The sequence below is a fragment of the Halichoerus grypus genome, chromosome 4 (assembly GCF_964656455.1).
Source record: "Halichoerus grypus chromosome 4, mHalGry1.hap1.1, whole genome shotgun sequence".
NCBI classification, from domain to species: Eukaryota; Metazoa; Chordata; class Mammalia; order Carnivora; family Phocidae; genus Halichoerus; species Halichoerus grypus.
This window is the reverse complement of record NC_135715.1, coordinates 110,436,650-110,580,828: the sequence shown is the minus strand read 5'-3', so window position 1 is coordinate 110,580,828 and position 144,179 is coordinate 110,436,650. Positions and strand designations below refer to the sequence as shown.

Here is a 144,179-nt window from a genome sequence, read left to right as displayed (position 1 = left end):
GAGGGAAATAGGTGATGGGGATTAAGGAGTGCACTTGTCTCGATGAGCACCGGGCAATGTATGGAAATGTTGAATCACTATATTGCGCACCTGAAACTAACATAACACTGTATGTTAACTAATACCAGAATTTAAAGTTTTAAAAAAATATTTTAAAAAGAAAGAATCTATTTGATTTATCCCTGGAAACATTCTCCTTTGAATGCTAGATAGATAGCTGTATTGAACCCATAAATGTAAAGGAGTAAAAGGGAGCCTAACAAGCACTCTGTGCCTTTACAGTGAATAATGGAGTTACCATAACAACCTAAAATATGTTCATTGTTTTTCAATTTTTAGAATAAACACATACAAATCACAGAAGACCTAACTTCTTCTGTTAGGGAAGGTTACCGAATAGAGAGATAGAAAGTGTATGTTATAAAGTTCAAAAATACAAAAGTAAAAGTAACATCAATGATGCTGAATTGGAATTATAGGTATCAGTATTAAGTCACACTTTTAAATATATATGCATAAATATATAAACATATGTATATTTATAATTATATGTTACATACAAATATGTGATATTTGTAACATATGTGCATATCTTTATATCACTATATAAATGTACATATACACATATACAGATATGTATTTTAAAATAAATATATGTGCATATGCATACATGTACATATATATATCTATATGGAAATACACATGTACGTAAATTTCCTAGTTATGACCATTAAGAGGACTTAGCAGACTTAGCACCCAAAACTTGACTTCCAAATATTATTCTCCAAGAATACATGGTTAATTCCAGAACATATCGGAATAGTGTAAGATGAGCCTGAAACATTTTGCCATGGTAGAAAACAGGAAGTCCTCAAAGAATGATGAGAATATACCAAAAGGGCAGCTTAAGGGGCTCCATTAGCTAAAGGTGAGCACTAAAATAATGATAATAGAAGATCTTGACTCATTAAACAAAATAGGAATCCATAAATCCAGACTAGTTAAAACTAATTAATTAATTAATTAATATCTTTTAAATGCGGGTATGACATAAAATCAGACATAGCAGAGCTGAGGAGCTGTAAAGGAAAAGGACAGAGTGCCACTGTATTACAAAATAAAGGCAAGTGACATTGTCTATTAGTGATGCAACAAGATATTAAGGTTACTATGTTGTCTGAAATTACAGAAATGAGCAAAGGCAGAACTGTGAATATAATTATATTGGGAATGCTATGATATGAATATTTGTGTCCCCCCAAAATTCATATGTTGAAATCCTAATCCCCCAAAATGATAATATTAATGGATGGGGTCTTTGAGAGTAAAGCCTTCTTTAAAGGGATAGTGTTCTTATAAAAAAGACCCCATAGAGCTCTCTAGCCCCATCCAGCATGTGAAGACACAGCAAGAAGGTACCATCTGTGAACAGAAAGCAGGCTCTCACTAGATACTAAATCTGCCGGCACCATGATCTTGGACTTCCCAGACTCCAGAACTGTGAGGAATAAATTTCTGTTGTTTATAAGCCACCCAGGCTGATGTATTTTGTATAATAGTCTGAAGGGGCTAAGACAAGTAGGGAGAGGGGAAGGAGAAGATGTAAATTATCTAAATCCTTAGGTATTAGGTCAGAAAGTTAATAGGGAAAGTAGCAATACAACCATACTATTTAAAAGTATGAGAAGTTTTGGGACTACTGCATTTTATTATAAGCCTGAGTATTCGGTTTCATTTTTGAGCTTCTGCATGGATTCCTTTGATGAAAGTTTTAAGAAATGTGGGTATATATACATATATCCAAACTCCTACTTCCTTCCCAAGGTCACTATTGTTTAGCATCTCTGAAAGGTCTTAGCCTTTTTTATAGTTTTTCAGCCTTACTAATGATTGAAATATGAGTACCATAGGTTTATAGGTTCTTAAAAAAGAATTATGCTGCCTTATACTTGCTCCAATTTGCCCCAACCAAGCATCAAGTATTACCACATAGCTCTCATGTACTGGGATTTGATTTTAAAAATAATAAATAAGAATTTGATTAAATCTCCTTTTCACCTTTACTCTTCTGGTTAGAATTGTCTAAAACCTTTCATTTTCTTATAGTTAATTTTTTTCATTTTCTTTGATAATTTCAGCAACTTGTTAGAAAAATCACTATATTCTAATTTTTAAGATTGTCACTTTGTGTGCTTATTTTTATTATTTATTTATTTATTAACTTTTTTTTATTAAATATTTTATTTCTTTATTTGAGAGAGAGCGAGCAAGCACAGGGGTTGGGGGGCAGCAGAGGGAGAGGGAGAAGCAGGCTCATCCCAGGACTCTGGGATCATGACCTGAACTGGAGGCAGACACTTAACCAACTGAGCCACCCAGGCACCCCATTACTTTATTTTTTAATTAACATAAAGTGAAACTGACTTTTTTTTAGATGTATATTTCTGAGTTTTAACCCAGGGACAGATTAATGTATCCACCATCACAATTAGGATATAGAATAGTTCCCTCACCTCAAAAAACCTGCCTGTGCCACCGATCGGGGTCACTCTCACCCATTCCTAACCCCTGACAACCACTGATGTACTTTCCATCACTATAATTTTGCTTTTGGGAATGTCATATACATGGAATCAAACAGTATGTAACCTTTGAGACTGAACTCTTTTACTTGGCATAAGTCTTTGATTCATCCAAGTTGTCTGTTACCAATAATTAATTCCTTTGTAGTGCTTAGTAGTATTCATTATATGGATATACCACTGAAGAAGATCTGTGTCGTTTCCAGTTTGATGCCAATATGAATAGAGTTGTTACAGACATCCATGTACAGGTGAACTTTTGTGGGAACGTAAGTTTTCATTTTTCTAAGAATAATATCCAGGAGTGAGCTTCCTATGCCACACGATGCAGGCACACTTAGCTTTACAATAAACTGCCAAACTGTTTTCCAAAGTGACTGTATCATTTTGCATTTCCACCAGCAACGTACAAGAGTTCCAGTTGCTCTACCTCCTTGTCCATGCCTGGTATCGGCAGTTTTTTTTATTTTATCCAGTCTAATAAATATATACTGGTGCTGCAGTCTTTCACTATTACACATGATGTTAGCTTGTAGATGTCCCATATTGAGTTGAAGAAGTTTCCTTCTATTCCTAATTCACTGAGAACTTTTATTATATATGAATATTGAATACTGAAAAAACCTTTTTTTGCATTACTTAATATGATCACATGATTTTTCTTCTTTAGACTATTAATAAATGGTCTGTAATATTTTTATTCCCAAAAATTCTGACACTAAGTGTGTGGGTTTTTTCTCACACCAACCAATCCTCCAACACTCCAGACACAAACTAGGTGCCCTACAATTCAATTCAGTCCTGACACTAACTACCTGGAGTTAGCATCGGAAACCATGGGTTTAAGGGCTCAGTCCCACAAGCCTACCATCACTTCAGAGGCCATCACAAATATTGGGTACCCAGGGGATCCACACTTCTGTTCAACCTTGCTACAAAGTAAAGGGTTTCCACAATCCCAGCCCTTTGAAGTTCAGTAATTTGTTAGAACAGCTCATCAAACTCCAGAAAGTGCTTTAGTTACTATTACTGGTTTATAATAAAGGCTGTAGTTCAGAAAAGCCAAATGGAAGAGATGCATAGGTCAAGGGATTGGAGAAGGGTGGTGCATGGAGCTTCTATGCCCTCTCCAGGCTTGCTACCCTCCCAGCATCTCAGTGTGTTCACCAACTCACGAGCTCCCTGACCCCTGTCATTTAAGGGTTTTTATGGAGGTTGCATTAGGCATGATTGATTACATCATTGCCATCGGTGATTAATTCAATATCTAGCCCCTCTCCCCTCCTTAGAGGTTGGGGGGCAAAGGGGTTAGGTTAAAAGAGCCAACCCAATCATTCCTTCCATTCTGACACTGTCAAGGGGCCTCCAGCCACAGGTGATCTCATTAGCAAACAAAAGATACTCTTCTTGCTCCAGAGATTCCAAAGGGTTTTAGGAGCTCCATGCTATGAACCAGGGACAAAAACCAAATATATATTTCTTATTATACCACAGATGAGTTTCACTGATTGACTATCCAACACTAAGCCAACCTTGCATTCATGGGATAAATACTACTTGGTCATGTTAAACTATTCTTTTATACATTACTGGATTTGATTTGTTAATATTTTGGTGATATTATGCATCTATGTTGTGAGAGATGTGGATCTATAATTTTCTTGTATTTTCCTGGTTTTCATATCACAGTAATGTTCATTTCATAACATGAGTTGGGAAGTGTGTCCTCATCTTCAAGAGCTAGTGTAGCCTTGGTTTTATTTCTTCTATATCTGGTAGAATTGGCAATAAAACTATCTAGGCCTAGAGATTTCTTTTTTCCAGGTTTTTAATGATGGATTAAGTGGTTTAATAATTACAGAACTATTTTGGCTATTTATTTCACCTGAAGAGAGTTTGTGGAAATTTTTGGTTTGGGGGAAGTTGTTCATTTCACCTAGCTTATTGAATCACGTACATTGATCTATTTATATTATTCCTTTTTTATCCTTTTTCTTTCTTCAGAGAATGTAGTAATAGCCTTCTTTCATTCCTGCTATTGATAATTTGTGACTGTTTTTAAAGTTTAACAGTTTGATTATGTTGTTTCTGGGTGTGAATTTCTTTGAATTTATCATGTTTGGGGCTTATTGACTTCTTGAATCTTTATGTGTCTATCTTTCACCATATTTGGGAAATTTCCAGCTACTATTTCTTCAAATATTTTTTTCTATGCTATACTCTTTCTCCTCATTTTCTGTGACTCCCGTAACATGAATGTTAGACCTTTGGTATTATCCTGAGTCTCTTTATTTTTCTCTTTTTTCTCTATTTCTTATATTGCATAATTTCTATTGATTTATCTTCAAGTTCACTTTCTTCTTTCATCTTCAATCAATTATTGAGCCCATACAGTGAGGGTTTTATTTGTTTGTTTGCCTCTTTGGGGTTTTCTTTTTGCTTGCTTATTTTTGCAGAGGCTGGGGTATTATACTTTTAGTTCTAAAATTTCCATTTGGTACTTCTTTATATTTTTTAGTTTTTTGTTTAGACTTTCTCTACATTTGCTTCAAGAGTGTTTATCCTTACTTCTTTGAGCATTTTTATAATAGCTGCTTTATAGTCTTTGCCAGATAATTCCAATATCTTAACCATTTTAGTACTGGTGTCTGTTCTTCATCTTTTCTCATGTGAATTGGGTTGGCAGGGGTGGGGGTAGTTCTTGTTTGCCAATGAATTATCCATTATATTTAGACACTTTGAATATTACCTTATGAGACTCTGGGTCTCGTTTAAATCCCATGGAAAATGTTGATATTTTGCTTTTAGTAAGCAGTCAATCCAGTTGGGTTTAGACCCCATGTTCTAACCAGCTTCCTGCGGTTTGTGTTTTCAATATACATTTCAGTTTTCAATAGCTTTGCAGTGTTATTTACATCTGTCTCCTGTGTTTGCCATTCAGTAGCCAATCTAGGACCTGGGCAATTGCCCATCTCTTAGTTCCATTCTCAAAGTATGTGGTACATTGTTTACAATTAGATCCATTCATGTGCAGCAAAAGTGAGTGCAGGAATTCATAAACAGTTTTATGGGATTTCTTTCCCAGCCCCTGTATATCCATGATCTCTTTGATACTTACTGATTGCCTAGGACTCCATTTTCAGTTCCCCAGAAATCTTGGGCTTTAGTTACCCACCCTGACACAAACTTCCCATGACTGCATCTGCATTCAGGGTCAAGCAGCAGGACAAAGAAAGAAAAAATATTGAATGTTCTCATTCCTCTACATTTGAAGCACTTGTGGGCCTCTGCAGTCACCACTGTTCCCACCACAAGGTCCTTTTCCTTGTCCTGTTCCTGGAGCCTGAAATAGAGGGCTTCCCCTCAGATTCTCTCTCTCAGTATGGTGCTTACATGTCTTGTACTACTTGAATCTAGGCTGGAGTACACTAGAGGGGAAAAAATGGTAAACTCACTGTAGGTTCAGTGGTACTTCAAATTCTAGTAAGATCCTCAAATAGCTGTTCCATGCATTTTGTCCAGGTTTTATAGCTCCATTCATTATGAGTGACAGGTTGGACTGTTCTTACTCCATTTTACCAGATACCAGAACTGGACACCCTGAGTGCTTCTTCTTTAAGTTTCATAAAAATCACTGTTACTTTAAAATTAGTTTCTATCAAAGGCTTATCTGTGTGTGTGTGTGTGTGTGTGTGTGTGTGTGTGTGTGTGTGTGTGTGAAGGAGAGAGAGAGAGAGAAGGGAGGGAGGGAGGGAGGGAGGGAGGGAGGGAGGGAGGGAAGGAAGATGAGAAGGAAAGAAAGGGGGGAAAGAAGACCAGGAAGGAGAGAGGAAGCCAGGGAAGATAGAAAGATAGACATTAATTTCAAACACCCAACTGGAGTGAGATGAAGACAACTTCTTTAAGATATGACAAATTATTACTCTTGTCTGGGAAAGAGATCATTGTGAGGAAGCCAGATTTCCTAAATGTACGTGTAGAAGTTATACTTTTCATCACACAGTTTTTGCCAAGTGGAATAAAAGTGCCACTTTATTTTTGAAAAAAAGAAGTAAGGCAAAAACTTAATTTAATGCTTATCCTGAAAACTTTGGGGGATAAGGTGAGAATGCCTTCCTTGAAAAACTTTCAAAAAAGAAATTCCCAAAGGTTATTAAGTCCAGGGGTGAAACATAATATCACCTTGGGGAAGGGGGCAGCATGTACAATTTAGAAATGTATTCCCAGGTTTTTCTGATAAACTACAATGGGCTGAGAATAGAAGTTTTGACTTTAAAAAAAGTTTCAACTCATGTATATCAAATGTTTGTATTGTATATTATATACATCTTTGTATATTATATGATGAGATATAATTTTATATAAAGTAAATAGATTAGAAATCTCCATTCATGATGAATTTTTTTAATCTTAAAACTATATTTAAATGGTAAACCTACTAAAGCACTATTCATACCTAGGAAACTATTCTGAATAAATGACTCAATCTGTAAATTCAAAATGTATTCCTTTTCTATGTACATTTTCCCCATCTATTGTGTTCTTAAAATGGGAAAACCAGAATAAAATCCACAGGACTTCAGAGCTAGACACTGAATAAGGAGAAAGTAAAATTTTTATTTTGTACATCATCTGTGGAGTTGTGAAGAGAAGGAATTTTAAGAGGTGATGTTCAGAGAGAAACTCAGAAATACATAAATTTTATCTTGGCCCATCCACCTAACATCCCCACAAAGTCCCCATGGAAATATATGTATAGATAAAAATGGCAGAGCTAGGCAAATTATCTTTCATTATTAGCTTGGACTTCGGTCCCAATGCCAAAGCAAAACCAAAGCTCTAGTCTGTTGCACTGGACCAATGGAAAACTCCTAATTAGAAGCAAAATAGAGGCATAAATGAAAGCACACTGAGTGACCCACAATTTCTTCTAAGCCCACACTAAAATCTCAGAATTTACTACTGACTGCGACATGGACTGGTTTTGAGACCAGCCATCTTTTCTGAAAGGAAAGGTAAGAGTACTTGTCGCAAAAGTTAAGCCACCGCCCCAGCATTCCTAGGCCAACACAAAAGCCAGAGGCCTATCCGCCTTGTGGAAAGAGAAGAAAATTTCCCAATATCAGAAAATAAAAGCAGCTGCAAAGTCAGGAGTGAGAAGTAAAATGAGAGAGACGTAACCAAGGAAAGGCCTAGGTCTGATTCTCCAGCTCCCTCCTCAGAGTCAGTTTTTGGATTCTTGAACCTGACTAATCCTTTGTAGAAGTAAGGATTGATACAAAATCAACAAAGAGAACATTCATTCCTTCCCTAGAGGGCCACACTATTCTCCATGAATTGGCCCATCATTTTCTTACCTTTCAAAACACCTACATCTCATTTTTCAGAGAAGTGACCATATAGCAATTCTCAGATTCCTATCCTTCATTATAACTGAATGGCCAAACTTCATCTTTAAGAGTATTGTTGTTTCAAATCATATACATGCCCTTATACTCGTCCATAGTGAAATTAATTGGTCGCTCACTTTCCTGCCAATTTTGACAGCCAAGCAAAATCGTTCACCTATTTTTCTTTATAACTGCATTTTACCACTGTCTGAGTTTCCTATTGCTGCTGCAACAAATTACCACAAACTTAGCGGCTCTAGGTCTGTGAGCTAGATTAGGTCTAGGAATTGAACATGAATGCCCCCACCTTGGTGACCTGAGTCAAATTTCTGTGCACTAGCCTTTTTCTACATATAAGAAGCAACACCTTAGTAAGCTACACATCCATTTCATCCCTGGGGATTCCATGATGGACGAATCATTGCCATAAGTCCCTGTGGGTCAAACACTCTTCTCACCACTCCATCCTTGCAACGTATTAAGATAATTGCACTCATCTTGTCTTTGCTGGTTAAGCGCTGGCAATGAGGCCCCTACCACTCTGTGAGTCCCCGATTCCGTCAAAACCTGGGGGCATCCAGTGCCAATGCACCTCCTCCTACTGTCACTGCCAACCCGCAGAGGACAGCCACTACAGAGGCCGGTGCTTTTCCTTGCTAACACTTTTCTGAATGTTCAGGTGACGGGGTTTCTTCATGGGGGCATAGTAAGTGGGTAGCTGCACAAACTGCATATATAATAGACTCATCCCAACATTCAGACCTCCCTGGGCCTTTGGACTCCTTCCACTACAGCATTCCAGGAAAATGCCAGCATTTCTTCCTCATTGACTCCACACCACCATTGGGTGTAGTGGTCAGGTTACTATATTTACATCATCCCCAGGTGGTTGAGCCAACACATTAAATCCCAAAACCCAGGTAAAGGCAAATGTATAGATGAATTTGACCCAGTCTAATCTTACAGTTTTCTTCTTTGGCTTAGTACCCTTAGAAACTAATCCTATATATGTTACATAGACTCCTACTGACAGAACTTGGCAAGGTGCTGAAACCCTTTGATACATGGACAATTTCCTCTGCCACCAGGCACTGTACTTTTTCATTCTTGCTCTCCTGTGTACCCCATTCTACTACTGTATGATCGTATAGGCTTAGGCAAGTTATTCTGTGTATCTGAGCTTCATCTTTAAATGAAAGTAACAATACCTACTTCATAGGGTTGGTGCATGAAAAATAAATAAACAAATAAAACTACTAACACAGAAGAAGTGCACAACACATTGTAGCTTTTCCCCTTCTTTAAGGATCAACTTTGAACCAAATCCCCAGATTCAAGCAAAAAACAAAAAACAAAACAAAACAAAACAAAACAAAATCAACAGAGAATTCAACCACTTTATTAAATTCCTTCTTTTCTTAGGGCTAAGTAAATCTTAAATACGAAAAGAAAATAGTCCATTTTAGTTTCTCTCACACATAGCAAGTCCTTCAAAATGCTATTTGTAGAATTAAATCCTAATCCAAAACTTGAAGCGGTGTAACTGTCCTTAGAATTTATTCTCCTTCAAGCATCTATGTCTGAAGAAAAAAATCCATAGGATTTCCAGACTTACCAGTAAAAGACAAACGTATCATAAATTGGTATTTTAATTACTCATGAGTGGGATTGATGCTGTGCCTTGAGTATACTTAACAGGTTTTGTTTTTCATGAAAGCCTTCATTTCTGTTGACATTGGCAATCAGATTATGAATCTTAGCTCCAGTGCGGTAATTATGTCAAACACAGCTTGGGAGGGTAAAAGTGTTCAGTAGAGAGCAGTTGCCCTTGTTCAGAAGGAACAAGCACAAAAAGGATAAATGCCTACTTATCAAATTCATCCTACTTGGGGAATGACAAAGTTTCTGTAGAGTCGTAGGAATAAAACTGCTGTTAGAAACCTAATTTCCATCTTGTACAGAAGAAGCAAAGAGGACGGTAACAGTGGACAATAGAAAATTCATTTATTCACTAACGTTTTATTCTCCTCTTGCCTAGAAGAAAGTGTAAACATACTGTCTCCCCACATGTTTTAATTTATACTAATACTTTCACCAATTAAGCTGTTAGGGAACGCCCTTTTAAAAGCTGATGCATTTAGGACTAGCTTGCCATCTACTTGTGATGTCAATGTTAATTGCTTTAAGAACCTACAGTTTGGAGAAATACCCATATGCAAATGTGGCTGAGGCTATGACCATTCTTTTGGGAAGCAACTTCCTTAATAGCAAAAAGGTGCAATGTACAAACACATAGTCTAGAGCCATCTATTAGAAATTCATTCATTCCAAATACTTCCCCAAAGTGTAAAATTGAGATACAAAATAACCATTCCATGATGTGCTTCAAAAATGTACCAGATGTATTTCTCCATTCTTGCGGGAACCTGTGGAGTAGCCTTCCCACATGAGCTATCCCTATGCAGGAAAATAATTTCCTCCTACTTTTCCCATGAACTCTGTTGCAATTTGCAGGACATTATGGGAAATTTGCCACAATATGTGGGACACTTTGGGCTCTCGCTGGAATTTTGCAGGCATGCACTGCCATGGTTTGAAGCGGGGATCAAATATTTGTTTCACATGGTGAGACCGAACATATAATGCTTTGTGAGGGGACCAGGAGCCTGCCTCTCTTTACCAAAGTCATTAGAACTGACAGTACAGCCCATTCATTTAGTCAAACTGCAGAGTAGAAAGGCATAACCATTAGCTACAGATATCCCTGCTGATTTAACAGTGCTGGAGACTGCAACATCATATTTCTGCACTGCTGGGGAGGGAAGGAGCTGGAGAACCCATCCAAAAATGGGTTCACCTCTTGAGAGAAACTCAAACTTCACCATTCTGCTTGCTCTGGACATCACAGAAGTTTTGAGCCGCTACAAATCCCCATAGTTCTTGCATTTAATTCACCTGGTGGGCCTGGTAGACCCAGAAGCAGAGAGAAGAACCTAAATTGTTTATGTAAACTAGGTTTCCATGTAGTCAAGGAAGAAATCTATTTTTAAGTCAATTTTCTCTTGGGAAGTAATGATTGCATGTAAAGGGGCAAAAGTTTTATGAACTGGAATATATAAAAAGCTCAATCTTATAAAACCCAAAATTTGAAAAAAAAAGATAATTTACAGAAGTTTTAAGAAACATTTGTCATTTACTTCAAGTGTTCTGATACTTGTTTTGTTTTTTTTCAAAATATACTATTGAAAAAATACATCAAAGTCTAAGAAAAGTCTACTGGGCGTATCTAAATGTAAGTGCCCAATAAAAACAGTTGATTTGACCAATTCCAAATGGTCAGCCTGAGCTTCCTCCTGTGACTTCTGTGTTACTACTATGAGTCACCAGGACACAGAAGTTATGTCCCTATTATAAAAACAACCAGATAGATTACAAATGAAACAGTTAATTATACTACAATATAGTTGATCTAATCGCGAACTGAGATTGGCTATAAATAGGAAATAATAAAAAATTTAGTCTGCACATAATGGTTCAATGGCAATCCTAGAGACATACGTATTATCAGAGATGATTTAAATTTTAAAAAAGGTTAAAGCCCTGACAAGTTATCACAGTGGTCTTTACTGCAGGAATCTCCTAAGAGGAGAAGAAGGGAAAAAAAACTATCGAATTAATCAAATCCCACTTCTGAGATTTTTTTAAATCTTAATAAAGAAACAAAACCATAAATACTTTGAAAGAAGCCCCAAATTTCTCTAAACAGCTATATAAAATAGTTTTTTTCTCATTTCTCCCTCATCCATCAACCCAGCCCTCTCTTGTCTTTTGCAGCTTCCTCCCACTAACATAAACACACACACACACACACACACACACACACACACACACTAGTTTCTGCTAACGGTACTAATAATAAAGATCTAATTAACAAATAAAATCGATAAATCTAATTGACATATTTTTAGTGCTTGTCTTACTTGACCTCAAAAAAACACAGCCAACACTTGACTAGTCCTTTCTTGAAACATTCACTTCCTTTGTCTTCGGTAAATATCATCCTGATTTCCCTTCCGCTCTGGCCATTCTCTGCAGACCACGAGCTTCTCCCTGGATATGAGTGTTAGCATTAAGTCACCCTTTCTTTTTACTACACACTCTCTTCCTACACAATCTTTTTGAAACTCATGCAGTTTTTATGGAGATAATTCACAAACTTAATTCTTCAGTCTAGACATCCTACTTCAGGTCACCAACTGCCTTGACATGTTCACCCAGCTCACTTTCAGAACCACATACTGAAGTTGTTCAGAACTGATCCTATAGTTCTTTATTCTAAATATGGTTTTCTTCCAATGTTTTTTGATGGTACCAACGATGATCTTGTTGTGCAAGCCAAAAACCTGAGACCACCTTTAACAGTTCTCCACCAATTCTTCCCCATATAACCAATCCAACCACAACTACTATAATATTTCCCCCTGATGTTTTATTGAATTCATCCACTTTGTCCATCTCTGATGACCCTACCCTCATTCACACTATCATTATATCCTATCTGGACCGTTAAAATTGTCTCATAATAGCTTCCCACTCCTACCCTTGCACTTTTCAAACTAAAGCCACACTAAAGCCAGAGTCACAGAAGTAAATAAATAAATAAATTTGATTATGTCATTTGGTGCATAAAACACCTCAATAGTTTCTAGTTGCTCTTAGATAAAGACCAAGACTCTTAGTGGTTTCCCATCTACATACCTCATTGGCGTATCTTCTACACTCCCCCTCCCATATTGTCTGCTTCGGGCACACCTACCTTTTTTTCAGTTCCCATAACATACTACCTTTCCTCTTGCCTTATATGATATCTTCTCTGCTGAAAACTCTTCCTCTTGCCTCATCAATTCTCCCTGTAGATCTCAGGTTCAATGTCACTTCCTTGAAGAAGCCTTCCATGACCACCCTGACTAGGCCAAATTGCCCATCATATGCTCTTATAACAATATCCCTATACCTCTACCTTGTGGCACTTATCACAGTTATAATATGAAAGTTATCTGTTCCATGAGGTCGGTGAAGGGTCTGATATTACCTGCTCCAGCATATTGTAGGTCAATATTTATAGAATGAATGAATCCATGAATCAATATTTGTAGAATGAATGAATGAATGATTATTCTGGAAACTCTTATTCAACAAGGATACTCCCTGCAAATATTGCTCAGCCAAAGAACAACTAGCTAAAGTGACCATAGAAAGTGACATTCGTGGTGGAGCTAATATTGTTGGTGATTAAAGGGAAGATGGTGACAATGATAATGCTGATGATCATGGTAATGTTAGTTAATCCTCAATGAGCACATGGACAAAATACCAGTGTAATCCTCATTATAACCCTAGAAGTAAATATTCCTGTCCCCTTTTTATAAGGACACTGAAATTCAGAGAGATAAAGGTGATTTATTGAACTACTATCATTAAAATTTGATGACCCTCTCAAGTATATTTTTTTACTATTTTTATCTGTGAGGTAGAAGAGTATTTCTAACTCCTTTATCAATCCAATAATACTGAACCTGATATATTTAGTGCCCTAGGGGGTAACTGCTGACCTTAAAAATGAGCTTATTCACAAACATTTCCAATAACTTAAATACATTGTTGTTCATCATCAGTAAGTGGAACTCTCTGTTTTTCGGTACTGCAAAAACACTTACTTAGAATGTAATGTGTCCAGAAAGTTAAGTAGTGAGTCAACTTGAATTTTTTCTTACTATAGTGTTCTCTCTAAAAACCTGGTGAAATTCTTGCTTAAGGTAAAGAAATGGTTTAACTTTTTATAACACTAAAATAGAAACTCTATTCCTGGTGTTGAAGGTAGGACTAAACAAACTTTAATAATAGGTCTATCTAGAAATAAAGAGTGGATTTATTATTCACTTGACTCTATTTTACATGTCTCTGATAAATGGTTTCATATTTGTGATTCCAAAAGAGGTAACAGTAAAACACATTGTCATAATATAAAATGTACTGAAGAAATTAAAAAATCAATAACAACACTAATTATTCCTTTCTTGTACACTCACCTTCAGAGGCCTCTGATCACTTGCAATGACATAGTTACTCTATGGTGAAGCAGAATAAGTACTGATAAACCAAAACCATGACTTCTCGATATAAAATAAACTCTAATGTCAGAGTTTGCTAAACTCTAAGTGTCAGAAAAGGATTTCTCCAACTTCGACCAACAGTCCAGGATGATATTGCAAAATTTTTCCAACATAGGTACAATTTTTCCCCAATCTTCCCAGCCTTTGTTGGTGATAAATTATTTTATATGAACCTCCTGTCATCTAAATTTTTAGAGTATTTAATTTACAATATCAACTATTTGGATAAACCTGTGAAAATGACAGCTGATCCTGTTTTAAGAAACGTGTCACTCTGTCTCACAAGAAGTCATGCAATACTGAGACCTAATGATGGCTTTACAACTGTTTTCCAGCATATTTTTACATTGCATGCATTTTCACTTCCAGCCATGAATCCAGTACTTAACAAGACAGAAAATTAATAATTCAGCTGAACATGTTTCACCAGGTAATGCAGGCACATGCTAACTCCCCAGATGATTGAGCTTTATTTCATTTTCTAGACAGAGATTTTAAGTCATCTGCTACTATGACCAAGGCAACAGAGATTGTGATGCACCAAAAAGTACAATAGGTATGCGCCTCCAACGTGCTTTTCTTCCGTGTCGCGGGGAACGGGAGAGGAGGAGGAGTTTGGGGAGCGGCGTGCCATGCTGACACTCCATCCCCTGGCAACTTGTTCCATCCTACCTTTCTATTGCAGCACATATGGCTCAGCCCATACTGATCTGAGATCCCTCCAACACGTAGTAATAAGCAGAAAAAGTGAGGAATTATGTGTTAGCCTTCTCTTTGAGTTTCCGGGCTTTGGAGATTTTCTCTAAGAGTATTATTTAAAAGTTGTTAATTTCCTTTTATAACAGTTTTTTTTTAATGGAAGAAATTCCTCATAGAAGTGTAAAGGAGATGGCAGGATTGACTCTAAAGGTTCTAAAGATGTGTCAATACTTAATTGTGGACTTTTTGAAATGCAGATTATGCAAATACTCTTCAAGGCATTTAAAACATATTATTGAGCCAACTGACTATACTAACTGTATTTGGTGCTATTAGAATCTGCCTCTAAAATACAAATTGGATATTTTAAGTAATACTGTTTACCTAGTAGATTATAAGGATTCCACCGGGGCTATTATAGTCTATGTGTAAATATTTAGAACATATGTTGAAAATTAGCAGTCCGGGGCCCAAGAAAAATCTTTATGCACAGCTCTTCCTCAGAGCAGACAGAAATCAAACTGCAATTTAAAAAATCAGATACACCTTTAGTGACCCACCATCGTATTTAGCAACAGGAGACATTCTCTAATTTCCCTGAATATCAGGTCACTAGGCCACTCTTGCATCCACCACGGCAAAATGGTTTGGGACTCTTTCTTCCCTGGAAGTTTTAAACAGCAGCTTCCTGTACAGACTATTAGTCAGTTCTGCCTTGTCTTCTGGGTAGTTTAGAGCTTAAGTTCTGACCAAGTATGATAAATTCTACCACCTCGAAAGGCAAGCACCACTAGGCGTATAATCTCAGCCCTTCCCTATGTTATTAGCATGCATGTCAAAAGAAAAATGCATTTTAAATAATTTATTTAGAAGGTAAAAGAGATAAGATGATTTTATTCACCTAGAATAATGTAAGCAAATAATTAAGTCTTGTGTAGTATGTACATAAACCATGTCATTTTCTCTCCTTTAATATATTAAAGTAAAATTATAATTTTAAAATAAACATATTTCGTAATGAGAGCCTCTCCTTTTTTGCATTTCACACAGTGACGACGTAATAGATACGGTGTAACAGTTTAAATATAAAAATATTTTCAAGTCCTAAGTTCAGAGTGACAACTTTAAATTATTTATCATTGATTTGTGAGATTCCGGTGTATTCTATGTAGTATATTTGTCTAACTGAGCAGAGGGCTTTCCAAGACAATTAAATACAGAGGAAAACAAGTATTCAACAGTAAGGGGTATGTGAAGATCAATGCTTATTCCAGTTACAAACGACTTTGTAACTTTTGAGTGGAGAGTAAAATAGTCAGGGGTGGGTTACTTAAAGCTGTTCCTGATCTGAAAATGTTTCTGGTTGCATACTCCATGCATCTCCACAAGGAAGGGACATAAATGAATGAAGAAGAAATTCAAAGCTGATTCAGAAGTGCTAGTTTTGACTATAACCCAAACCGTTGGTTACAAGCAAGATTGCCTGAGTAAAATTAACTCCCAAAATAACAGGAGAAACCCATTTTAAAAGCATATCTGGGACCCTGCTTTTGAAAGGGGACAATATTATATCAATCTTCACGAACAACAGTTAACTCAATAAATATATTGAAAGCAAGTACATATGGATGAAATTTCCTTGACATCATTTAAAAATAATTAAGGGCGGGAAATACTTGGGATAGAAAGCATTTGGGATTTTATTGAAAACAAGCGGTTTGTAAAATAACTGGAGATGTTTAATGAGCTTAAAATGTAGGCGTGTTGGCACATCTTCCTTTTGGATTAATAAACTTTTTATTACCAGAGCCTGGTGGGTACACATTCTTCAGATCTAGTGTCAGCATTACCCTCCTTCAAGAACGAACCCTGGGGCCAGCCCACCGCATCTATAGTGTCCTTAAGTAAGGGAAATCCTGGGAAAACAAGCGAGGGCAGGAGGAGGATCATCGCAAAAACAAGGTCATATAATGATACAATTTTTCTCATGCATTGACTTGCTCTTAGAAATAAGCAGCATGAGAGAAAGGACTTGAACTTTGGATTTTTAATCAAAATAACAGCCTTTCTCCAAAGGTCTAAATGATTTTAAATGTACCTATCCTGCTAGGATAACCTATAATCATTGGGTTTGAGCAATTTAAAGGCAGTGATACAAAAACAAAAGGTCACAGACTCTTACCTACTTCTGTGTCAGTCATATTCTACAAAATGCTAGTTACTCTGGGCACTCTTTTCTTAAGTATAGGGTCCAAGGAGTTTACTAAACAAAAACTAGTTTAAAAAAAATAACCTAAGAAAATACAGCTTCCTGGGACCCATGACCAAGAATCTATACCTTAAGGTACACTTGGATATCAAATTTTCCATCCCCCAAAGAAACCCTTTGTAGATCAGAAAATAGATCTGCAATAGTGACTGTTTTGTGACAACCCTTAGAAATGTGGCATTTGGGTGCCTGGGTGGCTCAGTCGTTAAGCGTCTGCCTTTGGCTCAGGTCGTGATCCCAGGGTCCTGGATCGAGTCCCGCATCCGGCTCCTTGCTCGGTGGGAGGCCTGCTTCTCCCTCTCCCACTCCTCCTGCTTGTGTTTCTGCTCTCAATATCTCTCTCTCTGTCAAATAAATAAATAAAATCTAAAAAAAAAAAAAATGTGGCATTTTACCTAATTTAACAGAATCAAAATCTATTGAAACAACTAAGCGTCCATTCCCAAAACAAATGCCAAATGTATTCAGAGTTTATGCAGAAAAGAGCGTTAGGTGGGAGAAGGCAAATGTCCTGGAAGAAATGAGACTTGAAATTGTCCCTGGGAGATTTATAGGGTTGGGAGAGGCAAAAAGACGAAAAAGAAACTACAACACAGGGCAAAGAGTGAAAAACAAGAATCAAAGCGTAAGAACCAGTATGCTGAGGGCAGAGAGATGAATTTCAGCAGAATGAGGAGTGCTTTCGAGGAAACTGAAATACACGGGTGAATAAAAAGTAGGAAGGTCTTTAAAGCTAAGCAAAAAAGCCAGGACATCATGCAATAGGAGATAGATCACAGGTTTTGTGTTCAGAAATGCCACGATGGAATGGACGTCTTAGAATTATTAGTGTCAAGGTACAAGTATGTCAAATGGATTGAAGAGACACTTGAGGAAGGAAAATGAACTAGGATATTATTGCAGAATTATAAGCATAAGGTGACTAGGAAGACCAAAGCCAACAGAGCAAGAAACATCACCAAAATGTGGAAGACCAGCATAGTCAACTAATAAAGAGAGATCTTCACCTAGTAAAATGGGAAAAGCATGGACTGAGTTTAAATCGTCACTTCATTATTTATTAACTCTATGACCATAATTAGGTCACATAATCCCTTCAAAACCTTACTTTCCTGATCTGTAAACTAGGCATAAAAATGCTACCGTGCAGAGTTATAAGAAGTGAGGAAATGAATATAAAGCACCCGGAAATAAATAAATAAATAAATAAATAAATAAATAAATAAATAAATAGTAGCTGTTGTTATTGAGAAACCATAGAATTTAAAAATGTGGAATATTTGTCATTTCCACCATAAACAAAAATGTCTTTAATGATCCTCTCGCTGATCCTAATGGATATCCTTCTGTGGAAAGAACTGAATTATGGGGTCCCATTTGATGAATACTTTTAATCATCACTTGCTAAAAAATAGAAGTTATTTTCTATTCTGCTTCTTGCTATGACTCTTTTTCAAACCAATGGCTGCTAAGTGAGTGAGAACCTGGCTTTCTCTTTTCTTTTCCTATCCTTATCTTCATTATTTTCTTCCTTCTGTTTAGTTTGGGTCTGATTTGCTCCTCTCTTACTCCTTTCTTTAGGTGAAGATTACCTTGTGGTTTTGAAATTGTTCTTGGTTTCTAACTCAAGCATTTAATGCTATGTATTTCCCTCTAATCACTGCTTTGGCTCTGTCCCATAAATCTTGATATGTTCTGTTTTCATTCAATTTATTTTCTTTTTTTTAAAAGACTATATTTATTTATTTGACAGAGAGAGACACAGCGAGAGAGGGAATATAAGCAGGGGGAATGAGAGAGGGAGAAGCAGGCTCCCCGCTGAGCAGGGACCCCCGATGAGGGGCTCGATCCCAGGACCCTGGGATCATGACCTGAGCCAAAGGCAGACGCTTAACGACTGAGCCACCCAGGTGCCCCTAAAGTATTCTCTAATTTCTTTCACGGCTTCCTCTTTGACACCTGAGTTATTTAGAAGGATAGTATTTATTTACAAGTATTGGGAGATTTTCTACCTATCATTCTGTTACTGATTTACAGTTTAATTCCACTGTGGTCAGAGAAGCTACTTCGTGTAATTTCAATTCTTTTAAATAAGTTTAGGTAGAGACCATAGAATATGGTCTTTACATGCACTTGTAAAAACTACATACTCTGCTGTTCTTGGGTGCTGTGTTCAAAAATGTGTCATAGTGTTTATGTCTTCTATCTCCTTAGTGATTTCCTGTTTGCTTTTTCTATCAGTTACTGAGGGAAGAGCGTTGACATAGTCAATGAATTGAGGATTGGTCTATTTCTCTTCTAAGCCTATCATTTTTCGCTTCATGTATTTGGAAGCTGTATTATTAGGTAAATTATTTAGAATTGTGGTGTCTTTTTGATGAATTGAAACTTTTATCATTATGTAGTGTCTGTTTTTATCCCTTGCTTTGAAAGATATTTTATCTGATTTTAATATAACTTTCATTTGATTAGGATTTACACTGTATATCTTTTTAAATCCTTTAACTTTTAAACTATTTGTCTTTATATTTAAAATGAGTTTCTTGTAAATAACAGATCATTGAGTCTTGCTGTTTTATCAATATATCTTTTAAATGTAGAATTTAGATAATTTGTTTAATACAATTATTGGTCTGATTGGTTTAAAATCTACTATCTTGTTAGATGTATTGTTTGTTTAAATTGTACTTTCTCTCTTTCTTTGCCTTATTTTTTATAATTTCATTTCATCTCCACTATTGGATTATTAGTTGTGCCTCTTTTTTGGGTGGTGGTGTGCATAAGATTTACAATATACATATTTAACTGGTCACAATCTATCTTTTTTATTTTTTATTTTTTCAAAATTTTATTCAAATTCTAGTTAGTCAATGTGTAGCATAATATTAGTTTTAGGAGTAGAATTTAGTGATACTTTATGTGGAAAACCCAAAAGACTCCACCCCAAAACTGCTAGAACTCATACAGGAATTCAGTAAAGTGGCAGGATAGAAAATCAATGCACAGAAATCAGTGGCATTTCTATACACCACCAACAAGACAGAAGAAAGAGAAATTAAGGAGTTGATTCCATTTACAATTGCACCCAAAACCATAAGATACCTAGGAATAAATCTAACCAAAGAGGCAAAGAATCTGCACTCAGAAAACTATAGAATACTCATGAAAGAAATTGAGGAAGACACAAAGAAATGGAAAAACGTTCCATGCTCATGGATTGGAAGAACAAATATTGTGAAGATGTCAATGCTACCTAGAGCAATCTCCACATTTAATGCAATCCCTATCAAAATACCATCCGCTTTTTTTCAAAGAAATGGAACAAATAATCCTAAAATTTGTATGGAACCAGAAAAGACCCCGAATAGCCAGAGGAATGTTGAAAAAGAAAAACAAAGCTGGTGGCATCACAATTCCAGACTTCAAGCTCTATTACAAAGCTGTAATCATCAAGACAGTATGATACTGGCACAAAAACAGACACATAGATCAATGGAACAGAATAGAGAGCCCAGAAATGGACCCTCAACTCTATGGTCAACTTATCTTCAACAAAGCAGGAAAGAATGTCCAGTGGAAAAAAGACAGTCTCTTCAACAAATGGTGTTGGGAAAATTGGACAGCCACATACAGAAGAATGAAACTGGACCATTTCCTTACACCACACACAAAAATAGACTCAAAATGGTTGAAAGACCTCAATGTGAGAAAGGAATCCATAAAAATCCTTGAAGAGAACACAGGCAGCAACCTCTTTGACCTCAGCCGCAGCAACTTCTTCCTAGAAACATTGCCAAAGGCAAGGGAAGCAAGGGCAAAAATGAACTACTGGGACTTCATCGAGATAAAAAGCTTTTACACAGCAAAGGAAACAGTCAACAAAACCAAAAGACAACTGACTGAATGGGAGAAGATATTTGCAAATGACATATCAGATAAAGGGCTAGTATCCAAAATCTATAAAGAACTTACCAAACTCAACACCCAAAGAATAAATAATCCAATCAAGAAAAGGGCAGAAGACACGAACAGACATTTTTCCAAAGAAGACATCCAAATGGCCAACAGACACATGAAAAAATGCTCAACATCGCTCGGCATCAGGGAAATCCAAATCAAAACCTCAATGAGATACCACCTCACACCAGTCAGAATGGCTAAAGTTAACAAGTCAGGAAATGACAGATGTTGGCGAGGATGCAGAGAAAGGGGAACCCTCCTACACTGCTGGGGGGAATGCAGGCTGGTGCAGCCACTCTGGAAAACAGTATGGAGGTTCCTCAAAAAGTTGAAAATAGAGCTACCATATGACCCAGCAATTGCACTACTGGGTATTTACCCAAAGATAAAAATGTAGGGATCCGAAGGGGTAAGTGCACCCCAATGTTTATAGCAGCAATGTCCACAATAGCCAAACTATGGAAAGAGCCAAGATGTCCCTCGACAGATGAATGGATAAAAAAGATGTGGTATATATATACAATGGAATATTATGCAGCCATCAAAAAAAAAAAAAAACAAAAAAAACCTGAAATCTTACCATTTGCAGCGACGTGGATGGAACTAGAGGGTATTTTGCTAAGTGAAATAAGTCAATCAGGAAAGACAAGTATCATATGATCTCACTGATATGAGGAATTCTTAATCTGAGGAAACAAACAGGGTTGCTGGAGTGGTGGGGGCTGGGAGGGATGGGGTGACTAGGTGATGGACATTGCGGAGGATATGTGCTATGGTGAGCACTGTGAATTGTGTAAGACCAATGAATCACAGACCTGTACTTCTAAAACAAATAATACACTATATGCTAAAAAAAAAAAAAAAAAAAAAAGAAGATAGTAGGAAGAGAAAAACGAAGGGGGGGGAATCGGAGGGGGAGACAAACCATGAGAGACTATGGATTCTGAGAAACAAACTGAGGGTTTTAGAGGGGAGGGGGGTGGGGGGATGGGTTAGTGCAGTGATGGGTATTAAGCAGGGCATGTATTGCCTGGAGCACTGGGTGTTATACGCAAACAATGAATCATGGAACACTACATCAAAAACTAATGATGTAATGTATGGTGGCTAACATAATAAAATTAAATTAATTTTTTAAAAAAGAGTAGAATTTAATGATTCATCACTTACATACAATACCCAGTGCTCAATACAGGTGCCTTCCTTAATACCTGTTACCCAGTTAGCCCATCCACTGCCCACCTCCCCTCCAGCAACCCTCAGTTTGTTCTCTATAGTTAAGAGTCTCTTATGGTTGGGGCGCCTGGGTGGCTCAGTCGTTAAGCGTCTGCCTTCGGCTCAGGTCATGATCCCAGGGTCCTGGGATCGAGCCCCTCATCAGGCTCCCTGCTCAGCGGGAAGCCTGCTTCTCCCTCTCCCACTCCCCCTGCTTGTGTTCCCTCTCTCGCTGTGTCTCTCTCTCTCAAATAAATAAATAAAATCTATAAAAAAAAAAAAAAAAAAGAGTCTCTTATGGTTTACTTCCTCTTTTTTTTTTCCCTTCTCCTTTGTTCATCTGGTTTGTTTCTTAAATTCCACATATAAGTGAAATCATATGGTATTTGTCTTTCGCTGACTGATTTATTTCACTTAACATAATATATCTAGCTCCATCCATGTCAATGCAAATGGCAAGATCTCATTCTTTTTGATGGCTGAATAATATGCCATTGTGTATATATGCAACATCTTCTTTATCCACTCATCAGTTGATGGACATTTGGGCCCTTTCCATAATTTGGTTATTGATATGCTGCTATAAACCTCGGGGTGATGTGCCCCTTTAAATCAGTATTTTTGTTATCTTTTGGGTAAATATCTAGTAGTGTAATAGCTGGGACATAAGACACAATCTATCTTTAAGTAAACTACACCATTCACACTTAGAAAAATCTTACAGCAGGGCGCCTGGGTGGCTCAGTTGGTTAAGCGACTGCCTTCGGCTCAGGTCATGATCCTGGAGTCCGGGGATCAAATCCCACATCGGGCTCCCTGCTCAGCAGGGGTCTGCTTCTCGCTTGCCCTCTTCCCTCTCGTGCTGTCTCTCATTCTCTCTCTCAAATAAATAAATAAAATCTTAAAAAAAAAGAAAAAAGAAAGAAAAATCTTACAGCAACAGGAGCACCTGGGTGCCTTGGTCAGTTAAGCATCTACCTTCAGCTCAGGCCATGATCTTGGGGTCCTGGAATTGAACCCTGCATTGGTCTCCCTGCTCAGCAGGGTGCCTGCTTCTCCCTCTCCCTCTGCCCTTCCCCCCCAACTTGTGCTCGATCTCTCTCAAATAAATAAAATATTTTAAAAATTAAAAAAAAAATCTCACAGCAATGTAGTTCCAATCCCTCCTTCCCATTTATTATGTTATATACCCAGAAACTGGATTGCTGAATCATATGGTAGTTCTATTTTTAATTTTTTGAGAAATGTCCATATTGTTTTCTATAGTGGTTGTACCAATTTACATTCCCACCAACAGTGTACCAGGGTTCCCTTTATCTACATCCCACAATATTTGTTATCTGCTGTTTGATAATAGACCACCTATTAGGTGTAAAGTGATATTCCATTGTGGTTTTCATTACCATTTCCCTGATGATTAGTGTTCTTGAGCAGCTTTCCATACCTTTTGGCCATTTGTATCTTCTTTGAAAAATGTCTATTCAAGTCCTTTGCCCTGCCATTTGTGACAACATGGATCAACTTGGAGGACATTATGCTAAGTGAAATAAGCCAGACACACAAGATAAATACTGTATGATCTCACTTGTATGTGCAGTCTAAAAAAAGTCAAGGTCCCATAGAAGTAGATATTAGAATAGTGATTGCCAGGGTTTGGAGGTGGGGGAAATGAGAAGATGTTGATCAAAAGATATAAACTTTCAGTTATCATATGAATAACTTCTAGGGACCTAACATACAGAGTGGTGATTATAATTAATAATACTGCATTGTATACTTGAAATTTGCTAAGAAAGTAAATATTAAGTGTTCTCACCACAAGAGGAAGGAAGGAAGGAAGGAAGGAAGGAAGGAAGGAAGGAAGGAAGGAAGGAAGGGAGGGAGGGAGGGAGGGAGGGAGGAAGGAAGGGAGGAAGGAAGAAGGCAGGGACAGAGGGATGGAGGGATGGAGAGAGGGAGGGAGGGAAGAAGGAAGGAAGGAAGGAAGGAAGGAAGGAAGGGAGGGAGGGAGGAAGAGACTACTTAAGGTGATGGATGTGTTAATTAGTTTGATCGTGGTCTTCATTTCATAATATAGGTATATCAAATCATCATGTTGTACACATTAAATATACACAATTTTTGTGTGTCAATTATATATTTGTCAACATAGGCGGTGAGATGGGGGAGAAGAAATTATGCCTGTGGCAGCAATTTAGACCTGAGCCAGCGTTTCATACTGACCACAATCTTCCCTTCCTGAAGGCCTGCACTATGGATTTTGAACTTTCTTAACCAGCTACCATGATCACCTGATTCATTCCTTGTGATAGACAGACAGAGACAGATAGATAGATAATCTCCTACTTGTTCTGCTTCTTTGGTTGAGCCTTGACTGATGCAGATCCTGACTTCAATAACCTTACATTCTAGTGGGAAGAGATGGATGGTAAACACATAAATATATCAAGAGCTGATAAATAATATGAAGAGAAGGTAAAAACATAAACGAGAGAAAGACTGCCATCTTAAATAGAATGTCAAGGAACAATTCTGATGTTAGGATCTCTGGGCAGAAACCTGAGTGAAATAAGAAAGCAGTGCCCTACATGTATTTGAGGGAAAATCATTTCTAGTCTAGGGACTAGCAAGTGCAAAGCTCATGAGGTGATGGAACACTTAGTGTGTTTAGGGAGGAGAGGATGGAAGGGCTGAGGTTCAGGCAGTGAGGAGTAACATGGAGGAGTTCCAGTCAAACAGGCTCCTGGGACAGATGCTGTAGGGCTGGAAAGTCATGAAAAGCTTTGGGTCTTCTGAATAAGATGTAAAATTCTGCAAGGTCATTGAGGTTGTGACGAATGGAAGAATGGAAGCAGGGTGAGCAACTGAGAAGTGATTACAATATTCCTGGAAGGGGGTGAGGGCAGTCTTGGTCCAGAGTGATAGAAAGGGAGGGCAAGAAGTGGTTGGATCCTTGTATATACTGAAGGAGAAATGAGATTCACTGAAGGATTTGGATGAGCCTTGTGAGGAAAAGCAGAGAGACAAGAATGGCACTAAACTTTTAGGCCTGAGCCTCACTCCCTGGAAAGGCTTTCCCTGATTCTCCAAGTCAAGAGGAGATGATACCCCAAGGCCCTGCTCTGCAGACTGACAGTGACTATCACACCACCCCACGTTTGCCTGTTAGTCTTCTGGAATTCACTCAAGATGGTAAGCCTTTCCAGGCTACAGACTGTCGACCTCTTGTCCATAACTTTATCCCTAGGTCTGGCTACAGTACCCAGAGACACTGAAAAACATGTAGGTTAGCCCGGTGATGGGTATTAAAGAGGGCACATGTTGTAATGAGCACTGGGTGTTATACGCAAATAATGAATCATGGAACACTCCATCAAAAACTAACGATGTATGGTGACTAACATAACAATAAATATATATATATATATATATAATGTATTGAATGAATGACTTTTTTTAGTGTTTGAGTATTCATAATCAGGAAATCTTATCTTCTAATTATATCAATTTCAACCTATTTATTATATTTGATATTACCTTAAATGTAATCTATTTTGTTGAGCTTTATTTTCATAAATTGCTAAGCATTTATAATTTATTTTCACTGTTTTTTACCCCTTCCTCTATTTCTGCTAAAGTTTAAATTTTTTTCACAAATTTGGATAAAATGTTTTCATGTCACAGATATCTCATCTGTGATATTTTTGAAATTTTCCTTGTTTGTATTTCAATTTTGATATTTTTTATGAATAGAAGTATCTTTTTCTACTTTCATTTTCATGAGGTCAAATTTATTATTTCTCTGAGATTTTTCTTAAAAGTCTTTTTATACCTACAGAGTGAAAGCATAATTCTATCATTCTTCAAGTTTTTATGGTTTGATTTTTTTTTAATTATCCCCTTTTTCTCCTGGGATTTATTTTGTATGTGGCAGAAAAGGATTTACTTAAACTGATCTTTCTCTGAAAATGCACAACAGTTGAAAAGAACAGTGAGTTTTAACCTGAGAAACCCCCTTACCAATCTCTCAAGGCCAAGAGTGGTATGTTTTGTGTGATTTTTCAATTGGTAACTAATGTTCTTATTGTTTCCAAAACAATACCAGCTGTCCCTGTAGGTGATACTAAAATATGAAATATTGGCATTCTTTATTTTAGAAGACGTATCAACACATATCAGATGTTTATTTAAATTGGCTTACTGAGCTAACACTACTGCAAGATTTAGAGTTTAAGCACAAAAAGTACTTTAGCCTTCCCAAATAATCTTTCCAGTTCCCAAGACCCCCCAGACTGATAGAGCTAAAAGCAAGAACTTTATTTTGGTATAACCATGCTTGGGAACTAGGCAATTTCTAGGTATTCGTATGTGCTCAACAAAGACTATCTTGATATAATTGTGTTCATTCTACTTGTGACCTAAATCAGGCTTAATTCAATACTTTAACAGCATAACACTAGTCCACTGACACATTCTAATTTAGCACAGCTACAAATAATGGCTTTCTTAGCTTTTTTCTTAGCAAACTAAGAACAAACTTTTTTAGCTTTTTTTCTGCCTGTCCAAATTAAGCACAATAAAAAATACATAAGCACAGAGAATTTTTCAAACTTTATAAACTAATAATAAATTTGAGGGCAAAAGTTGACTACTATACCAAATGTAGGACTTTACATAGTTCAGGGCCCTAAATCCCTAGGGTTACAGAAATCCCAAATACAACATATTTTCTATTATTAGATTTTTCTATTTTTAATCCTGTTAAATTTCTGCTGTAATAAAAATATGGAGCTTCATAAGGCTAGTTTATAAGATCAGAAAGTTTTCATGTGCCAGACTATTTCAAATTCCAACTCCAGGTTTTAGTTAAAAAAAATAAATAAAATCCATAATCAACTTATCCTAATTTTTATCAAAATGAAAACATTTACTGAGGAAGGGAAGTGACTGAGAAATATGCTGGAATTCCACCTTTGTCACTTTCATTTAAATCAAATAAGAATGTGTCCATGTGGCTTTCAAAGGTACAAATAAAACATGTTCAAAATTTTAGCCGACTTCTTAATGACTGGATTTCTTCTTATATATTATTAAATTTTGAACCATAAATCTACCTCACCTCCTAGAATCTCAGCATCAGGGCACTCAGCAAAAGTTTAAATGTTCCCATTTAGAAAATATCCTCTGGTCCAATATCTGAGGAATGTTTAATGACCATCAAGTGACCAAGTAAATCATCCGAGTATTCCATCTTGTACATTTCATGATGACGTACCTTTGCATTTGGTTCAATATCCAAATATCCAAAGCAAACCAAGGACTTAGAAATGAATGCATATATTTCATCTCAGAGATGTCATAATATGAATATTTAAGTTAAGTGATCTTTTGTAAAAGCAGTTTATTTAAAGTATTTAAATAAAAAGAAACTTGACCATGTATTAGAAATAATAATTTATGCATCAGTTGAAAAAGCCTCTTATTTAAAGCAAAAGCAGTTTAACTTTTAAGGACAGACTACAGACTCAACAGCGCATCAGGTGTTTTTACTTGAATACATTTCTTTGTCCTGCATGGGTTAGAAAAGAACAGTTCTTTTTCCTGCCAAATTTGAGCATTTGGCTTTACAATCATGATCATATTCAGGTCATCAATGGGGACTGTGACAGTGAAAGTAAAATTGTGTTATGGTGCATTTTAAGTGGTTTATTTAAATGCTTCTTCTCATAGACTAACAATATCTCTTGAATCTAAAAAAAAAAAAATGAGTCATTTCCACAATAAGTTTAAAAATGTACACAAGTGTCCAGAATTTTGATCACCTAACATCTGAATGTAATGATCATTTTAAAGCACATTTAACTGCCAAAGTCCAGGTTCCCCTATCATTCCCAAGCTGAAACACTCACAGTAAATTTGAGGGACTCTAATAATTTTAAGTCATTGTGTACTGCACATGCTCAGAACCGATCACCTCCAAATTTGAGGGCATATAAAAATTTGAAGAGCTTCAATTATTTTAAATCACCATGTGCAGCACAGAGAGAGATTTGAAATTGTTGCAGTGCCTCACATTTTTTTAAGAACTTCAGTTTGGAAGGGAGTCAAGCAGCATTCCAGCATTGAGGCACAAGACACACTGGCCTATTTTGACATCACAACACTCATCACAGCTAGAAAATGTATACCAAAAAGCCAAGGAACTAGCTTTTTTCAATTGCACATTTTTGAAAAGCACATCTTTTAAAACCCAAATAAACACCCCAAACCAATCAAGAAACCGCGTGGTGATGATTAGATCAGGCCAGGGCAGAAAGATCCAAATGGTATTTACAGTGAATGGTCACAAGGGCTGAAAGAGACACAAAGCAAAAGAAATGCAAGAAGGTTCTGAGAGCACGGCAGGCAAATTCATACCCTCCTCCAGCTGAATTGTAATCCTAGGGGCCCTTCCCTCACCAAGTTTCTCCTTGCCCCAATCTGCCCAGCAGAGCTAACTTTCTGGTTCCCTCCTGGATGGATGGATAACTGAACCTCATTATGTTCTATCAACCCTCTTGCGCTGTTTTCTCTATATTCGCTTTGTTTGATTGTGGGAGAGGGTGAGCACTTTGACATTTTACACAGCTCAGAGCAGAAGTTCACTTTCAACATCCAAATCCTTAAAGAACCCCAAAATGATAGCAGCACTGTCCGGCTATGGAAAGATGGCCCTTCTTCAGCACTGCCCATCTTTTCATCTAAGTAAAAAGTTATAGTCTCCTTTGTTGCCTTTGGGTTTTCACGTATTTTTGGCCTGGCAGTGTCCAGAGAGCAGGACACTCTTCATAATTCTGCGTCAGTGAAAACATAATGTCCCATAGTCGGTAGGGGTAGAAAAAAAAGAGTAAGGGAAAAAAAATGAAAGAAAAAGAGCCTGAAGGCACTGGAATAATTAAGCAAATGCAGTGACAGCTGTGGCAGGTCCTGGGCGGAACTGGCTCCACTGAGCTGAATTAATGACATCAACAGCCCAGTATCTCCATTAACATTTGATCATTAATTATTACCCTCTGACAGTAAGAGCCTAAACCTTCTTAGGAGTGGCCTGTTATTAATCTACCTTACCTGCCCTGAGCAGGGGCTGTTCGCCTACCTCAGTGCAGTTGGTGGGCTGGTTTTCGATTCTTGTTTTTTTTAAACCCCAACTATTGCTTCATTTACTTGGGTAAAACGGTGATGACCATCAAATTATACAGGCAGCTTTGATTGGGGGATTATGTTTTGTTCATCGAAGGTAGGGAGAGAACCTACCTGCACCTGTTGCACTAATTTTCTTTGTCAAGTTTACAAAGGTCAGGAGACACAGTCTACCTGAGGAACTGCATGGGACAGCAAAGAAGTAAATCATTCACCACTGTCCCCCTTACCTACTGGGACAAGAATTTTTCAGATTTTCTCAGAATCCCATTCTTGGAACTGTGATCATTGGAAATAATGCCTTTTCAGTTCTAAAATTCTTCACTTAAAATGCTAACCAAAAGCACAGAGAAGTTCAGTTTAGGCCTATATCATCAAATGATTATCTTAGCAAATTCTGATAGTCCTTCAGACAAGTCACATTCTGTTTTCGAAAGACAATTACTTGAATTTTACCTTTTAAAATTAAAGATTAATCATATATCTGTATCTAAATGCTTCTGGTGAACCTTTTTTTTTTTTTTTTAAGATTTTATTTATTTATTTGAGAGAGAGAGAGCATGAGCAAGAGGAGGGGTCAAGGGAGAGGGAGAAGCAGACTCCCTGCTGAGCAAGGAGCCTGACGCAGGACTCTATCCTAGGACCCTGGGATCATGACCTGAGCTGAAGGCAAATGCTTAACTGACTGAGCCACCCAGGTGCCACTCTGGTGAACCTTTAAAACTTGTCAGAGTCTTGGCAATTTAATATGTGCATGCATGCACACACAGACCCACATGTACACACACACACACACACACATACACATACACAACCACAGATAATCTCTAAAATTGCAGGAGAAAGAGAGCCAAAAAAGGAAAATAATAATCAAAGGACCTGTTAATGTTTAACAATGCCCCATTTCTCTCCAACAAAGATTTGTCCTTACCACATGACAGTATGTCTCCATTGCTGATGAGAAAAAAATTGGAAAATGTGAACAGAAGCTCATGTGCTAAGTACTCTCCTCATGGCAGCAGACCTTATAGTATTAGTGTGATAATTAACCTTTACCAAAGAAGACTTCATTGAAGTCTCATACATTAATTTGCTGATTGTTCTTTTCCCGCTAGAGACATAATCCAGAGTTCACTTCCTAGTCATAAGCATAGACACAACATAACTTAATAGAGTGCCTGATTCAGCTAATGACTCTGAACAGACCGAGAAAATCCTAGTGCTTTTCTGTAGAGTATATTTCCCAGTGCACAGAGGGAATCTATGGATCCCTGCTCTTCAGCAAGGAAACAGTGGTCAAATCAGATCTGACCAACAGTTTCCATCGCATCCTTTTCCTATAGGTCACTCTAATTGGCTCCCATGTGGTGGGCAGTGTAGGTTTTTCTGAGATGGATGTGAGAAAGAAATCTCATGCCCGGGGTGCTTGGTGGCTCAGTCGTTAAGCGTCTGCCTTCGGCTCAGGTCATGCTCCCAGGGTCCTGGGATCGAGCCCCGCATCGGGCTCCCTGCTCCGCGGGAAGCCTGCTTCTCCCTCTCCCACTCCCCCTGCTTGTGTTCCCTCTCTCGCTATGTCTCTCTCTCTGTCAAATAAATAAAATCTTAGAAAAAGAAAAAGAAATCTCATGCTCACCATCCAAACCCTCAAAAAGAGCCTTCCTCTCATTTAGGGACAGACCTCTGTTCTCCTACTCACAGTAGCTCATTGATTAGTCCTTCATGAGGCTCCTCCTGGGTCCTTTGGTCAACTCATGTGATTCACTAGGCCTCTTTATTGGAAACCATTACTCAGAAATCACCTTGAATGCAGAGCATGTGAAGTGAAGTCTTTGATTAATACAAGTCCTTGGTTATCCAGTACAATAAAATTATAAAATGAAAGAAGTAATTTAAACCCTATGGATTTTAGTTCTCTCGTCTGTAAAAGTACTAGAAAAAGTAAATGGCATGGTTTCTTGTAAGCCTAAAGTTGAAATTTTCTTCGTTGAGACATGTTTGTTTGCATAACTAAAGTCAGAATGGTAAAGAAAGAGCCTAAAAGGAAGAACAAAGTAACCAGGACTAAATCCACTTAGAAAAACAAACAAACAAACAACAACAACAACAAAAACACTGAATATCTTCAATGTGCAAGGCAATTTTGTGATGGAGGAAAAAACAATCAACATTTCCTATCTATGTACCATTTTCTTTAAGCCCCATGGGAATTATCATATTGGTATCAATTTTTCTCATCAATTGATCAGTTAGCTTTCTTCCCTAAGACTCTCTACATACATTGTAGTAATTCCTAGGACTTAGCTCAATTTCTCATTTCAGTAATATGCTGAATTGCAATTACCCCAATCAATGGGCCAAATACACCTACCATAGATTTTTTCTGATCTCAGAGACTCAGATGTGCTCAACTTTCTCCAACTTTCTTATAACTTCACTCAAGTCTTCTTTTTTAACATCACCCTAAATAGATCTGAACCTGATTTTATATATATATATATATATATATATTTTAAAATATGTTTCCCTCTTTCTTCCATCACAATAACATTGATGGCTTGGATTCTTAAAATTTCTATCACATTTCCTCTAGCTGGTTATAGGTAGCACCTCTTCCCACTGCAATTTCTCTATAATATTCCTAACTCTTAAGTCACAGTGAGTCACCCAAGTTCACTTCAGGATTTCAAGCTACGAATACTAGCTTCCAACAATTCTTCCATGGTCTATGATCAATCCATATTTGAAAGCACTTAGGGAAAAAAAGGGAAATGAATGAACACAAAGCATTAATGTGCCACCTTTATGATATCTATAACAAAAGGAGCCACATTTTCCATGGGTGATTCTTAAAGAAAAAGTCACTATGTTAAACATTCTTCTATTACAGGTCCTTATTAAATATTTTCCTGAGTTTTCTTCATCTTATGCCACATTCACAATGACTCCTTAAAGAATTAAAATCTTGCATTTTGATTACCTCCTTTTTACATTTAGCAAAAGATTACAGAGCAGATATTGTTTGACATTGAATTTCTGTTAACATGTCCTCCACTGGAGCATAGTTGTACACATTGTTTCAGAGCTAACATAATGGGGAATATTTTCAAAGAGGGCTGTGTTTCAAGCCAGATGGTTTATCTGCCGAAACAATTCTCCCAGTAGAGAAATAGTGGCTGCACAGTTGCGGTAGTGTTCATAAGCCTAGTGCAGTAGATTCATTTGGCACCCACATTTTGGAGTCAAACAAAAGTGTGGTTTGTGTGAATCTCAGACTCAGACGTTCATAAGTGAAAAGGAGTTTTCTGCAATTGCACATTGTGCCTTATTGTAAAGGCAGCAGTGTGTTTATACCAAAAACAATATGCAAATACGATTTTTAAACATATATTAATAGTTTCACCCACACAATTCAAGGGGACAATACCACAGTAATTGCTTCAGAGATTATCACAGTCTGGTCCAAAAAGAGCCAAGTTGCCATACTTGTGTTGAAAGCAAATGCATTCCCAAAATTCAGGTCCACTGTCTCTATTAAAACCTGAAAAAGAAAAGGATATGATACATGTATCATATCCTGCGCTTTGGGCAAAGAGCAACTGTTACCTAATGAGCCTCCAAGAATTCACAAAGTATTCACTCCATGTTGCCATGCGTAGCTCTTCAATGCACCTTCTCAGGAAGCTCTTGATTTAAAACCCCATGAGTTTCAAGGGCCCCTTAAAAGAGACCTTGGTGGACCATGCTGTTGGGTTCTCTAGCCACCAGTGATCTTCAGAGGTGTTGCTACGCGCACGGGGATCCTCGCCGTCCTTTGTCGCAGGAACCGTCCCTTCCCTGTATACTAATGCTGCCCACATTTTAAAAATAAAACAGAAGAGTTAGAGGACTCCAAGAGGGGGTTACCATGCTCTAAAACGCCTCAAGCATGCAGAGGGATGGGAAAATCCCTGAGATTCCAGAGATTAAAAAAAAAATAGCACATGGGAGGTTCTAAATAAAGAAATTCTTGGGTATGTTGGGGAAGTTGGCAGCGGCCTTGCAGCTCTTTCCCTCGGAGACTATTTTTGCTTGAGTTAGCGAGCCAGCGAGTGCCTGTGCGTGCCTGTGCGTGCCTGTGCGTGCCCGTGCGTGCCTGCGTGCCTGTGCGTGCCTGCGTGCCTGTGCCCTCACATGTTTGAAAGGACTCAGTGAACGTTAATGGATTTGATTTCATGGAGAGTAAGATACCTTTTAAAATACGTATTATTTCCCCTTGAATTATTGTTATCCCCAATATATCTCATATCTTAATAACTTTATATAAACAAACTGTTATCCACTTCTGCACTTAAGATTAAAGAAGGAACATGGTGTTTTTTTTTTTGTTTTTTTTTTTTTAAAGATTTTATTTGACAGAGACACAGCGAGAGAGGAAACACAAGCAGGGGGAGTGGGAGAGGGAGAAGCAGGCCTCCCGCTGGGCGGGGAGCCTGATGGGGGGCTCGATCCCAGGACCCCGGGATCATGACCCCAGCCGAAGGCAGACGCCTAACGACTGAGCCACCCAGGCGCCCCGGAACGTGGTTCTTTTTACAAAATAGTAAAAATAAGGTCAGAACTATGATCTCCACAAAGTGAGTTACACTTTCTTCACACACACACTCACACACACACAAAATGTATGTCCCATAATAAGTCTCAAGCAGGGAGAGAAAAAATAAAAGTAAATACTAGAAGCTTAACTGTCCTGAAATTAACAGGTTAGCTGGAAAACCCAAGATGCTATATTCACATTTTAGCTTTTAGGGCCCTCAGGTATGATAAATCCAGATGAAGAAACTTCAGTCCAAATCAATGTGTATACTAAATCCAAATAAATGTTAGAGACCCATGCAAGATGAAAACCTTTACGTGCCTGTCTCCAAAACATACCATCAAATGAATACTTGTGCACAAATCAAAATAAAAAATATAAACACCTACATCATTTTAGAGGCTGTACCAAGAATGTTGATTCTTTCTTTCTTCCTTAATATTGTAATATGTTGCATCTTGATCTTTTTGAGCGAAGATTTGCGAGCATGACATTTAATGCAGGCATTGAATACTGGCAGAATTGTGGGATTTTGTTTAAGTGACTGCTTTGGGGATTTCTCATTTTTCTTCTTTTTTCTTTTCCTTCTTCATTTTATGAATGTTGTCATTTACTAGCAGGCAGCTTGTAAGACATTGTGGTCAAAGGAATACAGATCCCATTGCATTTACAACAGAACTTTTATAAATATTTAGTAAAGGATCTAATATTTTCTATTTTAAAACAAAGAAAAATCCTATCAGGTTAGATATTCAATGCTCCGTGTGCTTATGTGTAATTAATGCCACAAATCTTTAAATACCCCCATGTCCCAAATACTAAGAAAACTGCCGATTGCCTTGGCACATCATTGAAGTGGACTCTTTGTTTGCTCTTGACACTTTGCATTACCAAGCAGAAACCTAAGTGTATATTTTTCTTACTTTTTGGTAGTGTTATCAAAATCACATATATGAAATCCAGGAGAGAGGGGAAAAAATCTTTGATGGACAAGTTGAATCCAATTCAAATATTTGTAGCATCAACGGCAAACTGGGTATTTCCAGAAAGTGAGCAAATTGAATTATTCATGAGGCCAAAGTAAAGTCAATACATCTCTATCTTAACCAGGTTCTTTCTAATAGTTTGCATGGTACAAGACATGCAGCATAATTAATAGTTACAAATACAATATGCAAACAGAGATGAAAGACTGGTAATTTGGTAAATCAGTTTAGTTGTAATAGAATTGTCCTGACACACTAACTTTCATGTTTTCAAAATTGATATACTTACATCCAAAAATACTGTGCAGGGATGTGTAAAGTTTTGAAGAACATCCAGAGCATCAGGAACCAGATGAAAGAAAGGGAGTTCATCCCCACCATTTCTATCAGAGTGGCTATAATGGTCCAGTGTTGCTTTTTCCTCCTCTCCACTTTATCTTTTATTTTTTTAAAGATTTTATTTATTTATTTGAGAGAGAGCGAGAGTGACAGTATGAGAGAGAGAGAGAGAGAGATCATGAGCAGGGGGGAGGGGTAGCGGGAGAAGCAGACTCCCCGCTGAGCAGGGAGCCCTATGCAGAACTCGATCCCAGAACCCTGGACTCATGACCTGAGCCAAAGGCAGACGCTTAACCAACTGAGCCACCCAGGTGCCCCATTCACTTTATGTTTTAAATACCCTAGTTTTCGAAGAACGTCTATAATTGCTAATATGAGGAATGTGGTTGCATGATCACTTCAGTATCTTTTTCCCCCCCCCTCTCAAAATTTATCACCAATTTAAAAAGTGAACTCCCAACCAAGATAAGGTGGGGGGGGGGGAGAAAAAAAGAAACTTACCCAATTCTTTAATAACAGAGTGATGTTTGAAATGTACTACTGTTACGCTCTGCATGGGCTCTGCGGATTCCCTCCCCCCTTCACCATCACCAATAAAAGAATAAATCATCAAATGTTCTGTCCTCCGTCAAATCTATAATATCCTTCCAACATCATAATTCTAGAACCAAACTGATTTCCAAAAGGGATTTCTCCAGCCTGTGCCAGTTTGCCAGGATCTTTCTGGTCAGGATCCTGAGACTGTGATGTAGCCCAGCACTCTCCAAGCAGGCAAAAATACAGTCATTAGAGACCTGAGCCATGCTTCTCCATGTGGTCTGAAGCTTCCAGGTGGCTTGTGTGTGTTATGATTGTGCCTGGCCTCTACATAAAAGCAAATTGACAACCCCTACCTCCTCCAAGCCAGTGCCAATTTTTAAATAAAATGTCTAGTGGTGATTTATTGCCAGTGTAAACTGCCAGACTGGCAGCCCCATTTACCTACCAAGCAGACAAATCAGTAAAAGCTATGTCAACCTTGCCCAGTTTTCCCAAGTATGTTCTAGAAGGCATTCCAAATTTCATGTGTATTCTGTTACTAGATTTCTTATTTGCGTGCATTAGAAAACAAAATATCCAGTTGACCTCAGTGACTTCAAAAAGTGGTTATTCATCCTTTGAGAACTTCCTGGGATCACCCGAACTCATTTTCCATAGATCACACACTCTTCCATTCAGATAAGGATTGTTGACCATTAATTATCTGGCTTGAGTATCAAGCAGGGCTGCAGAACTGAAACAATTTCTTTCCTGCGTCTAATATCATCTCAGGGGCATGTTTCCTACCACTTCCCCAGGGACCAAGCACCTGCCTTGGCAATTCTCAGGAGACTTCTCTCCCTTATTCCTCTCCAGTTTATAAATAACAGCACCTATTAGCCAAGGCATAATTTTTAAATGTTCTTTTGGGTCTTTTTTGGCTCTCTCCACCCCTAATATTCCCCATCAAGCTGATCCATTCTTGCCAGGATAAAGTGCATGAGATTTTTGCACGGCTCTGGTCAAAAAGCACCTCTTCCTATTCAGGAGGAGACTTCAAAGATTGCTACCTATAATGTACATTAAAAGAAAAGAAAAAGGAAAAAAAAACAGAGCCATCAATTCCTATTTCTTTAAGATTACAGACAGGCTGCTCTGACGAATGAAACCTCTTCCAGTCTTACTTAAGCTGCTCAGAGTGACTAGTTATCAAGTCAATGAGAAGAAATCTTTTATTTCTTACCTTGACGCCTGTGTGTCATTGTACACACAATGCAGAGCAGTCTGTATTTCATCAACCATTCTCTTCATGTATTATTTAATAAACTGTTTAGAGCATGCCTAATTACAAACATTTATTATAGACTTCAACCCTAGAAATGTGTGAGAATATGCTAAATTGTTTCCTACCTAAAGTTTTAATGAGAGTATAATACCTCCGGCCCATATGCTTCAAGAACGTTATCCTTAATTATGTAACATGGGTATTTTACTGATATCTGTTAACTGCTCAAGCAGCTGTGGTTTTCTGCTTTTTTGCACAGCTCGGGAGGAGCAGTGAGTTCAGTTTCCCCTTTTTGGGGGGTTGCAAAATCCATACCCCAAACAGGTGTGTGCAATCACGAACCGCAGTGATGAACCCAAACTGCTGCCTTTCTAAAAATTCCACCAGCCGGTGACACACGCCGGTCAAGGTTGCACAACCTTGTTTTCCACCGGTTATTTTGATGATTCATTCCCCCATGGGGAGGTGAATTTTCAGCCATTGTTACTCCGCTCCTGTTTCTGATAACTAAAGGAATCACTTCCTCATTTTGATGATTTCTCTCTCTCCCTCTCTTGCTCTCACTCTTGCTGTCTCCCTGTTTCCTTTTTTTAAGTTGGATTCTGATCCTTTTGCAAGGTGCCACCTGAACTGGCTGTTCTCTCCTCCACGGACAAGGGCCAGGAGAGGAGAAGTTAAAGGAAACACACTTACACATTAAGCAGGGCTCTTCAAGTTGTTACTTAATTGTAGTAAAGCTACCTGGATGATCTGTAATTATAAAGTAATCATCTATTAAAAATATAAGAACTCAAAGCAATAAGTGAGTATTATCCACTTGCAAGTAGTGACCTTGGAACGTTACATTGATTCTATCGATTGCTTAAGAAATGTTTGTGGAATTGTGACCAAACTTCCCTCATATTGTTTTGAATGTCAAATGTGGCAAATCATCCACTTTATTTTTTTTTTAAGATTTTATTTTATTCATTTGAGAGAGATAGAGAGTGCGCACAAGCTGAGGGAGAGGCAGAGGGAGAGAGCGGGAAGTAGGCTCCCCACTGAGCAGGGAGCCAGACATGGGGCTCCATCTCAGGACCCTGAGACCACGACCTGAGCCGAAGGCAGACACTTAACTGACTGAGCCATCCAGGCGCCCCAAATCATCCACTTTAAAAAGGTAGGTTTAATTTTTGCAAACATCCACACTTTATTCAGAGCCAAGTCTGCTGATAAATTGATCACCTTTTCTTTTAAATAAAAATGTTGATTACTAAATAATAAAATGAGCTCTTTGTGAGGAATAAAAAATGAATCTAAGGAAAATTTCCAAAAAGGAGGTGAAAACATTTTGAACAGCGGCAGATTCCACTGGATTAAGTACAGTCTGGAGAACCTGACTTCCCTGGAGAAGACCACATCCCTTTGGAAATTTCACATGTTTGCTACAATGATACCACAGTATTTTGCCCTCACATCTTGACTTTTCTAGAAAATGGAGCAACTCAAATTAATTTCTTTTCCTCCTATTAAACAACAACAAAAATACAAGAATGATACTCTAGAAATTTTATTCCTAATTAAAGACATCTACATAGACACCAGAGCACACCTATGCATTTCACATTCCTCGAAAGGTGTGGATGATACAGAAAGTGCTGTATCATAATGGTAAGAATGCAAGTCATGGGATATGATAATCTGTGTATTAAACTAGAATTTACCACTTATTGTCTGTCACCTGGAGCAACTACCCAGACTTTAATGAAGCTCAGTTTTCTCATCTGTTAAATGTGGGAAATAAACGTATGATTTGCACAAGTATTGTGAGGATTAAATGATTGAAAAATCTCAAGCAGACTGCCTGGCACATAATGGATGCCCAATACATGGTGACTTTTGTGATAGTTGACCTCATCACACACCAGGGTTCTCCACTGGAGCATGAGCTCCTGAAAAGCCAGTACCATGCTTTCCGTCATGCTTGTTACTCAGCATCCAGCATAGTGTCCAACACATAGTAGGACTTAAAAATTGTTTATTAAACTAAGCTGAATACATCCTTTTGAATACACCTAAGATTAAAAATTGGAAATGAAGGGCGCCTGGGTGGTTAAGTGTCTGTCTTCAGCTCAGGTCATGATCTCAGGGACCTGGGATCGAGCCCCACATTGGCTCCCTGCTCAGTGGAGAGCCTGCTTCACCCTATCCCTCTGCCACTCCTCCCCCCACCCCTGCTTGTGCTCTCACGCTCTCTCTCTCTCTCTCTCTGTCAAATAAATAAATAAAATCTTTTTTAAAAATTATAAATAAAATGTAAAAGATTTTAAATCAAGTTTTTTGAAAATAGTTCAGAGACCACACGATCTGGTTCAGTTTATAATATATCCCAGGTTCATTAGTAATCAGAATAAAGAATATTATTACATATTTTTTAAAGATTTTATTTATTTATTTGACAGAGAGCACAGAGCATGACAGAGCACAAGCAGGGGGAGTGGCAGAGGGAAAGGGAGAAGCAGACTCTCCACTGAGCAGGGAGCCCGATGTGGGGCTTGATCCCAGAAGTCTGGGATCATGACCTGAGCCAAAGGCAGATGCTTAACCAACTGAGGCACCCAGGTGCTCCTACATATTTTAAAGTATCTCATTTCTTGATCTAGCCCTTTCCTGCCCTAATCAGTGTTTTAAGAAGCTTATTTATTATTGCAAAATGATTTCATTAGAAGTAATCACAAATAAGTTTTAATCAGGTGACAAAACTAGGTAGATTGAGTAGAAAGTATAGCAGAAGTCACCCATGAGCTGCCAGATGGGGAGATGGTAGGAGGAGAACTTTGGATAGGAAGAACATTAAGCCACTACTTCTATAATTCTTGGTAGCTGCAGGGGTGTGGGCTCCATAAGGGTGGTGGAGCACTAAAGCAAAATCACACTTCCCTAAACACAAACACAGTAGGGTGAGGTCTCCTCTTAACCTGCCCCAGGCACAAACCTAGTGCTTGGCCCTCACAGACCAACCATGCAAAATGACTCCCATAGTCACTGGGCACTTAAGAAGTAATTGTTATACATATAAATGAGCAAATATCATTTAGTCATCATTTTATTTTTCCCTATTTTTTTTCCTTATTTTCCCTATCTTCTGACTATGAAAATAAGACTCTGAAAAAAAATAATAACTCAAAGATGAGACCACGTTAGACTCAGTAGACAATTGTACACCCTGTCCTCTGTGAATTCAAAGCAATTGTTACACCTGCACAAATTTAAAGGTAGAAAACTCGATTGTATCTTTTAAGTAATATCTTGCTACGGAAAATGAGAGTGTTATAACTATCCTACGACAGCCAACAGTGAAGTCTACCTAACCTCATCGACTCACTGATCCACACCAAAAACAGCAAAGCAAATTTCTATGAGAAAGAAGTACATGCTCCATGAATGAATGGTGCTCCTAGACTCCTTTCAAAGGGATGAACAATAAAAGTATAACATACATAGGTATCTTCAACTCTCCACTGTCATAAGAATCGTTCACTTCTGCACATCGGTCTTGCTTCTTCTCAAGCACCTGGTTACGGAGACCATGAACAACACATTCCATTTGCACATAGGTACCCCTGTTGAAAAAACTTTGCTTTGTCACAGCACTTGGAGAAGAAGTTAGATAATCATGTTTAGGAGAATTGCAAACAAGGAACAGAAACTTTGAACTTTTTTTTTTTTTAAATCTTAAGTTGAAATCCCATGACCCAAGATTTTGCAAGTCCTGAAGGAAATTCAGCTCAGGCAACAAAGAGTCTTATGATATAGTACCCAGCAATCTCTTAGTACTTAAACCCCTGATTCATACAGGAAAATAAGAATACTCATAAAATGGAATCCCAGAATTAAGCAGCAAAAAAAGAAATACACTGACTCACTTACCTGACAATTCATCATTCCCTATTCTCTAGTCTCATAGCTTGGGATCATCTTTCTGTATTAATATTTCTCATTTTTTATGTATATCTGCCCTCCAGGTTGTGAGCTGCTTCAGGGAAATGACCAAATCTTAGACTTCCATGTATCCCCAACTCCTGGTACAGAAATTGGCATAGATAAGATGCTTGGTAAGTATTTGTTAAATAAATAAAATGGCAGATAAGTCTTGGTCTTTATAAAGAGGATATCGATATATAATAATGCATTCTTTTTTTTTTTTTAAAGATGTTATTTATTTATTTTAGAGAGTAAGACAGTGGGTACACAAGTCAGGAGAAGGGCAGAGGGAGAGAGAATCCTCAAGCAGACTGTGTGCTCAGCGCAGAGCCCAATGTGAGGCTGGATCCCACAACCCCAAGATCATGACCGGAGCCAAAACCAAGAGTCGGATGCTCAACCAACCAAGCCACCCAGGCACCCCTATAATAAGGCATTCTGTAATTCAGTAACAAACCCTGCGTGGTAAGCAAATAATAGTTACCTGTCTTAACATAGAAGCAGGTAGCCAGGCTCCCTTTCCTTTCTCCTGCCCATTTTAAAACGGTCCCATTTCCCTCTCCTCACTTTTCTTCAGCCTGATACTGCCTGGATACCACATATTTGTCAGTGGAGTATCATGGTTGGACCTTACGGGTCAGAACTGAGGAAAGAATGAAGTGGTACAGTCCTGTAAGACCCCTCTACCTATCCTTAAAATTCTACTTCTCAAATAGTACTGCAGAGTTCCCTAAAAACCAAGCCCCAGATAAAAATGCTGCTTCTCTCACTATCTATCCACTTCAATTAAGAGCAATTCCATCCTAAATTGTTCAAACCAAAATCTTTGCATCATTAACTTCACCTAGTCCCTCATAGCCTATATCTGATCAATTAGGACATCCTGTTGATTCTACCTTCAAAATAAGTCCCATAATCGAACCACTTCTCCTCACCTCCACTGCTATGAACCTGGACCAAGCTACTGTTATCTCTGGATTGCTGAAGTTGGTCTTAACAGGTCTCCTTGCCCACCCACAGTTCAGTCTTAATAGCAGATAGAGTGATCCTATTCAGGCATAAGTTACATCCTGCCATTCCTTCAACCTGAACTCACCTATAGCTTTGATATTACTCAAAAGAAAAGTCTAAGTCCTTGGTACGGCCTATAAGGCCCTATGTTATCTGCCTCTACCCCACCACCTATACCTGTTAAACTCCCTGATTTCCCCCTCATCTCTTTGCTCCAGGCACACTAGCACAGCACTGCTCCTATAACAGATCAGACACTGTCCCAGCATTGTACTAAATGTGCCCCTTTGCCTGGAATTACATCCCAGATGGCCTGATTAATTGTCCCTCATTTTCTTCTTGTCTAAACTGGATCTTTTCAGTGAGGCCCTCCCTAGACATCCTATCTCAAACTTCCCCATCCCTCCTTAACACCTCATATTTTCCTCTTCTACTCTATTTTTATCCTTAGCAATTTTCACTACCTAACAAAACATATATTTTATTTGTTCCAGTTATTGTCTGTCATCCCCACTTGAATATGAGTTCTATCATAGCAGGGACTTATACCTTTATTTTTTAACTACTGCATCCCTAGAACATAGAGTTTTTCCTGGTATGTACCAGGTATTAGTAAGTAATTTGTGAATGAATGAATGAGCCTCTAGGCATTGACTTTATTTATAGGATCCATAGTCTCATCATTTATGTTTGATTTTTCTTAATGAGGTGTCAACATTGTAAATCTTGAAAGAAACAATGTTTTGAAACTTGTTTTTTTTAAGACAAATCCATTAACAAAATGAAATATAACTTTGTTCTACTATGAAGTTATATACTGGCTTAACTAGGAGAAGGAGTTCATCAGAATTTTTAAACTTAGGTCATGAGAAGGATTAAATGAGATAATACAGGTTTAAAGTATTTTTAATAAGAAGGAATAAGGAGGCAAAATTATCTCTATGTTCTAATAATGAAATCTATAACTAAAAAAACTTAGAGAATTGATTGAAAACCTATTAGAAAAATCTGAGAATTAAGTAAAGTGGCTGGCTGCATTAATTTAAAAAGTAAATAACATTCCTTTATAGGAAAAAAAAATAACCCATTAGAGAATATCATGGTGCAGGGGGTCGGGGGTGCTGTTACAGCAACAAAACAAATGAAATGTTACTAAAAATTAAGAATTATGCAAAACCTACATGAATAAAATCTTAGAACACTATTAAGAAAGGTAAAGTAACTTAAATAATCAAAAAGATTGGTCTTTTTGAAATCACAAAAAAAAAAAAATTAGTACCTATCAAAATGCAGGATACCACTTTAGGCATTGCGGCTCCATCCTTGAATGAGAAAAGACAAGATTTCTGTCTTCATAATATCTCAAAGGCACTAAGAGTTCAGTCTTTCCAAAACCAAACTCATAATGCACTGCCCCAAATTCAGTCTTATCTCAGTGATCCCCGTAGCTCAGATAGACACTACCAAGTATGCAAGCCAGGAACCTGGCATCATCTTTGATACCGCTCTCTCCCTTGCCATCTAAATCAAAGCCATCACCAAGACCTACTGATATTCTCTACTACACATTTCTTGTATGTGTCTCCTCTCCATCTCTACCACCAACACCTGAACCGCAATCATCACTGTCTCTTGCTGGACAATAACAATAAGGCTCCTCGCCCTATCTTACCTATCTTCAGCCAGATCTCTGAAAGGTAGCAAATGTAATTCTTTTTGAAAGAAAAATTTTTACTGGCTCCTCATCATTCAGATCTTAACTCAAACATCAGGTCTTCGGGGAAGACATTCATGACTAGTCATATGTTCTTATAGTATCATGTACTACTTTAGTTTTTCCGTTGACCCAGGTGATATTTTTGGTCTCTCTTAGAAACTATACACTCTATGAGGATAGAAAGAGTACCTCTTTTGGTTCACTGTATTTCTAGTGCTTAGCCCAAGATCTGGCACATAGCAGATGCTCACTAAACAATTGTATACAGTACTGCCTTTAGATCAGGCGAAGATCGGCCCTTGTCATAGTCCTATTCTCTAGAGCCTCCTTCCATTACACACACACACACACACACACACACACAAAGAGAACTAAAGAACATGCAGACACCTCTGTTATGTGACTTTCAGGACATATCACACTGCAACCCATAACCTTGAATATCCAGTCTCATCATTTACACACTTCAGAAACCAGGGAAATCCTTCTTCTCATTTCTTGGTCTAAATCCCCCAAACAAAAATGTAACTGTGAATGGTTGAGGATTGGGTTCATGCTGACATTAGAAGGGAACTCTGCTTCAGATGAGTAACAAATGTACACTTAGGTAAGAGAAAATTAATCATCTTGTCAAATCCTTCCTCTCAGACAGTATGAACACAAGAGATTCTTGCAAAACAAGTATCATTTCCCAGAAATGTCTAGCATCTTTCCTGCTTCTTTTCATGTTTCAATGCATTGCTCTGGAAGCTCACAAACCAACACAGTATTTACCATGAGAATTTTTCACGTGTCAGGATGGCAAAGCTGAAACCAGCTCAGGGTTGATGAAAGTGTGGGGAAATGGGCACTCTTTATTATTGCTAGGACTTTAATAGGGTGTTAAAATTTCAGGAAGTAATTTTGAAATATACATCAAAATTTAAAGTCTTACATGCTGGAGAGGCAATATTTCCCAGTGGTTATGTGCATAAGCTCCGGATCCAGAAAGAATTGAGTCATATCATGATTCTGTCACTTCCTTGCTATGTGATTTTTGTGCAAGTTTCTTAACCTCACTATGCCTCAGTTTCCCCATCTGTGAATTGGTAATAAGACTAGTAATAAGACCTGGTAATAAGACCTCATATGTCCTAAAGTTGTGAGGATTAAAAGGGATACTGTAAAGTGCTTAGCACAGAGCCTGATTCATTGTAAGAACACTTGATTAATATCAAATTTCACCATCTTCCTTCTTCTACTTCTCCAACTCCTCCTCATCATCATTATTATCACCATTAGACCAACACTCTCTCTATATAATTTTATCTTCACAAATGGAAAGCCCTGTAGTTAGAGGTCATAAAAAATAATGAGATAGATCCATATATAATCATAGGGAAAGAGGCCCATAATAGATTATTTAAATAAAGAATGTTCCACAAAAACATCTCTGATCCTATTTTGGTATCATCTACAGTGTGATTTATAAATTACGTGTATATATGTAAATGAAATAGAAAATTTCTAAAATGATGCACAAAAACTTAAAAGTGGCTACATTTGGGTTATCTGGTTTGGGGGAAGGATTTTGTTAATCATATTATATTCTTTTATACTGCTTGAATTTTTACATAAGTACTTAACCACTTTTATTATTAAATTTTTTAATTTATTATTTTTTTTTAAGTTTTAGTCTTTAAAGTCATTAATGTTCACCAAATCCAGGATTTATCCCTCTTTGGCACAGGGAAAGACTTTTCATTCTCCCTTGTGGTCTAACTGAAGCCATGTGACTACTTCCGGTCATGGAATTATGAGTGACTGCGACATGTGTCACTTCTGGAACAAGGTAGTTAAGAGCGTGACATCACCAGGGTCTCTCTCTTTGTGCCTAGGCAAACTTGGAAGACATATGATGGAGCCATTGCGTCTATTAAATAAAACATCAGATCTCTTACCACAATTTGAGAAATGTTATATATATATATATATATATATATATATATATATATATATATTCAATTTTCAACTCCCATGGGTTAAGGGAAGTCCTCCTACCTTTTGTATCTTTTCCCCCCTTGTTTGTTTGTTTGTTTGTTTATTATTTCACCCCAAAACTGCTAGAACTCATACAGGACTTCAGTAAAGTGGCAGGATATAAAATCAATGCACCGAAATCAGTGGCATTTCTATACACCAACAAGAAGACAGAAGAAAGAGAAATTAAGGAGTCGATCCCATTTACAACTGCACCCAAAACCATAAGATACCTAGGAATAAATCTAACCAAAGAGGCAAAGAATGTGTACTCTGAAAACTATAAAATACTCATGAAAGAAATTGAGGAAGACACAAAAAAATGGAAAAATATTCCATGCTCATGGATTGGAAGAACAAATATTGTGAAGATGTCACTGCTACCTACAGCAATCTCCACATTTAATGCAATCTCTATCAAAATACCATCAACTTTTTTCAAAGAAATGGAACAAAGAATCCTAAAATTTGTATGGAACCAGAAAAGACCCCGAATAGCCAGAGGGATGTTGAAAAAGAAAAGCAAAGCTGGTGGCATCACAATTCCGGACTTCCAGCTCTATTACAAAGCTGTCATCATCAAGACAGTATGGTACTGGCACAAAAACAGACACACAGATCAGTGGAACAGAATAGAAAGCCTAGAAATGGACCCTCAACTCTATGGTCAACTAATCTACCTTTTGTATCTTTTTTTTAGGTTTTGTTTTTTTGTTTTTTTTTTTTTTATTTGACAGAGAGAAAGACAGCCAGAGAGGGAACACAAGCAGGGGAAGTGGGAGAGGGAGAAGCAGGCTTCCCGCAGAGTGGGGAGCCCGATATGGGGCTCGATCCCAGGACCCTGGGATCATGACCTGAGCCGAAGGCAGACGCTTAACGACTGAGCCACCCAGTCGCCCCCTTCTACCTTTTGTATCTTAAGGGGCTAGCGAGGTGTACTGGACCATGGAAAGGGTCTAATAAGTGTTTATGAATGGTACTATTCATTATATCCTTCCCTCATTCCAAGACATGGACCTGCAAGTTGTAGTATACGTCATTGAAACTTAGAAGAGTGTATTGGGCCTGCTATCTTTGAAAACAGATAATAAATGAAAGGAAATAAGTAATCACAGAACGTTTCTGGAATTCAGGTGCATTTAGATTGTTTGTAACAACCTCCATATGAAGCATGCATTCAATAAGCAGGTTTCAAATAACTATTTGTACCAGGAGCTTGGAAAACAGGTAACTAAGACTCAGAGCCAGATCTCACCAGGTCCACAGCCTAATTGGAAAGGAACACCTGGAAACAAGTAACGAGAAGATAAGCATTGATTGTGCTATGCATGGGGTATTATGTCTAGATAAAGAAGCAGGTGGCTATGTATTCCTGGCATCAAACAGGCTATACATTTAGTTTTGAAGTTCAGACGTGTCCAAATAAAGTTGTTTAAAATAAACTCATGATAACCTGCCTTTATTTACTGAAAAAAAAAAAAGAGGGATTTTTTTGAGCTATGCTTGCATAAATTCTTTTCATAAAGATGTACTTCTATTTAATTTGGCTCTACCTAGAGTTACATATAAGTATTTGTACTGCTGTTTGAATTATTTGATGACTTCTCATTAGAGATTGGTAAATAGTGGTTTAATACTTTAAACACATGAAATTCAGTCCAAAATCAGATTTATGGCAGGGTGGTAATTTAACGGAAAGCCATGCCTACAGCTCACAAAGCTAGAGGTGTGATCAAATTGCATATCGAGCAGCGGATGGTGGAGTGATGCTTACTCAGCATGTCATACTCTTATCATGTTTCACCAGTTAAGGTGTAGGTGGAAAACCTGCAGGTTAAGGTCATAAATAAAATAAGATATAAGTTACATGAAACCTGATATCGGACATGCATTTTATCTCCAGGTACCTCTTGAATAAAACTTTTGTCAACTGAACTCAGAGTTAACAACTGTCCCCCACCAAATCTGTAGTTTATATTTTGTGCGAAACACAAAAACTCAACAGGAAGAAAGTGAAATTTCTTAAGTATATATAAGTTTAATTTATACAGTCAAGACTTAAACAATCCTGTGTCCACTTTGTTGGACTACTTATTCTGGGGCAGCTCTTAATCCTGTAAATATAGATCTTATCACCAAATGTGATCATCGATGCACATTTTCCAACCTTATCGCAGGGACTAACAAGTTAATAATTCTCTGCTCTACCACATTCCTATCTGGTCACACTGATGTTACAGCTCAGTTCTTTATTCCTTCCCTACATTGTCCCTTTCTCAAATTCTCAGGATTTTCAGCAGAAAATATGAATGGTTGCTTGCCAGACATTTAATCTGGGTTGTGATTTATAGTTCTCAAAAATAATACTTGACTTCTATTGTCCCCTCTCAGAAAGTGTTCAAATCTTTCTTCAGATTTTAAAAATATTTATATCCTTTAACCCAGTAGTTACACTTTTTGAAAGCCATCCTAAATATATATATGTATATATATTTATATTTGATATATATATGTCAAAATAGATACAGGAAGCTCATGAAGACTATGCAACAAGATGGGATTATAAAATAGACTATTATGCAGCCATTCAAAATCATGTTGCTGACGATTGATAAATGATCAAAGAAATATTCATTGTATATTATAAAATATCAAAAATAGATCAGATTACAAAATGTTACATACAGTATGATCCCAAGCTAATAAACACATGCACAGAGAAGACCAAAAGGGTGTGTAACCAAATGTTAACAGCGGCCATGTCTGGGTGAATAAGAGGGTAAACTCTTTTCATTTTCTTATTCACTTGCTTCCAAATTCCCTAACATTTCCTCAATGAACATATAATTAAAAATATAAAATATACAAACATGCACAGAGTTTGCCATCTTCCTCCAGGGCTTAGTGAGCATAGCCACCAAGTGCAGTTGCTTCTTGAGTGGAATGAAACAACGTCCAATGACACGCAGTCACTGTTTACCATCAAAAGGAAAATTATTTTGAAAAACGTAAGACCTCATCCAGGTCAGAAAATAAGTATGACTCAAAATCCTGATGCTAACAGTAAAATGTGTCTATCTCACAACAAGGCGGCCAAGTGCTGATGCTTCCGCTGTTAAGGCCATGTCAGTTCCTGTTGGCTCGGATCCTCCTCGGGCTTGCTGTTCTAGTCAAATTTACCTCGGTTTTCTACAAACGCTAACAATGCATTCTAACATCTCCAGTCCCATTTGGCTAGGCTGGACTAGGACAGGTGATGACACGGAGCCTCACCAAGACAGTCAACCCCTGAAATTAGAAGACAGGAGTCTGACTGCACTTAGAACTGACAGAGCCCCTTCCAGATCTGAAGTTGTTCAGTTCACTGGCTCCCAGACTTATACATTTTATTGGCCTATTTGAAGCAAAAATCAAGGTACCCACATAGTTAAAAACTTTATTTTTGCTGCCTTTTCTTCTTACATAATTTTATAAAAGAAAGCACATGCTTACCTGGAAAAAAATTAGAAGGGCTTGATCCCAAAATAAATATTGAGCTTCTAAGAAAAATCATTTTAATTCCATTGCAACATATGTGTGACACCATCCAGTGAAAATATTATCACCAAATGGAGGCGATCCTTAGACTGGTATTTGGGAACTCCTGAACTAGCTGACATCTGGTGATTTCTCAGAGAGGCTTTCCCTCAGAGGCTCAGGTGGGTTCATTGTTGAATAGAGGAACTTATCATAAACAAGCCAAAGTCCAAAGATTTATTTGTTCACCCAGGATTGACATACTCCAGAGAACAATCAAGGGATTGCTTTTTTGATAATCCATTTCAAAACTTTTCTGGAGGGTAAAAGGAGCACCAGAGATCTACGTCTTTTAAGAACATTAAATGATTATTATGAATTTTGAGTTTTTAGAATGTTCACAATAGAACCCATCTCATAGTAAACTCCAGTTCCTAGATGGGCACCAGAGTCCCTTCAGTCCTGCTGGAATCCTCTAACCTAATCCTCAAGAGCCAAAACCAAGATATACCTACTGTCCTAGGACACATGAAAAAACCAAGGGGCACGAGGCAAGTTTACCCTGAGGATTAATACAGATACCTTCTATCTCTATGTGGCAAAGAGCAACAAATAACCATAAAACCAAAATCACAATTCTAAATCTCACTTCTACGTCAGCAAAATCTGCTCATCTGGGACAGATTTTTCCTGGTTGTCCTCATTATTTTCAAAGCCACCCAGGTCATCCAAGAATATTTTCTAGCCAAGTCTTGGCTCACTTAGCCTAGCGAATACATGATGGAAATACAAACTAGTAGTAGTTTAAAGTCAATGAAAGTGGGGCGCCTGGGTGGCTCAGTCGTTAAGCGTCTCCCTTCGGCTCAGGTCATGATCCCAGGGTCCTGGGATCGAGCGCCGCATCGGGCTCCCTGCTCAGCAGGAAGCTGCTTCTCCCTCTCCGCTCCCCCTGCTTGTGTTCCCTCTCTTGCTGTGTCTCTCTCTGTCAAATAAAATCTTTAAAAAAAATAAAAATAAAAAATAAAGTCAGTGAAAGTTTTAACAAGAACCAAGAAGCAAAATAAAGGTAAAGTAAAAGGAGATTCCCTGCAGATGGTTGTTTTCAGCTAATAAGCTTTAGGTAGTACTTAGACAAAGGTCAACATTTATAATCATACTTTCTTCATAGTTTCTTAATCCAAATTCAAAGGTAGCGGTTTCTTTTATGAATATTTTATCAGACCAGAATAAATGCAACATTTTATTTGGATTACACCACTCAGAGAAAGGGGGAAATAGAGAAAGGCCAATAAATCTTGAAGAGTTAATTATTTATACAGAGAAAATTTACTTTGTATGTTGTGACTTGTTTTATTGGTATACTGCAGTTCAATTTAGATTAAGAAGCAGAAAGATTATTGTTTCTCAAAAGAGACGTATCATAAATAAATACAGAAGAGAATTTTTTTTTGTATTTGTGCCAAACCACCTACAGATAATCAAAATAAAAGGAAAAATACATTCCTAAAATTCCTCAAGTTTAAACTCTTGAAATGACATTTAGCTACACTTAGTGAAAGTTTAGTGGTGGAGCTAATCAGATCAGGCCCTTCTTCTAGAGGTGATGGAACTAGAGGACTGGCACAATAATCATCTCATCTTTGCTGGAATGTTTACTGGCTCTCTGGTTCTTGTTAGTTTACCTAGAAAACTGTTCCAAATACATCATCGTTCTGTGGACAAGACTGTACAATCATATGATAGGACACTTTGGTTACCAGAAAGGTCTGGTCATAATCTGAACTATAGATCTTTAATTATCATTACTTGCAATACTGAAGTTAAAGTCTCTGTTAACAGAAAATAAATAAAAGAAAACTCTAGAGCAAAGTTTCATTTCCTGGCATAAAGTAGGTACTCAATAAATATTGATTGAATTGGATGGATGGATGATTGCAGGAAGCATTACGAAGCTTGACCACTACAGATGTCAACCCCACAGCCTTTGGAGAAGTCCCAACTGATGCAACTCTGTGACAGGTTGTCTTGACCCCAAGAAAAGTTACAAAATTATGACAGCTATGGGGCGCCTGGGTGGCTCAGTCGGTTAAGCGGCTGCCTTCGGCTCAGGTCATGATCCCAGGGTCTGGGATCGAGCCCCGCATCGGGCTCCCTGCTCGGCGGAGAGCCTGCTTCTCCCTCTCCCTCTGTCTGTCGCTCTGCCTGCTTGTGCTCTCTCTCTCTCTCTCCGTTAAATAAGTAAATAAAAATCTTTAAAAAAAAATTATGACAGTTATAAAACAATGCCAGTTATAAGAATGTCCCATATTTTGGACATGTTTTCTAGGATAGAAATAAATTTCTTTAGTTTAAAATCAAATTGGACCTCTAATCCCACCACACAGTTTATTCTGTCCCTGAGTCTTCCCTGAAATACACTCTGCTATGAACACACCTAGGAAAGATTTCCCCCATTATTTGCAGACCTCAATTTATCTCCTAATTTGCCTCCAGAATTGTAAAAACATCTACCATTTATTGATCCCTAAATATGTACCAACCGTTACGTAATGGATTTCAGATCCATGAACTCATCTGATGCTAATAAAAATCCTATACATACATGTATTAATTCAACACGGATTTATTTATTAACATATCAGGCAATGTTCTAAGAACTTAGAAATTATTCAGTGACAAAAACAGACAAAAACCTCTGTTGTCAGAGAGCTTACATTTCAGTTAGGTGGGAGAAGGGATAAACAATGAGCCTGTTTACTTTGTTATAATCATCCTTACTTTGAAGATGAAGTAACTAATGTTCAGAGATTTAAATAACTCTCCAAAGAAGACTTTGATAGTAAATGACAGATTTGAGGATTCAAATCTGGGACCCTGGCCCCAAAACCTGTGTTTATCATAGGCCATAGGTTTAGGTCATAATGCCTCCACTCTTGGAACTGAGCTAGCATGGTGCCAAGTACTTGGAGTCCAAATTAGACCATCCAAGGTATGGTGGAATTTAACTGGCTACATGGTAGACATTGTCAGATGCCAGTCATCTTCATAGCTGCTGAATAAAGCCAAACCTCTCTGTCTCTCCATCTGTGATCCATAACCTTCAACTAAGATCAAAGGCAGCCTGGCAAGTTTCATGCTATGGTACTTAATGCAGTTCCAGTCCAATCCCTCCCAGGCATAAGAGGATTATACTTCTTCCTCCCTTTCGGTTATATAGGAACATGTGACGAGTTCTGCCCAATGTGTTGTGAATATAAGTAAATATGTCACAGGATGGAATATTTAATTTCTAATTCACTACCTCTCAGAACCATCTCCTTCTTGTATTAAGCCCAGAAATGTGCAAGATGGTGGTGCTCCATCAGCATGGACACCTGAGTAATCACAGTAAGCAGAAACCCTCTGCTGATCCATGATAGACAAGGAGCATGAGTGAAAATAAACCTTTGTTATTTAAGCCACTGGAACTTTGAAAGATTTTTGTTATATAGCACAACCTAGCTGATCCCTCTTTCAGCTGGACACAGGCAATTCCTAAATCTTTTCCTCTTGATTATAATTATGTGGCAGTAAAGGTAAATTGAATAAAAGTATAAAACAGTCTAGAAATTAACCATATGAGGTCTGGTAGAGAAGATATTAGAAAGCTGGGGCGCCTGGATGGCTCAGTTGGTTAAGCATCTGACTCTTGATTTCAGCTCAGGTCATGATTTCAGGATTGTGAGACTGAGCTCATGGGCATGGAGCCTGCTTAAGATTCTCTCTCTTCCTCTCCCTCTGCCCCTCCCCGCCTCACTCACACATGTGTGTGTGCACTCTCTCTCTCTTAAAAAAAAAAAAAAAAAGTAAAGAAAAATACAGAGAATTTTGAAGGAAAGAAAAAACATGGTAAGAAAAAGATCTTAAAATGCTAATAAGCAAGGAAAATTAATACAATAAAAAATGGAGAGATCCTTCTCTCTGCTCAAGCCCAGAAGTTATCACCATGCACAATCTCAAGATTAAAAGAAAAAATAATAAAGTTGAATATTTAATTCATTAATGCATTTCTTTATATTATTCTCATCAGCTGAGCCCTTCCCCAATTAAAAATAAACTCTGGGGAGACAAGATATAAGTGCCTGCTCTGTTCCTGAGTGTCAAAATCTTTGAATAAAATTGAAAAAATCTGATATGACTTCTTCAACACACAGAGTCAGAGAGGAAAGCCCCCAAGAACCAAGACACCACCTGCATTTACATCTTCCAAATGAAAAGTGAAAAAGGAACAAATGTGGTCTCATTACTTTCCATCAAGGGCAAGATTCTTACCACAACAATGCCTATTGTACCAGATTATCAAACACAGAATCACATTGTAACTTCTGGAAAATATAAAATATTTACATAGAATGGAGCCAGAATACCTCCACATAGGTATATGTCACCTTGAATACCTCAGTTGTTACAGGAAAAAAATCTAGGTCATGAAAATAGGGAAATTGAATAATAGGGACAAAAGAAACTTTCTGTATTAAAGTTTCCTAAACTAAAATTATTCTTATAATTTGTTTTAATTTATCTTTTTTTGTATTTCTTAATTCTCATCTTTTTAATGTAAGTTGCATTTACACCTGTGTTAAAGTTTAGCCTTTGGCAATAAGAAGTCACTTTCTGGCAGGATTATATTAATACCTATTTTATAACATTGGGTTCAAACCCTTCCATTACTCTAAATAGAAAAGAGGAAGATTGTATAATAGGCCCCATTTTATGAAAACCTAGGTCCGCAGCCATAGAGGAGAGTAATTGAAAGTACGTAGAAGTTGGTATTTCCAAACCTATGGGAAAACTGTTCCATGTATACCAACAAGCTGCAGGTGTCATCCAAATTCTTAAATGGTCATCAGTGATGATGTAGCCAATGAATGCTTGCAGTGAGTATCCCCATAGGACAGGTAGCATCCAGAGTCAAATACAGACCTATATTAACCAGCCAAAATGGAGAGACTGGGCTAATTTATAGAATTATAGGATCCTTAAAATTCAACCAAAATTTGTTCCCATGACCACAATCCATTTGAATTGACGTTTTTCTATACAAGTTCCTCAGATAAAAGTTCCAAAGAAGATAGGAACCTTCACACAAGTCATAATCCTTATGCACACTTTTTCAATTAGAAAGAAGCAAGACTTAGGGGAATTGGATCAACCAAAAAATACTCAAAGATATACCTCATAGACTTTAAGTGCCCATAAAGCTGACTAGTCCATAAAAGCAATCTGTGTTCTTGGAATTGTTAAATATCAACTTCTGGATGCATAATGTAATGCTTATGTCATGTGTTGCAGATAGTTCTTGGCTAAATACTTGTGTCATGCTCTGCAGATAATCCTTGGCTAAAATAAAAGACCAATCGAATATCTCTCTCTACAAATTAATATCAACACTTAGCTTAGTTCAATTGGGCAGAATATTAATTTGATGAAGCTTGTGTGTCCTCCAGCTATATGGCCTGGTTATACTCACCTTTTATGGTGCTGCCACAGAACACACTCCTGGTCTTGGATAGTTCTCTACATCATTTCTATAATATTCCCAGAGCCAATGTAGTAATGGACTCACCATATACAATTAATAAAGATCTTTAAATGAATCCGTGTTTTTATAATTTTATGGTATGTGTTAGAGAAGAACCAATAGGATAAAGAAGATAAAGGGACATGTTTACTGCACACCTATGATGTGGGAGGCTCTTTGAACACTTGATAGGTATGTGTCTAACCCTGTGGACATGATGTCTATTATGCAGATGAGGAAACTGAGGCTCAGAGAGCTTAGTAACCCAAGCAGAGTTGCCAAGTTAGAATAGACGCTATCTTAAACTCAGGTCTATCTGACTCCGAAGTCTATGCACTTCCCAACGTACTAGCTAATTTAATCTCACCTCTCCCTACACAACAAAATCTATTCTCCCTTTTCCAAACCCTTGGCTACTGGCTGCCAGCAGCAGAGCTTTGCAACAGGCACATTTGTAGTCCACACACTTTCACATCAGGTTTGTTCCCCCTAACTGGATGTACTTCTTCCTCCCTAACTATGCAAACATTGCTCTCCCCTCAAAAGCCAATTTCTACTTGAAGTCTCACTTCCCCACCGGCCCACTCCTCTCTCAAATGTGAATTGCACAATTTGGCTTCTGTGAGCAAAAATTAGTTTTGGGTATGTCCTTTCTTGCACTGTTTTCTAAGTAGACGATATCTCAATCCCAATCACTTTGTAAGTTCTTGTATTTTAGGGTGGGGATTTTTTTTTTTGCCATTTTTCAATCATTCTCCTCGGCACTAAAAGGTCATTAGTACAAATGCCTCAATGCTGTTGAAAATGCTAAATCTATGCCATGCTAATTTTGTCTCCATCTTCATGAAATATATCATTTGACTCTTTTTATAATAAATGAAGAGGTGATGTCATGTACAAAAATTGTACTGAACTGGGAGCGAGGAGACCACAGTTGGTATTCTATGCAGTAAACTAGTTGTGCCATTTGGGACAAGCAATATAACTTTAGTACATCTGAGTTTCTTCATCCGTAAAAGGAAGGATTTAGACTAGATGTTACCTAAACAGAGTGCTTATTCTTGTATATTTTAAATTGTGTTTCTAGAAAGAAAAAATTGTAACTGAGGCCATGCGCTTTTGCAGCCAGGCTTACCCAGATTTTTCTCCACCCAGAGACAGTTCTCCCTTCAGCATCTTCCCCTTCACTGGTAAGGGCCAGCAGATGAAACATGGAAAATAGAGACATTACCAGAAGCTCTTTCCCAGTTATAGCCAGTTTCCCAAAGCAAGCTTCCATTGACATACCCAGATATATTTAACACACGTGTTTCAGTAAATATAATTTGTTACCAAAAATCACAATGGCCTTTATTTTTATATTCAGACTTCCACCTATGCAGAGTGCTCCAGGAGTAAAATCATTCGTTCACGTAAGACTTGAGTCAAAGTCAGTCCCATCTCACCAACCATCCTGCCTTTCCTTACATTGTAGCTTTTACTCAAGTGATCCACATGTATTATGGGTGGGAGATGGATTCAAAATTTTTAAATGGAGACTTCATCAAGATTACTATTAATCTAGGAAATACCTATATTTAATGTAAGGTCACGTATCCCAGGAGAACCTTAAAATCAGAACAACACAAATCATAACCGTGAGAAGTATAATAACAATTACAATGGTATACAGCATTATTACAAACCAATTTTTTCCTTCATACTTGCTTTCCTTATATTCATTGTTTCATTTACCCATCCGTTCATCCATCCAATACAAAGTTACTGAGCATCTACTATGGATCAACAGGTGATCCAGCTGCTTAGTTTCAATTTTGTCATATTACATGAAGTGCAAGGAATTATTTTATTGCTAGAACATGCTATATAAGTGTAAACAAATAAGCATCTTAAAGAACGTTTAACTGTAGAGGAAAAGCATAAAAATCCTGTTATCTAACTTAAGGAAAAATTCCCCCAAAAGTCAGAAGAAAAGAAGGAAAACTACCCAGAGTAGGAATGATATTAATTTCATCTGCACAGAAAGAGAAATCATGGTTGATAAATTGGGTAAAGTTATGTCCTCAGAAATGACTGAAAAACATCCCATATCAACATAAATTCTATTTGAAAGAAATAACCATAGTTGTTAATTTAGTTATATCTTATTCTTTACGGGCAAAAGTAAATTTTCCAAAACACTAGAGCCATTTCCCCATTCAATATTTACTTTATGTCAAATAGCAACCAAATATAACTCATTAGAATTATATTTTTACTGTATTATTTCCTATGCTCTATCCACTCTGGACATATCTTGGGACAAATGCACTTTACAACTGATAAATTATTCAATCATTAATAGATACTCTACTGAGAAATCATTACCTTTCTTGATAGGTTCAACTAACCTGACATTTTGTCTTCAGTGAGTCAGTGTTGGAGATCTTGATGACACTAGGTTAAAAATGTATATATTACATTGTGAAAACTAATGCCTTAGGTAAGCAAAAGTTTTATTTCTTGCCTTTACTGTGGCATTTAGTCTTCTGGCCTTTCATATTTTCAAATACTTTAGATCAACAGTCTTCTTAATTAAAGAGAAAAAAATAAAAAAGCAAAAGCTCTAAAGCCCATAACACAATGTCTCAGAAAATTAATGCCCGAAAGAACTGACTTGCATAGTACATTGGGGCTCCAAACATTTCTAGAAAAAAAGAAGGAAAGGAGATCTTGGAGTATCTTATAAATGTGTTAATTTTTTACTCAGTTTACTTGTGGAGAGTTATTGGTTTTATCTTCCTCTAATTAAACTTAACAAAGCTAATGGCAGCTCACTTGCTTTGAATGCCTCCTATATATCAAACATTTTACAGGACACTTCACACAATTAAGCTAATTTCCTTCATAAAAGCACCCTACAGTGTACATAATATCATCATCCAATTTTATAGAAGACAGAAAAACTCAAGAGAGGTTAAGTGACTTGCACCGGGTAGTATGTGGATTTGGGATTTGAAGAGTATGAACTGTGTTCCAAGGATCTCTTTTTTTCACCATACATCTGGCTAATTGCCTCATTTGGTTAGAGCACAATGCTGGAGAAACCAGGACTATAAGTCAGATCCCCATTTGGTCAGTTTGCTTAACGAAAAAGAATTCTGCTCCAGATGTGCTAGCAATGTGTTTCATTGATCATTGAGGGAATTAGGTAAAAATGTCTGAATGGCCCAATATCAAATTTTATCACTGCTGGCCAAACACTTCAGGTTGAATTCAGGACCAGCAGGGCTCATCGTTCTCACAGAAGAGAAAAAAATATATTGGTAAAAATAGTGTGCATTCCTATGAGGGCTGTTTGCTGGGACAGAGTAATTTTCAAATAGGTTTTTTTTTTATTTTGTTTGATGAGAAATATAACTATCAACTTGCTGGAATCCAAGAAGCAGCAAGTTAATAATTACATGATTAAGTCGCCTCTCTAGGACTCTGAGTATGTGAAGTAAATAAATTTGTGACTTATACCCAGTGGATTCTTTAAGGGAGGAACCATCCCATCAAATTATGTAAATAATTCAAAACTTCCCCTTGTGCCTCCCTCCCTGCTCTTTGTAAATCACCCAACAATTTGCAAAAATAACCAAGGGAAGTGTTTTGGGTGGGCTTTTGAAGATATTTTTGGCTAAAGTGGTGGAGGTTTAAAATACAAGCATGGGAGTGTCTGCCATTTAGAGAAATCACCTGCTCACACAGTTCCGTGGAGAAGTGGAATGTTTTAATGTGTGTCATTCAGCACCACATGTGGACTGCATTAACTCAGGTTATAGCAGGTCAGGCCACGTGACACAGCTGCGCCACATATAATCGCAAGCAACACGACTTGCTCAATGCAACATAAATTTAAACAGAAGTAGGTTTTTCTCCTCAAAAAGAGGCAACAGCTGGTTGTAGATAACAAAATGCCCACACTACCCCACACTGACAGGGCTTTGTGCTTCGACATGGTCTGAAGTATATGTAGGTAGTTCAGCACAACTATATTTAGGGGCATCTCTAAATATGACCAAGGAGTGTTTGGGTGCATAGAATACATTCTCCAAGTGGCACCGACCTCATTTTTTTTAATAACCCATTTTGTAAGTTTCTCACTGGTGAATAAGAAGCATTTTAAAATCTAGCCTGAAAAAATAGAGGATAGAGACCATTTGGGCTTAGACAAGCCACCTTCTGAGCCAGTAGGCCAAATATTCAGCATTCTAATTTAGACGAAAGATAAAATACTCAGCGAGTGCAGACATTAAGAAGGCTCAGAAAAAAAGAAAAGAGCATCGAATTATGATAAAACAGAAAGTGGAAAGATGGTGTTGCTGAATGCCACGACAGTTAATTTCCAACAAAAGTCGGTACACGTGGCATCCCTGGCAAGCATTATAGTCCTGAGAACGCTGAGAGATTGGTTTTTTGTTTGTCTACTCCCTCCTCATTGGAATACAGTGTAATATTATAATTTGATTTACCTTGACTTTGGATGCCACTTTGACATGCCAATTTAGCTTCTCACTTAAGCCTCCTAAGAACCCTTTGAGCAGGAAGAGAACAAATCTCTTCCAGATAAGCCCACCCAGCACTAGTCACTCCCAGCCTGACAGCACACCCCCGCCCAAGCAACACCTCCACATGTCTCTGTCCAGCTATAATTAACCATGCGCCGCTTATAAATCCATGTGAAGCACAAAAGTCACAAGAGAACATGAAGACATTTTTGCAACAGCTCTTTTGTATTCATCAATAAACGTGAATCAGTTTCATTGAACCAACCTTTGGACAGTATAAAAACAAGGTAAGTATTTCATTAAAGAGGTGAAATTTAAGCTTCAGAAGCAATTTTTGGGCTAAAACAAGCATAATATAGCTCAATTCTGTAGGGCACAGTCAATGAGTAGGTCTTAAAAATAACGAACATTGGGGGCGCCTGGGTGGCTCAGTCGTTAAGCGTCTGCCTTCGGCTCGGGTCATGATCCCAGGGTCCTGGGATCGAGCCCCACATCGGGCTCCCTGCTCCGTGGGAGGCCTGCTTCTCCCTCTCCCACTCCCCCTGCTTGTGTTCCCTCTCTCGCTGTGTCTCTCTCTGTCAAATAAATAAATAAAATCTTAAAAAAAAATAAATAAATAACGAACATTGACTGCTTACTATGTGCTAAGCACATTACCTTACTAAAACCAATTTAATCCACATGGGAAAATTATAATAGCAACAAGAAAAGCACATATAGGTTAAGAAATTTGCCCAGATTTACCCAGGATGTGGCAGAACAAGAATTCAAACCCAGATCTTGTTGGTAACAAAACCACATCTCTCAATCAAACACCCATCCTTTCAATGACTCCTCCTTACCTCACCCACAATGAGAACTCTCTCTCTGTGCTCAGGCAAAATATATTTTCCTTGAAACTCATATTTAGTCTTCAAGTTCTTTAAAGTGAACACATCATATTTCCACATTTTCAAAACTGAAACTTTTAATGGCCAAGGACTTTATAAATTATTGCTCTTTATCCCTCACATACCTGCCTGTATATTTGGTACAAAATCGGCACATAATGTTTGCTGCCTTTAAATGTGCACTCACCCATGTCTACTTAAGTGTTTACCCTATTTTCCCCACTCAGGTCTGACAATACCAGAGAGGCAGTTGGGGTTTTGGAAATAGGACTAGACTTACAAAAGATCCAGCTTTGCCTCACATTGGTTGTGTGACACTGAGTAATTCATTATCTCATTCCTCTGAACTTTGCTTTCCTCATCTGTAAAAGTAGGATATGCAAAACCTATTTCACAAAGCTAAAACAAAACACTGTCACATTTTCCTTTCCATCCTTTTATACTCTACACAGAGGGAAGGAAAATTTAACTTATAAACTTCTATGTATCTGCTATGGGAGTTAGCAAAATTTTCTGGATGTAAATATCACTCATCGATTCATAAGGTGCCTGTTTTGTGCAATCTTCTGGAGGATGGTTATACAATGGTGAGCCGAACAGATTCAGTCTCTGCTCTCACAGTAGTCCTGATCTAATGGAAGGCCAGATGTTACATCTGAATATCATTTTATTTTAACACTTTCATTATTAAAATATATCTACAATTTCAATTTTTATTAAGGGAACTTTCAAGAGTCAATTTAATACCCATCAGACCTGTGATCCTAATAATTGAAATTTCTTATAAAGTAACAAGAGTAAAAATTATACATGACACCGGAAGTACCGTTGCCCACACATTTCAGAAATATTACTAGTCATGAGTAGAGCCCTTGGGAATTCCAGGGACTGTCATAAAATCATAGAAATTTTTTCAGTGTGAGAATTTTGTGCTCAGAACATCCCCAGTATAGCTACAATACTGCAACACAGGTCCTACTTTAACAAGATGAACAACTAGACTGCTGTACACAACACGGCTTTGGTCATCTCCATTATATTGTTTGTGATAAAGTAAAAAGAGAAACATTCCAACACGTACATGATATTTTCTATTAGATTAAATATTGTGGAGGATTGCATTCTCAGTAGAAAAAAGTCTGCATCATTATTTGCAGAATTCATCGTACTAAATATGACATGTATACCAGTAAGTCTCTTAAACCTGGCATCATCTTAAAAATGTGCGCATGTTAAAATACAGCTCCATTTTGTAGGATTACACTTTTATTTACTTTTATTTCTCATAAGAGAGATGTGATGTGTTTAATGTTAGTAATTCCATAACAACCAATTAAAAGGAAATGTAAAGAATGGATTTTTCATAAGAAAGGGAGGCGTTATTGGCAATGGATTTCAACAAATTCCCCAGCTGGCTAAAGATATATCATGCTGGGCAGTAGAGTAGGTAACCTTCCATGGCAAACTCTCAAGGACCCGTCATTCATGGCCGCGCTCCCTGTCCTCTCTTCTTATAAAATGCCAGTCGTGTAAGGATGAGGCACATGTTTCTTCTGCCAGCGCCTGCTCAAGCAGACAGTTTACTAATTTGTAGCTCGGTAAACCTTTCACTGCACTGAGCACCTTGAGGTTAGCACATCTCTAATCATTATTTGATAACAGAAATCTGCAAGCATCACATCCCTAGTAACAAGAACATTGTATCTTAGCAACCAGCCTTGATATTCAAACAATTTCATTAAAGCGTAGCACCTCTTAGCAGGTGGGTGAGTGCGGGTGTTGATAAACATTTATAACATGATCAGCCATTGTGTTTGCCAACACTATAATCAGCATGACAAATTTATGAATTTGTTTACAAGCTCCTAGATAGCCAATCCATGTAGGTAAGCTACATTTCAGACTGGTTAGGAGATCCAGATATCAGATCTTTATTTGAAATGGAGAGTTTCTTTAGGAACCTATCAATTTAAGAGATTGCCAAGCTGTTTTCAGTACAGAGACATCATTAATATTTCTACTGTGGTTTAATCTTCAAATAGTAGTGTTGAATCTAAATGCTTCAGGAGCAAAATCTAAGTGGAAACTTCAACTACATCGAGATTCATAAGAATCAGGTTATGAAGAACGTGCAGGTTGAATTTTTTTCTTCTCCAGATGGACAGAGCTAGCTGATACATCTTTTGTGCCCAAGGACCTATACGTGAATGGCTAAAAGAAAACAAATATGGCAAAACTCCTCTTTTTAAAAAGAAGAGAATTTTTCAGTGAATAATTTACTACAAATTTTTAAACATATTATTTTTTTTAAAGATTTATTTGAGAGAGAGAGAGAGCGTTCGCGAGAGAGTAGGGGGAAGGGCAGAGGGAGAGAAGCTCAAGCAGACTCCGTGCTGAGCTTGGAGCCTGACTCGGGGGCTTGATCCCATGACACTGAGATCATGACCTGAGCCGAAATCAAGAGTCGGACACTCAACAAACTGAGCCACCCAGGCGCCCCTTTTAAACATATTATAAACGTACTTATGAAGACATTCATTTAAGGAACTACTGATATGTTACCATCATGGATTGGTTCAAATATGAACAGCCTTTTTTCAGTTTTTACTTCAATCTAATACCTCCCTATGGTATCTGGATTTGCACAAAATTTAATATTCCATTTGAGAGAGATTTTGAATCTTTTTCCTAGTGAATGGTCAGGAAACTATACACATATATTTTTCAATCTCCACCAACCCCATGATCTTCAAAATTGAAAAGTCTTGTAATTTGGAATGTATTAGCAGAACACATCTCTTTCTTAATTATATAACACAGCTCCTCATATTACTATAAGGTCTCAAACCTGTGACTGTTCAAGCGTTACCAAGTATCAAGGTTCACTAAGACATGCACTGGCAAATAGGTGGAAGGAAAACAAGGACTTTTATACTTTCTGAAGTTTGAACCTTGAACCTACAGCACACAGTTACAACAGGGCCCCTAGGCTTCTCATCCCTGAACAAGCTATTAATCTACCTGAAATAGGTGAACTTCAGTGAAGCATTATCAAATAGGTAACAAGCTCCCTTTCAAATTAAAACCAGCCATGATGAAAAACAAGTTTGTTGACCTAGCTTGTTCACCATGAACCATGACACGTCAGTTAATAACTACCACCTGGGTAACTCCAAGCTTCAACAATCAGCATCACAATGTTCAAAAGATTTGGAGACAAAAATATATAGTACAGCCTGCAAGACCACGAGCTCCACATTCAAATATTGTTGGTAAAAAATGATCAGGAAGAAAGAAAAAAAAATGTCTAAAGCTCTAGTCAGAAAGGATCATGACCTGGGGATTACTGTAAAGCAAAAATGTCAAAAATCCTCTGAATTTGTATGTATGATGCCAGGTGGGGTGAGGGACAGTGTGAGGGTGGTGGGAAGGGGAGAAGGCGGCAGTGTTTGCCATACACATTAGCTTAACTGTCAAAATTAATAATTTAACAATTATTTCTCCTAATTTCCTGATACTTTCCAATATCCATTTCTTGTATTTTGACCATGTGTACAGAAATTATTTTGGTCTGTTTGAGGGAAGAAAATAATTCAGCTTCCTAGGTGGGATGGAGAAAGGTCCAGTGACTTGAAACAAGGAAACAGTGGGAATCTGGGATTTACATTTTTGGTCTAGTCTTTAAACAACCACTTTCAACTTGCCAATTATTTATCAGCTCTTTGTATTTCTAGTCTAATTTCTCTTAAAATCTTGTCATTTCTCATGAGAATTTTAAACTTTCTGTTTTCTATGTGAAGTTTGAAGTAAGAACCAGTGTGTTTGTGACTGTGTGTACGTGTGTGTGTGAGTGTGCGTATGAGTGAGAAAGTATGTTGTTTGTTTTTTCTACTTACTGAAGCCACCAGATAATTCTACATATTTTTATGAGCATGCTATCAAAATCCACTGGCTCAGTTTGATGGACTACTTCCTACACTGTAGATCTGTGGTCATTAAAATGCTAGATTTCTAAAAATATATCATTGAACATAACTTTGTAACACAACAGTTCCAGAAGTAAGTTCCTGAAGGAAGAAAGATTTTTATTTTGTAGTACTTTTGCCTTCAGAACAGTGTTGTACATTATGGATTATCTTCCAGTTAAACAAAAAAAAAATATATAGGTAAATCAACATCTCATTCCCAATAACACCAGCTAGTAAAAGATCCCTTTGAGCTGCCTTTCCTTGCTTGCGCTTGACAGTTTAAAAAAAAAAAAAAAAAAAAGATATATTGCACACCTGAGACCCACCTCTGAGAGGCAGCTACCCTTAGCCTTGGGCACCAACATCAAGGAAAAACCTTCAGTTTTATGTAACCAACATCAGCTGGTATATCCTCTCTCTATAGAATGCGTCTGACGTGACTTCAAATACATTTTCTCACTCCGGCGATTCATACGTAAAATTTCTGCCAAAATGTTTTAGACTAAAGTGAGAGTGTATGTCATTGATCATGTTAAAGTTTGGAGGGTCTGCAAAAGAAAACAGGTGAGAAGTGTGATTTTACTAACGAGTTCAGACACCGGCATCAGCCAGTCTTGCAAAAGGAGCATCTTCCATAATAAACCACTGAGTAGCTCGCTGTTAGCAAATTGTAAGGATTGAAAACTCCACAGGGTTCACAGTGCTTGATATTTGTGTAGTACTTTTCATCTGAAGGTATCAAGGTGCAGGATAAATATTAACTCACACATTCTGTCAGTTTGGGTAACACTTGGAGTTTGTAAATTCAGACTTTAAGTCAGAATTACTCCCTCATTCCATTTACTTCGGTCCAGGACAAGGATCAGTTTTACTTTCCATAGTGTTTGAATATCAATAAGAAGATAAAACGCTCATGAAGCTCAAATTTCTAACCCCCTCTCTCTCCCTCAGAATCCATTTTCTTTTTTAGATTGAAAACAAAATTCAGGTGGGGGGAGAATGGGCGAAATAAATGAAGGAGATTAAGAGGTACAAACTTCCAGGTATAAAACAAATAAGTCACAGGGATGAAAAGTACAGGGTAGGGAATACGATCAATAAGGTTCACAACCACATACCTGAAGTAACAGGGCTGATAACGTCGGTCTCGGTGGGTAAACCTTCTAAACAGGAAGAATGACGGTGCAAGTCTTATTCCCACAGCAACCTGCTGCCGGGCGGCAAGCACCTGGATCTTGCTAAATACCATCCCTGAAATGAAATCCTGAAGAGGTTTCCCAGGGACACAGCAGGTAGGCTTCAGCATGAAGACTATTTGTAGTGTAATACAAAAATGGTTTTTGAATTTACACAACACAATTCTACTCCCCTAGAACACTCTTTTCTCCCAAATGCCTTAATGGTTTCCAAAGTATAAATGGGAATCACCTGAAGGGTGGGTGGGATTATGGGTTAGACTTCAGATTGTGAATTACATGTTACAATTATTCCTATGATACATTATATAATCCTTCAGATTTTTAAGAGAGTTTATGGGCAAGAAATACATATGAAATAACACTGTGCAACTTCTCTCTCAGAGGCTTCTAGATCATCAGTAAAAGACAACCCTCCAGTCAGGACTAAGACCTCAATGCTCCTAGAGTCCCAGTTGTAACTAAGTGATAAGATAAATCACTACCTAATCTTTGCTACTCAAAGTGCAGGCTGTGGATCAGCAGCACTGACATCACCTGGGAGCTTGTTAGAAATGCAGAATCTCAGGGCGCCTGGGTGGCTCAGTCGGTTAAGCGACTGCCTTCGGCTCAGGTCATGATCCTGGAGTCCTTGGATCGAGTCCCACATCGGGCTCCCTGCTCGGCAGGGAGTCTGCTTCTCCCTCTGACCCTCCCCCCTCTCATGTGCTGTCTCTCTCATTCTCTCTCTCTCAAATAAATAAATAAAATCTTTAAAAAAAAATTTAAAAAAAAAAAGAAAGAAAGAAATGCAGAATCTCAGACCCCAGCCCAGACCTACTGAGTTCTTATCTCCATTTTAACAAGATCCTAGATGATTCTTATGAACACTAAAATTTGAGAAACACTGAGCTAACAAATAAATACACACGAAGTTCCAAATGTCTTTCTATACTGTATGAACCATTATAGGAGCTTAAGTATATTTACTTAATTAACCCACACAATAAATCCATGAGGTAGGTATAAAGACCACAGTTTTATAAATACAGACAAAAACCTAGCTTCACCAATGTATGAGAGATACTCCAAATGGTATTTATGAGTAGAATTTCATTTCCTTTCTGACACTCCACTAAGGGGCACACAGAGGTTCTTTAGGAAATCTCTGTAGACAGCCATGGTGACCTTGGTCTGTGTCTTTCCTCACTTAAAACCATCCATTCTTGGGGCACCTGGGTGGCTCAGTCAGCTAAGTGTCTGCCTTTGGCTCAGGTCATGATCTTAGGGTCCTGGGATCGAGCCCCGCATCGGGCTCTCTGTTCAGCTGAAAGTCTGCTTCTCCCTCTCCCACTGCTGCTCCCCCTGCTTGTGCTCTCTCTCTGGCACTCTCTCTCAAATTAATAAATAAAATCTTAAATAACAACAACAAAACACCTTCCATTCTTAGGGGAAAAAAATAATTGACAGAGGAACCAGGCCAGATACTCATCCCAAAATTGTGGAGTAGGACACTTTTGGGAAAACTGCAAGCTCCACAAAGGGGAGATGAATTTCCCATCTCAGCTTTCCCTTCCTGACAAGGTGTGCCTTACCTTGAAATCTGAGACCACCAAATTCTTCTTCTTTTTTTTTTTAATTCTTTGCATCACTAAGCATATTGAGTAACTAGAAGGTGGGATTTCTTGTCTGTTATTCCTGGTAATGGTCCAAGATTAAAATAATTTCAGGGGTGCCTTGGTGGTGTAGTTGGTTAAGCAGCCAACTCTTGGTGTCAGCTCAGGTTGTGATCTCAGGGTCCTGGCATCAAGCCCCAAGTCAGGCTCTGGCTCAGCGAGGAGTCTGCTTCAGGATTCTCTCCCTCTTCCTCTGCCCCTCCCCCCCAAAATAAATAAATAAATCTTTAAAAAATAAAGATTAAAATTTCAGAAATAAAACTAAAACAAACCTTGTGACTCCAACATGACAGAGAGAGAGAAAGGAAGGAAAAGGAAAATTCCAAACCAGATTATCTTCAAAAAATTAAAGCCATCACCTTTAGCAATGAATGAATAAAGGAAAAGAAGTACTCCATTTGTTATTATTTCTATGTTCACCTTAAGCACAGAATTTGCATATCCCATGATAGGAGAGAATGCTAATGAAATTACAATATTTAATTTCTTGGGCACAGGCCTATTTCACAGTATAGTTGACCCTTGAATAGCATGGGTTTGAACTGTGTGGGTTCACTTATATGTGGATTTTTTTACAGTACAGTACTATAAATATGTTTTCTCTTCCTGGTGATTTTATCATTTTACTTTATTTTATTTCATCATGATAAGTGTATTCTTTTATCCCCATCCCCTATTTCCCCCATCCCCCACCTACCTTCCCTCTGGTAACCATCAGTTTGTTCTCTCAAGTTAAGAGTCTGTTTCTTGGTTTGTCTCTCTTTCCTTTTTTTTTTCTTTTGCTCATTTTTTTTGTTTCTTAAATTCCACATATGAGTGAAATCATATGGTATTTATCTTTCTCTGACTGACTTATTTTGCTTAGCATTATACCCTCATGGTCCATTCATGTTGTTTCAAACAGCAAGATTTCATTCTTTTTTGTGGCTGATTAATATTCCATTTTATGTATGTACCACATCTTCTTTATCCTTTCATCTATCGATGGACACTTGGGCTGCTTCTATAATTTGGCTATTGTAAATAATGTGGCTATAAACATTGGGGTGCATGTATCCCTCTGAATTAGTGTTTTTTGTATTTGGGGTAAATACCCAGTAGTGTGATTCCTAGATAGTAGGGTAGCTCTATTTTTAACTTTCTGAAGAGAATCCATGTTTTTCACAGTAGCTGCACCAGTTTGCATTCCTACCAACAGCACAAAGGTTCCTTTTCCTCCAACATCCTCGCTAACACTTGCTGTTTCTTGTGTTTATAATTTTAGCCATTCTGACAGGTGTGAGATGATATTCATTGTAGTTTCATTGTACTTCCCTAATGATCAGTGATGTTTAACATCTTCTCATGTGTCTGTTGGCCATCCGTATGTCTTCTTTGGAGAAATGCCTATTCATGTCTTCTGCCCATTTTTAATTGGATTATTTGTGTTTTGGGGTATTGAGTTGTCTCTGTTCTTTATATACTTTGGATACTAACTGTTTATTGGATATGTCATTTGCAAATATCTTCTCCCTTTCAGTAGTTTGCCTTTTCTGGTGATTTTCCTAATAACATTTTCTTTCTCAAGATTGCTTGATTGTAAGAATACAGTATATAATACATACAACATACAAGATATGTGTTAATTGACTGTTGATGTTATCGGTAAGGCTTCCAATCAACGGTAGGCTATTAGTAATTCAGTTTCAGGGAAGTCAAAAGTTTTACGCAGATTTTCCACTGCACAGGGCATGGGTACCTCTAAGCCCTACCCCCCGTGTTGTTCAATGGTTAACTGTAATTTTTTTCTCTTATTTGCCATAAGCTGTTTGCTATGGAATTTATTCAGTTAAAAAAAAATAACCAGAATCTGTTCTTTGAGGATTTGCACTCTTTCTTTGATTCTACTACATAATAATCACTAATAGGAAATTCATTACCTGGAATACAAATACTAAAAGTCTCTCAATTATTAGAACTGACATTATCTGGGGCGCCTGGGTGGCTCAGTTGTTAAGCGTCTGCCTTCGGCTCAGGTCATGATCCCGGGGTCCTGGGATCGAGCCCCACATCGGGCTCCCTGCTCGGCGGGAAGCCTGCTTCTTCCTCTCCCACTCCCCCTGCTTGTGTTCTCTCTCTCGCTGTCTCTCTCTGTCAAATAAATAAATAAAATCTTTAAAAAAAAAAAAAAAAAGAACTGACATTATCAATACAATAAAGTCTAGTGTTTGTATTTACCTCTATACCACTGAAATTTATTTAGAACCCCCTGTGAGGATCGTCAGATTGTTTTGATTGATAAAGGACAAAAGGTGCAAACACTCAGCAATTTCCTCACTTATCTTTAAGTTGCTATTTATCAACATTTTATCTGTTGCTATAAAGCAACCAGGAGGTATATGTAGAAAGATTCAACATCACATATTTTATGCTTCTGTTTTATTGTAATATTTAAATTAAGAAAATTTTCTTCATATCCTAATAATTACTAGATTTGAAGCGAAAAAATCTCCATCTTGATTTTCATTTTTGTGCCCATTCTGACTTTCAGATTAAACTGTAAGCATCAACTATGATTATTGCTAACATCTTCATATCAATGAGCTTCTGAGATTTTATGCAAAGCCCTGAAAACTTCACCCAGGGTGTCATTAAATTAGGCAAGGCTGGTTTCCCTCTGTGTTTACTAACTGAAGCACAGTCTCTGATCTTAAAAGTTTATGCCTGGCTAGGCAGTCATACCCAGTTTTCACAATTTATCATTCCTTTTAATGGCTTCTTTTAATCCCAATAAAATACTCTCTTTCACATGAATATCCTTTACCTGGGTATGCGGAAGAAAAGTAACGCTTGTTTAAAATTAATTTCTTACTTTTCCCTCAGTGCAGTACATCTAAAGAAGCAAAACTTATTGAATTAAATTTAATGACATAATAAATTCTTCCTTTCCAACAATACTGGGGTTTAATTCACAAGTGCACTTTAAGCTTTTGCCTTTAGCATCTGATGGGTCATTAGTCTGTATGTAATCCAGCAGCCGGACTCCTCAGAGTCTAAACTCCATCAGCAAGCACCGAATCAGTAGTTTCTGAAATATGACTTGTAGGTCAAGTGTCCTGAAAAAGAGTGCCTTGGGCATCCCAGATGGAGAATAGGGCATGACAAGCAACAAACTAGGACAGAATTTGATGCCGGTGCTCACTAAAAACTCCATTCATTCTAACTCACTAAACAACTCTTCTCCAAATGATTTGACTCCTACTTTTGATGTTTCTAGCCAGGAGGTCATGCAATGAAATTGGTTGCTATGTGCCAATAGGCTTAACATACATGTCATCAAGTTGAACATATTCTAATCACATTTTGCCCCAAGAACCTTTGTCTAATATCACAAAACAGTCCATGGAATTGCTATCAGTCATCCTAGACCAAAACAGGCTAATTACTGCTCATCCCTTCCCACCTCCCCCGTGGGAGAAATGCTCTCTGCTGTGTCAAATAGCCCCCTTTTTGTCTTGAGAGCATCTTCTCTTGCTGAAAAAATAGAAGTAGAGATACCATTAATAATTTTCCAAAATTTCACATAAGATTTGAGAAAACCATTTTTCCACTCTATCTTTAATAGCTGAAATAGCCAACCTGTCCAATCTACTGTAGTTCTGCTAAAGTGCTGCGTTCATGTATTCATTCAAATGGTGCTAGATGCTGGAAATAGATAAAGTTTACAGTCAGTCCCTGTCATCAAGAGTTAACAAGTTGTTTTGGATAAGTGATGTAACAATATCCTTTAGCCTGCATCATCATCATCATCTCATCATCTCATCATTATTATGATCACCATTATGATCATCTTATGTTTAAAATCTTTAAGAATTTAACATAAAAGAAGACTGGACACTGGATACAATTGAGACCTGACATTATACGTGGAGAAATGGGAGAAAAAAATCCACCTTCCCCCAAAATGGGATTTTCAATATTCTATAAAAACCATGTTGTCTCACTTCATCATGGTGTCAGCTTCCTAGAGGAACCTTGAAGAAAGACTGGACCCAATAGTTGAATTAAATCACTTTATTTAGAAACTTAAAATCCAGCATCTAAAATTGCTGGTTGCCCGTGGTCCCTCTGAGCAGACAGAGGAGCAGTAAGTGACATGGTAGCAGGAAAGATATAGAGGACTTGGATTCTGAAAGGAAGGTGACTGCTGAGAGAATGAGAAGAGAGAGAGAGAAACGGGGAGACTGAACAAGAAGTGATTACAGATAGAAGCAGGAGGACAGAGGAAGCAAGAAAGGAAGAGCAAATGGAGAAGAGAAATTGAAGAGTGGGTGGGAGGAAGAACAAATGAGAAGAGCATTCAACCAGGGCACAAACACCTAAACCCATGAAATTAACAGAATAATCCAGTGCCTCTGTATAGAGAGAACAAGAGGTTGGATCAAGTGGCAGGGCCTCATACATGAGAAAGCCAACCAACCTCATGGTAGGCAGCCTCTGAAATGGCCCCTGCCTCCTGATATTCACATCCTGTGTAATACCCTTCCACTGGTAGCGGGCTCTACCTAGTGACTCACTTCTAACAGAACACAATAATAGTGACAGGGTGTCACTTCCAAGATTATGTTAGGAAAAAAAAGTTCTGGCTTCTGCCTTGCTTGTCCTTTCTTACTCTGTCATTTGTCCACTCTGAGGGATGTCAGCTGCCATCTTTTGAGCTGTCCTATGGAAAGGGCCATGTGATATGGGACTGAGGATGGCTTCTGGCAAACAGCTGGTAAGGAAATGGGGCCCTCAGTCCAATAGCTCCCTAGGAACTAAATCCTGCCAACAACTACCTAAGTGAATTTAGAAGCCTTTAGATGAGACTGCAACCCTGGCCAACACCTTGATGATAGCTTTGAGAAGTCTTTGAGGCAGGGGCACTTAAGCAACCCTCAGATTCCTAACCCACGGAAGCTGTGACATAATATTTGTTGTTTTAATGTGTTAGTTTTTAGGATAATTTATTACACATCAATGGATAATCAATATACACATTTAATATGAATTTGACTACTTTGCCCAAGATTAACTCCAGATTAGTAGGTGGACCACTAAGGCAGCCCAAATAGATTTAATAACAGAATTATGAAGATCCAGACTCTGATAAACTTAACATGGTTTAAATTAATCAGCAAATCTCACTCATGTTTCACACAGATATTGAGTTTGAGCACCGACTATGGATCAGGTACTTACTAATTCTGAAATAACGGCCAAGTCATTTAACCTCTCTGAGGCACAGTCTTCACCCAGGGAAAATGGGGCTAATAATTATCCCTGCTTGTCGTACCTGTCATGAGATTGACTTGAGGTCATGTAATTGAAACTACCTGGAAATTATAAAGTTAGTCATAATGTAAGTACTTAGGAGACAACTACAGTCCCACTCATGGGATTTTTCTGGGCTAATAACATCTTAAATATTTGCAACTCCTGAAAAAGTATTTCCTCTTTTTTATGAGGCAAAAGATAATATCTCTGTTGTTCTTAAGTTTTGACACAACTAAAAATGTCTTAAAGTTTCATTCAGTTTTTCCAAACCTAAGGCTATTTTATCTATGTCCATCTTAAAATTGGTCATTTCTTATATATTGAATATTTTGTCAAATAATTCTAAAAATTTTCTTTATTTCAATGGTGAATGTCTTAGGTGACTCTCTCTAGAAACAGAGTGAGATAGGAATTCTTGTTCAAATGATTTTTTTTTGGAGGAGTGTTTGAAGAAGGAGAGGGAAGAGAGAGGGAAAGGGCACTAGACAAGAATGTGGGCTCAGCCAGAGACTAGTTCAGTTGACGCCATGGAGAAGCTCTGGAGCACAAATCGTACCTCAGCATTTGGCCCACCTTGAGGCCCAGAGGCTGGGCTTCTCCAGCTTCCTCCTTCCCAGGCAGTCATTGGGCAGAGGGCAATTTTCCAGGGAAGGTGGCAGCACGGAGTTTACCAGCCACACTCAAAGCAGCCAGGGGAGCACGTACCAGCCACTGAAGGGGATCTAGGTAGGGTTCCAACAGCATTCCCTCTAGAGTACATATAGCATGCTTCCTCATGGTATTTTATCATCACTTCTGCAAATAAGTCTTGATATGCTAAACATTTCAGTATTGATCACTTTTATACCAGCTGTGGTCAATGAGACAGCAGAAAGAGTGGCAGTGTGGAAAAATAAAGATTTGTCTCTAATCAGAGTTATAAAACTTATTTCAGCTCAGATAAAAAATAAAGGGAGAACTTTTTTCTCCTAAACTATAGACCATTAAGAAATATATATAAGAGGGATGCCTGGGTGGCTCAGTCAGGTTAAGCATCTGCCTTCGGCTCAGGTCAAGACCTCAGGGTTCTGGGATTGAGCCCCACGTCAAGCTCCATGTCGGGCTCCCTGCTCAGCAGAGAGCCTGCTTTTCCCTCTCCTCTGCCCACGCCCCTGCTTGTGCTCTCTCTCTCTCTCTCAGATAAATAAAATCTTAAAAAGAAAAAAAGAAATATATATATAGAAGAGACGCTTAATCAAGGCTGAGGCAAGGAGAGCACCTGGGGAGTAACAGTTTCTCAACAAGCCCAAGTGGGAGAAGGGTCGGGGAGATGAATGAGAGGAGAAGGGGGAAAATGTGAAAGAGTTGGAACTGAGGTCCCTGAGAGAAGCAAAGGCAATGAGGGAGGGGGAGGGGAGGCGGCAAGAATGATGACTTCAAAGAGAAGATATCTCAACCAGTTTGGAATCACAGGCGTGTCCTAACTACCTCTCCTGTCAAGCTTTTCTCTGTTTCTCCAATCTGACATGGCCCACTTTTTTCCTTATAAATTGTTTACATTTGGAAAGCTCAATCATGAAACAGAAGACGGTAAAACTTCTGTTTATCCAGTGGTTATTACTCACACTTGAGCTAAAGCTTCCTGAAATATTATTGCTCTTGGTTGCATTTTTGGGGGTATTTGTAGGAAAATGTATTTTGACAACAGTTGCCTAGAAGAAATTCTTGAGCTTCAGAATGCATGAGAGGCTTTATGGAGGAACTCAAATGAAAAAGTGGAATCTGGGGTTTATACACTGTACGGGGCTCCCAGCCTTCCCTCCTCCTAGCATGGATGCACGATCAGTGCCAACCCTCATTTGTGTTTCTGACATTAATGAATTTTGGCTTTTTTAGTATATCTGAAAAAATTGGAGATTCCCATGAATAAAACACTACAGTGGGAATAATATTTCAACCAGGATTCAGTTGCTTTCCATCATTCTCAAACATAGGTTACCAGTTTTTAAAACTATTTCAGCTAGGGAATGTTTATGTACGATAAAACTAAAATGTAAACGTGGGTATAAGGTGATTGCCCGGTTGTTTTATATAACAAAATATCTGCTGGTTTTCAAACTTCTATTGAAAACAGTATGTTAGTCCTGTTCTGACAGTATATAAAGATACTGGCTTTCCCACACACATAAGCAAAGTCTTTTATGAGCTCATAAAGGCTAGACTTAGGAATATTTAAGTATTGGGTAAATCATAGAACAATATCTTTAGTCATTCAGCTAACGTAGAAGACGACCACAATTTATTCTTCTTAGATCTCTTCCTCTCATTTTTTTATATTCTTGGGAGGTGAAAGGTATTTAGAAAAGACCTAAATACATTTTTTATTATTATTGAACTATCAAAGATGTGCTCTCTTGTGGGACTCCCTCCACTTCCTCACTCTGTGTATGTTAACCCACTTCAGAGACGATGGTGAAATGAACCCAAAATGCCAACTTACTATTTGCATTATAAATGGAGGCACAAAAGGATATTTTAAAACTTTTGGTTGATCTGGCATATCAAAGATTTCTTTCTAAGCTACTTCAGTGACTGCATTGAAGTAAACTGAAAGCAACAGCTTAAAAGGGGTGAAAAAAAAGTTATGAAAAAAAAAAACCATCTTATTTCCATGGAAAAATTCAGTTTACTCTCCTAACCACCCCCTTTTGAATTACTTCTCTTTCTTACCCTCTTCTCTATTTGCAGGACTCAACAAGGAAGGAATCCAGAGCTTTCTGAATTTAAGTGTTAACTAGTTCTCTCTGGAGGACAATCTATTTTCCTTGCCTTGTCAAATTTGCACTCAAACTTCTAGCAAATAGCCTAACTCCCATTGTTTATTCTATTGAGCTAATTACCAATATTGCAGCTTTGACTCTATCCATGTGTCTACCATTTCCCTCTGCTTCATAAAGTACCCAACAGAATTACAGGTCATTAGAATGTCTACCTGAGGGTCAATATAAGTGAAGCTAATGAAATTTAAACAAGAAGTTTCCACGTCTTAACAATTGCTACAGCTTTCCTAACTTCCTCCTTTGACCTTCATAGATCTGTGGTTTTATTTTCTGTTTTCAAAATGGCGGCCAGGGGCTTCCTAAGAATCATGGGAAAGTTGAACTGGGTGGTGGACAAATGGTGTTTCAGTTTGACAAAATTGCCACTGAAAATGGTACAATCCTCCATGGGCTCCTGCAAACAGCCAATCAGAGTTCCTGGAAGAGGCAAAGTCCGCCATGTGGTACTGACAGTGCCTACGGAAGGAACTGACTTCTCCTGTTTAGCATCATCTTGAGGGAGTAGAGATAGAAGGGCTGCTGACTCTTCATGGGCTCAGAGGATAGAGAAATACAAAATGCTCACAGAATATGAAATCTTTTTATCAGAACACTAGGGGGAAGGCAAAGTACTTTGGTCACCAAATTCCTAGAAGTAAAATGCACACTATTACTCAGTTTGTCTATAAAATAATGTATCTCTAAAATGAAAAGTTATGCCCAGCGACACCTGGGTGGCTCAGTCAGTTAAGCGTCTGCCTTCGGCTCAGGTCATGATCCCAGGGTTCTGGGATCGAGTCCCACATGGGGCTCCTTGCTCAGCGGGGAGCCTGCTTCTCCCTCTGCCCCTCCCTGCTGCTTGTGCTGGCTCTGTCTCTCTCTCTCTCTAACAAATAAGCAAATAAAATCTTTAAAAAAAAAAAAGTTATGCCCATATTTGACCATTTGTCATTTCCAAGTATTATTTTAACTATGTGCTCTCTAGAGAAGATATCCTATCTGCCTCTCATTTTACAGTGCTAGAGTAAATTTATACTAAATTTAACTTATACTAAATTGTTTAATATTTGATGTATGTGCACCTACAATATCAAGCTTCTACAAAACTATGCCAAATTTTGCTTTTTATCACATTTTATTATACTTTATTGCTGATAGGAAAATAGTTCATGTGGGAACAGAGATCAGTCTCTTTGTTCTGATTTTTGTTTAACGTAGGAAATTTTCCTGGATATGAAAAGTTAAGAATACAGAACTCCAGTTATACTTCCACTGACTATTTTTCAGTGTTATCCTTTGGAAATACATACAAATTGGCCCCCAACCCTCTGAACATTCATCCCACCACACACCCTGACTACCACCCAAACAAAAACAAAAAGGAAAAAATAACATGATATGACCATAGATTAAGTAAAATAATAATAAGATTATATTTTGGATAACACTGATGAAGGGAGATGCTACCATCACCGTTTAACAATATGGAGCTTATTAGACCAGAGGTACATCTGTCTCTAATTAAGTTAGGGGCTATAGTATGCAATCATTTCAGTTTCGCAATGAAATGCATTTCTTTAGGGTGGTTAGATACTTGATTTGAGAAACTACTGTCTAGTCTTGAACAATAAAGCAAAAGTTGCTTCCCAATTAAGCTTAGAATACTTAGTTATCAGTCAAATTATGTCAGTATTGTTTTTAACAAATCAGACTGCCAGAAAGACATCCATGTTACTAAATTTGGTATCATACCTAGCTACAGTCAAGCCACAATATAAGCTTCAACTGTGAATCCTGAATGCATTTATTCATTGTCTATCAATTTGCCAACCTTTCTAAAGTGCAAGCTCATAAAAATCATAGAAATTGATATTTTCTTGAGACTGCATAAAGCTTCAAATTATATTTGGTAATGACTCATTCTAGAGGAAAACTTTAGTAATGTTCTATCATTGCCACATATTCCTGTGCCTGTGTTAGAAACACCTCAGTATCTTTCCCTTTCTGACACTACCCCGTACCTACTTCCTCCAGAGTTATGAGACTCAAGGTCACGTTACAATGACTTCTGCCACATTTCACTAAGACTTCTTTCCAGTCTTGCCACTAAGTCTTCCTGGAAACATACCTCCTTTAAATTGTCCATCCAAATTTCTCAGGGGAACTCTACCTGAAGTAATAAGGATACAAATAAAAATTCATAATAATGCAAAGGAGGCCAGAGCCATTATATTTGAACATCTCTGTTCTAGTCTCAACCCTGTTGGCATTTCTGTAAATTGTCCTTCTCACAGACTCTCTAATCAGTATAATTTAAAGGTGTATTTAGTATAATTTCTTAAGATTCTATATAAATCAGAAGTCAAAATGTCACCTGTAGATCTTTATATTTAAACAAGTTTTTTAAGCAAATACGTAGCTATTAAAAAATAGCTATGAAATTTTGTATATTTAAACATGATAGAAAACAAAAATTTTCATAGAAAAAGATCCATTCCTGCACATCCCTCCACCTAGGAAAGAAACACAGGTTATGGGTGGAAACATTTAATTGGACAAATACAGACAAGTGTTAAATCCTATGAAATGCAATAAGATCAGTCTGATTATTAATGATAAACATCCTGTTGTTCATTGCTAACACTGTCTGAAAAAATCCTGGATTTCATTTTGTCTCTGCTGACACTAAAAAATTCAGAAAGCAATGACTTTGAGGATAGTCCATGTTGCAAGAAGGGCCACTCTCGGTGTGCCTGATCCGAATGACGACCCCTCCTCCACATCAGGTTCAGATACACCGGGGTGGGTTTTCCTGTTATTCTGACACATGCCTTTCTTCCCCCACGAACAATAAAAGTTTGGTGTGCTATCTTACTGCAGAATTTCCTTCCTGAGTACAAGTATGTCTTATCTATTGAGAAAGTCTGACACCAGGTAGATAGTTGTTTATGTCAAAAAGCATCTCTTAGGCAGATAACTGTTTTAAGAACCTAGATAAATGAGCAGGTTCTCGGGGCAAATATATGAAACACTGCAAATATAAGGCGGTTTTTTTCTGGAAAGACTATTATGCATTTCTATGGTGGGTATTTCTACACACTGCCCTGTCGCGTCCATGTTGTAAGGCTCTCCAACAGCTGCCCACCCCCACTAAACTCTGTACAGTTCGGCTCAGCTCAGTGTCTACAGTCTCACCAAGACTAAAAAATTGATTGCTCTTCCCTAAATACTTCTTGCTTTCTCCTACTTTCTCTCACATGGGGACCATGCTAAGAAAACAAACAAAAAACAACAATAACAAAACATACAAACCCCTTTTGCTTTTTTCCTGCATCTCAGCCAGGGCTGAGTTAGCAGGTGTGGCCGACCTTCCCCCAGATCAGCTTGCTGGGCCCTGTTAACTCGCCACCACTCTGTTCCTGCTGCTGAGAAGGGGTCAATCAGATAAACTAACTTAGGTTCATGTGTTAACACATTACTGATCTACCCTTCCAGGTAACTAAATATCTTATCTAAATGTAAATGTACAATGGTGAGATAAGACCTCAATCACCCATTTGTTATTTCTTAAGTATGTGTTGAGCACTCTGCTGAGGTTACAAAGATGAATAAGAGAGTTCTCAGCCTCGGGGCTCACCGTTCGGTGAAGTCAGCACAGTAAATGGGGCGATAGGGGTATGTACAGGACGTCCTGGGAAAACAGGGAAAATCAGGGTCACACAGCTTTCTGCAAAGGAATAGGAGCAGGAATAATCCAAACACCAAAGAATACAAGAATCATAAGGTCTGGACTGTGCTAAGGGGCCAACATTTTTATTTACTTGTGTGCTGAATGCTTCGGAGCCACCTCAAACAAAACACTGTACTCAAGCACTATGAGTTCTACCTCCTGAATTTATTTCCTCATTTGTCCCCTTTCCTCCAGACCCACTGCCTCAGTCTCGGGCCTCCTCATCTACCTGGACTATGACATCCCTAGTCTCTGGGTTCTTCTAATTGGTCTCTGGCCTCCACACTGTTAGCATATAGAGTTTGCCAAAATGAAAATCCCTAACACATCTGGTGGGTTGGGGTAAGAGCCTGAGAATGACACCCAAAAGAGTGACTCCTGACATGATACCAAAACAGTAAGTAAAGAAAAGCGAGAAGGGCATTCCAGGGGAACGACCAGCCTGAGCAAAATTATGGAGGTGGGACGCAGTGTAGTGTAAGAAAATATCTAAATGTCTAGCATTTGCATAAGGATAGACTCTGATTTCAATGATCGCCAGCCAGTGGAAGAGATATTCTTAGTTAAGTGAGTATGGGGAGGACACGTAGTCAGCCTTCCCAAAACAGCAACTTCCTTTTTTGACACTGAGACCAGCCCTAACTTCAGATTTTCTCTTCAACTCACAAAGCCTCCTCCAGAGTCCGTGCTTCCCCTCCTTTCCCTAACTTAAACTACTTCATCTATCCCCTCAGATTTAATTGGTTCCTATAATTCTTTATAATCATTTTGAGATCATTCTCAATTATTACCTCATCTCCCCCACAACATTTTGGAGGCAGGAGACCTGAATGCTATTTCTTTCTCTCCTCCCGTTCAGGACCTTTTAGAACTCTGTAAATGCTGTTCATTTGCCATCTGACATAGCATTTCATAAACAGAAGCAGATAATTATTTTTTCACAATTGTTTCCAGGCAGGTAGTGTCCGAGGTCATTAGATATGAAATGGTATTAAAACTGGCTACCACTTGAGAAGGCCTGCAACAGTCCAGGTGTCTTGCACCTGTCATCTCCTTTAATCTTCACATAATGTCAGTATTGTGACATTGGTATTATTACCCCGATTTTTCAGATGAGAAAACCGAAGCTCAGAGAGATTAATTTACCCCAATTTTTCAACATTCAATGAACAAATATTTACAGACATACTCATAATGGGGATCTGATGCTTCGTGGAAAGAAAACATGGTCCATGCTCATATGCAACTTACAGTCTAGTAAAGAAATCAGGCACTAAACAAACATCCACACAATTGAATGTGAAATGGTGCATTTGGGCGGTTTTAACTTGGTCACGAGAGTCAAGGGAAAGTCTTATTATGGAAGGGAGGTAAAGGTCCCCAGGATTTAATCATGGGAAGTAAGAAGGAAAGATTCTTTCTGGTGTAACACGGAGGAGTCAGGATGAGAACCTACATCTGTCTAACTCACAAGTTCAAGGTCCAAATATTTTTTAAATCCATGAGATCAAAATAAACAGTTTAAACACACACAGAGCTTATTGGTAACTTTTGAAGAATGCTAGAAAATAAATTGAAACTGGTAAGTAAGGGGTTAAATCTAGTATTTATCCTGAGTTTCATATACAACTTATAATGAATATGTAATACTTCAAGTAATCAAGTAGGGGAAATTTCTTTTAATAAAAATATTTCAGCTAGTAAGATAAAAGGGAATTATAGAATTAATATACTGCAGCCTATAATGAATTAAGAAATCTAGATAATAATCAATAATGGCTACTAATATCACAATGAGACATTATTTGCCTCCTAATAGAAATACACTACACACCTATGAAGAGTTGTCAAACCCGCCCCCCCAAAAAAAGCCAGAATCGAATCATGCCTTTAAAGTATCAATTTAGGGGTACCTGGGTGGCTCAGTTGGTTAAATGGCTGCCTTCAGTTCAGGTCATGATCTCAGGGTCCTGGGATCAAGCCCCATATCGGGCTCCCTGCTCCGCGGGGAGTCTGCTTCTCCCTCTCCTTCTCCCTCTGCTGCTCTCTCGCTCGCGCTCTCTCTCTCTCAAATAAATGAATAAAATCTTTAAAGTATCAATTTATAGGAAACAGAGGGGACATCTCAAGAGATAACACTGCAATTTAATCATTAAAAATCAGAAAATTCACGGGACAAATGACTCAGTTTCTTCACCAAAGTGATGTTAAGGAAAAAAAAGAAAGACAGAAGGTTCCTATAGATTAAAAGAGACTGAAGAGAGACGTATTCCCCAAGCTATCTATGGACTTACTAGGATCCAGATTCAAACAGATTGTGTTATATATATATATATATATATATGAAATTTATATATATGAGAAATATATATATATTTATATATTTATGAAATATATATATTTATATATATACATATGAGAAAATTGGAGAAACCTGAACTCTGACTTGTTACTGAAAAATATTAAGGAATTTTTGTTAAGTTTTTAGGTGTGTTAATAATATTGCAATTGCCTTTTAAATAAAAAGAACTCTCAACTTTAGAGGTTGAAAATATGTACAGATTAAAAGAATGTGACAGATTTGCCCCAGAATCATCTTAGTAAAACAAGATTAAGTAGAGATATACATGAAACAAGATTGTCCATGAATTGATTGTTGAATCTCAGTGGGAACATGGAGATTCATTATATTCTTCACTACATTTTTGTGTATGTTTGAAACATATAAATTTCAATCATGGATTTGATGTAATTTCTTAATGTAAGTCTTTTCTCTTTCCTGTGCTCCTCTCCGCCTCCTCCTTCCATCAGAAAAAGGATCATGTGAGTCACGGGGCTATCCTTGCTTTGATTACCATCCTCTCTCTTGCTGGATAAGGTGGTTCTTCACCAAAATGTAGTTTGGCTGACTCTGAAATATGCTAGAAGACAGAATTTTCAGCCCTGACCCTAAGCAGACTAAAAAGTGCACACCCTTCAGAACTATTTAGATTACACCCTGTCACACCTCTTCCTCATTTTTCAACTTCACTTTTTACCATCGCGCATTTTGACATCTTGGACATTTACAATTATCAGCAAGGACACAGTCCTTCTCCATAGTTACTGTAAGTTTACTTAGTGTTTACATGGAAAAGTCCAGAGTCAGTGGCATGCAAACTCAAACCCTTAGAGACCTTTGGGTCCAGTTCCCTCCATTCCCATAGGCAGTAAGTTAGTCCCCAACAGGTGAGAGGACTTGGCCAGAGTAGGTACTGAATAGTAATGCCAGACCTGGACACTTTAAAATGATAAACACAGTGTTCCTCTCCAATGCTCTATCTCCAAGAACAGAGGATCATCCAAGACTATGAGTTTAGGATTCATTTTAGTCAATGTGTCCCCAAAATGTACAACCCTAAGCAACATAGTTGACTCCTTTGAGGCCTCTCCTTCCCCTGGGCTAGTGCAATAGCTCATGAGCTGAGGCAGGTTCTGGCTCAAGTAGGGGGACTCCGAGGCTTGGAGGTGCTGCTGAACCATAGATGGGGCGCTCCATGAACAGTGCACCCTAGACCAGGCTTTCTCACCCAGAAGATGCCCCTACATGCTTTCAGCCTGCAATGTTGAATGCTCCTTTTCTTTTGACCTTCTCTTAGTCCTTGCATAGGTTCCTTTATTTATAGGTTCAAAAAGCCTTGTATACGTATCAAAAGTTACTAGTGCCCATTTTAAACCCTCTCTTCCTCTCACTTGACACTAAACAGATATAAAACCAAACAAAATTAACATCCTTGATTAGTGCTCTGGCATGATTCCCGAGCTGAAGCAATTGGATGAGTGAGCCCTGAAAATAATGTCACAATTTCTTCTCTGTTAATTTCCTATAAATGCATAAAATTCTGCCATCCCATTCTGTAAGTTATATAGTTTTCCAAGAAAGCCATACCCAAGAATAACAACTGAATCGCCCAAGGTCTCAGAGGTGGTGAGGACATTGCCAAGAGCTAGGCCTCTAACTGACCCCAAACCCCTCCTTCCACACAGTACCAGAAGGAGAAAAGTACCTTGTGAGCATCTTTCAGAGCTCAGAGGATGAACAATCTCCCCAGGAAGGGACCATCAGGACCTTAAGGCCCTCTGTTCTTTATTTCTCTTCTGGAAAAGGCCAAACCAAGTTCTGTGCTTTTTAGAGAGAGCTGTAAAATGGCTGCAGGAGAACAGCCTCGGAGTGAACCTGATATTGGGTGTGTGTAAATGGTTCATGACTCTGCTGTTTAGTGTACATGAGTCACCCAGAACACGGTGAGGCTCCAACATAAACCATGTCCTCAGGCCTCACCCTCAGCCCCTGCCACAAGCTTATTCACACATGATGTGCTAGCCTGGCACTCCAAAGCCCCAAATCATCTCTGAGTCAGAGCTCATTACGTGGAACACTTCAGACTTGCTGTCCTAATGTTTGCCCATTAGTTTCTTCCTTTCTTCCTTCTTTTCTTTTCTTTTTTCTTTTCTTTTTTCTTCTCTTCTCTTCTCTCTCTCTTTCTCTCTCTCATTTCTTTCTTTCCTTTTTGGCTACAAAGGAATTCACTGATCAAATATATCATTCATTTCACTAGACCCTCACTTTTGAGGGAAATGGATGCATGCATATTTTCACATGTATTTTTAACAGAAAATGAGGAAATAAACAACAACATGGGTTTCTTGTTCATTTTCAGTTCTTCAGAACATCTCATTAACCAGAGCAAACCTATCTCTTGGGCATTCTATTGAACTAAGGATTCACTTTAATCAATAATCATGTAATATTTCTAGATAAAAACTGAGCAGAATAAACCACCGGATATGTGCTAGACATTTTTCTTTTGTTTTAGCTGCACCATTTAAATAGACTCCCTCTTTCCAGCTTCAAGCTGCTCTTTCTTCTTCTTTTTTTTTTTTTAAATACAGTTGACATATAATATTATATTAGTTTCAGGTGTACAACATAGTGGTTCAACATTTATACACATCATCACATGATCACCCATAAGTCTAGTTACCATCTGCCACCATACAAAATTATTACAATATTATTGACTATGTTTCCTAAGCTGTACTTTTTATCCCCATGACTTATTTATTTTAGAACTGGAAGTTTGTACCTCTCAATCTCCTTTACCCATTACCCCTCTGGCAACTACCCTCTCCCCTCTAACAACCACCAGTTTGTTCTTTGTATCTATGAGTCTGTTCCTGTTTTTTTTTTTTTTTTTTTATTTTGTTTCTTTGCTTTTTAGATTCCACATATAAATGGCAGGGGTGGAAGCTGCTTTGGTTGGAGGGGTAGGGTGCCTGCCCCAGTGGGTCCACAGGGGAACATGGGGGTGGGGTGAGCAGTGATGGCAAGGTAGATGGAGAGAGTCAAAAATGGTACCTTCCAGCACCAGGCCAGCTAGGTAGAAGGAGAGTAAAAACGATGGTGCCTGACAGTATTCTGTTCCCAAGGAAAGTTCCTACAGATCTCTGCCCCTCTGGTTCATGCCCTAAAATGAGTCAATGAATCTCTCTCACATATGACCCAAGTGCTTTTCAAATTGCCACCTCTGAAGTCGGTCTCAGAGTGAGGGAGTTTGTGTACAAACTCTTTAAGAGTGGAGTCTTTCCTATAACCCAGGTCTCCTGGACTTTGCCCCACTGGTTTTCAAGGCTAGTTATTACAGGGACTCATCGTCCTAGTGGGAGCCCCATGGCAAGGGTACCTGATGTGGTGTTTGAACCCCTCACTCCTCAGGGAAGACCTCCACATTTGTGATATCCCTCCCACTTGTGGGTCACCATACTTGGGGTATGCACCCTGACTGGACCACATCTCTGACCCTCCTACCTGTCTCAATGTGGCTTTTCTTTATACCCTTAGTTGTAGAAGACCTGTTCTGCTAGTCTTCATGGCGTACTCAGAGACAGCTGTGCTATATGTAGTTGTGGTTTTGGTGCGTCCATGGGAGGTCAGCTTAGGATCTTCCTCCTTTGCCATCTTGATCCCTGGACAGTAGGCTCTAGTTATTATCTTCTTAATTGAACCAAGGAAAGGAACATGGAAAGTGAGAGGGACAAGCTGTTACTTATGCAGCAAAGGATATGAAGCAGGACCAAAGGCACCAAGAAGAAAACATTCCACATTTAGCTTCACCTAAATGTGATCAAAGGCTCTGGAGCCAGACTTCTGATTTCCAAGCCCAGCTCTGCTCTGCCCCTTAGCATATGTGTGATTTGGGCATGTTACCCCTGCCGCAGCTTCCCTATCAGGAAAATAGAAATAAAATAGCATCTACCTTGTAGAGCTCACTTTTGTTAAAACAGTAACATGTAGAAAATATCAATATATATACTATTGTTTTGCCTTCGGAATACCTTGTCTTAAAACCATCTATGTCATTAATACATAAACCATGACACTTAACCCATTAACCCATTGCAGCAAAGATGATCATGAAATTGAATTGGATACCTTTGTTAATCATAAGCTTGCTCAATATTTGATATCTGGACTTAGAAAACAAAATAAGTTGGAAACTGCTTAACCAATATAAACCTCAGTGATATCTTCAGGGAGCTTAAAATTATAATCTTTAATAATTGATCCTTTCATGTAATTCTTAGATCTATGCCTAGGTATCTTTAACTTTTAGGTTCATGAGCTTATTTATCTTCTTGCTAAAGTTCAAAATCTAATTTCCAACACAGGTTACTTACTGTAATAAACTCTACGAGCTTTAAAATGACAAGTTGAAAGATACAATTTTTTAGAGTTATGAATTAATAGCCATATATGTCAAAGACTTTGAAAGTGCCAACTTTTTCATATTTATAGATATATTATTGAAATGATAAAAAATGAACTGAGGAAAGAGGAAAGAACTGAGAACCACATATAATGAATCAAACATACTTAACAAGACATGTACAGACACTTTGGTGTGCATCTCTTTTATTACGTTACATTAATCAAATACTGCTAAAGACATCCATCTGAGCAAAGTGTCACAATAATATTCTATAAAAACATTCTTTTGAAAAGAGTCCATCCTGACAGCCATATCAACTATATTGTCTTAAGTGATTGTCAGACCCACATTTCTCAGAAATTAAGACAATTTATGTGTGTGCCTCTTGAGCTCCCTTCTTTCCCTCCACCCGCTTACTCCCACCCCACCCCCACCAAAGCTGGCTTTCTAAAAGAAAATAATTTAATTAGAAAAAATGCACAAACTCTGGTAATGAGTCATAAAAATCTGGCTTTCAATGATTTAAGTTTTTTATGAAAGCAGGATATCAATTCTCATTTTTAAAGTTTCACAAATTACAATAGAAAATTATGATTACTTAGCAACATAATTAACCTGACCTGAAGAGGACTTTTTCCTAATGTAACATAGAAATGATGATTGTACATAGTTATATTGAGCTATCTTTTCATTTTCATATTGATAAACTACCTGAGTATTGCAATTTTTATACATAATTGTTCATAATGTGTGTTTGGATTTCTCTGCTTAAATTCTATTGTATTCCATTAGAGTCCTACTTTATAGAAAATGAAATCTATCACTTAATATTCTATTTAATATTGAGATGAACACATATGAGAACAAATAGATGAGGAAGATGGGTAGTCTCTCAGGATCTGTAGCCATTGGACTATGCAAAAATCGTAGATTACTAAATCCCTTTTGTTATAGTCAGATATTTCAGGGAAAGTAACAATAACATATTAAAAAACACTACTTTTCTTTTCTTTAAATAGCTCATGTAGCTCATCTTATACATTCAGATAAGATTTATAGTTCTCTGTTCTTACGTTTTGGTTTTGCCCTTTCTAAATTAAACTAGATCTTCAAACAATTCAGGTACCAATTTTTTTTTTTTTACCCTGAGGGAAAAAACTTCAAAGAACTTTAGGGCTAGACACTTTTCTTAATTACTATGCAATTGAACAATCGAAATCTAAAAACTGGAAGCTAGTGACTGGATGTGAGACTGACCTTAATATCTTTATTTTTAGAGAAACTATGACAAAATTGATGGCAGGTAGAAAGAGGATAAAAGTGTCCACAAGCTGCTTAGTCAAGTATATATAAAAAGCATTTGGAAAAAGGGCAAATTAAGCCAATTACACCTCTGCCTCCTTATAAATTCAATTTTCTCTTTCAGTTTGAAAATATAGTTTTAGTTTTATATTATCCCCTGCCCCTGAAAAAAAAAAAAAAAAAAAACCCTAACAAATAAGCAAGTAATTGTTCAGTTTGATGTAATATAGCTAGAAACCACTCTTCTAAAATTACAGTAACTGTATAGAAAGAAAATTCAAGGTACAGACATGATGACTTTTTAGACCATGTTGAGGCCACCTCCAAAATCTGGTTCTCTTACTAATAAGACGACTATGCAAGTTCTTTCTCTTCTAGTTCTCGGCATGTTCAGTAACCAGCCCCACTTTTTTCTACCACTCCACTACCAACCTAGTAAATTCTATGTATGACTAATCTCTATTAAACTTGATCTGCTAGATGATTTCTTACTTGTATGTAAAAAAACACGACAACCTGGTTTAAAAAAAGAAATCATTCTCATCATTTTGTCCAGTAGGTCAAGCTCCCAAACCAAAGCAAGTTCTCTCTTCAGACTTTACATTGAACAGCTAAATTTGTTTTACTCTGATTAGCCTTTAAACTTTCTTAAAACTCATCACTTAATTATATTTGTGTTCTAGATGTTGGGACACAATTTTATTTGATACTGTTTAAACTGAAAATAAACTTTACCAGGAAATCATGCTAACTTTCTTTAACTACTCTGGAAAAGCATAGAAGGTTTTGAATTCAAACAAATATAAAGCGTATTTATGATTTGGATTTTTACCAGTGTAAAGTATGTATCTGGCTATTAAGTCTTATGACCATAATCTATTTATCTGTGCTACATGAGAGATTAATAAAAGCCATAATTTAAGCATTTTTCTCTAATCCTGACCACAGTTCTGCAAGCTAAGTACATTACTCTCAATTTGCCAGTGAGGGAATGGAGATTGAGTTGGATGGAGCTTGCTCAAGGTTGCAGTAGTAGTAAGTAGGCAGAGCCCAAATTGAATGAAATCCAGGCCTTTCCAGATCCTAAACTATGTTCTTTGGAGCCTACTGGACTGCTGGCATGAGAGAGAGTCAGTCAATTTTCCTTAACAATGACTTATTAGAACCAGTGAGTCAGCGTTCAGAGAAGTTCTCCACTAAAAGTAAGTTTGAAAGAGCCCCAGAGGGTTGGCCCAAGGAGGCCTTCAGCATTTAGGGAAAGCTCAAAACCAGGCAGGTATTGTGTGGGGCAATTTCCGAAGACATCATTCTTTAAGTGTTTGAACACAAGAATCACAAGAAAATTTTCAAAGCCAAATAACACTTGTTGCATGGGTAAACCCACCTTTGTTTATTTTTTCCTCTTTACTAATCTAAGATTACAAAAAGAAAAGGTACCAAGTAAAAAAAATAATAATTTAAAACAGAGATCATCAGCTCTGTGACCTAAAATCAGGCCACTGGTTTTGTTTCCCCTATACAAAGATTTTATTTTTTCTAATTAGTTTCAATGCTTTAAAACAGGATATTTCCCCCATAAAATTCCAGATTGCTGGCTCCTCTTAAGAATTTAGGAAATCTGGAGGCAAGAATACACAATGGGGAAAAGACAGTCTCTTCAATAAATGGTGCTGGGAAAACTGGACAGCTACATGCAAAAGAATGAAGCTGGACCACTTTCTAACACCATACACAAAAAATAAACTCAAAATGAATTAAAGACTAAAATATGAGACCCGAAACCATAAAAATCCTAGAACAGAACAGAGGCAGTAATTTTTCTGACATTGGCCATAACATCATATTTCTAGATACGTCTCGTGAGGCAAGGGAAACAAAAGCAAAAACAAACTATTGGGACTGCACCAAAATAAAAAGCTTTTGCACAGTGAAGGAAGCAATCAACAAAACGAAAAGGCAACCTACTGAATGGGAGAAGATATTTGCAAAGGAGCTATCCAACAGGGGTTAGTATCCAAAATATATAAAGAACTTATACAACTCAGCACCCAAAAACAAACAACCTAATTAAAAAGTGGGCAGAGGACATGAATAGACATTTTCCCAAAGAAGAAACACAGATGGCCAACAGACACATGAAAAGATACTCAACATCACTCATCATCAGGGAAATGCAAATCAAAACCACCATGAGATGTCACTTTACACCTGTGAGAATGGCTAAAATCAAGAAGACAAGAAATACCAAGTGTTGGTGAGGATGTAGGAAAAAAGGAACCCTTGTACACTGTTGATGGGAATACAACTACTATGGAAAATAGTGTAGAGGTTCCTCAAAAAATTAAAGATAGAAATACTATATGATCCAATAATTCCACCACTGGGTATTTACCTGAAGAAAATGAAAACACTAATTCAAAAAGATATATGCAGCCCTATGTTCACTGCAGCATTATTTGTAATAGCCAAGATATGGAAGCAGCCTAAGTGTCCATCGATAGATGAATGAATAAAAAAGATGTGGTATACACACATACACACACACAAATACACATACACCAGTGGGATATTATGCAGTCATTAAAAAGGATGAGATCTGCCATTTGCAGCAACATGGATGAACCTAGAAGTATTACACTAAGTGAAATAAGTCAGATTTAGAAATACAAATACCATATGATTTCACTCATATGTGGAATCTAAAAAACAAAACAAATAAATAGCCACACAAACAAAAAAAGCTGAATCAGAATTATAAATACAGAGAACAAACTGATGGTTGCCAGAGGGAAGGGGGCAGGGGAGATGGGCAAAACGGGGGAAGGGGAGTGGGAGATACAGGCTTCCAGTTATGGAATGAATAAGTCATGAGAATAAAAGGCACAGCATAGGGAATATAGTCAATAATATTGTAATAGTGTTGTATGGTGACAGATGGTAGCTACACTTGTGGTGAGTGATGTAGGAAATGTTGGGGTTCAGAGCCAACAGCCAAGAAAGGATTCTTGAGATGTCTTTGGTGCAAAAAGGTGGTTTTATTAAAGCACGGGGAAGGACCCGTGGGCAGGAAGAACTGCACTGGGGTCACGAGGAGTGGCCAATTATATACTTTCAAGCTGGGAGGGGGTTAAGGATAGCGTAAGTGTCTAAGGAATTTTGGCAGCAAGGTTTCCAGGACCTTGAGGGGGCTAGCTATTGTTAGGAAAAGGTCATTTATTACTGTCTAGTAAAACTCTAGTCATGAGACCCTTCAGATGTCTATCAGTGGGCCATATGCCTGGAGGATGACTGCCAACTTGTATCTTGGGCGGTGGTAGAGATGAAGTTTCCAAAGGAATTTTTATATGTTAAAGTAGACTCACAGGATCCTGGGGGGGTCAGGCTAAGCTTGCCCTTACCAAAGTACTAACATCGCGGCAGCTGAGTTCCTAGAGGGATGTCACTCTGTCTGTTTCAAGGACTTGTCAATGGGCTGTAAGTAGTAAGGGTATATATATATTTTTTCTTTCTTTTGCCTTTGTTTCCCACATCAATGAGCACAGCAGAACTTATAGAAAAGTTGAATCACTATGTGTACACCTGAAATTAATGTAATATTGTACATCAATTATGCTCAAATAATTTTTTTAAAGTATTTAGAAATTTTGTCTTCTCTGTATCCATATTCTAGCAATTGGCTGGAGCAGAATGGACTTCATTCAAGTTTGGAGAAACCACAAACTATCCAGCTCACCATTATTTCCTCCCTCCCATCCCCCTCTCTCAATATATTCCATTATGTTGCTCATTTGAACCCTATATGGACTTTTGTGTGTGAGCGTGGGTCTGAAGCATTTATAGGATCCTTGGAGAAGTAATCCAGCCTCAGTTTTGCACAGGCTCTTTACCCATCCTCTCTTGCTTCAACACCATGGGCTCTCCATGATGTTGGGGAAAGCTCAAGAAAGAGAAAGAAGTAGGCTATAACCGGGAAGCAAAATCTGGCTTTGAGTAATTCATGCTTCTTTACAAACAAGCTGAGCTGCCATTACTCTCTGAATCCCAATTTTCTAGTGCAGAGGCTAAAACTAAGAAGGTTGGTTTGATTCCAGAACAGCAAAGAATTTCTCAACAGGCACCATCTCTCCCAGTAGGAGCAGCAAGAAGGTAAAGTAACCTGCCAATTCTCAATGCCTCTGTGGAGCCCCTCAGGGAGGATGTGGGGCTAAAATAAGCAACAAATGGGGAGATACTCTATTTGGAAAGAGATTCCCTGGTTGTGTGCCTCCCCTTTTCTCCATTTGCGTCAGTATAGCCCCCCATGACTGTCCCACTCATCTGGAGTTTTGAAAGAGAGCAAACACTCAGAAACAATTGGCAGGTGATTTCAAGTCATTACCTGCCTGCCACGCTAATTACTAGCCATTACCTGCCAGGAGCACGTGGTTTTGTATGGTTTGTGAGACACAGGAAGGGTCTACTTAACTGAAAGGATCATTTTTCTCAGACTAAAGAGCGCCAGCCTTGTCAGCCCCATGCCTACCAGTGTTACGTAATGATCGGGGGCACTCATTCTGTAAGGATTATCCTTGAAGAGGTGCACACATGCATCTCGCACAGAAAAGGCCAGAGGGATATCCATGGTCATTATTTGCTTCAAATTTCACATCGTTACGTACTAAGGGGAAAAAAAAAAAAAACACAAATCCCATTTTGCAGTGTTCCTACCGAAACGACTCTGAAAACATATAGAATACAGAGCGAACACGACTCTCGCTTTAAAAGTGCATCTTATAATGAATATGGTTCTAGCTTGCCATCTATTATTACCCATCAATAAGTTCCACTGCAATCCTAATTTCCACTTGCGGAATGGGTATTGCTTTGCTAATGTCTGTAAACTATGGACGTCTCTATTAAATGAAGATCCATCAAAAATTGTCCTTTGTAACCCATACCGTATATAAACTGTGACACAATGGATAAATAAAAATTGTAACGCTTTTCAGTTACTTTTTAAATTATAAAAGGCCCCGTTCTACCGCTTTCATTTTAAGTTTGATTTTATGTTCTTGTGCACCAATCTCAGCCTAACAAACATGGGAATGTATAGCTTTTCGATTCACCTCGTTAAAACCCCATTATTTTAGTCTTCTATAGCTTGGCAATGAACATAAGACATACCAGGTATGTCACTCATTGTATTTTGCCTGAACTTTGAGGATAATTTACAGGATTTTCCAAAATGACACTTCCTTTTTATTCAGCGCTTGAACACTCTTCTGACTGCAAATACAGCAATTATACCAAGTTATGCTTTGACACTGTTACCACAGGCAAGTGGCCAAAGAGCATCCGCAGTCAAACTATCTAAGCAAGTTAACAAGCTCCCTTTACTCTCTACAGAGCGGAAGAAGAAAGGGAATCCAACCCCTGAGAGATGTTAAAATGAAGGAGAAAAAAGACTGTTGGTGTTTGTTAAAGAAAATGGTGTCAGTGTCTTGGGCTGATCAAGGTGTAGAATCTGAGGCCCTGACAGATGCCCAGGCCTACGTCTGACAGGAAGCCTTTTTCCAGGTCAGGTCTGCTTTGATGATCTCAACTAATGAATACTCGGGTCTGTAAGGCCTTGAGTTGGGGCTACACCTTGCTTTCATGGTTTGGTCATACGGGTCTGCCCTCCCTCTCACCTCCCTCTCTCCCATCCCTTACAAGAGTGCATTTTGCCTCCTCTTTTCTCAGTTCCATTTTAGAAAATATCACCACATTTACCACACAAAAGACATCGAAACTAATTAAGTAAACTCCAAAGAACTATTACAAATCATTTTGCTTCAGCCAGAGATATCAGATTTAATTAGGTGATCAGTGTTGATGGGGTAAAAAAACAAAAGCTCTCTCCTGTTTGAAAAGGTTCAGGCCCTATAGAGACCCAGTCTTCCCACTATGACACAAATAATAATTGAGCACTTCTTAAAAAAAAAAAAAGGCAGGCATGAAAAGAGTTTTCTGTTAGAGACAAAAGCTTTCAACTAAGGTTTGTTTTCTCTTTTTGCCAGGTGATTTAAAAACAAACAAACAAACAAAAAAACCAAAAAACAAAAAACAAACCAAAAACAAAACGCACCATCTACAAAGAAATAGCTATAACCTACATTGATATCACCATGACACAGAATATAAAGTGGTTCTAACAAGCATAATTTTTGCAAGTGATTAATCAAAATCTATTTAGCCAGTCATCTTCAATGATTATCAACAGACTTGCTTAAGAGCACAATGAAAATAGTTCGTTTTCCCTAGGTTACCCATCACATAACATCTTTTCTTCAGCATATTAAACAGAAGACTCAAGTTCAAAGATAACACAGCAGTTAAAAGATGCGAAAATTAGTGTGATAGATAGACTCGTTGTTCATAAGGAAAGTGGGAGAAAAACTGTAGATTCTACTTGGCTCCACTTCAAGCCCAGCATTGTGGACTAATGTGAGCCCTGTTTCTATCGTTCACTAGGAACAAGTTATTTTGATAAATTGGCAATAAATAATATAGGATGGGGTAGTTATTTTTGAATCAATCTTTATCATGAATTAGTTGTCAGTCTCCGATATACAGACGTGTTAGATCTTAAAAGAAGATGGTATTCTTTTCGGAAAAAGACAGTTTACTTTTATCACAATATTTATTAGATTAGAAGTTAAAAATGTGATGCCACTTTTTAAATTCATACCACAGACTTATGACAGCCGGACTTCTTACGATGATGAAAATCCGTGTCATTATGGTCTTAACTGTTTCTCCTCACACGTGTACACATTAACACACATTTAGAGATTATGAAGGAAAGCAAAGGCATATTGGTTTCCCTATGGTAAACGGTAGATCTCTTGATTCTAACTGGTATCTACGGTTTGAAGCAGGTCTGAATAATGGCTTTTTTATATGCTGTTGTTAAACAATTTTCCTGGAATTTCTATCCAACAAATGCACATAACTTTATACGGCGCAATGGGCTTCAAGCAAGCCTGAAACAGTCAGGCGAGTTACCAAAAAGGCCCATGCAATATTTCCCGAGTTTAAGTACACCTCAAAATTCCTTTCTTTAGCTCCTAAAATGTTGAAAGGAAAATAATTTTCTACGTTGGCATTTAAATGGTATTGTTCCATGTGAAAAGAGTTACTAAGACATTTGCTGGAAGTCAACAAAAATAATTTGGACATATTTCGAACTTATTTTATCTGACTCCTCGACATTTAATTTGGTGTGAAAAACGGCAACGGTCGAAAACAGATGTTAAGGGGCCAAGTATAAGCAGAGGTCAAAACAAACATAAAACACCGCTTCCATTTCTAAAAGAGGGGAAAAAATGATTCCTCCAGCAACAGGTTCTACGTTAAACCTGCTTTTTTTATTGTTCTGCTTGGGATATCTGTAGACTGCACAATCCAACGCTGTCTGCGGCGGAGCAATACCTCTCAGCACTGGTAATTTAAGACTTTCTTCTCTGTAATACACTGAACCATCATAACCTGTCTCTTCCCATTTAGTTTAACCTACAACCACCACATACTGATTTGGCTGTGTGTGGCTTTTTCTATTGCCATTTATTACTCTGCTCGACTCCTGAAATTCTGTTTGCAATTTAAGGCCACAAATTAGAAGCGTAAGTCATCTGTTTCCTATAATCCCCCTGTCAGGACTGGAATCACATTTGGAGCTCAGCACTGAGTCTGGGCCCGGGCCCTTACAGACTTTCTGATTGGCTGGCCTCTCTAAAAGCTGCAGTGGAATAAATAAAATGCTCTGGAAAATAGAGCTTTTGCCCTCCCCTCCCCAAGAAAAAGGATGAAAGAAAAGGAATCAAGTTTCAAATATTTTTCTTCTCTCCCTTACATAATTCTCAAGTCAATTGCTACAATGGTGGGTTGTTGATTTGTTGGGGGTTTTTTTTCCCCCAACAAATAGCAGAGCTGAATATTATTCTTTAAGGACAAAATGCGAAGTGTTGAAGATTCCATGTGAAAGAAAAGTGTAATCCTGCTTCAATCAGCTATGTATTTTTGCTACGTGTGGAACACCTTTTATAAGTCCTGCCATTTTTCTTACAAAACACATTTCTTTTATATATTGCAGATGTACTAATTAGCTGGGTATTTATTTAATAGTGTCATAGATCTTTTGCTAAGCTAAAAATCTATGAAATTCTCATCCACTCATTCTACCAGGCTTTCCCTTTTAAAATATTTTGGCCAATTTTACTTACTATCCCTGGATTTTATAGAAAATTTTCAAGAAATCAAATATGAAATTAGTTTATCTTTGTAAAACACATTCGGCCTTTAAGTAACATAAGAATTTCAAAAATTTAGGAATATGACCGTTTCTTCTTTCCTTTTTTTCCTCAGTTCATTTTAATAGATTTCCTACTATCCCAGCTGTGGCTTTAGACTCTTAGCATTCCATATTTTAAAATCTTTCCATATTCTTTCCCTTATACTTTCAGTGCACAACATACCAGATTACATATTAAAGACAGCAAGATACAAAATATAAATGGAAAGAAATACTGAGTAGCCAGAACTAAAACCATACTCTGAGTTCTCAGTGCAATTGTGAACCACCACTGGGCTTTAAAAAATCATTAGTGAACAGGAATAAAATCCGACAGACTGACCCATGTTTATTAATATACTTATACTAGCCATACCTGGGCCAAAAGGTTGGAAATAAAGGGATCAATATTAGATGAATGCCCCAAAAACAGAGTTTGTATTTCAAAAGAGAACAGAGTTTAATGGGGGAAATTATATATGCTATGCAAGCTAAATTTTAGCCAAAAATAAAAATTAAGTTAAAAAATAATAACAAATGATTTAAAGAAAAACAAGAGAATTTAAAGAGAAACAGAAGAATCATAATATTAAATCATTTTAAAGGTATGTGATTATTTACAGAACCACTCCTGGAAATGTTTTGTGCTTCTGCAACTTAAATTTGGTTTCTTTTTTTTTTATTAACATCAAATTTTGCAGGCTGGTAGTCTATAGTGTGGCCTGTGATGTCTGGTAATTTAAAAGAAACAAAGGAGGAAAACTCGCCAAGACGTTGAGGTTTCAAAAAAACAACAACAACAACAACAACAAATAGCTACTGTACATGCGCACTCTATTTTCTAGGTTTTTTTTTTTTTCAACTATACTTTCTGTGTTGCAGATTTATTTAATAAACAAATGCATCTTCTGGGCCCATAATACACAAATGCATGCTACTGTTAATTCATTTACAGAATGGGCCGTGATGGCCCCTGAGCAAAAGAGCAATCTTGTTATAATGAATGTGTACTATTCTTAATAAGCACACTGTAGCAACGACCCGCACTGCACACAAAAGCACACCCAAACCATTTGGTTTGTTCCCAGAGCTCGGACACCAGCATCACTATTAAATAGCTGTGCGCTGGGAGAGCAATCCAGTATTGGCATGCAAATGAGCACACGAAGAGGCCAGATGCTGCTCTTTAGAAAGGAAAAGTGCCTCTGCTCAAATTTAGGGGGAGAGAGAACCTGTGAATGTTGCAAGGGCAGGGCAGTTTCGAGATTGTGCTCCATTATATTTCTGACAGGGGTGGGACCACCGGTGGGATGAACCTAGGACCGATGAATAGAACAGAACTTTTCGCAAACACAGGAGCATTCAAGCAGTCTGTGTTTCCATGGGTTCCCCTAGAGATTGCCCACCACATTTTTTGGTTTTGTTTTTTGTTTTATTTGTTTCTTTTGGTTTTTTCATGTCTTCCTTTCAGGTCCAGAATGATGATTCTGGCACCGAAAACTTGCGAGACTCCATCTCTGCTTTTTAAGTTGAAAGTACCACTATGCATAGGAGTTCAGTGATTCTCAAAAGCTTTATCATTCCAAATAAAATATTAAGTTATTGAAAAGAATGTGACATCTTTTTTCTCCAAATGAGCTCATCATGCATCATATTCATCTGTGTTTGGTGAGCTTTCATAATTTGTAGTGGGCATATGACCCATTCGTGGCTGCCTTTATCTTATCATAACATTTGACTGCCTTGAGGATAGAGCAGTAGGAGGGAAGCCAGTACTCGGGAGATTGAAACTGGCCTCGCAACAACTTTGGTAGACTGCGTTCCAACCAGAATCAAGACGTTGCTTTTCCTGTTGGCTCATTTTTCATGTTCTCTTTCTCTCAGTGTTTAGGGAGTCATTGATTTATTTGATTTCTTGAAGATAGTAGGAGATGATAAGGATTGAAGTCATGGGTATGTGTTTTGAGAAAAGGACTAATGAAAAAGAAGCAGGAACACCCATACATAGTAAAATTCACAAGGGTAGATAACAGGATTCCTGTGACACTGCTAATTAAAATATATAGGTGTAATATGTCTCCTTTATAATAATAGCATTTGGGAACAAGACCTTCCTTTACCCTCGTTATTAATCATGTAATAATAGAATTTACCATGGAATTCCCGTAAACATTTATGGACTACCTACTATACGCTAGATGCTGCACAGAGCTCTGAGAAGAGCTGTATGTCACAGGAAATAAGATGGTACCTGTAGTGGCCAAATCTATACATTAAACCTCCTGATCGTGGTTTATTAATTATAACCCCACAATAAATAAATCTTCTATGTAGAAATGCTGACTTTAGTAAAAAATAGAAATGGACATAAATATATCCAGTGAGAGTATATCCATTTTTTTCTTCGTCGATCATAGCAGTCTCTAAATTTCTGAGCAGCCCTTTCCTATCAGTCAAGTGGTCCATAAAATTCATCCAAACATTAATAAATATGTATTGAGCACGATATCAGTTTCCTAGGGCTGCCCGGATAACAAAGTATCAGAAATCGAGTGGCTTTAAACAATAGAAATGTCTTCTCCCACAGTTCTAAAGGCTAGAAATCCAAGATCAATGTGTTGGCAGGGCCACACTCCCTCCGAAAGCTCTAAGGGAGGATGCTTCTTTGTCTCTTCCAACTCCTCAGAGCCCCAGGTGTTCCTTGGCATGTGGCAGCACGACTTCAATCTCTGCTTCTATCTTCACATGGCCATATTCCCTCTACGTCTCTGTCTGTGTCTCTTCTCTTTCTATAGACACCAGTCACATCAGATGAGGGTCCACCCTAGTTCAGTATGATCTGATTTTTATCTTGATTACATCTGCAAAGACCCTATTTCCAAATAATGTAACCCTCCCAGGTACAGAGCGTTAGGACTTCAACTTCTTTGGGGGGGCGGGAGGGGGGGTGGGGGGAATCAGGGGGCCTGGGCCTGAGACAGTTTAACCCATTATAAGCACTTACTAAGTACCAGGCAATTGCACTTGGGAATTTTTATCACTTTATCATGAAAGAGTCCTATGAAATCTGTTGTGGAATTCATTACCTAAATGTTGTTGAAGATAGTCTTACTTCAATATAGAACGTCATCTCTTTGCAAACTCAGGAAAAAGTGTTCTCAGGACTCAGCATGAGGAATCAAGGTTCTTCCAATTGTCTCTGAATCATTTTAGATGCTCTTAGTCTCATAATTGATCTTATTTCTCTCTTTGAATTGGCTGCTAGCAAGTTCAGAATCAAATTTGGACCCACCACAAATAAGTATGTAATAACATCATAATTGTATTTTATATGGTGAACTTTACCCAGTTCTATCTTATTTTTTGATTTTTTATTTCTTTTTGCCATTTACATGTTTTTATCTTGTCAAAGCATTATTGGAAATGATACTTTTTGGGGCAAATTTATTACAAATAATTTACTACAAATAAATTTTTTAATTAGGATAGACCAAATGAATTTCATTTTCCCTAAAACAAGACCAATTTAAAAGCTAAAATATACTGTGAAAATGAATCCATTCCAAATGCTAACTTATCTGTTCTCAATGAGTAAGAATAACCAAGTATTTTTTTAAAGATTTTATTTTATTTGACAGAGAGAGAGTGGCAGGCAGAGGGAGAGGGAGAAGCAGGTTCCCCACTGAGCAGGGAGCCTGATGTGAGGCTCGATCCTAGGACCCTCAATCCTGAAGGCAGACGCTTAACCAACTGAGCCACTCAGGCGCCCCAAGAATAACCAAGTATTAATGATACACCATAGGCATTTATAAGCTATGAATCCTCACATAATACTAAAGCTTGAGGGAAACCTTTGAAGCGGGGTGCCTGGGTGGCTCAGTTGGTTAAGCCACTGCCTTCGTCTCAGGTCATGATCCTGGAGTCCCGGGATCGAGTCCCGCATCGGGCTCCCTGCTCAGTGGGGAGCCTGCTTCGCCCTCTGACCCTCCCACCTCTCATGCTCTCTCTCTCTATCTCATTCTCTCTCTCAAATAAATAAATAAAATCTTTTAAAAAAAAAAAAGGAAACCTTTGAAGCAAAGTTTCTCAAAACTTCTGTATGCCCTATAATGAATGAAAAAGAGAAAACTAAGGGATTAACATGATCACTTGCTTCAGGTATCTGAAAGCTATCAAATAGCAGATGGAAGAGACATTGTATTCTCAGAGTCAAGATTAGTATCAATAAGTATAGAATATTACAAGACAGAGTGAGAAGAACTAATAATTCAAGATGATGAACATTTTTGGGAATGATCGTGCCATTCTCAACTCTCCATTATTAAAAATGTTCAAGATAAAGCATATCATCAATCAGGGATCTGAAATAATGAATCTCAGCATTAGTAAGCATTTGGCTCTAAGAACCACATTTCCTTCCATCCAACTCCAAAAGCCTAAGATCAATGATTAATAAAAACATACTGCCATTATTTTATTACAATTGGACCCATTTAAACCATTCCAAAATTTATAATAATTTCACATTTAGAAAAGAGCTGGACATAGTAATAGGTCTACCAGTTGTATACCAAAACTTCCTTCCTACAATTTTACTGAAGAACACAGCCACAAAACAAAGAATTTGGATAAGCAGGCTATACGTCATCTCACTAATTTTAAAAAGCAGCAACTAAATTTTAGCAAGAAAAATTGTCCAATGACATGAACGGAAACTATAGCATAACCAGAATTATAAATTGCCAGTCCTGAGATTACAGTGGAGATGTAGCCATACCCCCTTCCAAAGAATCAGAAAATCATGACAACCATTACCCAACCACTCAACTCAAACTATACGTGCCTTCTTCTTATGCAATATCCAGACATCTAATTTCCAAATCCAGTCAGTGAAAAGCACAGGGTAACCCTGTGGCTCTTTGGGTTGATGATCGTGAATGTGCTCCAGAGTAGCCTAAGTTTCAGACCACATCCATGCACCTTGGCCATTGTCTTAACTACAGGTTTCTCCCACTCACCTATCACTGAGCCAAATTTCCATATGGCAGGATGGTAAGACTCACCTATAAACAGGTCTGTTGTGCTGGGCTGCTCTTTGATTCCTGGGTTTTTTTCACATGCATGTGCACTCAGTTTAGCATGAGATCATGATTTCTTATTCCCTTTCCCTGATGGATGACAAACTATTGCAACAAAACTGAGCAGTCCCTCCATTTTATTTCTGGCTTTACCAGTGACATGCTCTATAAATTTACCCAAGTCACTCATTCCTTCTATGGACAGGGTCCTCCAGTGGTAAACTGGAGGTTGTTAGTTTCACCAGATCATATTCAGGGAACACTGAAGTCTGCACAGGAAAGTTCCTATAGACAAGGGAAAGTATTATCATTACTGTTGTTGTTTTTGACTAATACAGCTGCAGAACTAGAAGATTTAAGGTCTCCCCATGGACTTCACTGTGGCCTCCAGAATCTGAGATTTAATTTTAAAAGAATTAAATTTCCAGTCTGCTTTCCAGGGGTAACTGTGAGAACATATGCTGACAGACTGTTGTCTTCAGAGGCAAAATCCAGACACACTAAGACAATGCCACAGCTTGAACGGGGGTGACCCTTTCCCATTCATCTTAATGGAGTGTTAAACTTGAAGCCTAATTAGGTCCACTTAAATGCCAACATTATTATACTTTTCTCTGCTTATCTTCATACCAGAAACAATCAACTAATGCACTCATTTAATCTGAGTGCGTGCAACGATCACATCCAGACACCCTGTCATTTTGATAGCCTCCTATGCAGTCATAAAAGTACAAGTTTTAAACTTGCACTTGGTTGTTTTTAATTATCCACATAATTAGATTACTTTCTATTACCTTGAAATTTTAGAGGTGAGATTGTATACACATACATACGATGTTTGTAAGGCAGTGGAGCCTGATCACTATTCCCATAATGAGAAGCTGGTATCAAACATGCTCCCAGGATAACAAACTAAGATGTGTTAAATGAAAGATCCCATTCCTGCCCTTCAGAGGAGGCTCACAGCTTTATAGCTTATCCTTTGTGTATACGCCTGAGCTTTCTGCATTCCCTTTCTGATTCATCATTGCTGTGTGGACTCTATTTTAAATTTTAATCCTATGACAAACCTTGGAAGAAATAGAATTTAAAATACATAAATCCACACTTGCCTATTTTGTACCTAGGAGGATCTAGATCTAGGCCCTTAATTCAAAGTCCTTGACTACCTTATAAAATATCTTGTAAAAGTGTATTTATTTACTCGTGGCTATAAGGAGATTAGTCTGTTTTTCTTTAATGGTCTCTGTACCAAGATGGCACACAAGAAAAATTTTTGGAAGTTCGTCATGCAGGCTTAGGGATGAAGACATCAGTGGGTGTCTTCAAAATAGGACAAATTTCTCGCCCCTCTGCCTACGCACCTCTCACCTCAGGCCATACCCCATGTGCCCTAAGCATCTGAATGTCAAAGAATATGAGGCTTGGAGGGACATTTCCCACAGGTGTCTGTAACAGACATTGCTAGTGCCCACTTTGGTTTTCCAACCATTCCTAGATACACAGAAAACTAAGTTTCTTAGCCCCTTTTGCAGTTGAGTTGGGACTATGACTAATTCTGGACAATGGATTGGGACACGGAGGTCACTTTGGGGAGGAAGTACTTAAGAGCCAATGCATAATCCCTAATGTTCTCTTTCTCTATTTAGACAAACCCTAAAGCCCCATGTTGAGAGAAAAGCGTCATGAGGTAGAAACAGCCCAGAATGTTCAGTTTCCACCTGGAGGACACCTGGAGAGATGCCTGGGCCCACAGAAGGTTTGCATGACTGAAAATTATACTAAAATTTTGGTTAACCATTGATATTGTAGTGTTGTTTGTTGCTATATTACCTAGCTTATCTGGTCTAAAACAATGTGTCAGAATTAATTTCCAAGCCAAATCTCACTAGATGGATTCCCATATATAACCATCATCTCTACCTTCTTCTAGCTTCAAATACAAGAGAGTGAAAAAATAAAGGTTCGAGAGTCATTCCGGACAGTCCACCAAGTTCCAGTTTCCCTCCTCGTTGTTGATTCCCTCATCTTCTGTACTTTGATCTTGAAAGAAGTGAATTAAGTCACATCACCACCTGCTCTTTTCCACCAAGAAAGAAAGGTGGGAGACAATCGTCACTCACAATGGTCAGGGCATTTTCCAGAAACAGAGAATTGGCATCCAAAACCAGGCCAGAGTCAAAGAGGGCTGGGGAAAGGCCCTTAGGTAGAACCCTAAAATTCAGGTTTGCATTATCCAAGTAGGCACCAGTGCAAATGCCCATTTGCTAGCTACAGAAATAGGGCACTATTCCGGGGAGCCATTGCAGAGGACTGGAAGAACAAAAGTTGTACGTAATCTCTAAAGGGGGGCTTAGTTAATAAAAATATCAAATTATATCTGAATTGAGCTAAGCAGTATTTTTATTGAACCTTTTAGATGGTATTTGCAAACATCTAAACTTTTAAAACAGTTGCTCTGAAAATTTTGAATAACTGATTTTTACTTTGACAGGAATGTGTTTATTGTGTTTACATTAAATTAGGTCCCAGGGTCCTAAATAGTTTCTGACTTCAGAAGAAGTTTGTTTCCTACTTACAGACTCAGTCATGCAAACTCCCTAACTGATCCATAGATGGTAATGAGCTCTAGCAGGGACTTAAGAGGAAAAGTGAGTCTTATGGAGCCTCAGTAAAGAAAGAAATGAATGCATGAGATGCAGATAAAGGGAAAAGCTACTGCTGGTGAGAAATGGGCGAGCCACATGATTAGGAAGCCCTGTGGGTTAACTAACAGTAAGGATGGGCTTCGCTGGCGCAGAAGATTGTAAGCCGGGAAAACCATGTGCAAAGTGGAAGGCATACTCACATGGGAATTATTTGGGCTAGGAAAGCAACTTAGCTCTGTGACCTTAGGAAACTCAGTCTTCCCTTCAGGTAGCATAAAAATACCTACCCCACAGGGTTAGTATGTGGATTAATTTGAATAATACTGTGCATGTAATATTCCTAGTACACTGACCATATTTAGTAAGTTTTCAGTTAATATTAACTCTTATTATTTGGGGCACCTGGATGGTACAGTTGGTTACATGTCCGGCTCTTGGTTTCAGCTCAGGTCGTGATCTCAAGCTTATGAGATCGAGCCCTGCGTTGGGCTCCGCACTCAGCACAGAGTCTGCTTGGGATTCTCTCTCCTCCCTTTGCCCCTCATGCTTGTGCTCTCTCTCTCTCTCTAAAATAAAAAGATACATCTTAAAAAAAAAAAAAGATTCTCCCTCTCCCTCCACCCATCCCCCCTGCTCATGCTCTCTCTCTCAAAAAAAGAAAATTAACTCTTAGTAGATTTGCATGTTATGTGAATTTTTAATCTTTTATTGAGGTATAAAATTGACACATATATTTAACTTATATTAATAAAACCATATGTACAGAGCCAATAATAATAATAGTATTATAGGTGAGTCCCCTCAATAATTATGTTTCTCTGAATGAGAAGTGAGACACAAATCTGATATTTGCTTCATTTGATCCCAACACCTAAGTGGCTCTCATAGTGTGAACATTCCACAGGGACATATGAGTGATATAATGGAATTTTTTGAAAAATTTTCACCATTTGGAATTTTATCCCTAAACACTGTATAAGGTGCTATGCTATGGTATTAAGGAATCCTTGTATTGCCATTTGTGAAGGATCACTCACAGTTTACTAAGCATAATTTTTATTTGTTCCCTCTTCCACCATGCAAACTAACATGGTGCTACAAAGAATACAGCACTGGGGTCAGCAGACCTGAGTTCAAATTTGAGCTTCACCATTTACTAGTTCTGACACAAAAGCAAGTCCTGTACCTCTTTGAATATCCATTCCCCATTGGTAAAATTGGGATAACCTCAAAGGAATGTAGTAAGGGTTAAATCAAATAACACATGCAATGTGCCTAGCATTATGCAAGCAAAAATACGAACTCTCTTCCTAGCCCATAAACCCCAATAATTCTAATACAGAATTATCAGAACATTGTATTCTTTGTGTGCATCTCTATCTCACTAGGTTATGAGTTTCTTAAAGGTAATAGGTAGGATGTTTTGTACTTTGTACTCCATGCATCTAGAACAGAGTTAGGAGTTTGGCTATGGTAGAAAGAGAAACCAAGAATGATTATTGGTTTCTGAATACAAATGAAATAAACACAACTATATTATCTCCCAGAAGCTTGGGAAAAAAAAAAAAAAACTCATCTGTAGGGGTGCCTGGGAGGCTTAGTCTGTTAAGCATCTGCCTTTGGCTGGGGTCATGATCCCGGGGTCCTGGGATCAAGCCCCACATCGGGCTCCCTATTCAGACAGCGTCTGTTTCTCCCTCTCCCTCTGCCCCTCCCCCTGCTTGTGTGCTCTCTCTTACTCACACGCGTTTTCTCTTTCTTTCTCAAATAAATAAATAAAATCTTAAAAAAAAACACCTCATCTGTAAGCATTGTCTGTACTCACTCACCTCAATTTCTCTCCTCTGTGTACCCCAAAGGTATCAATTCCCACCATGCTGATACTGCCTTGGCCAAAGTCCCCACTGACCTCCATGTTGCCAAATTCAGTGCTGTTTTCTGTGTTCTCTCCCTCAACCTCTCAGCACTATTTGGTGCAATTGAGTGCTTTTTCTTAAAACACTTTCTGCTCTTGGCTTCCATGACACCATACTCTCATGGCATTCCTCTGTTTAGTCTCCTTTGCTGTGCCTTCCTCTTTAAAAAGTGTAGACTTCTAGACTTTATAGTGCTCAGCTCCTTCCTAGTCCTCTCCTCTATCGATGCACTCTCACTAGTGAGCTCATCCATTCATTCATTGGATAGTGAGCACCACCCAAATGCTAATGAATCCAACATCTTTATCTCTAGCCCTGACTATTCCCCAGAAATCCAGACTTACATAACCAACTGTTACTTGACGTCTTCATTTGTATGCCAAATGAATTTTTCAAAATTCACACACATAAAAGAGAAAGTATGGTTCCCTCTTCCCGATCCCAACTGATTCCTGCCCCAGGAATCTCCATCTCCATAAGTAGCACTAATCTCCCTAAAGATTGAAACAATAATCTAGCACAGGGCTTCTCAAACTTTAATGCATATATGAATCACCTGGCGGTCTTCTAATTCAATAAGTCTGAGTTATAGCCTATGACTCTGCATTTATAACAAGTTTCAAATGATGTGATGCTGCTGGTCCTCAAATCACATTATTGAATAGCAAGGACCTTGGAGGTAATTCTTGTTGCCTCTGTTTCCCTAATGCACATTCCCCACACATATTCAAACAATCGGTAATGCTTAATCAACCACATTTCTCCAGAATCTGACTATTTTCCAACTCACAACACCTACTCAGTACCACCATCACCTTTCTCAGGTACTACTGACATAGATTCCCAACTAGTCACCTCTTTCTACTTTGTCCCCTGCCCTGTGGGGTGTTCTGTCCACTGCAGCAGTAAAATACCAATCACATCAGAACACTACTAGCCAATAGTTTTTTCTATCACACCTACAATTAAATCCCATCAATGACTTTAGAGTGGCCCCTGCCTGTCCTTCAACCTCATCTGGTATCACTCACACTCTGTCCCAGGATGATCCAGCCACACTGATCTTTCATTCCTTGAATTTGCCAAGCTCACTCCCACCTTGAGGCATTTGCACTAGCTGCTCCCTCTGCTTGAAACGCTCTTTGCCCTTGATCTTTCACATGGCTGACTCCTTCTTGTCATTCAAATCACAGCTTAAATGTCATCCAGAGTGACCTTCCTGAACACCCAATCCAAAATAGCCACTCTGTAACCTGTCTCTTGGTATCAAATCACTGTTCTATTTCTCTGCACTTTACTTATGCTATGTGATATTTTTCTGGATTATTTATTTGCTCATGTTCTGTCTCTCTTCTTCCCTCCCATCGTTTGCTCTCCCATTCTCTCTTCCTCCCTCCACCTCCTCCCACCCACACCAAGAAGTAAGCCCCATGAAAGCAGAAACTATGTCCGTCTTGTTACCTGTTTTGATCCCTGCATCTAGGTCGATTCCTGGAATGTAGTAGGCACTCAACACCACTTGATGTATGATTGCATGAGTAAATGATTGAGGAAAATTTCTGGAGTCTACTGCAGAGTGAGAGGGGACATGCAGCTGCCTGGCATCCGGACCTTCCACTTTGTCCTGCAGGATCCTTCTTCACTTCTTCTCTGAGTCCATCCAATTCCACATGGTATACTTACAAGTGAAGATGATCAACTGGGGGGTAGGTTGTCATCATTTTTGTCATCAGGGGATCTTGTGTTTCATAGTCTCTGCCACAAGCACTAGAATTCAGCTTATTTCAAAATAAGCCAGCCAGGTTCTCAAAAAGAGCAGTCCCTCTGAGTGTGGACTTCATTTCCATGACTCTCCACTGGTCACTTTCAAAACCTTTACTTAACTCCCCACCCATCTATTATTTGAAGGGTTAGGGGCTTGGGGATTGGAATGGAGCTTACTTATAGTGATTTGAATATGTAGTTTGATATGATTATTATAAAAGACATACATGGAACCAAGGCAATTCTAATGGATCACAGAGTGTGGTCCCTCAACCAGTGGTATCTACATTACCGGGGAGCTTATTAAAAATGCAAATTCTCAGGCTCTGCCTCTGACCCTCTGAACAGAAACTCTGAGGATGGGCCCAAGCAATCTGTGATTTAAAGGTTCTCCAGATGATTCTGACGCATGCTAAAATTTGAGAGCTACCTATTTAAACCATTCACATGTACCACCATGACTTTCCATTGCTCAGGAAAGTTGGCGACCTCAAGAATACTTAGTCTACTCCTTGCTTCTTGTAGCTTGTGGTGCCAGCCGCATGCTCTCGAGTGCCCCTCGGAGGCATGCTTCACAAAATTGATAAAATCAAGGGCTTTCTGCTCACAGCCAGGCGAAAGGAGGCCAAATCTGTTGAGATCAAGAAAAATAAGGATAAGGTGAAGTCTAAAGTTCAATGCATCAGATACCTTTATATCTTGTCATCACAGACAAAGAGAAGGCAGAGAAACTGAAGCAGCCCCTGCCCTTCAGTTTGGCAAGGAAGGAGCTGAAATGAACCTGGCACACTGACTTCGCCTGCATTAAAATTTTAAAAATTTCTTAAGAAAAGAATACTTAGTCTAGCCATTAAATAATATCCAAAAGAGTGGCTCAGACCTGCACAAGTTGAGTCTTAGCAAGCAGATATTCTGGAATGTTTGACTGACCTTAGTTTATCCAAGAAATAGGACTCAACCACTCAGCTTCCTTTTACCTTCTTTATCATTCTCTCTTGTTCCCTCCAATGTAGCTGATAACACTCCAGTGAGACCACTGGTTCTTGGTATCTGAGGAAAGAAATAACACCTGAGTCTTAAACTAACTCTGCCAGGTAACTGTCCTGTAAACACACCACACACACACACACACACACACACACACACACACACACACACAGCACCTATTCAGTTGCTAAAAGAAATTCCAAGTGTGCAGTCATATCTGAACTATATGTCTGTCACCCAGTTGTTCAATGAACCAAATCTCAGCGACCTCAACCTGTATTCAATTCAGGCAGATTTGATATTCTTAGCATCACAACCACAGCGTCTACTTGCTTTCAGTTTTGATCCTAGAAATATTTCTGGGTCAGCCATCACCAGTTTCAAGATGAGAACTTACATAAGTTAGTGGTGAGTGAACTAGTTAAAAAAAAAAAAAAAGAGTTAGTACTTGTGTGCATTGATTCCCAGTGTTGGTGGCTAAAATCCATGAATTTTTTGCTGTGGATCCATGTTTTATTAAAACAAAAGCAGATATTGTAGATTGCTTTGTAGGTCATGGTTTGCATGAATTGCTATAGTCACATGTAGAAACAAAGCCCTTTGTTCTACTACCCATCCCCAGTATATTTGTTGATTCCTATTTAATTTCCCAGTTGTCAAAAAGAAAAGGCAGTAGTATTATGACTGGAGTCATAAATTAAGGGTGATGTTATCACAGAAGACTGAGATGAAAAAATAGAGGACACTCCAGGAAATGTGAATAAACAACTTGGTCGCCACTTGGTTATATATGGGGATTGTGCACCTAAGAAAAACATTAGTGAGGGGCAACTGGGTGGATTAGTCAGTTAAGCGTGCAACTCTTGATTTCAGCTCAGGTCATGATCTCAAGGTCATGGGATCCAGCCTTGTGTGGGGTTCCATGTTCAACAGGAAATCTGCTTGAGATTCTCTCTCCCCCTTTCCCTCTATCCTCCCCCTCCCCCCGGCCTGCTTTCTTTCTGTCCATCCCCCCCCACACACCCCCGCCCCACCCAGCTGCCCCTACTTGCTCTCTAAGGTAAACAAATAAATCTTAAAAAAAAAAAAAAAAAAGAAAAACATTAGTGAAAAATGAAAACAATGTTAGAAAGGTGTTACTTAGATTACCCTATCATATTTTAGAATGTCATTCATTCTTACATGAATTTTGTCTTCTTACTAATCAGACTAGGTTCCCTATGTTGCAAAAAATTGAAACTCACAGAAATATTGATCTTGTTCCTTATTGTCAATACTATGAAAAGATTCTACTTTGATTTAAATATGTCATAATTGTAATACCATTTCACAATTATATCAGACATGATTACTGAGGCCTTCGTATGCTTATAGTACATTGTTAATGTTAATAATTATGAACCTATGAAGAGAACAGAACAAAGATTATTCTCCCCGTTCAAAATATCAACATGTGAGTCAGAGTGTTAAATTTAATCAAGACCACATAACTAAGCCACGTGGAACGGAAGTGAATTCCAGATCTAGCACATTTTCTTTTATGTAATACACACTTGACTGCTATTCCTAGATATCCTACAGGGTGGTAAAGGAATCTTTGTTCAATAATTTAACGTTGCTTTACTCTATGCTGATTATGGGCACTTTTTTTTAACCATAATGACAAATGCTGTTTTAAACACTATATTCACTGACTGATATGAGAAATCACCTTCTGAAGACCCAGGCCCATCCCACACTTTGCAACGTTTCTTATCATGCTAATGTAAAATGTTGCGGGTAGCAACAGCAGGGAGGATAGAGAAAGACATCCATCACATGAAGAAACGGCACATATTGATTTTTCTTCCCACTGTAAGAGACAGGTAATACAATTTCATTGCCTATTCAATATGAAAATGGGACTTAATGGAGTTATGGTTTATGATTTGGCCATTGTGTCATGCTTCCCTTCCAACAATCTCTTCTCCATCTCAGACTCCATCCCACGACACTAGGTAACCAGATAGCTAGGTCTACCCACTTAGGACCAAATGCCATTGGTTCTGCAGAACATGAAACAGAGTGTATCAAAGAAATACTGAGTGAGAGACCAGTCTCTACAGGGTATTCACCTCAAGTAACCGGGCCTGAAGAGCCCTGGAGTATATGCCCACCGGGGCCGTCCCCCAGTAGTGCAATAGAAAGGGCTGCACTGCTCTAGAAAATATGGCTAGCAATCTGAAGGTCATGGCAATTTGAGAATTTATTAGTTGTGGCAGGGTTTCTTCCAAGAAAGATGTAGTCTCAAAAAGCAGGGAAGTGTTAGGTTTGTGTTTCTCTTTTTGGCTTTTTTCCATGAAACCAGTTGCTAATGTTGTTGGAAGACAGTTTTCTGTAGGTCTCTCATTTTCTGCATATCTTGCAAGCAGAAGCACTGACTTCTTTTGTCCCAGATTATCTGTGCAAGGATATTTGTGTAGTGAACACTCATGGAAGATAGAGATATTATCCCCACCCCAAGTAATGGGCCAACAAGCTGGTTTCCCAGTATGAAACTTTCAGATTCTCCAAGTGCAGTATTTCTCTCCTATAATACAACTTAACTGTACCTGGGGGTGTCACCTAGCTCCCTTACTGTCCACTCAGTAAGAAAGGAGGTTAAAGACACAAAATATGCTGATGTTTATGCTGCTTGATGAGTTGTGAGTAACAAAATCCTTTGTCTCTGATCTAAATCTCTCTTGCTGACTTGGCCTTGAAATGCCCAGGTAAAAATAATAGTTACAAGAGTTGTGGTCATTTATATTCAGTTTTTCTTAGGTGAGTTTGCTAAATTATGGATTTGTGGTGTTAGTCACATTTCCCTGCTACAGAGATTAGTACTGTCCTTTACTGTTGGCCTTTGGTATTGTTGGCCTAAAAAAGGAAAAAAAAAAATAATGAGAAAGTATTTATGGCAAAACTTTCATTCAATACTAAAAAAAAAAAAAAAAAAAAAAAAGCTAAGAAATAATCTACATGTTTGCCTGTGCAGACAAATTAGGTTAAAGCAAATTTCAATCATTAATAGCCCAATTATGGAAAGGGCCCAAATGTCCATCAACTGATGAATGGATAAAGAAGATGGGGTATATATACAATGGAATATTACTCAGCCATAAAAAAGAATGAAATCTTGCCATTTGCAACAATATGGATGGAGCTAGTGAGTATAATGCTAAGTGAAATAATTCAGTCAGAGAAAGACAAATACCATATGATCTCACTCATATGTGGAATTTAAGAAATGAAACAGATGAACATAGGGGGAAAAAAGAGAGAGTCAAACCACGAAACAGACTCTTAACTATATAGAAAAATCTGAGGGTTGCTGGATGGGAGGTGGGTAGGGGGATGGGTTAAATAGGTGATGGGTATTAAGGAGGGCACTTATCCTGATAAGCACAGGGTGCTATATGTAAGTTCTAAATTCTACACCTGAAATTCATATTACACTGTATGTTAACTAGCTGGAATTTAAATAAAAACTTGTAAAAAATAAATTCCACACATAAGTTACTCTGACAGACCTCGACTTCCTATAAAGCACATGCGCACACACAGACGCACACGCACACACACACAAACACACATATTTCTAGAAGTTCCCAAGAGATCTCTTTCTTTTGTGCTCCATTACTTTGATGTCTACCAGGCTCTGCCTTATTCTGTCTCTAACTTACGAATCTTGCCACCCTGACAATTTGGCTCCTCCAGCTCTCTCCTGATGCAGAACAGTAGTTTTCGCTGGGCTTGCCCTTCATCGCACAAGACACAGTAAGCCCCACCAGTATCCACAATTCAAGAGCCAATTGCTAGGGGCCAAGTTCCCTGGGGCAGGGGGGAGGTTCATACCACAGCGACCACTGCTGCTTCTCACCCTGCACCCTAAGCAGCATAGTCCTTTCTGCTGTGAGGTCTGTGGAGGAGGGGAGGTGGGTCTTCCCTTACTGTGATATGCTCAGTGCTAATTCAGTGTCACTTGGGCAGCAGAATTCTTTCTAGACATATTCAGAACTAGGTTTAAACATGAACCACCATGTAGGATCTTTCTTCTTCTCATCTTCAGTGGCTCTTGGGTCAAGCTCATCATGCATACAGCTTTCTGTTCTCTCTCAGGATTTGGTCTGTCTCACATATCTTGAACCCTCTTCAAAAATACTTTTGTGGAGCCAATTTTCCAATGGACCAGACATGCCTGGACCCCCATGGGTGCTTGCCCCAAGCATCTGCATCACTCATTTCTTCACCTTCTTCAAATTTGGCTCAAGAGTCATCTGGTCAGGCAGACCTTTCCTAACTACCCATTTAAAAATGTTAACATCCACTCCAACCCCAAGCTATCCTCTTCCCTGCCTTATTTCACTAATTACTTCCAAATGTATCATAAAACGGATTTCTTATGCTATTATTGTCTTCTCCTACAGAAATGTAAGTTCCAAGAGGGCAAGAGTTTTTATCTCTTTAGTTCACTGATATGCTCAGAATGGGGCCCAGCACCCAGTTGGTCCTCAGTAAATATTTAAAGAATGAACGAATGAATCCTGGACGCAGGCCACATGTGTGATATGCTCCTCTCACATAAATTCCATTGGCCACCTTTCCAGTCAACCTGACATCCAATAAACAGACTTGAAAAAGCTAGTTGTGAATAGTGATGCAAAAAAGATATGCCCCACAGGAAGGACCAAGTAGTTGAATAAATAATGATGATCCAGTCTCTTCCTCTGGTTGTCTGCCCTTTGAAATGATGACAGAAAATGCAAAAACCTTTAGCCTGCCTCTTCTGTTCTTTGTAATGATTAGCCATTTTTAAGTCCATACAGTTCTTATAGCCAATAATATAACTCTTTTAATCCCTTTCTTTTTCTGTTGCCACTTAAAATTCCTTCAGAAATAAATTATAACTTTTGAAACTTTAATGTAATTCAAGATATGCAGTTAAATGTCATAATGAACTAGGACAGATTTTGTCTGTGTGTTAACCATGGGGGAAATTAGTGAGAATTTGCCCATTTATTATGTAGGACTAACAGATCAAAATGAAAAAGAAAGTCTTGATTTGGGTTTCACATATCTATGAGGCAGTACTGATGGGCAGGTAAATTGCTACAAAATTTTCAGAAAAGCATCTGGAATACCTCAAATCCTTTTAAAATATTTATATATTTGAATGTGTTCATTATACTTTTAAATATATATGTAGAAGGATGTTCATGGAAATGTTATTTATAATGAATAAAAAGTGCAAGCAACCTAAATAGTCAATAATAGAGGAATATTTAAATAAGCTACATTCTTATTATTCTGTATAATAGAATATTATTTAGTTACTTAAAATTGTGATTTTTAAAGATCATCTAAAGAAACTGTTCTCACCAGGTAACACTGAAATCTAAAAGCTAGATATGCATTACAAGGGCCACTTTTCAAATGATAAAAACATATCCATAGAAAAAATGAGAATGAAATCTGCAAATATGTTAATGATGATTATTTCTGTCTTCATCCATTTAGGCTGCTGTAATACAATACCGAAGACTGGGTGGTGCATAAACCACAGACGTTTAGTTCTCACAGTTCTGGAGGCTGGAAGTCTGAAATCAGGGTGCCAGCATGGTCCAGTGAGGGCCCTCTTCTGGGACGCAAACTTCCTCACAGGGCAGAAAGGGGAGGGATCTCTGTGGGGCCTCTTTCATGAGGGCACTAATCCCATTCATGAGGGCTCTCCTCTCATGACCTAATCACCTCCCCAAAACCCTACCTCCTAATACCCTCACATTGGGAGTTAGGATTTCAACATATAAATTTGGGGAGGCACAAACATTCAGACTATAACAACTTCTGCTTGAGGAAGTAGAAGTCATTTTATGGGTAATATATAGATCCTAATATATCAAAATATTCAGTTGGCATTAGGCACCATGTTCTTAACTGATGCTGACAGATAAACAGTTTTGTGACAAAAGATTTTCTGACAGTGAAATACATTTAGATGATGATGCAAAATAAACTGCAAGTAGTCATAATATAAGTAAGAGCTGACATTTCATAGGCTCTGATTTGAATTAGGTGCTATGCTCACCATTTCAATCCGCTATGAAGTATCATTATAGTATGTTATAAATGAAGAAACTGATGTTCTTAAGAGACTAAATAACTATTTCAATATTATGTGACCAGTCAGGGTAGTGTGAGATTTGATCCAGAATTTTCTACCTCCATAGTGTCTGCTTTTAAACACTATGCTCCATTAAAAACAGCTGATAATGACCCACCATGAGTGAGCTTGTAATTTACTTTTGATGGAGACCAAGGATTATTTTCGGGTAGTTTAGCATTCCTAATGGTAATTACCATTCAGATGATTATTATCTTTTAACTTTTGGTCACATCTTCACTGCCTCTCTCTAGGGTAAATATTTCAGTTTCTTATTGCTGATAAAATATATAGAATACTTTGTCTTAGACATTGACAAAAAAATAGTGATCTTTACAATTTTAATCAGTTGTAATTAAACCATAATTATAATATAATTATAGGAAAAGAAAAAAGTCTATCAGAAAAGACACTTTCTAAACTAAAACTAGCATAAAACATGAAGCCAGAAGACTAGAGTTGATTTCTTTTTTTTTTTTTTTTTTAAGTAAACTCTATGCCCAGCATGGGGCTTGAACTCACAACCCCGGGATCCAGAGTCACATGCTCTACTGACTGAACCAGTCAAGCAGCCCTAGAGTTGATTTCATGATAAATGAAGAAAATATCAGAACCATGACAAAGTCAAATTTGCCTTAAAAACAAACAAACAAAAAAACTAACAGTTTGATAGACTCTGCCCCTGAATGAAATGTTGGGGACTCTCTTGGCAGTTCTCCCAGATACCAGGTAGAACAGGGTACACGGATTACTTTAACTAAAACAACCTGCTTTTGACAAATCCACCTCAGATTCAACCAAGTGTGAAGCCTATCACACTGCCAAACTGAGAGAAAGACAGTTTTTACCTGAGGAGAGAAACCAAACAAACTATACAGAACCTACTGAGCTTTTCTAACGTAAGAGATTCAGTTTCAAATTACCTAGCCTAGAAGAAAATTCTAGATCAAAAAGCATTCCTAGAGAGAACTCCAAAATATGCAAAATAAAGAGAGTTTTACAAATTATATTTAATATGAAACAAAACAAAATTAAGCAAAATTAAGAGGTTTAGCTCAATTTTTAGGAAGGCATAATTTCTAGAAAAAACTCACATAAAAGTAAGGTCTAGAATTATAAACTTAAATCTTGAAGACAATGCTGCCTTTAGTTGGTAAACATTTTAATAATGTCACAATTTAAACTATCTTAAAAGGATAAGTCCTGGCGTTATCAAAATGTTTTATACCAGTCTGTTTTAAGGAATCTGTATGTTTAGAACTTGGTGTTCTGAATATATGTTGTTGTATTCCTCAGATACACACACACACACACACACACACACGCACGCACGCAAAAAAAAAAAAACAAAAAACCACCACCTCTCATGTTTTTTAATCTACTATTTTGTTAACAGATAATATCCTCAAGTTAAAAAATAAAGAATGCTCCTAAAATAATGTCTCTTCCCCTGAGGTACCCTTTGGAAGGTAGCAGTCAGTAATGCAATCAGATATCTAGGGTTATTTCAGCTGCCTGCCAAAATATCGCTCATGACTAGTAAAGTATGCTGAAAAACACCATTACATCAATGACAAAAAGGGCACAATTGTTCTTATTTCTGGAATTCTTCTGATGTGACTCAATTCACTGGGTGGGATTTCGTTGGAAAATGGCTTTAGGAATGTTTTAAATGAAGGGAGGACAGAACCAAGCTTTCAAACACAGACATAATGGAAAATCATAGAGTCAGACTTCACCCCGCAGACAATGACAGAGATCAAACTCAAAGTAAAATCTATAGCTACAAAAACTCCAATTTTCTGTGCAATTTTGAGTTTTATGAATTTAACATTGTTTCTTCTTGACAGCCCAAATAAAAACATTTCACCCTCCATATATGGGAATATAATTATGTAAGTTTGTTTTTTCATTTCAGACCTGGAAATGTCAGATTAAAGGCAGAGGGAGAATATGAGATTATTTTAAATATTATTTTCATATTTGCCCCCAAATCCAAAAGGCACTTAAGAATTTGCATAATTTGGAGATGTAGAAATCATCTATAACAGAAAAGGACATTCTGACATATTTTTAAACATCTTTAGACTCCTAGAACTTCACTTTTTTTTTTTTAAGATTTTATTTATTTATTTGACAGAGAGACACAGCGAGGGAGGGAACACAATCAGGGGGGAGTGGGACAGGGAAAAGCAGACTTCCCACGGAGCAGGGAGCCCGATGCGGGGCTCGATCCCAGGACCCTGGGAGCATGACCTGAGCCGAAGGCAGATGCTTAATGACTGAGCCACCCAGGTGCCCCTAGACTCCTAGAACTATAAACCCAAACAGAATATGCCATCATCAAGAAGGGTCTCTCTGCCTGGGCTGGTGATATACAAACTCTCTCTCCTGTAACTCCCTCCAGATGGAGATGAGGTGATCCAGTTTATGAATATTGGGTACTTGCCTGATAAAATCAGTTCTTCTGTTGAGCTTTTCTTATTTTATATGTTTGGTTTGTCTTTCCAACTAAGTTAAACTAAAGAGCTGTCTTTTATCTGTCTTAATATTCCCCCAATGGGGATAGTTTAGAGCCTCATCCACAGTGAACATTCTCTATTGATTTAATTCCAGATAAGTTCAAAATGTGTTTTTGTTTTTGTTTTTTTTAATTAAGAAGATGAGCTTTCCACACCTACAAAGACATGTTCCCTACTACCCGGGGTTAGAACTAGAAAGATACTTATTTGATAAATCTAATAAGTGCACGAACAGTTAATACGGTAACACTTAATGGTAACATATTGTTTAGTAATTTTAAAACTTTTTGTTTTCCATAAAAGGAAATATTGCTCAGATACCAAACAAACAACACTGAAACTCTTCTGGTTGGAGTAAATGGAGAGGACTGGGTAGAAAAAGGGAATAGCAGGTAAGGAGAGGTAGAGGCAGAGAGGAACTGAAGCGCAACGAGTTGGCTGTCTCCCCACTACCTACAGAGGTCACTGGGAACTTAGAGCTACCCCTCCCAGTACTGCTTCAAAAGCCACTCGGTTAGTCTGTTGTATAAAATAGTTTAATAAAAAAAAAAAAAAATCTCTGCTTCTCCCTCCTGGCAATTTAGTGTCAGAAATTGAATCCTGTGTTTTCAAATTCTATTATAAATATAGGTTGAATAAACGAACTGACCAAGTGAATGAATATTTATAACCAAACTGAACAAAATCAGTGTTATTGGTATGGTATTTGTTCTAGTTGGCTTGAATGGAATATGAAAATCTAAATGTCATTGGAGTTAGATAAATGAACAAAGTGAAAAGTATCAACTAAGACTGAATGCCAACATCTGAAATATTTTAAAATTTATTTTATAAAGTAAAAATTTGTACACATGGCATTCTTTCCTATCTAAGGTAATGAAATGGATTCTGGGACATATGTATGTTTCTGTTGCCCTGAATGCCTCCCTCTTTTGGTAACAACTGCTCAATTTTCCCCCTTTTGGGAACTACTCCTTTCTTATACATCCAGACTTAGCAATTTCTCCATCAAAATGTTCCACGTACTCCCTACCCACTCACCGCATGCCCAGCAAAGGTGTGGGCACATAACCCAACATAGATTAATCAGATCCTCCGACCCTGAAATATGCAGCTTTCCTGGGATGATAAGATGTAGGAGCAATGAGTGGAGTTGCCTTGTCCACTATGGGGCTATATTAGGTTCTGTTACTTGAATCTCTGCAGCTATGCTGGTCTAGAACATTCTGAGCCCTGACTGGCCTCCTTTTTTCTTTGGGCTGCATCGTATCTTTCCAATAACATCCTTACTTTACTTATATATGTATTTATTTTTCTTCATTTGTATTTAAGTTAGCCAGAGTCCACTTTTGAACCCCAAGAACACTAAGGGAGATAGGCACCCTAAACACTGATAACACAGGCAGAAATTAACTTAAAGAAGCTTAGATCAAACAAGTCATGCTCACATGCCACAGTGAAACAGATCCTAAAGTCTCAGCTTGGTGTACTAGGATTCATCTCAATATTATTCCATCTTTTGAAAATGATGCATATAGTATCCTAAGACCCAGTCATATGCCAACAGAAGACCACAGGTCTGAGATCAGGAGAGCAATTCTCTGTGTAGTTTAGGGCAAGTTATAAAAACTTTTTGAATCTCCATTTCTTCATATCTGTAAAAGGATGAAGTTAAAGTAGAAGATCTAAAAAGCCCCCTCTAATCGTGACAACCTGTGAATTTTTAAGTTTACAAATATAATACACACCAACTGTGAATTTTGTTTTTCAGTCCTGAGTAGGTACTCTGAAGGAGTCCCTGCAGTCTTCCTTCAAGGCGGCATTTAAATTTAACACCAGACCCACCCAGGATCAGCCTATACTGTGGTGTGACTTCCCTCCAGAGTTTTGTAGAATCTCTTTTTGTGATGGAAATCAGTGCTGCCCTCTGTACTCACATTTTCCCTTTTCCGTTCTTTTTCTATGGTTGGAAAAAAGATGAGTTATAATTAAAATCAAGAAAATACTGTAATGATAAGTACAATGTATCCTGTTTTTATAAAAGGTCATTCTTGCAAGCTATCAAAGCTCTTTACAACAAATACCTAATTGATGGCCACAGCCTCCTCTGTAGGAATAAAACACTACACCCGGTTTACAGAGGAAGAAACCAAAGAGGGAGTCAACAGAATTTCAGGTGACCGTCTCAAATCTGGAATAAGAAATTCAGAGCACATCCATTTTAGAACACTGTGTGTCAGAGTGCCAAATTAGCTCAGTTAGTTGTAGATTATTTCAATGTTGACCTAGAAATATGTGTAATACATTTATAATGAAAACAAAGTGAAAGACATATCCAAACTGCTAAGAGTCAATCCTAAAACAAATAGCTATTACAGTGGTTTTCTGAATAAGTTCTTTGGTGACTAGTTGATGACTTCTGTGAAACTCACATGTAAGTGTGGCAAGTCTAATTTACTGTGCAATTATAGAAAACTGGAATAGAGTCTTCACTTAAGGCCAAGTTATACATACTAATAAACCAAAGCTGATAAGTGATCAAAACAACAACTTCATGTCACTCACTTAAACTAGAAACATACTTCCCAGCATCACCACTACCATGTTTCCCAAAACAGTGTCCCTAGCTAGACTGGCCCAGAATACGAGAGGAAGCTTACCTTCCTCACTCGTTAGATAATGCCTATTTAACAGGCAATCATCCACTCTTATTTATTCAAAAAAAAATTATTCCATGTGCCAGGCACTGTGCTATTCACTTCATCAAATTCTACCATCAGTCTCTAAAGCTCATTCTCTCAACTTGGAGAACCTAGGGAGCCCAGGAGAATGTCGATCAATACAGGAACAGGATGCATTTTCCTAACTTGTTTAAGGGTAAGCCTTTGTGCCTTTTCCCTTTAATTATTTGGTGAAAAGAGTGAATTTCCCCAGAAGGATAGTCATCAGTCACTGGTGAATGACTCCTATGGAAAGTGCCCATGTCATACAGGAGCTAAATGGCCAGGGGACCTGCTAAAGTCCCAGTGATGAATTTCCAAATGCCACTGGACTTCCAAAATATCATGGAGGAGATACAACATATGTGGGCTCCCACCAACAGGGAAACACTCTTCCCAGCCCTGAACACAAGAGACAAATAGAGGCCACCCCTTCAGGTGTGCAGAGGAAAGGGAAAGGAGTATTTTTCGGTACCTGCCTTTCATCAGGCACTAAATGAATCCCTTTTGACCCCATCATCTTAATCATCCACTGTTCCTTGTTCAGTGAGAGTTTGCCTTACCACCTATCAAAAAATTGAAAGCCCCAAATGATATACCATATATTTGTTTCTATTTGTTTCTCTCTAGAATGTAAACTCCCAAGGGCATGAAAACAGATTCTTGGAAAATAAACTGCTGGTCTGATCATGATCCTCTTCCCTCCTAGCTCTGAACCAACTGAAAAATGGAGAATGCTCCTTCTTTCTAATCAAGGCAAAATAGGAACTCTACACCTTCCCCCACCAACCCCTGAATGAAACTCACCCACTGGTGACAGGCAGAAGACCTGGAAAACTGTAGACCTTTCCCACATGGAGGAAAAGGTGAGAACATGGTATTACTTCAGGAGTAGCTCTAGGAAACAGAGGCAAGACACTTTAGGACCTCACGACTCCAAGCGTGATCCTTGGAGCAGCAGCATCAATGCCTGGAAGCTTCTTAGAAATGCAAAATTAGGCCCCCACTCTTGACCTACTGAACTGAAATCAGTATTTTCATAAGATGCCCAGGAGGATCCATTCCCATTTAAAAATTTCACTAACACCTATGAAATAAACCTTAGAATATTAACCCCACCACAGATACCCAGGCCAATGGTTATCAGACTTGTCATTTAGCAATCAGACAAATAAATCCCTCTTCCTTCTAATTAGTTGCCAATAATATGAAGAAACAGGGCAGCTTCCTCATTCTGAATTCTTCCAAGAGAGGACAGAAGTGACGGTTTTAAAATATGAGTTTGTTTGTTGCTTATTAAAGGCAGCAGGAACTTGGGGAGGGAGAGAAAATGAATCTCTACTTCCACTCTTAATTTCTCTATCTTTTTTCCTCATCTGTACAAAAGGAATAATAACACCTGCTGTATGGGCCATTGTTAAACTTGAATAATACATATCAAAGTCTTTAGTAAATATAAAATGTTATTTTTTAAAGTTTGTTCTTGTTACACAAGGAAACTGACAAATCAGCAGCCCCTCAGGTTTTAGAAATTCAACATATCATGCCATTGTTGGATCCCAGACAATTTTACAAATATTTTTCTATTTCCATGCTGGTCAAAAATGTGCAGCAGTGATGTTTACTTACAAATCAAATGAAAAAAAAAAATTTAATATGTTAATACTTAACTGGCCAGTTTCTATGAGATAAAAATGAGGAGCTGAGAAGGAAAAGTTTGAAGATTGGTTACTGTATTTTGAAAAACAAACACAATGTATTTAGATGTATTTAGACTATATTTTTTTCAAAACTAAGAAAATACATATACATTATGTTTTCTTAGCTTTGAAAATTCAAAACCAATGTCCATCTCACTCTGCCTGCAACTTATCAAATGATATAAAGTAGAAATGATTCTTTTGAAATATGCCCTCAATAAAACAGCCAGTTATCTTTATTTAATTAGCAGGTAACGAACTATTTTGTCTATTTATACAGATGCATGCATTTTAACTTGTCATTTGTTTCAAACTGATTAAACAACATATTCATATTTCAAAGATTATGAAACTTTTCCTTGGGACTGTCTTTTTATCTTAAAAAAAAAAACAATGCTAATAGTTTCCTTTTTCCTATATTCAAATGACTATTTACTACCATTTCTTGATGTGGGCTTTCAAAATACAAAGAAGATCTGGCAAGTTTTCAACATTCTTTTTTTAAATCTGTTCTTAAGCACTTATATAAAAGCATAAAGAGTACTTCTTTGGAGAACTGATAATGTCCCATGTTCAGTATTTGTATATTAAGGACTGTCAGTTACATTTAGTGTATTCATTCATTGGAATCTGTCCTGTTAATCTGCATGCAACTGATTTCAGGGAAGCAGAGTGATCAGAAGAAGTCAAAGTTAACATAACAATTCCTTTTCTACAAAAACCAGCCTAAGACATTATGGGTCCAAATTTCAAAGCAAGTTACTGTATTTGCAAGTTTTAAGTCACACTTGGCAGTTTTTCCAAACACAGTGGTCAGGAACTGAAAAAAATAAACATGTGTTTCCAGGATTTTCTTTTCACATGCCTCACAAAAAAGCAATGTTACAACTATGTTTTCACTCCCTTTATAAAGGTCTTCTTAAGGAAGAAGGCTTTGCTGATTTGTGTTATTTTAAGGTAGATTTTACAAAATACCATTAAGAGGCAAGATAAATATTACTTTCGTTGTATAAATGGAAGTTTAACTTCCCCAAAGGGATTTCTTGAAAACTCAGATCTATCATTATGCAGTGATATTTTGTACTTTAAATATCATACTTAAATTCAGAACATTTAGCATGTTCCATCCTCCAGTTGCCTTAAACAAAGGGAAAGTAAAGGAATCATTCTACATATAGTTCTTAGACAGCAAGTCTAAAGCCATTCCCATTTTGATGAAAGAATAACTGAGGCAAAGTAGATTTGTTGCTTTCCTGAGGCTTAACAAAGTAGCAGCCGAAGGATGAAAATTCACAGGTGTGGTTCTTATTCAAGACAGAGGAAACAATCAATCATAAAGCGAGATTTCAGCAGTCCATAAAGGCCTCCAAACCCAAAAATATCCCCATTACTGGTAGACCAGGTGGCCTAAATCTCCACTCCAACCTTCCCACCCCATGGAAAGTGTTGCCTTGAAAATTCTGACCTATTAAAATGTAAATACCATATTTTGTAGGAATAGCAATACCAACCATCAAATCATTAGGAAGAATTTATTTCTCAGTTTCCCAACTAAGATCTGGGACTATAGAAAATGGGATCCAGGACAGAAAGTGAGTTGGCTAGAGAATAAAGGATGCAAAGTATTCAGTGTAGAATCCTCCTAAGGGAGACTGGATACTAGGGGAGACCTTGAGCTACTGTGAACAGTGAGTATGGTCCTGGTACCTGGATGAGGAAGGAGAAAATAAAAGAACTCCTCTGATAGGATGGGTAGTATCAGGAATGTTTGCAGGGGAAAGGATGATTGGAAAGGGTTATAAAACACAAGAGGAAAAAAATGTTCCAACAATTGCACTCCTCACTACTTACACAAATGAGCTGAAAACTTATATCTGCACAAGAAAACTGCACAAGGATGCTTTAATCTGAAATGCCAAACTTGGAAGCAACCAAGATGTCCTTCAGTAGGTAAAGAGATAAACTGTGATACATCCAAATAATAGACTGTTATGTGATGCCAAAAAGAAATGAGCTACTAAGCCATGAAAGACATGGAGCAAACTAAAATGCATATTACTAAGTGAAAGAAGCCAATCTAAAAGGCTACATACTATATTATTCCAAGTATATGACATTCTGGAAAAGGAAAAACTATGGAAACAGTAAAAAGATCAGTGGTTGCCATGGGTCAGAGGAGAGGGAAGGATGAATTGGCAGAGTGCAGAGGACTTTGAGGGTAGTGAAACTACTCTGTACACTATCCTGGTGGATACGTATCATTATACATCTGTCCAAACCCACGGAATATACCACACCAAGAGTGAACCCTAGTGTAAACTATGGATTTGGGGTGATAATAATGTGTCACTGTAGGTTAATTGGTTGTAACAAATGTCCCCTCGGGTATAGGATGTTGAAGTGGACAAGGCCGTGATGGTGTGGGGGAAAGAAGTATATGGGACCTCTCTCTACTTCCCACTCAATTTTGCTGTAAATCTAAAATTGCCCTAAAAAATAAATTCTATTTTCTTAAAGCTACTGTTTAACAACTTTTCTAGGACAGTCTTTCTTAATCTTTATTTTGTTTTTCGTTTGTTTGCTCTCAATCTTCATTATTGTTGTTTTTAAATTATGAGCTCTGTTGAGGATCCAATGACAGCCATATATTCTCTTCCCAGCAAAAATAATAGCACTTCCACACATTCTCACAACACAATGCATACAATTGCAGGTGTTCACAAATTCCCTGAAATTCATCCATAAAACTAACACTTGCTAATTTTATGTACTTAATACTAAGTACCAGACACTTTGTTAAGCATTGTGTCATGCTGTATCACATTTTGTGCTGGCAACAACATTATGAGGTAGATATTACCAACCCTGTTTTCTTATAAGGGAATTTAATTGAAGAACATTTTTTAACACCTGCTGAGTGGTCGAGCTGGGACTCCAAACCCGAACTGACCACAAGGGGCAAGTTCCTAACTGTCCCCTACAAGCAAGTCTGGTTCTGGCAGATCATGGACCCAGCTAAGCAGCCCTCATCTAACAATGGGTCTATTTGCCTGTTCCCAAGCTCCTATTCTTCTGTCAATGAAATACTTATCTAGGCCAGCATATGTAGATTATACAGAGCTGGACCACCATTGAAATAGAAGGTAATTATTTGCTGCTGATCCAGCTTCCACAATTAGCCCCACCCCCACTTATCCTGCCACTTACCAGGCCATAGGTGATGGGCAACAGCAATGTTTCTGTGTTTACCTGAGAGCAGAAGATTTGGATCATTGCCACAGAAATAAAGACTGGTTCAGCTCAACGTGAGGTTCAGTGTCAGTGGCTGATAAAGAGTATTCTATAATCAATAGAGATTCATGCTAGCTAACACGCAAACCACATATATTAGTAGAGATTTGCAAACTCTGAGTAAATTGGGTCAACGTGAATAAATGAAATAGAGGACAAAAGAAGTCCAAATCCCTTAATATGGAACCGAAACAGCCCTCACAACTCCTTTCAACCCCAACCTTCTGGCTCTGAGGTATGGGGTCTTTCTTTTAGGCTAAACCAACAGAGCTCTCCTCTTGATGTCTCAGAAGGACAGCAAGCACAAGGTGCATAAAACAGAATATATCATTTCCCCTTCTGGGTATGTTTCTAATTCTTATTTTAAAATCACTGATCACCCAGTCAAAAAGCCAGAAAAATAAGTGTCATTCTGAGAGCCTTGCCCTCTCTCATTTCTATTTTTTAAATTTGCATATGTCCTAGTGATTCAACTATCAAAATATCTTTATAGGTCTCCTGTTATTTGCCAGGAGTATTACAATAGCCTCCCAATTGCCTTAACCCCATCTCCAAATCTCTTTTCAACACTGTCAAATGAGCTATTCATTCTAAAATATGAATCTATTATTCAATTACTCAAAATTTTCAGTGTTTCCTCATTTCTTTTAGATGGCATCCAAACTCCTCAATATGTCATAATGGGTCCTAATTCCCACAAATCTCCACTCTGTGTTCTACCCACACCAAACCACGGGAACCATTTTTTTCTCAGTGCATTTTCACAGAGAATTTGCCTACCCATAACATACACCACCCCCAAAATCCTGTTTTCTCTCCTACTCCCAGCCAGGGCACCTCACCAAATTCATTATAACTTACATAACTCCAACTTCAAGATTCAACCCAAGTCTCATCTACTCTTGGAAGTCTTTGAAAGTCTAACCTGGGTCAGGACATCATATGCTAATGGCACCAACTGGGAAGGGCACCCAAAAACTAAGAAAAAAACTAATCTGAAATTCTTTGAAGGCTTTTTTGAAGGCAATAAATATTTATCCCAGGCAAAATCAAAACTTCGCTAGTCTTCATTGCATTGGCTCTGTAGTTCAACATTATTTTTGTTTAATTACAAAGGGTCAGAACATAATCTTTTCGGTGGCGCACCCTGGGTGTCCCTCCTTAGTGCTCCCATATGTAAGATACACTCTATAATTGTTGCTTTTCTTGAATGTCACCCCAACTGGAATGTGAATTCCTCCTGACCAGGAACTGCAGCTTTTCTCATTTACACACAATGGTCATCGTGACACCTGCCAAATACTAGGAGTTCAATAAATCCTTATATACAGAAGGAGAAAGGAGGGAAATAAGGAGGATGGATGGGAAGAAGGGAGAGAAAGAACAAAGAGGGAGGAAAGAAGGACATTTCTTCTAGCCTAATATCTTGTACTTGTTACTTGGAAATTGAATTCTCAATGCCTCTTTTTCCCTGATAACTTTGTTAGCAACATAGAGAAAGGCAGCTTTGAACTTGGGCAACCCTGAAGTCAGGTAAAATCAGTTCTTGTCAAGCCCAGTCTTCTCTAAGGATGAGTTGATTGTTCTCCAGCCTAACGTAAAAAGGCTTTTAATGTGAATCCAGTCTCAACTTGGAGTTCCCACAGGATATATAACTAGTCGCTATCTTCCACCTTCCCTGACCTGCCTGCTTCTTAATACGTACCTCAAGAAACTCCCTGGACCACCAGTCTCAGGTACAAACCAGCGGATCCCAAAGGCTGGGCAGCTCTACATATCAACTTTCAGAAGAATCTTAATCCGAGATAATCCAGTAAATTGTTTTAACAGCAGTATGTTCTGCTCATACCAGATCTATGGGCAATGGCCTGCCCCTTCTACCCTATGTGCACAATGACAAAAGGCTGCAAATTCAATAGGTCACGGGCCCCTTTTTTTCCCATTAAAACAATAATAAAAGGCTAAACTGAGACATATGCTAAATGAGAACCAAACTATTTTGAAAAGTTATAATGAATTCTTATGACAGGAATTATATTATGTATAATATAAACATCTGTATTTAAGGAAGATAATGGTTTAGCTCCAGGAAATAATAGCTAAGCAGTGATGACTTAAGCAAATGTTTTACAATTAATGGAAATAAAAATTATATATTATTACTGTTAAGGGATGTTGGGAAAATGGGACAGGAGGTAACTCATACCAATGGATTCTGATGCAAGAGAGAATTAAAGTTTCTATAAAACAAACTCTCCCCTAAAGAGGGAAACTGCAACAAGATCAAACTTCTTGAGTTCATAGATGTTAAATTCTACTATTTAAACCCCATTTCATATGTAGTTACAGTATAACCATGTCTACCTTCAACAGAGTCAATCTGCCTCTTAAAATGGGATATTTAAAGGCAGACTGTTGGCCTGGTGTCTTGGATGGCAGATCACAGAATTCCAAAGCCCTTAAGACGCTGTAGCACCAGTTCTTATTAAGTCATAATTAACTTCATTGGGAGTTACATGATAGCAACTTAGAACAGAATTTGGCCGAACATTTTTAGTATTCTTCCACTTGGTAATTACTACTTCAGTGGGAATCTCAAGTAAGAAACAGAGGGCAGAATTTGGCCCACAAAGAGAAGCACATCAAGTAACTGGCCCAGTTTATAATGCCAATAACAGAGCGTATTAAAATCTCTCATGAAGCATCCGCATTAGCTCGTTGATTTTATCATGAATGTAAATTCCACCAAAATGACTACTCAGATCCTTTACCAAGTCTCCATGAAGGGTAGCGTGTAGGGCAGAATGTGGGGAGGCGATGGCTCCATATACCCGATAACCCCCCTAGAAGGGCAATTAAGTACAAGCTAAGTAAAGAGTTGGATGCTGTTTGGCAGTTTAACCACATAATAAATTCTTATTGATGCAAGAAAAAGGAGCCATCGCATCTCTAGTCTGGGCATTAAATATCTGAAGAATAAGATTTAGGCCACTGAGACTTGGACTTGTGCTTCAAAATGAAAACCCAATACTAGGTTCAGAATGATAGCTATAATGATAGTTATACATTAGAAAACTTCAAATTATACAATATGTAATTTTTCACTACCATTAATTGTGGAACATAACATGTCCTGAAACTCAATCGTGATTCTCCTTCAAAAGTGTTTATATAGAGCATGACCTAATTTTTATTATAAAAATGGAGACTTTTTTTTTTTTTTTTTTTGCTTGCTTGCTTGCCTGCTTTAAATTACAGTATTTACTTGGAAACTAATTTTAGGGTCTTATCCATTTGACATTTGAGTTTAAAGGACACTCAAAAATCACAAACCGATGCAGAATATAGGAAGACTGTATTTTTAAAACATTCTTGCCTTCACTACCTACGGTCCTCTCAGTGACTCACCTGAGGCCCTGAAGAAGATAATTAATTCATTTCCTGAGGGCCAACCCACAATCCCCTTGTTGTGGTGTCTCAGCCAGACTTTCAATTGAAGGCCATTAACACCACTTCCCCAACAGCCTAACCTCTTTTTTGTCACAAAGTCTTCATTCTCTACTACCACCACCATACCCCCCCCCAGCCGCCGCTACTTCTCAATGGCCACAGCTTTGAGAAACAAAAGAAAAATCACACCAATATGTCCTACCGAGTATGGCAGACTGCTCTCCCATTGGCCAGCCCACCCGTCAATGCGCCATGTTTGTTAACATTCAAAAAGACATTTGTGCGGAGAACAAATTGACGGAGCCCATGTTTATATCAGAAATTTCAGAAACGGCAAGAGATTTATTCGTGGAATCTTAACACCCATTCAGACTGTCATAAAACACAAAGGACCAGATTCAATAAAAACTCTGTCCAATTTCCACAACACAAAAGTCTGTGTGAGCCTTCAAAACAAAATCAATTTTTCCAGTTTTGCAGAGGGCTGTTCAGACTTCAGTAGCATGGAAGCCAGCTGGGGCATTTCCTTACTCATCCCCTAAATTAGTTTCAAAAGTAGTTTTGAGGACCACATTTGATCAGAAGAATTTGCATGCTTTTCTCTTCTCTCTCTCTCTTTCTCTCTCTCTCTTTTACATATTTCAGAGTACATCACATGGAGAACAAACAACAGAACTGCAGCATATGTCTCATGCAGTTAAAAGCTTTAAAACTGGCCTGTAAAACAGAATTCTTTGGTACACAGTGAAAAATATTTTTTGATTCCATAATCCATACTGCAGTAAAGTTGGGTATAATCATTTTTAAAAGTTGCTGTGTCCATGGACAGCTGTTCTTCATACATACTGGGAATGTTTCCTTTACATTCCTAAGGACATAAGAGTTTGACATCGAGCCAATACCTCTAGAAATGGTGAAAGCTAAACACACCCCATACTGATGCTTTTACTCTTCCAACAAACTTTCTCCCACAACTAAAATGTTAAAACTTTTACCCCACAGCCCACATTCTGAGATTAGTCCAATAACTAATGTTCTGTCCAAGTAAAATACATTTTGTCATAGCTTGAAAATGTTACCTTTCACAGAAGTATAGTATTTCTGACCAGCAGGGAACATATGTCAACATTATCTATTATTACCCAATGTCAGGACCAAAAAGGGAAGGTGGGTGGTGGATGTTAATAACGACTTAAGCGATTTCTAAAAGAGGCATTTGAGAAGTACAAAGCCAGAAGTTTCAAATGTTTTGTCTTATTTTCGCTGTGTCAGCAACCTGCCCCCCCACCCCCCACCAGAACAAACCTAATGCTGCCTCCAACCCAACGCCTAGTTCTCTTTTCAATTTTAGCCAACGCTTTGCTAAGCTGGAAAGTTTGAAAAATACCCTAGAAAACTTCTCCACCAGAAATGAAAAACAAAAACATATGACCAGCAATGATGAAAGCAACTCCCACTCACTAAGAAAAAGATTTTCAATCACAGAAGCAACACGGCTTTTGGATTTGAAAATTTATTTTCATTTTTCAAGCTACTTGTCTGGTGTTTAGATTTGGGGGTTGGGTTTCTTGTTTGACATCGGACGAGCTGGGGGAAATGCTGGCTGGGAGTGTAATTGTATTTAAGCAATTTTCTCAAAGGTAAGCAGAAAGTGTTCTCCTCAAGCAACAAGGCTGCTGAGGAGTCAATGCCCGTAGCCAGTTGAATATGGGTTTTCCCGGTAGGAGCCGAAAGTCACATTCCACAGGAGTCCAGAGGAGAAAATGTGTCTCCTACCTCTCCTAAAGTTGGATCAAGGTGTGGCATTACTATATTGTGAACTTGTGGCTCACCGTACCCCTATCCTAGGCAGCCACAACCATGATCTGAAAAATGTACTTGGAACCACCATGATTGGGAACAATCAAGTTCTTATTCTCTTTTGGGACCGTGTGGTTCTATCCAGTGTCTCTCAAGGAAAAGAGCCTTGACTTCTCACCTCACTACATGAGCTTCTTGGGGAAAACTTCACTTTGGGTCATAGAGAAAGAGGTGTGTCCTCATTCAAGCCTAGAACAGGAAGTAAGTGGGTAAGATGTCCCCTGAATCCTGGAGATTTGTACACTTTCCCTCAGGGGCATAGTGTCGAGTTTCTAGGCCTATTGAAAGGTAGGTTGTCATTCACTCATCTCTTTGGTTGGTATTAAATACAAATCTTTCTCTTTGAAGAAATCATTCAAAAGAGATTATAAAATGAAAGCATCTAAATAAATCCCTCATGCTAGGAGCCTCTTACACATATAGGAAACTCAATTCATGGCAAGGCATGTGTCACAAGATTGTAGAGGAAGGTGGCAGTGCTTACTGTTTTGACTCTTGGAGGAAGTTATCCTCATTTGTTCTTCCTCATCTCATTCAGCTTCTGCGGACAGAAGTCATAGAACTATAGGTTCCTTCTTGATAGTGTATCACTGAGGCAAAAGGAGATCTTAATCCTATTACTTAAGTTCCATTTTGCTTGTCAGACAGTATTTTAGTTGCTAAATGGCAGGAGTCCATATCCATCCCAAACCTGAATGGTGGATCTAAAACAATCAAATTATAAAGGATTTTCCACTGTTCCTGTGATGTGATGTTGACCAGGATTGCTTTGAGGCAATCTTCCCAGTGCTGAGTATGTATCAGATACATGATACCTCCATGTATCAGTCCTCCCTCACCCACTCCTCCTGGGTCCATTTTATCATATAGTCCATAGGGTTCATGGTTTGTTTGTATTCATGGGAGAGGATAAAGTTAATTGACCACCTCTCATCTAGAACATGGCTTCTGAGAAGCTCACCTAAGCTAACAAACCACAGAAGGTTAGACGGGGTGGATAGGGGGGACCTTAAAAGTTCAACCTCCTTATTTTCAAAGATGAGAATTGGCACCGCCAAGAAACCATGAGCAATTTGCTATGTCAGGCAGCTTAGTGGGTACTCAGATTCCACTCCATTTTAGCATGACATCACGGGACAATAAGTCAATAGAGCTGGATCCTGGTATCCAGGATCCTGGCCCCCTGGAGGCAAGGAGAATTAAGTAGCAGGTTGGAAAAAGTATGAGGGGACCTTCTGGGGTACTATCCCTAGATTATGATGCTGTTTACATGGGCTTCTTCATCTATGATTTGGGTACTTTTCTGCAAGTATGTTATCTTTCAATTAAAAAAAGAAGGAAAGAAAGAGAAAAATAATTAAAGTTATATTTATATATATAATTTTTAGTAAAAAGCTTTACTTACAAGATTTAAGATAAAAGACTACATACAGAGACTGTGGACTTAACTTATTATTCCATCCCCAACACTGGAAAATAAGAATTAAGAATTCCAATAAGGAAAACACTAACACATGTCTTCAAAATAATAATAATAATTTTCATTTGAAATGTGCTAATCAGGTTACACAATATTCTATTTCATTTCCCATGATGTTCAAAACAATCTGTTCTCAAAGAAGAAAATTTGTGTCATCATTTTATAACTATGAAAACTTAAGTTCAAAGAGATTGATTAACTTGTCAAAGGTGACCCAGCGAGTCGGCTGGCACAACAGGAAGGAGAAGCTGGGTACTGTGACCCCTGCATATCTAGGTGTTCTCTCCACTATGTATGTTGCCAATAATCATCCTATCTTGCTTTTGTGGGGACATAGGATATTCTCATTCATTCCACGCAAATACGTACCAAAGATTGGGTGCTTTAGGGATCACAAACGTGGAATGGAAACCGATCTTCAAGAAATTTGTTTTTTCATAAGGAAGTGAAACAGCTTAGTTTTTAAGATGTAAGTTCAATCACCAAAAATTAATTTTATGGGACAATTTTGTCTTCAGTTGCATTTTGAGATGGCCAGAGTCTAAGAAAAGCTGAAGAAGCATTTTAGGTTAAAATTGCTGAGAACCTAGTTCCTTTTTGAGCCTAGAAACATTTTTAGGGGTGGAAGTGGGGAAAGATTTGATATTTTAATTGTTTTTATCTGCTGGTGCATGACTCATGAATACACCTTATACCTTATAGAGAGGTTAAGAGACACTCATGAAAATACCAGTATCAATGTTTGTTTTTTTCAAAACTTGGAATCTAAAAAATGTAAATGATACCTAATCTCTACCATAGTCCATCTAAGATTTAAAAAAAAAAAAAGCTTAGAAGAGACAAGAGATGCTTATTGTGGTGAGTGTGTCATCATATATATAACTGTTGAATCACTATGTTGTAAACCTGGAACTAATATAATATTACATGTCAACTATATTCAACTACAAATAAAAAAATATTTAAAAATTAAAAAAAGAAAGACGAAGAGACAAGAGACAAAATTAAAAGATGAAATTATGTCAGTATGTTCCTACTGATGTCATCTGAGCAGCTAACCTAGCTGAGCTTTGAAAGCTTTGCCAGTTTTAATGGTGAGCACATTAATTTGTATGATAGCCTCTTGGGTGAATAGGTTACATGTTCTGCTTCAGAGTTGTCCTGGAACCTTTTCCTGGTTAATACCCTCACAAGTCTTGCTTCTTATATTGGCCTATGATTAACAGATGACATCTGCCTGAATTTGGATTGAGTGTTAATATGCCATATTAGACTGCAACTGACGGACTCCCTTTTTCAATTTATTGGAGGCCTCTTACAGAAGAACAGTAAAACATATGATGAATCCAGATACAACTAGCCAAAAGCAGACCAGAAAAAGAATTATGCCAAATTAATGTAACCAAAATAATCAGGGCATTGTAGAATTTTGTCAATTATTTTTCAACCCTCTTATATTAGCAGTTTAGAGCACCTCACAGTCAGTATGTTTGGTTGCCATAAAAGGAATAGCTGCATTAAAATACCAAAATAATAAACCATAACCAAATTAGCATATGAATTAGTGTAACATTTCTGAGGAAAAGGGAACTAATATGAACTAAAAGCCTAAGATCCATACATACTGACTCAACAATCCACTTCTAGAAATATGTTCTAAGAGAGCAGTCAAGAATATGGACAAATATTTGGCTACATGGAACATTTATGCCAATCATATTTATAATCTTGAAAAAGACTGGAAACAACCTAATACTCAACAATAGGGGATTGATTAAATAAAAATTAAATAATAAAATAAAATAAATAAAAATTTTAATAAAAATGGTGCAGAATTTCACAAGGGCATTGTGAAAGACTAGTTAATGACACTGAAATATATTCAATATATATTCTTACACGAAAAGGGATTTTTTAAAAAATTAGAGTAGGAGTGTCATTTTTCTTTAATGTGCATATAATCTAACAGGCATAGATGAAATGTTTAGAAGCATGTGAACTAAAATACTAACGATGGTTATTTTTTCATTGTGGGATTGTGGGTTGTTCCTTACTTTCTTACTTTTATATACCTATGCTTTCTAAATTTCCTGTGATGGATATGAATTACTTTGGTTAAGATTAAAAGATGGGTTTTTTTTTAAATAAAGAAGAAATGGCCACCACCACACTACGGAAGCATTTATCAGTGCAGCAAAAACAAAAACAAAAAAATGTTATAGGCACATTATTTATCTTATGTTCTTTACCATTCAAAGTGAACACCCTTCTCTAACAAAAATGAAAATAAAATACAATGACTGTTTTTAATTACTCTCTTTTTCTGTGGCAATCCTATAATGTGAAATATTAAAATTTTCCAAGGACAATATTGAAGGTATCAGTTTAAACATAGCAGTGCTGTTCAGTGGGCTACAGCCCTGATATTTAATCTGCTATTATGAGTTTACATAATGTTTCAGTGTCTCAGTTTAATTACTAATAAAAGGGGGACAGGCTGTGAGTCATAGTCAGCTCATTGAAGAATATTAGACCAATCAAACCAAAAGAATGCTTTAATTTCATTTGGTCCTAGTTCTTGCTTTAGAACAGGATTAAAAATAAATATAGAGAAAGAGATGGAGAAAGTGAGTCACCTAATTTACATCTAACAAAATGCAAACAAGCATTTCTTTAATAGGTGTCCAGTACCTGAAGTGCTAAATTATAGCAACTTCTAGAAGCAACTTCTTAATGGAAAATCCTAGCATTTTTAATCTTATTGCAGATTTTTTAACCTTGTCAACTCAGAATTCATCTGATTTTGAAAAAGAAAAATCTTTCACTTGGAGACAAAGGTAAGCCACAGTACACCTCAAACTAATTAAAGATGAATCTCTTCTGGAACAATGGTACAAAGAAAAAAGTAAATTATATTTTATAACTCAGACAAAACAGTCATCCACCAAAAGAATATTGCCTTCTTTTAATTATTAGAATAAATCATTCCATGGAAAACTGTTTGGCACATACTAAAGATAAGAAGATGATAAATATAATACAAAACAATAAAAGGAGATAGATTCTCTATTCAAGCAAACTCATCCTAGTTGCAAGTGAAACCCTGAGGGACCACATACCAAGTTACCTCAGAAGCCTCAAAATGTCAGTGGTACTTCATATAAGACCTTCATATAACCTAGACTGATTAAGATTGATCCAATTTAATTTTCAATAACTAGCCCTTGGTAGCATTCTGACTAACATAAAACATTGAAACTCTTTTTTCAAAAATATTTGTAGGTGTTAGGAGAAAAGCCATAATAGGTATGTTATTTACTAAGTATGAGTTGAATAAACATGAAGCTGGTGGTTTGTGCTTGAGCAGGTAGGGTAGTGAGCATTTGGTGGTAGGGCAGTAGGTTGGAGAACAGCCTAGGATCTGCTTGAGTTCCATTTCTGAGTAACCCTTTTTCTAGAGACATTCATGATACTGAGTACCCAAGTGAATTTCTAGAAGCTTTTTATACCTTTAGTTTTTGCCCCACAGCAGGTACTTGAACACTACACTTGCAAGAACTCTGGTTACTTTGTTCTCGGAAGGAAGGAAGGAAGGAAGGAAGGAAAAAAGGAACCTAATGTTATTATCATTTGTTGTTCCCCTGAATCAGCTAACCAGAGTTCCTCCTAGTGCTTGGATGAGGTCTCTTTCCTCATTGGACAGATCTACCCAATCTATGACAAGGTTTCCTGCTCACTGCTAACTTTTCCTTAGGTCAAGAGACCCATGCTCTAGTTGTAAACTTACAAACTAATCTGGTGAGCCTAAGAAATTCATGTAACTTCTTTGTGACCCTTATTTCCAGTCTGTGAAGGAGGAGATTAATTTATTCAACAAATATTCAGTGAGAACCAACAATGTCCCAGGCACAATTACATGTGTTAAATAGTGCACTCTACACCCAATGCTTCCAGTCTCCTGGAACTTACATCCTAGTCAGGAGAGCAGATCCAGAAAATTGCAAAGGAAGAAAGTCAATAAACAAAGCCTCAAAAAGTAATATATAAAAAATAACACAGGGAAATGTGAGAGAATAAGCAGCAAGGAGATGAATTCTAGGCTCTTACTCTATCAAGGCAAGAGATGACAGTGGCTCTTGGAAGAGTACTGGACATATTCAGGATAGCAAAAAATAAGATTTACTGATGGATTAGATCTAAGGCGGTAAAGGCAACAGGAATTGAGGATGAGTCCTAGTTTTTCCTTTCAACATCTGCACAGATGAGGTTGGCATTTACTGAGCTGAAAAAAAATGGTGAAGATCAAGTTTGAGGGGTTGGTAAATCAAGAGTTCTGTGAGTTGGTTGTTAGATACTGCCCTACATGATCTCTGAGGTTAATTCCACTTATGACATTCTGTGACTCTAGGTTATGATCAGATAGACCATTTTGAGAGATGAAAGATGGTGAAAAATAAGTTATACCCATGTCAATGAGTGAAGGGAATAGGATAGAAACGGCAGCCAAGAGAATCTAAGACATGTAAAAGACATGTGTGAATCCGTTGGTAAAATCATGAACTTGGGTGCCTAATTCACCGAGTATTTAGATCAAAAAAAGGCAAAGAAGAAGATTGTTAATCTAGAACCAACGTCATTGGAGACCTAGTGCATTGCCTTGGAGATCCATGCATGATATATAGAAGATGGCTCATGCATCTGGAAGACAGGAGAACAAAGCAAAGATGGCAGAGACCTTTCTCAGCCGCTGATTTGTACAAGAGACCTTGTTACCCCTTTATTCTCTTGTTTAAGGTTCTATTTATTTAAGTCATCTCTATACCCAACCACCCAACGTGGGGCTCAAACTCATGACCCCAAGATCAAGAGTCGCATGCCCTTCTGACTGAGCCAGCCATGTGCCCCGCCTCTTTTTCTTAAAGAATAAATGGCTTGGAAGACTAGAGACTATAGGAATATGCCTGGGTGGGTTTAGTGTGAAACCTGCCATTGTATTTTGTGAGGGCTGGACTTATCACTTCAGAAGTGTGAAAACAGGTGTGAAAAACATGCCCCCTCCCCGCCACCACTTCTTCTAATAAACGCATTATTTTTTTTACAACCCTTTAATAGGACAAAATGATTCTAAATATCCCAGAGTCCTTATTCCCCATGCCTATGCTTCACCTTCTCCAACAGAATTGTCTAAAACTCCTGGGATCCGAAATGTGGCATCATGATACATTCAGGAAGATACAGGGTTAATTGCTCTGGAACGCCCTTTCATTTCACTTACCTCAAGTTGCTATACTTAAAAATACTGATTTGCAGCATCTGTTTCATAAGAAGATGCTCCTGAAATGTTGTGAGGAAGCATGAGGAGTATTTCTGCCCCCTTAAAAGAAACCAGGTTGCTGAAGCCACCACCAGGGGCACAGGACAGATGACAAACTCTTACTGCTTCCATTTACAACTGGAACCAGATACAACCAAGGATCATGGGAGATGTTGCAAGTGAAAGCATTTTGTAAATGGCAGTATAATGTGCAAATAGAAGATGTGACTTTTGTGCTGTTGTTCAAACATGAAGAAATGGATGTTGGCCGTCAGTGGGTGGAATTCCTCAAGGCTGGATCATAAATGTGCTTTCACAACCAAAGCTAGTTTTAAACAATCTAAGCAATTGCCATTGCTGAGAAGAATGGTGGCTTGACATGTACAGCACCAATCTGACCATAATGGTTTCACTTCAGCACCAGATACTTGGCATTTAATAGCACTGAAAAAGGTAAAGGGCGGTTTTTTCACACCTTTTTATATTTGGTAAGTGATAGGTTCCACCCAGCTAGAGTTCCAATTTATTTTAAATAATAGATTTTACCAAAAACCTCACCTAAACCCCTACCATCCTATATTTCTATTTAATTTTAACCTCTTCTTTAAAGTACAGAGGCCGATATACCCACCAAAATTATCCCCTGGCATACTTACCTCGGCAAATACATTTTATCTCATGAATTTGTTTTATACCCTTCTTTCTTACCCACAGAAAATGCTGGCTCCACTATTTTTTCCCCTCTCCTCCTAATACCAGCCATTCTTTCACACTACTCTAAGTATATGCACGTACAGGTCTCCATTGGAACAGAAAATACATTATTTAGTACTTTAATCTTTCCATCCTCTCCTCAATCATATTTAAAAACACTTTCTTCTTTTCTTGCTGTGGCAGTAAGATGAGACTATAAAAAAGACATACACCACGCACCACATATTTGTAAAGCAAAAACAATATTTAGTGTACTTGGCTTTGTTTTAACTAATGTGCTGAACATTTCTAAATGCATGTCCTCCTTTATGATTTGCCAATGACACATGAATTTTTTTAACATGAGGATTTACAAGATGAGGACCCAATCTCCATAAAGCCTTCAGCACTGTAATTCTCTCATGCAGGAAGCCATTGGGATGATGTTCCAATCACTGACTGCCAATGTGTTGGGGTACCTTGTTTATATACAACAATTCAAGTGCATTTTCAAGTCTCAGTTTACAAATATGACCAGATACACTGTCCTAAGGCCAATGCACACCGTCCTGCCTCCACATCCGCATGACGAATTCAACAGCCTAAAAGCGTTGATGCTAACTTTACCTTGCTTATTTACCCTTTCCCTTATCCTGGACAAAAAGACATCTTGTGCATGACTGTATTCTTCTTCTACTATTAGAAGTTGCTTGGAGAGGCTATAGCTATTGGGAGGAAATAAGCAATTCACTCCCACTTCAAGCACATGCAAGTTGTTGCCATCTTTTCCAACTCATGGCTTCTGGAAGTCAAGTCTATACTGAGCTTAAAAAACAGACAGACAGACAAACAAAGACAAAAGCCAGAAAGCAGTGGTCAAGACATTCGGATCAATAAGGCTTCCTAAATTCACTGCCCTTCAGATCAGAGTTAAGAAATTCCACTCAAAGGACATTCAAGTCATTAAATCCAAAACGTGTCCAAAATAAAAGGACAAAAATGAAATCAAAACACAAAAACTCCACGGCTTTATTTAAGAAGTGCTATTTAAGCTATAAAAGATTCCCTGTTGCTCTTGTTTTAAATAATTTTATAGTATTCTTTTGTTCTTGGGTTACTCTATATCCAAATAATCACATATGTAAATGACTCAGTGCAACCGGGGATGCCACTGACAATGTAAACATTATTGTTTATCCAGAAGCATTATATGCTCATGCAAAAATGGTATTAAAAGCTTGTGGTCAGATCAAAAAACCACAACTGTAATTGTTTATTTATATAGCTCACCATTATTCTGTAGCGTAAGTTTACATTTTTAAAAATCTCTAAACATTGCTGAGTTGGTCTCAGAAGAGTGAAAAATGCAACGCTTGCCTAAATGATTAAAGACAAACAACTTAGGTCGATGCATGCAGCAAGATGCTTTAATATGGAAATTATTTACTTTGCCCTGGCTTATAGTTTTCATTTTGATGCTGCCCTTGAAACTCCATGATAACAGGGCCATTCAGTGGAATTTCTGCATTTTTCTCTGTAGTTCAGGGCAGCTGGTTTCTTTCCTCTCAAAGCAGAAAGCTAAAGTATATTTATCACTCTAACAGTGACTCAAAACAAACAGGAAGTCTTCATCAGCCGGCTCCTGGGCATAGCTGATATTAGGTACTGGCAGAAAGGAAACAGAGACCTCATTCTGTGGAAGTCCGACAGAATGTACATGCAGATGCGGGCGATAACAAAGTTAGGGATGCTCCAAATGACCACCGTGTTCTCCCAAGATTAAGTGCTCTCGCAAGGCTCGCCAGTTTTCAGAGTCTGCGAAAATTCCTCAGGAGTTTTCCTTTCCATTTCAGTTTGAAAGGGTAGTTTGAACTGGATACCAGGAGCCTTGTGAACCTATGCGCCAAAGAAAACCTGGGAGGGAGCTATTCTGGGAGATTTGGCTTTGATCTGGTTGCTAGGAAAAAGCCCTGCTTTTGTCTGCAAGTATTCTGAATGGCTCCTTCAGTCAGAATGAGGCCTGCAGGTCACTGTCTGAATTAAGTGAAGAGGATTTTTTTTTTAATGCTAAAAATGAAGTTGTCGCTGTGTGCCATAATAAAGCAGGAAAAAGGGGACGGTGCCGCTGAGCAATGGCAACAGCTCCTTGCTACAACTTAAACTCCAAGGTAGACTGTGAAAATCACCGAAGCGTGCTTGCAGATCAAATGCATGCAAATATTCCTCAGTGGCGCATATGTTCCTAGAGACCTTCGCCTTCACCTTCTTTTTCAAATAAAATCTGTTTCGGATTCAAAGCCCACTTTGTTTTGATTAATGTAAATGTTCGCTATCAAACAATTTTTTCACCTTCTAAATAAATAGGAAGGTCAAACATTCACACCTAACTTTTTGCAGCTAAACCAAACTCAAAAGGGGTGAGACTGCCAACTACTGACACTGAATCAAAAAATGATTAGGCAATACACTTTGGGGGGTCTTTTAAGAATTTTTTTTTTTATTTGTTGACTAATCTCCTTGTTTATGATAATGCTCATACCTTTGTAGAAGGACTTTACAGGCATTATCTAATCTTCTCAGATCCTGGTGAGGTAGAAAGGGAGCAAATCTTATCTCCATTCTCCAGATGAGGACACAGAGACGCAGGGAGGTTGAGTAACAAGCTCCCATTTTAAGTGGCACGTCCTGTCCAGATGCAAAAATGACAGTAAGTCTCGGGCTTTGCTTTTCCCGGAATGGGGCTGGATTGTCACCCAGTCATTCACATGTCCAGCAGTCCCTGTCAGACCAGCATTTCTACAGTGACTGTACTGAATCTCCATATAACCTGTTGGAAAAATACGCAGCCACCTGGCCCAAGTGAGGATCAAACCCTTGACCTTAGTTCCTACGGCATCTGGTGCCAATGAACTGAACCACACACTGAAAGCAACAGTAACCCAAAGCAGAATGGAGCCAATCCAAAAAGTTCCATTGCTCCCTTCTACATAATTCTGGAAGAGGAAAGAAGGCATTATATTTCATTAACTTGCCTAGTTTTGCTCTCTCCCAAGTTTGAAGCATATTTTGCATTCTAAGCAAACCCTAACATATGCAATATAAATGCAAAAAATAAGAGAGCTCAGAGGTAAACTACATGAATGAAGATTTAACCACAGTTAGAAAAAATTGAACGAGGGAAAAGTGTACCAAGGCTGGGACCTTCAGGACCACAGCATCTATATGGGTATGAAGCATCTCCTCACTTGTATTAGCTACAGGTCTAGCCGGTAGAGTTAAGGAAAAGTTAAAAATGAGAGCGATCCTTTTCCAAATAATGTCAGATATCCCCTCTCCCGCGCTCTCACTCTTTTTAGCTTTATTGAGATATAACGGATATCTAGCTCTTTTAAAGGAAGTAGCCACCCTGATCGCTCAGGCAAGGTTCTAGGGAAAATATATGCAAAACAACTGGAACGTTAATCAGATGCAACCCCACCACCAGGTGAGGGGAGGTTATCTCCCGAAAACAGGCTGGGGAAGCCTCTATGCTATCAGAGCACCTTCTAGAGGTTTCAGACACCGGAAGGAAGCCTCGCCTATCTTTTGGAATGCAAAATTCTCTGCAGAACACCAAGCAAAAAAGCTCAGGAAGCTCAAAACAGACATCCCTGCCAAAAAAACAGAAGTGTTTTCAGGGCAGCATAATTTCTCCTGGTCTACCTATTTACTAAGTTACTCAAATTTCTTCTCAAACTGCAGATACAGTTGTAGGTCAGTGGGTTGTGTGTCGATGAGCACTACAAAAATGTCCTGAATCTATCTCAGAAAGCCACAAAGCAAGCTCAGTTTTGGTATCAAATGGACGGATCCTGAACCCCCCCCACCCCCACCCCCGCCATTCAGAACTACCAAGTGCTCTGCGCCCAACTCCGAATGTGGAGAGGGACTGAACTACCTTCCCAGACCCACAAAGTGGCAACAGGCTAGCAGTACGGATTAGCCAGACCTCACGCTGGTTCTTCAAGCTTTGTGGAAGACCAACCCCCAAGACCCCCAACGGAATGGGACCCAAACCCTGGGGTTTGCACTACCCTTACTTCTTCACCACTGCCTTGCACAAACATTCCAGCAACCCAGGAGAACTTGACATTCATTTCTCACAGTGTCATCATGGCTAGAGCTAAGCAAAAGCCAAAAATGAATTAGGTAAATATAGGAGGTTCTGGCACAAATTCAGCAGGTAAATTTATTTGCAAATTACTCTTTTGAAGCTTCTCATTTAAGATTCTCTTTAGAGACATAGTAGAGAATTTTATCATTCTTAAAGTAAAGCAAAGCAGTATTTGATTTCAATATTTGGTGCATAGCCAATCATACAAAAAATACTTAATAAAAGAATCCTTTTTGAAGTTATTATGCATTTATTACAGGATTATCGATTTCAGTAATGAGAATTTTATTGTTAGTATTGGGTTGACATGAGACTATTTTTTTCCTGGAGATCTCTCTATCATTTAATTGAGTCACCTTATTCCTTCTGCCCCAATACACAACTGTTCCTGTTATTCTTTGAATTAATTTGTATAAAAGCCTTCTGCAAAAGCCATCTTTCTGGATCCACAACCTCCTCTCTGAGCATTTGTTAACACATTACATTATACTAAAGTGAATCCACCCACAAGAAATTAGACAATCTATCCTGGTTTTAATATTTTTTGAAGGTTTACAAAGTGCTAATCACTAAAGCAGTGATTCCCAGCCCTGGTTTTCTGAGAGCCTGGGGTATCTCCAATTACCTCATAGATCTTAAAAAAACAAAATTCAAAAAAACTTTTCAGAATAAAATTCATTATAATTTTATTGAATTTGAAATATAAATATCTGCCATTGCAGATAGGAAGTGTGTGTCACAGTAGGATTTGGTGGGCTGGAGCCTTGTTAAAAAAAAAAAAACAAAAAACAAAAAACAAGCAACAATAACCCATTGAAAGTCCTCAAAGCTCAAAATTATTATGCTTCCCCCCAAAAAAAGAAATACTATTCTTATTCCTAGGAACAGAAATTCCATCACACACCTTCTTACAGGCACAAAAAGGAACTGGGACAAAAACCCATTCCAGGACATTTGCTCAAAAAGAATACAAATAAGGTGTGTCACACATTTTCATGAATAAAATAAACATGATAATATCTAATAATACCATTGCACTATTATATGTGCCTAAATTACAGTTGTACTAAGAAATGAGAAAATCCCTGGAATAGGACCAGGATTGCTTTTTAATTGTCCATTAGAAAAAGCAAAGAATAAAATCGCCTGCAATGATTTCCTTTTGAGATCATTCACCTTATTTTTTTAAAATACAAAATCAAAAACATATTGAGACGCATGGTGAGGCTGAGCAATAAAACCGAAGCAAACCGTCTCCTCGGCTCAGCTCAGATTCAGCAGCTACAGCAAGCCCACAGTGCCAACTTGAGACTGGCAAGGTAACTAGCATTGCACAAAACAAATTCTTAATTTTTCAGTTCCAAGCTGAGTGCACGGAGAACATCTCTCTCTCCTCACCTTTTCTTTCTTTTCTTTTTTTTTTTTTCCCCTGAATCGAGATCTTTCTATTTAAGGATGTTCTTCCATTTATGTGAGATGCCCCCTAAGCCAATGAAAAAGAAGTGACGATCCCTCTCCCAGGGCCATATTCCATGAATGAATGTCTTGTAGGACACACGGCTAATAATAAACGCCACCAACTGTGCCAACACAAGTGTGAGAAATGCACAGGGAGGCCAAAGCTGGCCAAAGGACTCCTCCCATACCTGCAGCAGCTGACTCCTTCCAAGAAAGCTGTTGAGTCTGCTTGCTTATGTACTCGCTTATTTGCCAGGAAGGTATTCCTTTTAAAAAGTAAAAATAAACGGTTCCTACAACCACCTTCTTGTCTTGAAATCGCTATTTCTACTAGAAAATAAACTCATAAACTCCATCTGTTAAGATACAGGAGAACTCTCCTGGACAAAACATATGGATATTTGTTGAAGGAGCAATCCTATACTGGCTAGAAAAGGAACTGGGAACGAGGAGGTCATTTCCCATTCAAATTTAAATGTCATCATGAAATACGGTTGAAAACTCGAACACATAAGGAGTGATTGCACATGTCACAGACTCATCTCCTCTGACCTCCCTAACACTTGTATGAGAGTGTTACTGTCACTGAATTGTCTGGATTCCAAAGAGCATTCTGGTTGAGCTCTCACCCACCCCGTGGATTAACTAAGACCATTTTCTTCTCCTTTTTAAATCTCAGGCTTGTCTCCCCCCACCCACCCAACAACACAAAACACTTTTCCTCTACCTAATACCCTCAATTAGCTGGTATGCAAAGAAGAAAGCAACTTGGTTAATTGTTGAAATGGAACATAATTAGAAAATATAGCCACATAATTTATTCCACAATCTACCTCCTTTACTGGATAAAACATAAGCTTCTACCCATTACTGAAGCCATCCTCACTCCCATTCTTTTCACTCATTCTTCATCCATTTAACAAATATTTATTGAGCACCTATTACATTCAAAGCACTTAGGCACTGAGTTTGTAGCACTGGAGAAGACAAAGCCAGTCCTGTCCTCTGAAGCCAAAATTCTCCTGGAGAGAGACAGACAAAGACAGAGATTGTCTTAAATAACTTCGGGGAAATTATAAGAACTACAAAGAAATATAACTAGGTAGAGAGATTCAGACTAATTTGAATAAAGTTTTCTAAATATGAGAATAGTGACCTTCTTAACAAGTAAGGGAAGAAAATAGTCACGGTTATAACATTTCAGGTCGGTTGTACAGAGAAGGGCTTTCCAAGGCTAAGATATTTGAGCTGGTTTTCTGCAGAAGAGCCAGTCAAAAAACAAAAACAAAAAGAAAAACACAAAGAAGAGTGAAACGCCCTAGAGTGAGAACGAGCATGGTGAGTCCAAGGAACAGAAGGAAGCAAGAAGCCTGAAGCATAATAAAAAGCAAAATAAGGTAAGCCTGGAAATTTGAAGGACTTGGAGGTTGGAATTTGTTCTAAATGCAACAGGCAGCCTTTGGAGGATATCAGATGAGGAAGTGACTTGATCTGATTGAGACTTCCAAACAGCAGAGTGTCCGCACTCTGCGAAGTCCTTGAGGAAGGATTCAAGCAGGTCAGATTCAGGATATATTTTAGAG

General features: G+C 38.0%; 1 long non-coding RNA gene across 1 annotated transcript; it reads right to left on the bottom strand.

Moving 5' to 3' along the window:
- Positions 1–32,253: 32,253 nt before the first annotated feature.
- LOC144381610 (uncharacterized) lies at positions 32,254–107,833 on the bottom strand. The gene is made up of 3 exons (XR_013447131.1): positions 107,765–107,833; positions 106,485–107,418; positions 32,254–33,314 (listed from the first exon to the last, which is right to left on the bottom strand). It is a non-coding gene; the product is annotated as an uncharacterized LOC144381610 (long non-coding RNA).
- Positions 107,834–144,179: the final 36,346 nt, after the last annotated feature.